The 106,856-nt window shown below is 36.8% G+C and overlaps 13 protein-coding genes across 21 annotated transcripts; 5 read left to right on the forward strand and 8 right to left on the reverse strand.

Moving 5' to 3' along the window:
* Positions 1 to 379: 379 nt before the first annotated feature.
* LOC119073996 (transitional endoplasmic reticulum ATPase TER94) lies at positions 380 to 4,276 on the reverse strand. Its single transcript, XM_037179923.1, has 8 exons — positions 4,108 to 4,276; positions 3,190 to 3,549; positions 3,043 to 3,128; positions 2,873 to 2,979; positions 2,637 to 2,802; positions 1,388 to 2,524; positions 1,033 to 1,319; positions 380 to 903 (listed from the first exon to the last, which is right to left on the reverse strand). Exons 1-8 carry the CDS (start codon positions 4,122 to 4,124, stop codon positions 652 to 654), a joined length of 2,412 nt encoding a protein of 803 aa, XP_037035818.1. The 5' UTR covers positions 4,125 to 4,276; the 3' UTR covers positions 380 to 651.
* A 3,454-nt stretch (positions 4,277 to 7,730) lies between these two features.
* On the forward strand, positions 7,731 to 10,682 carry LOC119074002 (FACT complex subunit Ssrp1). Its single transcript, XM_037179936.1, has 10 exons — positions 7,731 to 7,900; positions 7,972 to 8,549; positions 8,616 to 8,926; positions 9,008 to 9,065; positions 9,128 to 9,419; positions 9,503 to 9,687; positions 9,755 to 9,887; positions 9,956 to 10,132; positions 10,198 to 10,416; positions 10,478 to 10,682. Exons 1-10 carry the CDS (start codon positions 7,850 to 7,852, stop codon positions 10,604 to 10,606), a joined length of 2,133 nt encoding a protein of 710 aa, XP_037035831.1. The 5' UTR covers positions 7,731 to 7,849; the 3' UTR covers positions 10,607 to 10,682.
* On the reverse strand, positions 10,672 to 14,364 carry LOC119074001 (translation initiation factor eIF-2B subunit delta). Of its 5 annotated transcripts, XM_037179934.1 has the most exons (8): positions 14,272 to 14,363; positions 13,539 to 13,579; positions 12,376 to 13,131; positions 12,078 to 12,339; positions 11,802 to 12,022; positions 11,248 to 11,733; positions 11,007 to 11,187; positions 10,672 to 10,940 (listed from the first exon to the last, which is right to left on the reverse strand). In XM_037179934.1, exons 2-8 carry the CDS (start codon positions 13,557 to 13,559, stop codon positions 10,729 to 10,731), a joined length of 2,139 nt encoding a protein of 712 aa, XP_037035829.1. In that variant the 5' UTR covers positions 13,560 to 13,579; positions 14,272 to 14,363; the 3' UTR covers positions 10,672 to 10,728. The 5 variants fall into 5 exon arrangements, with proteins under 5 accessions (XP_037035829.1, XP_037035825.1, XP_037035828.1 ...); XM_037179930.1 differs by having other exon boundaries at positions 12,078 to 13,131; XM_037179933.1 differs by having other exon boundaries at positions 11,802 to 12,008; positions 12,073 to 13,131.
* Positions 14,365 to 15,244: 880 nt separating this feature from the next.
* On the forward strand, positions 15,245 to 22,951 carry LOC119074036 (monocyte to macrophage differentiation factor). Of its 2 annotated transcripts, none has more exons than XM_037179982.1 (8): positions 15,245 to 15,500; positions 18,763 to 18,968; positions 19,555 to 19,745; positions 19,815 to 19,859; positions 19,933 to 20,059; positions 20,125 to 20,182; positions 20,248 to 20,355; positions 20,423 to 22,951. In XM_037179982.1, the coding sequence occupies exons 1-8, from the start codon at positions 15,494 to 15,496 to the stop codon at positions 20,524 to 20,526; spliced, it is 846 nt and encodes a 281-aa protein (XP_037035877.1). In that variant the 5' UTR covers positions 15,245 to 15,493; the 3' UTR covers positions 20,527 to 22,951. The 2 variants fall into 2 exon arrangements, with proteins under 2 accessions (XP_037035877.1, XP_037035876.1); XM_037179981.1 differs by lacking the exon at positions 15,245 to 15,500 and adding an exon at positions 18,323 to 18,347.
* A 1,293-nt stretch (positions 22,952 to 24,244) lies between these two features.
* On the reverse strand, positions 24,245 to 28,086 carry LOC119074033. 3 transcript variants are annotated; one of them, XM_037179975.1, is made up of 4 exons: positions 27,956 to 28,086; positions 25,080 to 25,268; positions 24,856 to 25,024; positions 24,245 to 24,784 (listed from the first exon to the last, which is right to left on the reverse strand). In XM_037179975.1, exons 1-4 carry the CDS (start codon positions 28,004 to 28,006, stop codon positions 24,321 to 24,323), a joined length of 873 nt encoding a protein of 290 aa, XP_037035870.1. In that variant the 5' UTR covers positions 28,007 to 28,086; the 3' UTR covers positions 24,245 to 24,320. The 3 variants fall into 3 exon arrangements, with proteins under 3 accessions (XP_037035870.1, XP_037035871.1, XP_037035872.1); XM_037179976.1 differs by lacking the exons at positions 24,856 to 25,024; positions 25,080 to 25,268; positions 27,956 to 28,086 and adding exons at positions 27,480 to 27,648; positions 27,704 to 27,844; XM_037179977.1 differs by lacking the exons at positions 24,245 to 24,784; positions 24,856 to 25,024; positions 25,080 to 25,268; positions 27,956 to 28,086 and adding exons at positions 26,981 to 27,408; positions 27,480 to 27,648; positions 27,704 to 27,844.
* A 5,551-nt stretch (positions 28,087 to 33,637) lies between these two features.
* Positions 33,638 to 50,105, reverse strand: LOC119074009 (nuclear receptor-binding protein homolog). Of its 2 annotated transcripts, none has more exons than XM_037179942.1 (11): positions 49,941 to 50,105; positions 46,626 to 47,116; positions 37,692 to 37,916; positions 37,490 to 37,620; positions 37,243 to 37,421; positions 36,882 to 37,169; positions 36,438 to 36,594; positions 36,157 to 36,343; positions 35,203 to 35,322; positions 34,992 to 35,115; positions 33,638 to 34,394 (listed from the first exon to the last, which is right to left on the reverse strand). In XM_037179942.1, the coding sequence occupies exons 2-11, from the start codon at positions 46,755 to 46,757 to the stop codon at positions 34,147 to 34,149; spliced, it is 1,791 nt and encodes a 596-aa protein (XP_037035837.1). In that variant the 5' UTR covers positions 46,758 to 47,116; positions 49,941 to 50,105; the 3' UTR covers positions 33,638 to 34,146. The 2 variants fall into 2 exon arrangements, with proteins under 2 accessions (XP_037035837.1, XP_037035838.1); XM_037179943.1 differs by lacking the exon at positions 49,941 to 50,105 and adding an exon at positions 49,749 to 49,767.
* Positions 50,106 to 52,474: 2,369 nt separating this feature from the next.
* Positions 52,475 to 55,020, forward strand: LOC119074022 (SH3 domain-containing protein Dlish). The gene is made up of 8 exons (XM_037179960.1): positions 52,475 to 52,728; positions 52,856 to 52,960; positions 53,028 to 53,204; positions 53,282 to 53,602; positions 53,683 to 53,725; positions 53,793 to 54,061; positions 54,127 to 54,205; positions 54,269 to 55,020. The coding sequence occupies exons 1-8, from the start codon at positions 52,680 to 52,682 to the stop codon at positions 54,345 to 54,347; spliced, it is 1,122 nt and encodes a 373-aa protein (XP_037035855.1). The 5' UTR covers positions 52,475 to 52,679; the 3' UTR covers positions 54,348 to 55,020.
* LOC119074038 (28S ribosomal protein S15, mitochondrial) lies at positions 54,727 to 56,087 on the reverse strand. The gene is made up of 3 exons (XM_037179984.1): positions 55,810 to 56,087; positions 55,614 to 55,747; positions 54,727 to 55,545 (listed from the first exon to the last, which is right to left on the reverse strand). Exons 1-3 carry the CDS (start codon positions 56,022 to 56,024, stop codon positions 55,085 to 55,087), a joined length of 810 nt encoding a protein of 269 aa, XP_037035879.1. The 5' UTR covers positions 56,025 to 56,087; the 3' UTR covers positions 54,727 to 55,084.
* Positions 56,088 to 60,338: 4,251 nt separating this feature from the next.
* LOC119074014 (synaptic vesicle membrane protein VAT-1 homolog-like) lies at positions 60,339 to 67,750 on the forward strand. The gene is made up of 10 exons (XM_037179949.1): positions 60,339 to 60,662; positions 62,782 to 63,113; positions 63,178 to 63,250; positions 63,315 to 63,587; positions 66,121 to 66,269; positions 66,330 to 66,508; positions 66,574 to 66,776; positions 66,847 to 66,987; positions 67,062 to 67,173; positions 67,489 to 67,750. The coding sequence occupies exons 2-10, from the start codon at positions 62,839 to 62,841 to the stop codon at positions 67,503 to 67,505; spliced, it is 1,422 nt and encodes a 473-aa protein (XP_037035844.1). The 5' UTR covers positions 60,339 to 60,662; positions 62,782 to 62,838; the 3' UTR covers positions 67,506 to 67,750.
* A 3,509-nt stretch (positions 67,751 to 71,259) lies between these two features.
* Positions 71,260 to 72,333, forward strand: LOC119074049. Its single transcript, XM_037179997.1, has 3 exons — positions 71,260 to 71,807; positions 71,881 to 71,963; positions 72,031 to 72,333. The coding sequence occupies exons 1-3, from the start codon at positions 71,612 to 71,614 to the stop codon at positions 72,301 to 72,303; spliced, it is 552 nt and encodes a 183-aa protein (XP_037035892.1). The 5' UTR covers positions 71,260 to 71,611; the 3' UTR covers positions 72,304 to 72,333.
* A 1,952-nt stretch (positions 72,334 to 74,285) lies between these two features.
* On the reverse strand, positions 74,286 to 76,978 carry LOC119074005 (N6-adenosine-methyltransferase MT-A70-like protein). The gene is made up of 11 exons (XM_037179939.1): positions 76,646 to 76,978; positions 76,348 to 76,586; positions 76,215 to 76,290; positions 76,026 to 76,138; positions 75,825 to 75,959; positions 75,566 to 75,768; positions 75,458 to 75,508; positions 75,157 to 75,392; positions 74,954 to 75,084; positions 74,605 to 74,885; positions 74,286 to 74,537 (listed from the first exon to the last, which is right to left on the reverse strand). The coding sequence occupies exons 1-11, from the start codon at positions 76,848 to 76,850 to the stop codon at positions 74,408 to 74,410; spliced, it is 1,800 nt and encodes a 599-aa protein (XP_037035834.1). The 5' UTR covers positions 76,851 to 76,978; the 3' UTR covers positions 74,286 to 74,407.
* Positions 76,979 to 81,426: 4,448 nt separating this feature from the next.
* LOC119074039 (zinc metalloproteinase nas-8-like) lies at positions 81,427 to 82,780 on the reverse strand. Its single transcript, XM_037179985.1, has 3 exons — positions 82,414 to 82,780; positions 81,878 to 82,125; positions 81,427 to 81,815 (listed from the first exon to the last, which is right to left on the reverse strand). The coding sequence occupies exons 1-3, from the start codon at positions 82,658 to 82,660 to the stop codon at positions 81,510 to 81,512; spliced, it is 801 nt and encodes a 266-aa protein (XP_037035880.1). The 5' UTR covers positions 82,661 to 82,780; the 3' UTR covers positions 81,427 to 81,509.
* An 18,821-nt stretch (positions 82,781 to 101,601) lies between these two features.
* LOC119074013 (solute carrier family 15 member 2-like) lies at positions 101,602 to 105,362 on the reverse strand. Its single transcript, XM_037179948.1, has 4 exons — positions 105,070 to 105,362; positions 103,425 to 103,928; positions 103,276 to 103,361; positions 101,602 to 102,375 (listed from the first exon to the last, which is right to left on the reverse strand). Exons 1-4 carry the CDS (start codon positions 105,224 to 105,226, stop codon positions 101,611 to 101,613), a joined length of 1,512 nt encoding a protein of 503 aa, XP_037035843.1. The 5' UTR covers positions 105,227 to 105,362; the 3' UTR covers positions 101,602 to 101,610.
* Between the last annotated feature and the right edge of the window lie 1,494 nt (positions 105,363 to 106,856).

Here is a 106,856-nt window from a genome sequence, read left to right on the forward strand (position 1 = left end):
TTTTTTTACTTATTTACTTCCAAGGCCACCATATTGAACAACTTCTGGATTTTTTAGCTGTTTTCGACCATGTCAATTTTGAATGTTCATTCTTAAGATTCACGAACAAATAAAATTTTTGAATTTTCGGGAATTTTAATTCCCTAAAATAGGCCCTGCTTCTTACTCAGCAACTACAGGAAACGGATCAATCATAATTTGGTTTGATTCATTTCATATTTCGCAGTTTCTGGTCTCCCTCAATAAACAAAAATTCCTGTGAATTCAATTGAAGTTTCTGTGACGTCATCTCTGTTCGGTGCATGAAATGAAAGCCGCGTAATTTCTTAATTTTTATTTTTATTTTATGAATGAATAACCCTTTAAACTAAACAAAAAAAAAGTTCTTACAATAAGTATATTAAACTAATAGAAATTCGGTGAAGTACGTTTAAGCTTTAGCTTTGTTCTTGTTCATCGGAAACGACAAAAGTAAAAGGAATCTTTATCAAATTAATAACCGGTAGGGTTCACACACTTCACTTCATTTATCAAGAAAAACAGTTCAATTTTGACTTGCGATTTGTTGGTCGAAGTAAAAGAAAAACGGGGTGAAAATGAATATATAAAGAAAGACGAATACAAAATTGCTATTACTCGTGTAAAACAAATCTAATTGTAGAGATCATCGTCACCAGCATTTCCCGCATCGTTGGTCGGTTGACTTTGACCGGCGCCTGGAGACGATGAATTCTGACCGGATGGAAAACGGAAATTTGATCCAAAACCACGGGACTGTTGTAACGTCTGTGCAAACATTTCGTACTTTCTAATGTCGTTGTCCGAAACGGAACGTCTAGCGAATTTCATAGCTTCTTCAAAGTGTGCACGAGTTATCTCTGGAACTGGGTCTTCTTCGTCCATCTGTTTTGCCGAAGGAAAAAATAGAAATTTTTTGTAAATTCAACGGCTGTTTTCTAATGCATTCGCTGAATTAACATCCAAACTCGGACGCATATTCAACTCGCTAAAACAACGGGCATCGTTACTTACATCCATGGCGCTAGGTTGATTTTCTACACGATCCTTTTCACGGCGAATTTCTGCTTCAATAGCCTGTCGAATGGCCAATTTGCAGGCACGCTGACAAATTTCAGTCAAGTCAGCACCTGAGAATCCCTGAGTAACTTTAGCGATGTAGTTCAGATCGACCTCTTTAGCCAATGGACTCTTTCGTAGATTTGAATGTAAAATTGCTTCACGCGATTTCTCATCCGGAAGTGGAATATAAATCAATTGATCCAAACGGCCGGGACGTAAAATAGCCGGATCGATAATATCTGAAAAGAGACGAAAATTCGTTTAGCACACAATATGGCTTGCACAAACCTCGCATTTTGACATTTACCTGGTCGATTCGTCGCTCCAATGATGAACACATTCTTCTTTGCGCCCATACCGTCCATTTCAGTCAAAATTTGATTGATAACACGATCAGCCGCACCACCAGCATCGCCAACATTACCGCCACGAGATTTGGCAATACTGTCCAATTCGTCGAAGAATAGTACGCAAGGCGAAGCGGATCTGGCCTTATCGAAGATGTCGCGAACATTTGCCTCGGATTCACCGAACCACATTGTCAGCAATTCTGGTCCCTTTACGGATATGAAATTGGCCTGACACTCGTTGGCAATGGCTTTGGCCAGCAAAGTTTTACCACAACCAGGTGGACCGTAAAACAATACACCGCGTGACGGCTGCATACCGAATTTCAAGAATTTGTCTGGATGCTCAACCGGATACTGAACCAATTCTTGGAGTTCTCGCTTAACGTTCTCCAAACCACCGATGTCGGTCCAAGTGGTGTTTGGAACTTCAACGACAGTTTCACGCAGAGCAGACGGACTGGATTTGGTCATTGCATAACGGAAGTTCTCCATTGTAACGGCCAACGAATTCAAAACTTCGGCATCAATCTGATCATCCTCCAAGTCAATCAAGTCCATTTTCTCACGAATCTGTTGTAGTGCAGCCTCCGAGCAGAGTGATGCCAAATCGGCACCAACGTGACCATGCGACTCGGACGCAATTTGCTCCAAATCGACGTCATCGGCCAATCGCATGTTTTTGGAATGAATTCGCAATACTTCCAGTCGACCGGTTGCATCTGGAATGCCAATATCGATTTCACGATCGAAGCGTCCGAAACGACGGAGAGCCGGATCAATCGAATTGGGGCGATTTGTGGCGGCCATAACAATGACGTGTGAACTCTTCTTCATGCCATCCATTAAGGTTAGCAACTGCGACACGATACGACGTTCCACTTCACCGTGTGTTTTCTCACGTTTGGGGGCGATAGCATCCAATTCATCGATGAAGATGATTGCCGGCGAATTTTTCTCGGCTTCTTCGAAGGCCTTTCGTAGATTCGACTCAGACTCGCCAGCCAATTTGGACATGATTTCCGGTCCGTTGATCAAAAAGAAGAAGGCGCCAGTTTCATTGGCTACAGCACGAGCAATTAGAGTTTTGCCGGTACCTGAGGACAATTAATTTTTTTTTTGGTTAAGGAACGACCAATAAAGGCAGAGCAATTAGCCCAAAACATAAAAGTTCAGGTTTGCCTTCTATAACGTTAACAACAACTTTACCTGGTGGACCGTACATCAATATACCGCGCGGCGGTTTCACACCAATCACTTTAAACAACGACGGATGACGTAATGGTAATTCAACCATTTCTTTGATTTGAGCCAATTGTTTACGGCAACCACCAATATCATCGTATCCGACCGCATTCAGAGCTTCTTCTTCTTCCTGTTTCGTCCGAGTAAAGAATGGAATCAGAAAATGTGTTAAGGTTTCATAAGGCATCGGGTTCTATTACCTCTCGTTTGATCGGATCACCATCGCAGTGGATGACGGTCTCAGGCGCAACAATACAGTATGGAGCTGGATCGGTGCCAACGACTTTGAATTCAACGGATCGCATACCTGGAACAGAAACAGTTTGATCAGAAATGCAGACCGTGGTGCGATTCACTTATTAGGTTTTACCTCCTCGAACGATGAAAGTGTCATCTTTGTGAATGGGGCGGTAGGCTTCAAGGAAATACGGTTTCAAGTACACTTCGAACAAATTCCTAGGAGCAAAAATTTCCCATGAAACAAGCCGAACAAATCGATTCACTCTCATCAACTCACCCTGTTAATCCTTCAACTGTGTCGTCGATCGGTAGGATGTGAACTCGTGTTCCATATTTCACATCCGGGCACGATTGAATCGAAACAACGTCAGCCAAACGAATTCGAAGATTGTTTCGGACGACACGGTTCATGCGAATTTTTTCATCCGGACAAGTTTCATCAGACAAAACGATGCACACGGTTTCCTTACGCCGTTTGCCCTTCAACAGCACGGTGTCACCGCGGAACAACTGTAGTTCGTCCATTTTCGCTTGCGATAATGCAACCACGGAATTATCATCGTTTGTAGCTTCTTCGACCAATAAACGATTGGGACGATCCTTGCGTTTTAAGATAGCAGTAGCCAGATCATCGGGACTGTGGAGGAAATAACCAAATTTAGGAATGGAAATGCAGGGCAGTATTGTGTTGATCGCAACGAGATATTAGTTTTCTGTGTGTGAATCACCACGTCATTCGATTTCATCATTTTTGTGGTGCATAAGTTCTAGAAGCTTTTGGGCGAAAACTTCAGAAAATACCGAAAGTTCATGCAGATCGAATTTCTAACGGACATAAAACTTCGCCCAACCGAATGTCACGCAACCCCAATTTTGTCTCTGAATTAAACTACAACAAAGAACATCGACGACCATGGATATAACGGAATATTTTCCAAATTATTCAAACACTCACAAAAGCTTTACATTGGAAAATTCGAAATAAATTTCGCGTCGTCGTCTAAGGTTCTCCGATCGTAAATTATTCAAGAAAATTGGGATTGTTGAATTTCTAACCAAAAAATCTCTCCCATACAAAAGTTACCATGACAAGCAAAATTGAACAAAAATTGTTCAATGGTCGGCGATTTTGAAATCGCCCAAATGAAATGGAAAAATCGACTGCATTTACCGCACTTTTCATGATTTTACTTACGATTTTTGATCAGCCATCACTCAATTGTTTTATATAAATCAAATACGATAAACAAGATCAGGGTTTTTTAAGAAAATTTTCAATTATTTTTCGATGTAGAGAACAAAGCGGCGGTAGTACAAACTCACAGTCACAAATCGAATGGCACTGGTAGAGTTGCCAGGGTTGCCAGCCAGTAAATTGGTGTTGATACACGTTGCCACATATCAAACTTTTAGTACATTCGAACGAAAATTATGAGCGGATTGGAAAAATTTGATTTCAGCGCGCTGTGAAAAAGAAATGACGAAAAATACGATAAACAAAATATAGTTCCTATCGTTTCCACTTAATCTCTTGCACTGCATCAATTACATGTTTACCTCAAGAACCAAATTTCTTGCATCAGAAACAAAATTCGTATTGGTTGTTCTCTTGACAAGTTAGAATTTTGTTTGCCAATTAGAAAAAAAATCGTACTCCGGTTTGAAAATAGTTCCGTTTATATGACATTTAAACAAAGGCAGGTGAATCAAAATGATCCTTTGTTTACTTGACAGCTGTCACACAACCGGAGTGTTATTTTTTAAACAGATCCTAGCTTTATGTGTCTGTAAATAAGTATAAAATTGAAAATTTTCGGTTTCAGTTTGCTACTCCGAGTCGAAGCTACTATCGTGGCCTCTTTTGTATTCCGAATTGTTACATGCATTACCAACGCTGATCTAACAGCCCTAAGAGCAAACGCATTTAGAAGGGCTATTTGGTGAATAGACTTCAGTTTTTCTGATTCCAATTTTAATTGCACAAAAAGCGAAAAAGCCAGTAGTTAGTTCTTGATTTGTGACGAACTTTTAACTTGTAAAAAAGCCTATCGGACCTCAATAGCCGACGCTTATGCTTGGTATTTTCATGCAAAAGAATAGCCACATTCCTCGCTTCCTTGGCCTTATTCTAACGCAAAATATTCTATATTTTGCATGCGTATGTTCACACACCACACTACACATTCAATCTAGCACACTACACAACATAAGAGCGTTCGAAGTAAATATCATTTTGTCTGAACCCGTGGCTTTGGTGCTAGAGCTCTCGACTTATAATCGAGAGGTCGCGTGTTCAAATCCGCGGCTGGGCAAGATGATTTTTGCTGAAAGGTAATGGAAAAATAATCGAAATAGGCGAAATATTGTATAGCAAACACATGACAGCTCGAAGCGTGCGCTCCGAAGTAAACAAACAAAATGGCCGTTGGTCCATGTAAAATACTGAAACAATATAATAATCATTCACAATACAGGACATAACTGCGTTGCTCTCACTTCAGAGTATGAGAGGAAGAATTTGTAATGACAGAAACGCAAATTTAAATCCCCATAATGTCGCATTATAATGAATCTGTCAGCAGGACAAGCAAGAGCTTTCGTCAATGAAAGTAAACTCTATATACCTATTGGTATGGTCTAATGTCAAAATTTGTATGAAGCGGAGGAAATAGCGATTTCATATAGACAAACTCGCCTCTCAATGATTTTCATTGAAAGGTGAGTTTGTTTATATCAAATCGCTATTTCCTCCGGTTTGTATGGACAGACCATATCTGGTTTGTACATTCATTGGCTTTTGTTGGTGTCTTAAACTGAACTCATCATACGGTTTTGATTTTCGTTGGTTTCATCAGATCTATTCATGCCACTTGCATTCCTTCACATATTAGTAGCGCTTGTCTTTACGTCTCTTCAGTTCTACAGATTCTACACGTACGTTTGAGTGAAACGACTCTATTTACGCTCCTTTTGTTGACAACATGTTCCCGATGGTCTTAATCTGTTCTTTCCTAACCTTCACAGCCCGCTTACAAATTGAAATTTGAACAAAATATGGAAAATTACTGGCTTTGAACTGACGCCCAAGTAGCATTTCATAACCGCGGTTGGAAAATGTCTTATTCGTTGCAAACTTTTTCGTTGTCCAACGGTTATGTAACGAATAAGTTATGCTCAAAATAACTTATTCGTTATATAACCGTTTCACAACTAATTCGTTATCATTCAATTTTTAACGAATTAGTGGTGCAACCGTTAATAAACGAATAAGTGAATAGATAATTTTTGCCAAAAACTTATTCGTCAATTAACCGTTATGCAACCAATAAGTTGAGGAAATCTCTTTCACTAATTCGTCGTAAAACGGTTGAGCAACTAATGCATTTGCAAATTTGCGTCAGTTGGAATCAAGATGTCATGCTAAAAAGTTCGCTCGGAATATATACCTATCTATGAGACACTTTTTATGCTTTAGTGTTTCAGTTTTCATACGATGTCACTATGTGAAACAATGAAATTTGAAGAATGTTTGTGCTGAAAATTGTGAATACTTTGTGAATTGTCGTATTTTTCTAACTTATTGCCAATTAATCATTCGCATTCAGGACTTTTTATTTTATTTCGATAAATTATGATTTTATAAGACAAAAGTACTTCTACGGCATGGGTAAATATTGTTTTAATTTTTTTATAAATCAAATTGAAACTACATATTCAAAGTATTCGCGCTAATATTCACTTACTGCATAGCAAATGGTACCAACCAAAAAAAATAAAAATTTCATAAATTCCATACATTTCAGTAGACAGCAAACTGACAAGGTGCTGACAAGGTGCGATTTCGCAGTCAGTGCAAAAATGAATTAATTTAAATTTTATTTTTATAAAACTAATTTGAACGCGTAGATTTTTTTTAAACTTAAATTTTGAATGAACATAGTGTCTTTGATCATTTAAAAATAAAAAACTTTTTGATGCGAATGATCAATTCGTAAATCAACATTTTATTGATCAATTTCACTAGTTTTGTTTGCCGCTGTTGTCGACGTTAGGTTTCTTTATGTTATTTGTTAGGTCTCTTGATAGGAGTTAGGGTCGACAACAGTATCTTACAATAAAAGTGAAATTGATGGATAAAACTTTGTTGAATTGGCATTAAGACAATACAGTGCTAATTATCAAAGATGTAGAAAAACGAGTGGAAAAACGTGTGACTGACTGAATTGTTGACTAAAATCGAACCGTAAAATAAAATAAGAACAATTCACCTTACTTTATTTACGCACCAAATGATGAATGATAATAAATAATAATACAAAAATCAGTTGAATTGCTGTGCATAAAAACATCTTTTCAGTGCATAAATAATGTAAATTGATTTACGAATATTGCACATACAATTTTCCAGATAAAACGTGTTCTTGAAAGTGTAGCTATAAGCTGAATTTAATGATAAACGAAAAAGTTGTGAAACGGTAGTACAACTAATAAGTAAGACGGTATCGAATTTTCAAATGTGATTTATAAGTCCTACGTCGGTCATACAACCGTTTTACAACTTTAACCAATTCGTTGTAATAACCGTCTTACAACCAATTCGTTACTAGAATCGTACAACTTTCGCAACTGGGCAAAAACCGTTGCACAACCGTTATTGCAACGTTGTAGCAACGTTGCGACAACTAATTAGTTATTTTTAGTTATCTTCAAATATTTTATAACCGCGGTGTAATAACAGTTGCACAACCGAATTTTAACCGTTGAATGCTACTTGGGACAGTTTGTGCTAAAACAACTTGCGGCGGCTCTTCATATTGCGAATGGCATTTTCGCGCTACCTAACCTAAAACATCAACTCAAACAACGAAAGATCTGCTGTTGATTTTGTTTCACATAAATTTCATAAATTTAATCGAAGGCAACGTAGAAGCGTAACCATGGACATTTTGGAGTTTTCGGATATTATGGCCGAAGTCAAGGGGAGCATGGTAACGTAACTGAATATGCTGTACACATCAAAAGTTTCCAATGCAAACAAACAACATGTTTTTTGTCACAGACTTCTGGTCGCTTAAAACTCACCGACCAGAATATCATCTTCAAAAATTCGAAAACCGGAAAAGTCGAACAAATTCTTGCTGACGACGTGGAATTGGCTAACTATCAGCGTTTCGTCGGCTTTTTCGGCATTCGCCTGTTCATGAAAAACGGAAACCTTCATCGGTACACCGGTTTCAAATCTGGTGACGAGGAGAAGATTTCCAAATTCTTCAAGACCACCTACAACAAGGACTGCTTGGAAAAGGAATTGTCGTTGAAAGGATGGAACTGGGGAACAGTTCATTTCACTGGCTCCGTGCTGAGTTTCGATTGTGATAAGAAAACGAGCTTCGAAATACCATTACAACATGTGTCGCAATGCACCACTGGCAAAAATGAGGTAACCATTGAGTTCCATCAGAACGACGACGCTCCGGTCAGCCTGATGGAAATGAGAATGCACATTCCTGCATCCGAATCTTCAGAAATCGAACCGGTCGATGCGTTCTACCAAAACGTAATGAAACAGGCATCGGTTATATCCGTGTCCGGCGATGCCATTGCTATATTTAGAGAAATTCAATGTCTGACACCGCGGTAAGTGAAATGAATTTCCGTCTCGGTAACAAGTGACTAATTTACTGTTGTCCCGTTGCCATACAGTGGTCGGTACGACATCAAAATCTTCCAAACATTCTTTCAACTTCACGGCAAAACGTTCGACTACAAAATTCCCATGTCGACGGTGTTGCGTTTGTTTTTGTTGCCGCACAAAGACAATCGGCAAATGTTTTTCGTTTTGTCGCTGGATCCGCCAATAAAACAAGGTCAAACCCGCTACCATTATCTTGTGCTGCTGTTTTCGATGGAAGAAGAAACCTCAATCGAGCTACCATTCACGGACACCGAACTCAAGGAGAAATACGAAGATAAACTCACGAAAGATCTGTCTGGACCAGTCTATGAAGTGCTGGGTGAGCTAATTGCAACTTCACGTCCTACAAATTACTATTTTAATCTAACTAAGTCGTTCTAATGCGCTTGAAATTCCACAGGCAAGGTGATGAAAGTTCTCATAAATCGTAAGCTTACTGGGCCTGGAAGCTTTGTAGGGTAAGTGCAAAGGCTTCAAGTCTATGCTGAAAGACACTTCAAGATTAAACTTACCGTTTCAGTCACACTGGTACACCTGCCATAGGATGTTCGTTCAAAGCTGCAGCTGGTCTGCTATATCCCTTGGAGAGAGGCTTCATGTACGTTCACAAACCACCGATTCACATACGCTTTGAGGAAATTGCTTCCGTCAATTTTGCCCGAAGTGGTGGATCGACACGTAGTTTCGATTTCGAAATCGAACTCAAATCGAACACCGTGCACACATTCAGCAGCATCGAAAAGGAAGAATACTCCAAACTGTTCGACTTCATCAATGCAAAGAAGATTCATGTGAAAAATACCGGCAAAAATGTAAGTTACGCCGTCCGCACCAACTGTAGCTCAGAGTTCGTTGAACCATTTAGTGAACGTGCCTATTGTTCGATGAATTTCAGGATAAATCCAGCTACAAAGACGATTTCGGTGATTCGGACAATGAAAATGAACCGGACGCATATTTGGCTCGAGTCAAAGCCGAGGCTAAGGAACGTGATTCCGATGATGACGGTGGAGATTCAGACGAATCGACCGATGAAGATTTCAACCCTGGCGAACAGAATGATGACGACGTGGCGGAAGAGTAAGACAATTTCTTGTGATGTCACACCCAATTCGGTTGTTGTTCAACGGCAATCCTCTTTTCACAGATTCGACAGTAACGTTTCCACATCAGACTCGGATGAAGAAGGTGGATCGGATAACAAAGCTAGTGAAAAGAAGAAGGAGAAGAAAAAGGAACGGAAGGAGAAGAAGAGAGACAAGAAGGAACCGTCGGAATCGGTGAGTAGATGTGGATTCAGAAGCCTGGAATGCATCAAACGAATCATTTTCCCTTCGGAACATTTCAGAAATCGAAAAAGTCGAAATCCAAACGAGTCGAAGGTCAGCCAAAACGAGCACAGACGGCGTTCCTGATATTTATCAACGAGAAACGCGAACAAATCAAAAATGAAAATCCCGGAATCAAAGTGACAGAAATTTCCAAGAAAGGAGGTGAAATGTGGCGAGAACTCAAAGACAAATCGGTAAGGCGATTCATTCAACGCGAATTCATTCTCAGAAAATTGAATTTTTTCCTATTTAATTGCAGGAATGGGAGCAGAAAGCGAATAAAGACAAGGAACGGTATGCTGATGAGATGAAAAAGTTCAAAGGATCATCGACATCCGGTGGTGAAAAGTCGAGTCCAGCGAAACGGAAACATGAAAGTCCTGGCACTAACAAGGGGGGCTTTAAGAGCAAGGAATACATTTCCGATGATGACTCAAGTGACTCTGATACCAAAGGATCCAAAAAGAAGGTGGCAAAGGTGGGTTGTTGAACAGACATTCTGGTGTTTCAGCATTTTCATGAAACTCATTCACTCACAGGTGCAGGACAAGAATGATAAATCATCGAAGAGCTCCAAGAAGAGCAGTAAAGATGATGACGACGACGACGAGGAAGAGGAAGAAGATGATGACGAAGAAGAAGAATCAACTGGCGAGGATAGCGATTAAGTGTTTCAGTATTAAGTTTTGGTGCATTGTCCGTGCAGACACTTTTCGTTAATAAAACCAATGGATTTTGTCATAATTTTCATTTATCGATCAACAAGAAAACGACACATAAACGCCACCGGCTAGTAGCCGATTTCGGATGGCTTAATTCGAAGTATGACTGGCACACTTGTACAAGGTAAAATAGCTAATTCGGTGACAACAGCAGCAACTAGTTCGGGCGGTGTTACGTCATACCGTAGATTGAGTGGCGTTAGGTGTGACATCGATTTCCAATTTTGCATTTCGTTCGACGTGGACTTACCCGTCGTTAGCACTAGATCTTGAGGATTTCCTGCAAGAAAAAACACAAATTTTCGTTAATCACATTGAGGAGCTGGAAATTGGACGGTCTGCGCACCTATTTCGTTAAATACAAACGCATCGGTTTGGACACGTTCACTAAACTTGTGTGTTTCGCAGCACACCAACACCGGGACATTATAAAATTTCGCCATAAGAGCCACTTGGGCAGTTCCAGCTCGAGACATCACGTACCCATTAGCTAGTAAGGCATTAGCTCCCAACAGTACCTTCGTGACCTAATTGAACCATTTGAGCCGTTAAATTATGAAAAGTGAGAAGAATCTCCAACGACTTACGTCTGGCATAACGAATCCAATTGCATTGATCAGTACGAAGGTACATCGAATTTTAAGAGCCACCAATCTGCGAAGCATCTCTTGTCCCTCGTGGTGTGGCCGTGAGTCCACAACTATAACGCTAAAGTCTACGTTTCGCTTCTGCGCCTCCTCGATGATGTGGCATATTAACGAAGAGCATCCGAATGTCAGAATAACATCGCCGTTGGATATTTTCTCCTGAACAAAGATGCTAATTGCCTGGGCGGCTTTTTCAATTTGATCTCGCACGTAAGTGTCCACCGATTCGAGTAGATGCTCCTTTGATTCGGCATCCGTTTGATTGGCTGGAAGTTGTGATATTTGCCACTTGATGAATTTCAATGCGTTCGTAATTGACACCGACAAGGGACGACATTGTTGCAAGTAATTGACGCACGGATGAAGAATCGCTTCAAGGCCACGACCGAATTCCTTTTGTGACGGTGTGTTGTAGTCTTCAATCACCTGTTTAGAGTGGAGAATATTGAACGGTAAATCTACGCTCCATGGAATGGACTGAAAGACTGAAAAACCTTTTTTATACGCTCCATGAAGGCAATACATCTCGCATTCGAACCGACAATATTTCCGTTTGCAAATTGTGCGCCTAATTTAACAATAGCCGGATGAATTGCGTTGGAGTTGATAAACTTTTCGGGAGCCTTGTCCGCATAGAGATGATTGAATAATTTGACTTTGTGTTGAGGTAATTTAACAGAAACCGGTTTTTTGGTCGACGGCTGAAATGACCAAAAATATTGTAGAACCTAAGGAGCTTGGGAAATGAATGCCAAGAATTCTTACCGATATTTCCTTTGCCTTTTCCACTTTGTCCGGTTTCGATTTAGTTTCTGTCGATTGGCCAGATGGTTGTCCCTTTGTCGTTTTTTCTGCTAATAGTTTTGCTTTAGCAGCTCTTTGTGCTTCTTGCTTTTCACGGCGTTCCGCTTTAGTTAAGGCTGGCTTCTCCGAGATGGTTGCGTTCTCCAGTTTTTTCACTATCGAGTCCGTCGTTGTGGCAGTTTCATTTGTTGGTGCCGCTTCTGTCGTTTTACTTTTCTTCGCTAATTTGGCCTGCTTTTTCAGCTCCCGCTCAGCCATGATATCTTCGCGACTTTTTTCACTCTGCTCACCAGGCTGATCATTTCCACCTACCGCTGTCGGTGTGGCACTTTCATTCGATGGTGCAGCTTCTGTCGCTCCTTTATTTTTCTTCCCTAATTTGGCCTGCTTTTTCAGCTCTCGTTCAGCCATGATTTCTTCACGACTCTTGTCGCTAGGTCGAGCATTTCCACCTGCGTTTTGTACAGGTGTTGTCGATGGCGTCTGATTGACCACATCACCGACTTTCTCTTCAACCTTTGGCTCAGGTTTAGGCACTGATTTCATCGGTGAGACATTGCCAATATTTCTCGCTTTGTCTTGCTCTTTTTGCTTGGACAAACGTCTTGCCTCTCGCTCCACCAAAACGCCCTCACGACTTTTCTCCTCATCCACCCGTTTCATTTTGTCCATATAACTTCTCGAAATGTTATTACTAAATGGGCGATCCGCAGGCGTCTTTCGTATTTCTCCCGATACTTTCGATGGAGAGCTGAGTGGATTGTCAAGTGGTTTACTGTCTTTGAACAACGGTTGCTGATTGTTGTATGTTCGTTGTGGTGAAACGGGATTCGATTTGGTCGGATTATCCACGGAACTCGGTACAGCTGGATTTTCGTTTGAGTTTACTGTATTAGGATCGGTTGAAGCTGAGTTATCGGTGCTGGGATTTGTAGATTTTCGCTTGCGACCGTAGCGACGTTTCCGTCTCGATTGTTTCTGTTGTGTTTCTGAGGTGGCACACTGTTGCACAGGAGAGTTCTGTAATTAAACAGTTAGCTGTTAAAACAACGAAATTCAATAACAACGTCAGCTAGCTAAAGAAAGTCGAGAATAAAATACATGACGCAAGCTGTCTGATGATAATCGATCTTTGTACACCAATGGCTAGAAGTTCTGAAAACTTAAGATCGATTTAATCCTACGGTTACTTCGAATAGTTCGATGATACATTAGGCAAACATTTAAGCGGTAACCTTTTAGAAACGGCGAGCTAGTCATCTGTTCTTGACAACCACGACGCCGGCTATTTAAACGTATGAAGTAACAGAGTTTGATGATTCGCCGGCCATTTGTAAAAGGTTAAATAGATTAACTAGTATGCGAGTGCAATGAATAATGACATCGATAAAGAAACGCTAAATTCAAGTTACATTTTTGATGTATACCTGTTGTTCTGTGGCTTCCATATCAAACTAGAAATTGCTGGCTAAAAACAGTCATAATATTTAGTAAACATTTTCAATTTGAGCGGTTCAGGGGCTGTGAAACGTAGTATGGAACAGGAAACTATTGTAGAAACAACGATCTCGTGAACCTTCAGAGACTCCAGTGGATTCTTGAATTCAAATTTTAAGGATCTCATTTCGAACTTAGAATTTTCACACTATTTATGTCTGTCTTGCTTCCGTTTACGGATTATCTTTCGATAAATCAAAGTGGTGTTTGGAGGCGAAGGAAATAAAACTCAAGTCCGCAACAGGACTCCCTATACATTCAATTAAAATTGATCTAAAAGTAAGGGACAATGTGTCTCAGTGTTCTGATTTTAATTTGAAATTGTTTACATTGGTGGAGCAATTTGCATAGCTGGCAAACGATCTACTTCGAATACGAAACATAGCTTCCGCTAGAGAATTTCAACATCGATGAAATTCATCAAAATAATTAGTCAGTTGAGTCCTGGATCACTCTGTGTATACATTGGAATGCATTTCAAAATAATTGGGCGAGTGAAATCAGAGGATCACCATACGAAACAGCAAATCGGTTTCTGTATCGCTCACCTTCCAAAAATTTTATTTACAAAATTGTTTTAACGATAAATAATGCAAAATCGACGAAACTCTCAATGAAATCTGATTTAAATGAGCGATGAAAGCAATGAAATCCCGAATTTACCTCTGTAGAAACTTTTTATGGACGTGACAGACTGGACAGATTCTAGTAATCAATTCTTCTTAGATTTTCATTGACGTAGACCCTAAACAAAATCGCCCCAGAACGCATCGAACCATTGATAAATTACATTTTCTTAGAGCTGCCGCATGGAATGACGTTTATTCAAATCGTTGGTTTCTTCTTTCAAATCATTTTTGATCTGTCTGACATATATTTTGATAGGAACAGTGCGGTATACTACAACGATTTCAAGCAAGCCATGTACACTACTAATTAAGCCGGCATGGAGCAATAGTAGATTAAGTATGTACCGTCTTTCAGAATTTCGTTTTGACTGGCCGAATTTGCTGAGTGAGTTCCTGACGAGTTAAAACAATACAGTGTTTAAGGAGAGCGAAAACCAGTTAAATTTAATTGGTCTCGGGGTCAGCTGTCAAATATTCATCAATGAGAAAAGAAATTGAGAGTTAAGGCCAGTTTAAATTTGTATGTGATTTCTCTCATTTTGACGTGTGACCCCGAGACCAGTTTAAACAAAGTGGTCAAAAATCGCTCTCCATAAACACTGTATTGATATATACTGTATGCGTCGAAAGCCGTCGTTTTCAGCACGATGAATAAAAAATTACACAGACATTTCAGCGATACAAAATGCAATTTACATCCCGGTATACTGAAGAAGTATTAAACTGACTGTAAAAAAATCAGTTCTAAGTATACACGGCTAGTGTTGAACAAATTGTGTTCCATTCATTGTGAAGTGTTTTCTGCTGGTGAGAGAGTGCGGTCTTCGTGGCCTTCATTACGTCATTGCTTAAGCTATTTTTAAAGTGATGAAAGCACGTGCAGAATTTATCGAGCCGCCAAATTGAATGGTATCCTCTCTTTCTCTATTAGACTGTTTTCTACCGTCGTCTCTGCTGATAATATTATTTTGTGTGGCGGTTCCATGTAAGTTATGGTGTGTATACGGCGCGACTGTCAACATTGTCATTTTTATATAAGTGCTGTTTTTAGAGGTATAAAGTTTTCTGTGGTTCAGAACAGAAAACATTTTATTTTAAACGTGAAAAGTAGTGTGTGCTTCTGTGTAACTGGACGAAAAAAAAGAGCTTCGTATCAGTCAACATTTATATTTGTGATTACAACTCCATAGTTTAGTCAACATACAGTTTGATTATTTATTTCTAAATTCTGTGTTTGTCATACGCCACCTGTATATATGTTTGGTAAGCGTTGCATTGCAATTTGTTGTTTCTTTTCCGAGTATTTAATCATTGTGGTTGTTAAAATTAGCAAACACTAAATCTGTGTGGCAAGGCCAAGAAAAAGAAAAACGAATCCATTCGTTTAGACATTGCGATTTTATCTGATGAACTGTGCACTACCTTCTTGCACACGTTGTCCCGATTTTCTTTTTTTAAATTTATTCCATAAACAACTTCGGTTAATGTGACGTGAATAGAAATTCAATTTTAATTATAAACATTATAAATTCGATATAGGTGTAGGTATATGTTATATATAGCAGTAGCAGATACACAACGGTAGGCTGGTCTCCGGGTATACGAAAATCGATTTGTTTCAATGCGTTTTCGGTACTCTCTCACCCACGAATATATAAATTTGATGTGCGCTCATCGATTATTCGAAAGGTTACCAAACTATTATATTTAGCTCGGCAGACAGATATTTCATTTTATCCAAAACTAATAGCTCGTTATAATCAAATTGGTTGTTTCATATAAATGTTTAGCATAAATATAACACACTTCGACATGATACGACAACAGTGTCATAAAACCATTCATGGGTAGGGTGGAATGAAAATGAATATAAAACTAGCAGATGGAAAGCCATCTATATTTGCCCTTTTTCAAAAGACTATATATTACTATGACAACGGCAGGCCTGGACTAGTCTTACTGGACTTCCAGGCGGTTGCAATTTTTTTATGAAAATTTCAATCTGTGGGCCTTTTGGTGGCCAGACTTGTCAGCGACGACGAATGTGGTCTTATATTGCTGATGAAGTAGTAGATTTTGCATCAATCTGTTGAATACAATTTCGATAAAAAGAAATAGGTTTCTTCCATCGTACGGTAAAAACGAATTTTGACAGGCCGAAACAATACCATCTCTAGCAACCAAACTACTTTTATTAAGGTGGTGAAAGTATCAAGTAGCCTTTGAAATTTACATGTACATTACAGCGTAGTCAGTCAAAATGTGGAATAGTCTTTGTAGAATACAAAGAAATAAGGTGTGAATTTGACACAGAGAGCTGAGAGTTTGTTTGCTAGAGAGAGTATTGGCCGAAAACAACCGACCGTCATCCATAGAAGCAAACATAACCGCAACTTAAACAAATTTGTTCGTTAAAACTTCAAAGTGATGTTGTGTTGGCTTCTCTGTGGATGACGATTGACATTTTGAACGGCCTTGGAAGAGACCTATACCAGACTCGACAATTACACTGTTGCATCTGTAATACACGGTTAAAAGGTCAGGGTTAAACCTGAAATTCATTTTCCGATAATTATGGCGGAAAATAGATATATGTTGCAATGCAACCAAACTGGGTTAAATAATCCAATTATGTGGTAGGAAAACGATACGTCAAACAGGTATAATTATAGACCAATGCTGTCGATGTTGAAATTCTACTCATATTTATCGGAACGCAATTATGCTCCTCGCACAAGTTCTTCATTCAAAACAACAAAATATCAATTCTAATGGGCGCGAAATAAGTCGTTACAACGAAAATAATTTTTTACTGTATACGAACTTGAATTTGAATATATTTATTGTCAGACGTGTCTCATTATCTTTCATAATTTTGTTATTAATAAATTCGTTTAGCTTGCGGTGGCATCGTCAAACCTGTACAACTAATTGAAATATTTATAAGTTAAATTTGGATTAACATTTTTATCAGTCAACGGTCGCATGTCACATTCAACTTTGAATTCGAATCCAGTCTTTGGGAAATCAAATCGACAACAGAGTTAATTGTTTACGATAAAGTGTCTGTGCTATCACTGATTTCAGTCGTTTTCAAGTGTATCACTATACACGTTTAAGCTTTTTTGTTCAGTAATCGCTGTCTTATCGCTCTTAAAGAAGAGAGAATCACTTTGCCGACCATTTAGACCGGACAAAATGTTTTTAAATGCTATAGCGGCTCGACATTTTCACTATATCAAATATCATGAACTTTCGACGAAATTAACATTTAGATTTGGAGGATACTACACGTCACGTATATATCACATGACAGAAGTGATTTGAGCCGAGGTCGAGGTCAATAACCACCCAAAAACAATTTCCCTAGAATCCATAACATAACTAGGACAACGATACAAAGGTGAAGAGTTCAGTTCTGAGTGCTTGTTGATGCAACGCAAGGCAGAGGTCGATAAACATGAAAATGTGTTCAGGTACAATGTACATAAAAGACCCGATTTGGGATTTTTCTAAGCACTCCAATTTCTATCACCTTCATCATCTGATGACAAAGTTTCCAAATTTATAAAATAGTCAACAACCTGTTCAACGTTGCAAATTTATGCTGTCTTGTAAAGGAGCCGGTGGAACAACTGATGGATGATGGACAGTCCTATACTGTCCTAGGGCCAACACCGGACTCTGAGGCCGAAACAGTACTTCCGTTTCGATAGAAGTCTCTTTCAAATTCACTGTACGTGATGATCAGTTGGGGAGGGAAGAGCTAATAATCTGTTAAGGTTTGATTGAGTTCAATCATTGAGTTCATTTTTGTGCAAATCTTGTCGTTATCATCGAAGTGTATCGTTGTTTGTAGAATGGAATGAGCAAACCAAACTATTACCCGTCACAAATGGTGAATCTAACTCTAAAGTATTTTCCGCCGGGCACAACATTCAAAATGCTACCGTTCATCAATAAAGCGTAATGCTACAAGATACCAAGCATTCCGAAATAGTACGTAGAATTGAAACTTTGATCGGTCATTAATTTCAACGGATTCACTTTTTGCGTGACTGACTTTTTTTCCGTTCCTTCTCTCGTTCAATTAGATATCGATGCAGTCAAGTACGTATTGCAGATGATTAAATATAATGACTGTTAATAAGTAAATGCCTGTAATAATAGTGTTTCTTACAAATAAATGCGTTCATACGGTCGTAACGGGTCGCTGATGTCTATAGTGATACTGATAATGTGTTTCTGTTTGTAGATAGAGTGAATTACGTATGATGTAATAGTAGAAGTGTAATAGTTTCGATTTTAATTCTGTGTTGCTGCATTGATGAAATTTTAATCACCACAGGTTGACACGCGTATAACATTGTAACTATCGATAGTCAATATGCATACAATCGCTTATTGTTTCAATTGGGTTAAAGAAAATTCCTTGTCTTGACCCCAACGTTAATTATTCTCTCATTTTCTTGTGCACTTGACTAACAACTTTATTTTAACATTTTTTTGATTTTTGTGGTTTCAGACAACGTTGATGGCCACAATGCCAATTCGCAAACAAATTCATTCAACGATGAAAGCCACAAAACGAATTCCATGGTCGAAAGTATCATCCCGTGGCGAATTTGGTTAAAAATTTCGAGTAGTCTGAACGATCCGTGGAATCAGTTACGCTACATAAAATGGATGAATAAACGTGCGAACGGTCGTACAGCTTATGTTCCGACGGAGGTGAGTTTTGATTAAAGTGAATTATTATCATCTGGAGTATCGTCACCCATAGCAAATGTTAAAGGCTGAATGTCCGGTGAATCAAGTGCAGGAAAAGATTTTATTTTCAATTTACCGAAAATACTTTGTCAACAGATTGTCGTGAGATACACACACACCCTTGCCGCGGTAGTAAAACGTTTTAGCAATCCAATTGTCTGTGTCTGTCTCCATCACGTGCTTTCTTATTAGTTTCTAATTTTAACTTTATCGCTCGCAACTATTTCTCAGCTTATCAATTTCATTCCTTACATGTTTTACAGTAACATCTGAGCTTGTGCGTGATCATTTGTGACGGTATCGTGCCGATTACAGTGACCTTTTCACTTTTTTGTTTTATTTCGGGTGTTAACCGTATTATATGTTGTGCTCTAATCGGAAATACGTAAACTAAACATCGAAACAAACTTTTCACATATTTCATTCAAAAGACAATTATGAGCAGCACGAAATTTAATTGAAGCGACTGCTAACAAAGCCCAGACAAAATCGATAATTGAAAATCGATTTCCGAATTTGAAAATCGAAAATTGTTTCTTTGCATCAGATTGAACATATAGCCAATGTGGTTACTCATGGAATATGGGTCATTCCTGCGATTTATGCTGCATTACAATTACTGTGGAGAAGTCATTCCTCTTCCCAAATTGTCGTTGCCATTGTTTATGGTTCGTCGCTTGCCTTACTGTTCATCGTTTCAACAATCTTCCATAGCGTTTTTTATTGCAACCATAACAGGTAAGGAAGCAGAAAGCATTTTCACTCTAAACGCGACATTTTCAAATTTTTTCGATTTTCTCTATTCAGGCAACTGAAGGATGTGATGCATAGATGTGATAGGGCTGTGATTTAGTAAGTGTTTGAGTAGTAACTCTCGTTGCTGGTCATGGTGCCACAATATTTACGTTCTCGTTTAATTTTCTAGTATTTTCATTGCTGGTTCATACTTTCCATGGTTGAGTTTAAGCACGACGGTCCACTCAAGTTTTCTATTTTTCTCGTTGAAATGGACTGTGTGGCTACTCGCAGCTCTAGGAATTTTATATCAACAAGTAAGTTGGCGTACCTCCAACCATTGTCTTCATAGCAAAACTTTTTCCACTCTTCACATTCACAGATCTACCACGAACGGTACAAATGCTTGGAAACCCTACTGTACATTGTAATGGGACTAGGTAAGAATGGGGAATTGATTGTAGTAACTTGACATCCATGTGTAACGCCATCATTCGTTTAACAGGCCCATCGATATTAATTATAACATTGGGACACGAATTTAGCGGTATGTCCGAACTGAAAATGGGCGGATTAATGTATCTGATCGGAATATTCTTCTTCAAGGCGGATGGTTAGTGTCACATTTCAGAATTGAATTGTCTGAAAAATTGTTTAATTTTTTTTCTCCCCCGCTTCAGGCTCGATACCGATGGCCCATGCAATCTGGCATCTATTTGTCGTAATCGCAGCATCGTTTCATTACTTTGCAATTTTGAATTATCTGTTTCCCAGCGACATATAGCCTTTGAATGGAACGGTACCACCTAATTAGTGAATCGATGTTTAACGGAGTAAATTGTGTGAAAGCGTATTGGTTGCCATTGCACCAATCGATCCGATTATACCAGATGTAGTTTAAGTTGTGAGAAAGTAATGAAATTATTATTTATAGATTAGGGGCTAGCGTAATTATTTAAAAAAAAAAAAGATACGGAGAAGGAGAAGAAGAAAAAACGTAACGCTCTTCTAATGATGATTAATGTACAAGTTTTCATGACAAACGAAAAGGTAAAACTTTTTTATTTTATTATTATTTCGTAGATAGTAAACATCAGGGTATACAATAATATTGTGCTTGGTCGGTCAGTAGTGATGAGTATAATGTGGTGAGGAAACGATATAAGATTTCTCCAGCTTGACTTAAATCAATTTCAAGTGACAATATATGCGATATTGAACCATGTGATTTAAGACCAAAATGAGAAACGAAACGAACATTTAATGTAGAAAAAATTGCCAAATTCTTATTCAGGATGATGATTTTCATAATTTTTTTGTTTCTGTTTATTATAACTAGAATTTATAGTGTTCCTAATAAGTAAAACCAATTTTGTAGTAGAATTATTGATCCGTTTACAATGTGTCTCCGAAAAAAATATATTTTTCTTAGAAAGTTTTAACATTTTCGTCGACTTTTCATGATCCGACTAAAGCCAGTGCCGCACTGGCTCAAAAAAAACCCTTCGGGCGTTGTATGAAGAAATTTTTCAAGAGGCACTTCCTTGCCCTTTATCTATACAAAAATCAAAAGACCCTTTGAGAATCGCCCGAACGCGTATAATGCCAGTGCGGCACTGACGAAATCGACTTATCATCTGTCAATGATGATGACGTTAACATTTTCATATGAATGATGATCTCTAGCTAGAGTTCTTTTATATAGCAAAACAAAAATATTTAAACGAAAGAAGTACAAGATTTTGTATCAAAAACATTAAGCGATACTTACAACAAAAGATTCAATTGTCGTTTTGCCAAAAAGTTTTATGGATTTTTCTTTTGCGATTTTTTTCCACTCAACGCATCATTGATCATTGAGCCGATCCATACATTTACGAAACACTTGGCTTGAACATTTTCATGTTAATTTATTCTGATAAATTCGAGTGAAAGATGAATCTGGAAAAAAGAAATTCTTACCCCATAGCCTTGCCGATTGCCTTGTTCATAATTGTGCGAATGATTATTGCTAATAACAAAATTCAACAAGTGAGAAATTCCGAGAGACATTTTTAGTACGCCGCTATTTCGAATTTACGAAAGCAAGCCTCATCGACCAGTTTGTGCAGATTTTTGCAACTTTTCGTATTTTTTTCGGAAGCAAAATAAACTTCCAAATTTTCATCTCTTCCTCATCCTTCCACATGTAGTCCGGAGAAACGTAAAGCAGAGAGTCGTTTCACTCACACGACTGTGTGGAATGGAAGAAAGAGAACGCTAAACATATTGGATGAAGTACATACATACAGTCGACGACTTTGAAATAAGTGATGGATTCTGCTTCAGCTGTTTCACTCATACAAGCAAAACTGCTTTCAAATGTTTATCCTGTTAAATATCACACAATTTAACACACAAAGTAGTGGTAAAACCGTTTGAAGACTTAACAACACAAAATGCGTCACTTATTTGAAAGTCGCTGACTGTGTGTGGAACGAATGAAGCAAACAGAACCCACAAAAAAACAAACTTATCTTAAGTTCTGTTTAAATAAATTTTCTACGGGCTTGCGAGTATCTATTGAAATTTGCAGTACGCGTTTGAGGTGACGAAATATTTGTACAATAGAATGCGCTTCATAAACTTTCTCCATGCATTTTGCCGTTTGTAGAGAGTTGGGGTGACTGAAACTCAAAGCATTCTGGAATACAGTTAATGGAAACCAAATTTGTGTGCAAGATTACTTCAACCGTTTTACCAGCTGGTCCACTCATACAAACTTACTGCTAATATGTCTCTATACGGAATTCATCGTTACACTCGCTCGCGTGGTAGTGATAAAACCGTATACATGCATCAGAGTGACTGTATGAGTGGAACAGCTGTTATTGAAGCTGAAGCTAACAGAGAAATGAATTCGGATGACTTTAAATGTCTTAATGTACCTCATTTTCGCACAGACTGGTTTATAAAGCTTTAGCTTGTTACCCCACCGATTCAAGTAACGGAAAATCTTATGAAACTCTGGTTTCACTAAAGCAACCATTTCTCCGAAATGAAGTTTTACCAACCCCGCGGTTATTTGACCAACAAAATCAGACGAAACAGAAATCAATCTTAACTCAAATTTTATTTAATTGTGATAAGCTGAAACGTTTGACATTAATAAGGAAGGTGAATCGAAACAAAAATAATTATTTTTTTATACTTAAATGTGTGCTCTTACCGGAAATGTTAGCGAATTTTAATTTTTAAACGACCTGCGACAATGTGTATTTATGGTTTGCCGGATTTTAGGCTAGCAAACGGCATTTTAATTTAAGTTCGGTTGCTATAATAGATGTGTAAACGTTAGCGTGCAATGGAGAGTCGCCTTTTAACTCTAAACTAACTCTAAAATGTATACAAACGACAAAAATACACTCAACGCAAATGTAGAGCTGCTCAAATATTAGCTGAACAAAAAAAAATTAATTAATTAAAAATATAAATTTAGCTTTCCAACACTGAACCCCTGCTTCCTCAAATTTGCTTTTATTTTTTAGCTATAATTTACCGAACGCAACATTCAAGATTTTAGTTCCGATTCACAGTATTTAAGTTAGAGAAGAAATCACATTGAATCTCAAGATAAAATTTGTGGGTGTTGTGTAGTTAGTCAACGGAATTTATTTTTGTTATAAAATAGTAAATAATGAATTTATATAGAAACCAAATATACTTACCACGTGATTAAAATTAGTTTAATGTTGAACATGTTGTGGTGACTTTTATTTGGGAGCTTTCAGGTGATCCGTTTTCGTTGTTACGTCTTGTTGGCACAGTTTTAAGCGAAAGAGAGAGAATACCTTTATTAGACAATCTTTGGTGAAATTTTACAATTTTGAGAAACTCGTTAGGATTAATTTTCTCAAAGTCGATCTGTCGAATGGTCGAATGTCTTGTCATCGTTAGGTCGTTAGGTTGTCATCGTTAGGTTGTATCAGGAATTGCTGAATTTATTTAAATTATGATACATTTGCACTGATCAAATAATTTCTGTGTGCCGATCTAACAACAGCTGGTTTTGCATCTTCAACTGGTCAACACTGTAACAATTGTTTACTTTGTGTTTATCTTGCTGTTCTCTTGATATACACCATTTTGTAATAACCAAGTTTCTACCATTTAAAAAATGTCTTTAAACATTTGGTTATTGTAAAATGCTGCTGAATATGTGTGTGTGACGGGTAACAACCGATAAATCCAGATCGTACTAACAATGAAGTAGACACCAGCTGATACAAAATCAGCTGTTGCACATTAGCACACCGAAATTATTTGATCATTGTATCTAAATTTCAATAAACTAACAAAACTTCATTAGAAATTAGAGAAAATATTTCAGTAAAATAGGATCGGACATAACGAAAAACTGGATCTATCAAAGAGTTATCAAGTATATACGCAGATTCGAGCAGAAATGCTACCTTCTTAAATCGTTGCTTCCATTTTTTTTTACCGGAATAAAAAACGATTCGTTTGAACGAAATCTCTTAGCAAACTTCTGGTCAAAATTTTATTTTCCCATTTTTGAACCTAAACTCGATCAAATGCTTACAATCGAACACATACCGTTTTCTCAAATTCATGACCTGCCGGACATGGTTTCAGTGTCGAGTACAATTTTTTCGCAGAATCAAATCGGCATTCGTAGTAGTAAGTTCTGTCCGGCGTATAAGCAAATTGACCTTCAGACTTGCAAGTGAATGTGCACGAAACAGGAAAATCATCCAAATTAGGTTTCGTTCCTGTGGGACATTGGAATATCAACGGTTGTTCCGGTGCTGGAAGGCACAAAGCAACGAATTGAGCATTGTTGGCGTAATTTATGGCAATGTTTTTCGTAGTTGTGCCATCACAGCCTGTTACGGTGACGCATTTGGATGGAGTGCTAGTATACAAACAGAACTGTTTGGATGCAGAGTTGGGATCGAATACGTAACCAGGTGGACATTCGATCGTCTGCTCTTTGATTTCGCTATTTGCCATGTAACAATTGTGGTAGATTTTGCAGTTGGCTTTGTAAGAAACGGACGGAAATTTATTAAAATGATTTGAGCGCAAAGATATTTCTTTCGTGAAAACGTACCAGGATCTGGGTAATCGCCAACACCTGTACATTGGAACGTTGAAACCTTATCAGGGCATTCTGAGGATGGCGTTGCTGTACAAACGGGTGTTCCCGATGTAGAGTTAGCACAGTATGGTTTTTCTGCAGGACATGGGACAGTATATCCTGATGTGGCGGTGGTACAAGTCTGTTTTTGATTAATCATTGTGAAAAGGCGGAACCTTTCTAAATGTACAACATACCACTACAGCTGTAGAATCACAAACCGACGGATCTCCATTACAAAATGATTTTCCGATTTTTTCCGTACCAGTACAAATTTTGTCGGGTGTTAAAACAGCTCTTCCCGAAATACCTTTACCAGCCATCCGAATAACATGTCCAGCAGTGCGAATCTCACCCCAACCCGATTGAAACGTACAAAGCGAGAACTTTCAAAAGATTCAAGATTCAGTCATTTTTCCACTTCAATTTCGCTAATAAACTGAACCTACCAAGAGCGCGACCAAAAACTTCATGTTGTTGTCTTGAGAAGACAGAAACATTTAACACCTAGAGGATTGCCCTTTTATACGTTCCATTTCTCGTGTACATAGTTTGTGTATAGCAAATGTTTGGCAAAGGAAACGATAACGATAAGAGTGATCTTGACGAAGGTTAATACGCGTAATTATGCTACACACAATCTTTACATAGAAATTAGGAAATCTTTACAACTTACAACTCTGTTTGGATAATAACAGAACATTGAGATAAAAATATTTTATTTTTAACTGATACGACTATGATAAAATTATGTTGATCATAAAAAAAAGCTTCTTTTCTATGAAGGCTTAAGTTGTTACTTTGTCTTGGTATTTCTGAGAAATTTTGAAATTTCGTTGAGGGAATTGGTGTAATAATTTCCATTGAGTTACTCCTCTTGTTTAATCGTATTTTACATGACTAGGGATGAACACACAAAAACGAGACTTTTCATTTTTATCCCGAGGAATGTAATGGATTTTATGGTAAGCTCGGAGAGGCAGTGTGGGTTTATCTTTGCATCGACACTCAAAAAATGAAATGCACCTGTTTCTGAATGGTTGGTCCAAATATTTATTTTGATGAGTTGGATTATGATTCCTTCCCCTTCGGCTTATAGGATCACCAACTCGTCAAAATAATCATTTAGACACAGGAGTATAATATTTATTACACGCTGAAGGCGTCGAAAGACAAGCTAGAAACATGATAAGTACGGTTTTCGACGCATGTAGCACTGTAGCACCAGGGTCTATTTTTAATTCATTAAAATTCTTTAAAATTCATTGGAAAATATGAAAAATAGGCCCTGTGTACACGTGAAGTACCTCAAAGTTACGGAGTTTTCCTGGTTTTTGGATCACGTGAAAAAATGTTGTTCCACGAAATGTTGGTATTGAATCAAGCTTTTAAGGAAAATTGAATTTTTTTAATAAAGTTTTCACGTTCGGTAGATGTTTAACTTTTAATTTTTTCATATAAATCGCGTTTCCATTTTCCAGAAAAAAGTTTAGTTCCTCAGTTTCACATCATATGAGATGAAGAAAAAATTCGTAAAGCGGATTGACACAAGGGATACTTTTACCTTGTGAAGATTCCTCTAATTGTTGAACATGTTGTGTGGACTTTTATTCGGACGAGTGAGGAGTGAGTTTTCAGGATCCATTTTCGGTGTAACGACTTGTGGCACAGTTTCAAGAACCGGAGAGAGAATGTGTACTCTGTACTTTTAGCGCCTTTTTTTAGACAAACTTAGGTGAAATTTAAAGAAACTTAACGAACTTTCGCTAAATTTCACTGAAGTTTCACGAATTTCGACATTGACCAGTCGAAATTTTTTTAATCAAGAATTGCTGAACTTATTTAAGTTGTGATAAATCCATCTAAACTTCAACAAACCTACCAAAAATTCACGAAATTAAATTTGGCGAGACTTAGCGAAATTAAAGAATATTTCACTAAAATATGCTATCATTCGCTAGAACTAATTTTCTTAGTGTTTCGTCTGGTCAAAATTTTATTTTCCCATTTTTGAACCTAAACTCGATCAAATGCTTACAATCGAACACACACCGTCTTCCCAAATTCATGACCTGCCGGACATCGTTTCAGTGTGGAGTACAATCTTTTCGCATAATCAAATCGGCATTCGTAGTAGTAAGTTCTGTCCGGCTTATACGCAAATTGACCTTCAGACTTGCAAGTGAACGTGCAGGAAATAGGAAGATCATTCAAATTAGGTTTTGTTCCTGTGGGGCATTGGAATATCAACGGTTGTTCCGGTGCTGGATTAGATTAGATTAGATGCTGGTGCTGGAAGGCACAAAGCAACAAATTGAGCATTGTTGGTGTAATTTATGGCAATGTTTTTAGTAGTTGTGCCATCGCAGCCTGTTACGGTGACGCATTTGGATGGAGTGCTAGTAAACAAACAGAACTGTTTGGATATCGAGTTGGGATTGAATACATAACCAGGTGGACATTCGATCGTCTGCTCTTTGATTTCGCTATTTGCCATGTAACAATTGTGGTAGATTTTGCAGTTGGCTTTGTAAGAAATGGACGGAAATTTATCAAAACGATTGGAGTGCTAAGACATTTCTTTCGTGAAAACGTACCAGGATCTGGATAATTGCCAACACCTGTACATTGGAACGCTGAAACCTTATCAGGGCATTCTGCGGATGGCATTGCTGTACAAGAGGGTGTTCCTGACGCAGAGTTAGCACAGTATGGTTTTTCTGCAGGACATGTGACCGTATATCCAGAATTGGCGGTGGTACATGTCTGTTTGTGATTAATCATTGTGAAAAGGCAGAATCTTTCTTCACGTACAACATACCACTACAGCAGTAGAATCACACACAGATGTTTCTCCATTACAAAATGATTTTCCGATTCTGTCTGTACCATTACATATTTTGTCGGGCGTTAAGACAGCTCCGCCCGAAACACCATCACTAGCCATCAGAATAACATGTCCAGCAGTACGAATCTCACCCCAACTCATTTGAAACGTACCAAGCGAGAACTTTCAAAAGATATAAGATTCAGTCATTTTTCCACTTCAATTTCGCTAATAAACTGAACCTACCAAGAGCACGACCAAAAACTTCATGTTGTTGTCTTGAAAAGATACAATCATTCACAGAAACATTCAACACCTAGAGGATTGCCCTTTTATACGTTCCATTTCTCGTCTAACTACATTTTATAGTTTGAGTAAAACTGTAAAACAAATGTTTGCATTTTTATGTTCGGAGAAGTCGATAAAGGAAACGATAAGAGTGATCTTCGTGATCTTGACGAGGGTTAATGGAGCTTACGTGTAATTATGCTCTGCGCAATCTTTGCTAAGAAGTTAGGTAATCTACACTTACCACTTACAGGGTGTAAGTTACAGCTTTGTTTGGATAATAACAGAACATTTGAGATAAAATTATCATTTTTAACTGATATGACTACGATAAAATTATGTTGATCATAGAAAAAAAGCTTCTTTTCTATGAAAGAGATTATCAACCCTTAAATAAGCTGATGGGTAAAGTATTAAAAGTATTATGACGTAAGTAGGTTGTAAAAACGAAGTGCAGTGTATCTTCTAACAGCATGGGTATTATTTACTAGGCATGTGCATTTTCTCGCTGTTTTCCCCTTGCACATGCAGCTCCATTTACGTTTACCCACAACTGTTGTAATTTTCATAGGAATCAAGTGTTTCTCATGCAAATTATTTGTTGGTGTTTTTCAACGAGTTGTTTTTTTATCAAAATTTGGTAAAAAATTCCTTGAGAAACATCTGAACATTTTGTTGTGAATAATTTTGTATGGGAATTACTCTCTCAGTTGATTCTTATGAAAATTATTTGTTTTTCGACAACGTTTTTATGAAAATTGACAAAAAAAACTGGCTTTTTAAAAATTCTTCCATAAAATTCTTTTAGAAAAATCCCCAGAATTCTCAAATTGAATAAGTTTAAAAATGTAAGAATTTTGAAGAAATTTAAGGAATTTTTAAGAGTTAAACTCCTAAAAATAGTCCCTGTTCAGCAGTATAGATGAAAATAAACGTTCTCGAAAATAAGCAGCATTTAACGCTGGAGTAAAAAGTTTTCTTGTTGGACCACGCACCAACCAAATTGTTCATTTGCTATTATTGTGTCATTTTTCTTGGCTTCTGCCGCTTCTGCTGAGACGCCTAAGACGAATTTTTCCAAGAAAAACGAAAATTTTTTAAATAGTAACTTACAGATAAATTCATTTTTAGAGCTTCAGAGCAATTTGGGTTGTCAACTTAAAGTAACTCGAAATGGACTGCACTTCCGTTCTTGAAGCCGACTCCAAATTTTTCTAGGTTAATTAATGATTGCAAAAACTCTGCCAGCGAACATATGAACATTGACATTAATATCGCCCTACAAAATTTATATATACAACATGTACATGTACAACTTCTCTGCCGAAAGTTAACTTTTTTTTCATGTGAAAGCAGTGGCGCCGAGTATACGGGGGCGAGGGGGGGCGATTGCCCCCTATGGGAAAGCTTGTGGGGGGCACTGCCCCTCATGAAAGGAAAAGTTGAAACTACAACATTGCAACATATTTATTAGAATATTTAATATACCAACACAACTGAAGACAATGGTCAGAAACTACTTTTCCAATGGTCACTTATTCTTTCAAATTCATAGTTTCAATTTTTCCTCACCAGCTTTCTCATGTAACTTTGGATTCAATCATCAACTTTTAAAATCCACATTTTCACAAAATCAAAATCTTTTAGATTCACCTGTGTGTATCCAAAATCTTCTATGTAGACTGCGATCAAACGTAAATCCCAATGTTTTGGCTTGTTAACAGGGGACTGGGGACGTATTTCGATGTAAATCGTAAGATTTTAGGTGAAAAAGTAAAAGAAAATTCGTTGAGCGTTGTGTTGGAATTCACTTGACAATAACTTATATGGAGCGGTTTCACATAGGAACCCAAATGAATGAATAGATCGAGTAACCTTAGTTAAGGGCCTTAACTTAAGGCTCAGAAGCATATAAATACGGTGTTCTGTCCTCAGAACAATTACTCTCTAATAAACGTTCAAAGTGTGAACATCGGAGTTTTATTAGAAGTCCGGATTGTAATCCGTGAAATTCCAACAGGTTACGGGCCCAGATACATTGAACTGTGGCAATTAAGACTTATAAGACAAAATCGCAATCCCTCTTAATGTTTTCGAGGCAAAAAAAATTGCAGTCTAAGTTGAAAGTCGTGGGACTCTTATGAATCATGAAAGTTTTTAAACAACGCAAAAAGAGTTGAGGTCTACTCTGCAGTATAAGTTGAACCATTTCGTCCAGGAACTGATCTGAAGATCGTGTCTTTGTTACAGATTTTGTAAAAATAAAAACGTCTGACGTTCCGTAAAAGGAGTAATTTCCTATTGGAGATCCGCTAATCTTGAAATACAAGTTTTTATCGTCAGAAGTGATAGGAGAATGATGTTTAGAAACTAAGAAGAAATGTAATAGAGTTTTCCCATATTTTAGTACATTCTGTCATAAAATTACTGCTGTCACTGCGCTTATTTTCATGTGAACCAACTTCACTGCTGTGACATTACATGGGAATGAATCAATGTGAAGTTGTTTAAAAAAAAATAGTCCAGAGAGAATGAAGTACTATAAAAAATGAGGCGCCTCTACATGCCAACTGACTAGGCGAATAGAATCGACTTATTCGTTTGATGGATTTATTCATGAATGAGAAAATTGTTTACAGTAATTAAAGTGAATAGAGATTAGATTAAAGTGGTAGATTGATATAAATAAATTAGAATCTTTACTTAAAATTGTATTTTGCGACATTGTATATACTCGAAATACATCTTTGAGGATACCAAATCTATTTTGAAAATATGAAATTCTTTTTTTGGGGATATCAAATTTAGTCATAGGGGTTATTATTACTCAGTCAACTCGACATAAGAATAGTAGAATTTGTTATGATCTACAATTACTAGGATTTTACGAATTGGTACTAAAACAAAAAAATAATCTTGCCCCCCATGGGAAAAACACAAGTCGGCGCCTCTGTGTGAAAGTAATATACTACGATACAGCACTCTTCTCGAGATATCAACTCATGAACTGCTAGAGACTTTAAAAATTGAGCTTAATTTCGAATTCTAAAAATAAAATGTTTATACGGAGAACATCAAAAAAAAATTCTGTAAGTGGAATCCTTGCCTTGTTTTATTACGTGATCAACGAGGTATAACTCACTCTATTCAGTGCCGTTTTAGTGGTAGAACTGTTTGAAAACGTGGTTGTCCCCTGACCTAGCTAGACTAGGAAAATCACACAAGACAATATAAATGTCGGACCTGCGATTCCATTGTTACCATGTTTCTCCAAAATTCGAGATGCCTTGAATTTAACCTCCTTAGAAATTGGTCGACGAATTCATGATCTCTGGAAAAAGTAGGCCAAAAGCGCAAAAGCTGAAAACTCGCAACAATATAATCCAAAAATTGGCCGGTTCTACGTGGGGCAGCAACGGTAACACGCTCCGAGCCACTCACTACCTGTCTTTTAGAAAAGTTTTTGAGAAAATAAAGAAAATTTAGAAAATTCAAGAAAATTGTAGAAAATTGTAGAAAATTAAAAAAAAGTAAAGAAAATCAAGAAAATTTTAGAAAATCAAGAAAAATTCTCTAAAAGATAGACAGTGCTCCGAACAGCTGCTTTGGGACTTGTATACTCAGAAGCAGAGTATTGCTGCCCAGTTTAGCTTCGAAGTGCACACACTGATAAGGTTGACGTTCAATTGAAAGCTATACTACGAACAGTCACTGGTACTCTAAAGTCGACACCATTGCCTTGGCTGCCATATCTCACAAACATCGCACCATCAGAAATTCGACGTGAGGCAGCAATGGCCCGTGAATGGTCAAAAATTTCCGAAAACACAACGCTACCGACACACGAAGACTTGTCCATGGCTACACGAGCCCCGAGACTGAAATCCAGGAACCAAATCTGGAAAGAACGCGTCGTTGTCGATGAAAATTACACTCACGATATTCTGGACAAGAGGAGACAATCATGGCAACTAGTTCAACGAAATAACCACCTCATCAATGATCCGACAGAAAAGCTGAATGGAATGGACGAAAATCGGAAAATATGGTGTCGAATCAACCGTATTAGAACTAACTGGTCATGGTCGATGTGCGAATATGCTTCACAATTGGAATGCGACCGAATCTCCACACTGTGACTGCGATCAGAATATCATTCAAACCACAGATCACATCGTAAACGACTGCGTCACTAAGAAATTCGAAGGTGGAATCTCTGAACTCCACAAACTCACTCCTGTTGCGGTACAGTGGCTACAACTCCTGGACATCGATTTGTGACAGAAACTAAATGTGATTTTTGGGTATCTTTCTCTCACTTCATTTGATAGTTTTTTATGTAAAATTTACCTGACTAAAAGAATCTGATTCTTGTTACTTACTGTAGAAAAATGTTGTTCATGTATTATGTGCCATACGAAATAATAATAAAGCCGCATTTTCCAGTGGACTTTTTTATCTGTGCCTAGAAAGGTATTCTAGAAGTCAAAACCACTTTCAAAAAATTTCTTCAAAGTTTGTGTGGCTGGTGAAAGGTGATCAAAAATCGAAAACTTGCACTTTTATTACAAAAATTTCTCCAGTTACACAAGCCCTACATGGTCGTGTGGGGTGTCATTAGAAAGGTAATCACGTGTACTATTGAGCCGAGTATGGACTTATTGGGTTTAAAATTCATTGACACTGAAATATGTGCAGTTGAAGTTTTCAATCGAAGACTTACACTGTTCTTACTGAAATTTCTCGAGGTACACAAAACGTATGTGGTCATGTGGTCGTTTAACAGGTAATTTAATGTGTTTTTGGGTTAAATAGGGTCTTATGTGGTTTGGATGAAATAGAAGTTGAAATGTTTAGGTGTACATATTTCATCATAGATGCATCCAAACTTCATAAGACCCTATTTGGCCCAAAATCATATTAAATTACCTTTCAAATGATACCCCACACGACCATGTACGTTTTGTGAACCTCGAGAAATTTCAGTTAGAACAGTTTAAGTCTTCGGTTGAAAACTTCAACTGCACATATTTCAGTGTCAATGAATTTTAAACCCAATAAGTCCCTATTCGGCTCAATAATACATGTGATTACCTTTCTAATGACACTAGGGATGGGAGGAGACGTTCAAAATTATCGATAATATCAATCGAAAGAATTTATCGATAATCGATTAATCATATCGTTATCGATAATTTGATGGTTATCGATAATTATCAAAATACCGAAATTCGATAATTATCAAAATATCGATATTTTGATATTTATCTGAAAATTCATGATGATATACCGATATATCGGAATATATCGATAAATATCGGAATTTCCGACCGAAATATCGATATATCGAATTATCGATATCTTGATAATTATCAAAATATCAATAATTATCGATTGATTTATTGAAATTTTTGTGAGAAAAGTGCAAGTTTTCGGTTTTAGATCACCTTTCACCAGCCACACAAACTGCGAAGAATTTTTTTGAAAGTGGTTTTGGCTTCTAGGGTCGAATACCTTTCTAGGCACATATAAAAAAGTCCACTGGAAAATGCGTCCGATTTCGGTAGGCTGTTTTTCAAAAGAATCCCTCCAAAGGAAAATTAAACGTTTGGTTGAGTTAAAATGCTGGATTTTTTTTGCTTTTGCTTTTCTTTATTTACATTTATTTCAATAAAAGTACAGTAAAAGTAAGATAAAAGTTATGATTTTCTTGTGGTTATTCTTTTTCTTTATATATTTAAAAGCAAATTGAAAGCATATCCATGCTAGCAATTAAAAAAAAATAATTAAAAATTAAAAATGTTTTCTCAAATTTTTTTTATGCTCTTCCATTTAGCAGCTACATAATAATATAATTGATTATTGATATTTCATTTTGCTTTGCTTGTATTGTTTCTTGTCCTCTGCTCTAAATTGACAGACACAATTTTTATTATATATTGACTTGACACTGCTTGTTTTCGTTTTTTGTTTGTTTGTTTATCTCTGTCTCTCTCTCTCTTTTTTTCTTCAATATTTTAATTTGAGTAGTAAAATTGTGCTAAAGATCGAACTTATAAAATAGAAAACAAAAAATAAAAAAAGGAAGGGAAAAAACAAAAAAAAAATCTTTTTTATAATTTAAACATCAAATCACGAACGTTTGCTTATTATGCATTGTCTGAACTATCAATTGAATTAATTAAACCGGATCGTAACGCATCGCTTTGGTTCAATTCAATTGACGATACATCTCCTGAATTTTCCATATTTTCACTCCGGCCAGCGTCATTTTGACTTGTCGTTGTGGTTGTTGTCGGTACAGTTGTGGTGGAAGCAATTACTTGTGCATCTGATGCATATTGACTATCGGACACATTTGTTGATTCATCGGCAACGCTCCAATTTCGTTCAATATCTGCAATTTTTCGGTAAAGAAAACAGAAAAAAAATGTTTTTTGCCCAAAAATTGTTCATCGGATTGATTTTGTTTGTTTTTGTTTTTTTGTTTTTTTTTTTTTTGATTTTTCACACTTTTTATCAACAGTTAAATAAACGGCACAATTTCTAGTTTACTTTTGAATTAAAAAATTAAAACAAAGAAAATAATAAAACAACAACAGTCAGTACTGATTTAGAGGGATGATGGTGGTGGTGGTGGTGGTGTATAATAATAAATTGTGTGTATATCATTGTCAGGTAACTACTAAGCAACTTTCCAAATTTTTTTTAAATTTTTTATTTATGGCAACGAAAGCGTAACGGAAGAAAACAAAACCGAAAGTAGTGGGAAATGTGTGTAACAAGTTTACAAATAATAAAATAAATAAAATAAACAAAACAAAAAATGAAAATGTTCTACGAAAACTCCTTTGCATTTAAAATAAAAAAAAAACGAAAAACATTCAATGAGTAGGGGGTTCGGGGTAGGAAGGAATGTCTCTGTGTTTCTCTTCACTAAGAAAAATTGTAGATTTGGTTTTTTTTATTGTTTTTGTTTTGTTTTTTTACTAACTGGTCGAATGCGCAGGTATTGGCAAATGATGGTGCAATTCCGATGTTTGATGCATGTTTCCCAGCTTGTTAATATTACTTTGCAGTGTGTCTTCGATGAGTATAGCGATTTTTTCTCGATCGGTCTTTGTGGAGGAAGGGAGAGAGAGAAAAAAAACAATGATTTCAGTTCACCAAGTTTTCGTCGACAATTTCATCTAACAAATACTCACTTCGTGTATAAACCCCAAATGCACTAATTCGTGTGACAATAGTGACGCTGATTCGTCACGAGTCACTTGACATGTCAATTGTCTATTCATTTTATCATCCATACGTAGAAGTATTGTCATCTGTGGAAGAAAATGTGGCATGAATTAGTCCTTAGATACAAACGAAGAGGGAAGGGAAATGTGGTTCCATGAAAGACAGAACTTGGAGCAGTGCCGGACTGGCTCAAAAAAGCCCTTCGGGCGTTGTATGAAGAAATTTTTCAAAAGGCCCTTCGTTGCACTTTATCCATACAAAAATCAAAAGGCCTTTCGGGAATCGCCCGAACGCCCATAGGGCCAGTCCGGCACTGACTTGGAGAACAGGCTATAGGGCGGATTTGATTTGTCTACTAAAATTAAATTGTTTCTAGAGCCTTGCCGCAGAATGGCCGCAGAATGAAATAGCTGTTGCTGAAAAGTGTCCATGGAAACTAAAGCGCTCTGACCCTTTCCAAAACCCTATTTTGAGCTGACCATTCACGTAGCCATTTTGGAGCGCAATGTTATGCTCTATGGAACTATCTGACCGCCTTCAAACACCTTCGGTTGGACCCAGTGGCACTTTAATCCGGAAGCTAAGCGGATTTACTTTTCTATAAGATCAGCCAAAGACTTCCGAAAACTTCGTTCTTCATTTTTTTTGCTGCAGAAACTCAGTCATTGGCCTTCAAATCAGATCCTTTCAGAACCGAATGGCCATCTGTTATTGACAACGACGACAATATGACGGCTAATTTGGTCTAACGACAGTAAAATTATTGTTAAAACAAGTGAAGTACAAGATTCAAGCAATAGGCGATACTTTGAACAAAGGAAGTACGAGATCTGATGCCGCAATATGCTTGCCCCTTTCTAAAGAATTCCAATCGTAATCGAGCTTAAGTTGTCTCTTACAGCCCAAATGGTAACACTTACCAATAATTCAGCACCATCATCACGCGGCTTAACACTACACATCATGTTAACTACTTTCCGAGATTCCACATCAATTGGTTCGGGTGTGACAGATTTGACTGATTCCGCGGTTTCCGGTGATATAGCCCGGGGTCGTGATAAAGGAGGCCGTTTCGCACCAAATGCAGTTAATGGATAAATTCCGTATCTTAAATGTAAAACAAGAAAACATTGAATTATATGACTCAATCGACAGCCGTGCACACTCAATCACAACGTGTAGTCTGTCGGTTTGCACTTACTTTACGTCTTCTACGAATTTCTCTAGTTTTTCAGCTGATGACACATCAGCCAGTTTATATTCAATTGGATCTGAAAGCCGTTGTATATCAGCTAGAACAACATCTGGTTGATATAGGCGTTGCATCATTTCATCAAAAACAGTTTCCGACAGGTTTTCTGTAAAAAAAAAGCATCACAAACGAAAAGGTTAAACAAATTTGCCGGGTCAACGATTAAAATCCGGTGTGTCGCTGAATGTTATCGCAAATGCGACAAAATTCTATTATGCGAACAAAATTCAACGAAACGAGCAACTGAATTGATGGAAGTAATTAATCTAATCTGCCGAAACGATCGACTGAAAACACTTTTCCGGCTAATGACTCTGACCTTCCACAATTCAGTTTCCGAAATTCGTTCTCATTCATGAATTCTTTTACACATTTACAGCACACTGAACTTACGTGATGTATCCACCAAACAATGAGCGGCTAACAATTTTAACGAATGCACTTCGAATAACAGCGAATGAAATAGTAACTCCCTAGCACTAGCTCGTTCTGATGGATTATAATACAGGCACTTAGATATGAAGTCTTTTTGCTGAGCTTCTTCCAGACCTTCAATGGTTCGGGCTATATGCTCATCTGTGACTAGTGTTCCCGAATCACCGTTGCCCTGAATTTCTAAAGCAGCCATTTCAAGTGCACACATACCAAACGAGAATATGTCAATGGCTGGTGTTAGGGCAGCTGCAAGGGAAATGGAAAAAAATGATATTGATTAGGATTGGGAGATTGGCAATGATAACCGCCGGTCACTTACATCCATACTCTGGAGCAATGAAATGCATATTTTTCATATTTTCCCTACAAGTTTTAACATGATGATGTATTGCATCTGGAGCTACACTACCTATTTTTACTAGACCATTATGTTGAATAAATATTGTATCACAGGTTAGGTTGCCATGGATTATAGGAGGCGAACAGGAATGCAAATAACTGTGAAATGAATTGCAAAATCATTTAGTGGAAATTAGGAAAAATGATGCGATGAGTGTGATGCAAACCTGAGTGCTGATAAAATTTGTGTGCACCACCGCTTCCACGCTTGCAGTGGCAATTTTTTAACATTCCTTTTAGTCCGTTTAAGGAACTGTTTAAGGGACCCGGAGGACATGTATTCTGTTATAAATATTACCTGCGGAAGAAGAAACAACAACATTTTAATTGAATGCTCAACGAACGCCGTGATAAACGCGCTTCACATACCCTAGGCTTATCATTATGTGTGTCGGTCCAATACCGATGAAATTTGACTATGTTTGGATGCTCTAATTGTGTTAGATTCTCGAACACTAACTGAATTTTCTCCTCTTGTGATTTGAAATTTTTTCTTTCGGAAAATTGAACCTCGTTCCACACAACCTCGACACCTTCTTCCGTGTCCATAGCCAAGTGAGCACAGTCGATACCGGGAACATCTCGTTGTTCTACCTGTTGATCGAATAATGGGAAATTGATTAATTTCTGTCGAATGATTTTGTAGCTGCAAAAAGTTTGTTCAAATTGTAATAGCCACACAACTAGATCGCTAGAATTCCAGCGAGATAAATACAATTACAGACGAAATTATCTACGCGTTCACACTTAAGTATGATCGACTCATAATGATAATGAATAGCGACACTGCATTTACTGTGGAAACACTTTACTACATACCAAATTCCCCCTGTTATGGGGTGTTGGGTATTGTCATCCTAATTCTATATCATCTGTTATCGACAGATAAGACAAAAATAGACGATGTGGCTTATTGTGTCTTTTACAGCAAATCGTTCGTAACCGGATTTTGATTTGAAAAATGAAAATGTTTAGATTAAAAGAAGTAACAGATTCGCCAACAAATTGATGATATTCTTGGCGTCTGTAAAAGGTATTTGAATTTTCAGTCAATCAATACTCAAAATGGCACGCGAGGAAAACGCAAAACCCATTGCCTTGACATATTCGATCCATTAATTTTGATTCATCTAAATGGAAAATTACTCAACCTAAATTGTGTACGATTAGTCACACACGAAAATGCTTGTTTGCTCTAAAAGTGTCCCGGTGATGATAGTGAACACGTATATATATATCTGGTGTGGACTGGTGTGTCATGCAATATTGTCGGGAAATGAGATTACCATACGTTTTAAACGAAATTCGTTTTCATTTCCAATATGTCTGAAGGACATTTTTCGATATGCCGTTTCAGTTCTGGAAATCTTCTTTTCCCATCGAATGCATAAAACCGGCGAGAATACGCGGCGATAGCCAGACAACATTTTCTTCATGACAATGATGGTATGTGTATCATAATAATATCACGAACAAACAAGCGGATAAAGTGGATTTAGTAAGAAACCGGAGGGAAAAAATGACACATCTGCAAATTCACTAAGACTTGAAAGGTAGACATAGACATCTTATATGTAAGTGGATAATTTGCACCACAAAATTGCATAAATCAATACTGCTTGCAACGTCTTTGTGTCTCGTAGGAGAGTAAATGAACAATGTAAATACAAATTTTCCGAAGTTTTTTTTCTGTCTTCTGTATACAAACATACCACTGTTCGTTCATCGTGACTGTTATGAGAAGAGGAATTTGATATTAAAGAGTTTCGAGTTGGTTTTGTTTTCAAGTTTTTGAACTTTTTCTTGAAACGGTAAACCTGTCACAATATATTCGTTAGATCTCCTATTTCTTTCGTTTACAGTATTTCGTTGTTGCAGGACTGGCTTTTAGTGGTGGATTGTGGGCGGGTGCATGCGTAACATTCTAATTATTATTGTAACCTTTGGGTCCATAAATATACATCACAACCAAGTCATGTGTAAGTTCGCATTTTAGTTGATTTTTATGAATGGGCGAAATGTCAGCAAATAATAAATGAATGAAATTCAAGGTCTCGCTACTCAGTAAGACTGACAGAGAGATCTTTTGTACGATCTTTACTGACCAGAATATCACGCGGAACAGTTTCAAAGGTATTTCAAAGTAAATGTAGTCAGCGTGTGGGTGTGTGCTTTCATTGATTCGTAGATATTAGAGATTTGTATGAAAATAACGAATACTTATCCCTGTGGTTCCCCTTGAGAAAATTTTTTGGAGACACTAGCTGTGTCAGGCTCGAGCAGTTGGTTCATCTCCCCACTACAACTTAAGTAAGTAAGTAGGTGTGTAAGTTACGTATGAGCTAATCGATGAACCCTGCCCTACAACTTGAATCGACCTGCATTGGTATTAGTATGAAATTCGGACACGATAATGTGAATAATATCAACCGACGAACGGAACGGACAGTGGTTGTGACCTGAGAAAGAAAGTGAGTCTTGGCCCTACATGGAAGATTGAACTATGAAGGTTTTGTGAGTTATAACAGGAGGTGAAAAGGTAAGGCGATTAAGAAGAGGTAATTGATGAATGTTGGTTGATAATTTATCAATAATAAAGTAGCTAGTTCAACCACATTTCATTTCATTTCATTTCATTTATTTTCCGTAAAAAATATATTGATTACAATGACCCGCGCAGCTCCAGTATGTAAACAATTCTAAGGAGCTACATAGATCGAACGACGATGGTTTAGTTAGTTATCACAGAAAGTACTCTGTGGTATATAAGGAAACAGTAGACTAGAGCGGTGTGCCCTACACTGATACCATTCAATCACACAGAACACACATAAGTGTGAAGAGGTGACAGTTAAAGCGAAAATTGTGAAGTAAAGACATTTAGTGTGCTTTAAATATTATCAAAAACAGCGAAAAGGGGGATTAGGGTATGAGTCACAATCGTACCAAAGTCCTCACGTTCAATGTTCTCATGGGAGCGCTCACAGGAGCACATTTGGTTTACTCAAGTCAAGTCAAGTCAAGTGTGTATGAAAACAACGAATCGACTTGGTGAAGCATAAAAGTGTAACATTTAGTGTTGAATCTGGAATCTCACTTCAAGCAAAAGTGTCATAGTCGACTCGACAGAGTACTATTTTGTATGAAATGGGTTTTTACAGTGTTGTTCCGTACCTTACGATTCGCATTAAAACGATAATCTCTCCATATCGCTTAGAATCTGGTGCTTTTGAAGAAAGGAAATTTCTACCAAATAGCTGACTCAGATCTTAGAACCAACACTAAATTTAAATGATTTTTTCTTCAAATCTTTGATAAACAGCAAGAGAGTATCGCCACACACAAATTCGATCTGTTGTTTTAAGTATCGCGTATAATGTTCGCCACAAGATCGGGTACTTCGGTAGCATATAAACGTAATTAATAATCTCAAACGAAACCAGATACTCAGGACGTCATAAAACTCGCCAGTTTTTGATTGCAGAAACAAATTAAAGAAAGTGGAAAAATCAATATGTGGACAATTCAATGTTTGAAATTAAATTTACCAACGAGGAAATAGCTGTGTACAGTGTGCCGGTGCCGCTAGTAAGCAATGTTAATTTTTTTTTATGCCTCACAGCAATACCGACATTTATGTAAATTTTTTTCCGACTATTTATTTAAATTAAAGCAAATATTTTATTGAAATTTTGCCAAATATCAGTGGGAACGAAATTGGGTTAAACCTATTTTGATCGTGGAAGTGGAAGACGAAGCAACAAAAAAATTATTTGATCACAAAAATGACACCATTTACAAATAACAAACGATCACCAACGCTCCAACCTCTAATTGCAGACATGAAAAGCGAAAACAATACAACACACAAAATGTGAGAAAAACGTGTGTCAAGCAACTGCGAAAAAAACAAGTCTGATGTGCACACACAACTTTCATTTTATCGCATGAAAATTTACGGGGACGATCATTTTGTAATTCTTTTTGTGAAGTGACAAGATGTACGAAAAAAAAAAGATTTCATTTCTCGATGGAGTGGAAAGCTTAATTGCCCGTCTTTAATAGTCGCGATTCTCAATAGATATATCATTAAAGGGACTGCACTTCAATTTTTAAAGTGTAAATTTTATCGTCGCGACAAGTAAATTGAGCATGAGTAAGATTGTTTTGGTTTGACAAGGCCATGTCGAGATGCACTAAAAGCAGTTTTCGTTACATGTAATTAAAACCGTCTGCTGATAGCTGCAAAAATAAAATGTTAAGTACGATTATCCATTGTCACTCATTGTTTATATTATTTTGACGAGCGTGGCATTCGGCGAAGTGACAGTGACACCTGATTTTATTTCAGACAAATTTTTCAGAGAATTAAATGGAAAAATGATCTGACCGTTTTCATGTGATATACAAGTGCAAAATTGGTGTTAACCTTTCGCAGACTTAGAAGAATTTATCAAATTAAACAAATCTTTTACTTCTCTAGATTTGACAGATCATCACAGTTGTTGCTGATAGATAAAACAGCCGTCTGCAAAAGGTTAATTCGTCGTTTTTATTCGACAAATACTTGGATTGACATTGAATCTGCAGAAATCACAGAAATAACTTTCAATTCCATTTTGCTCGCGTCTGATCAATTTATTTAGATAAAAAACGGAGGACAGCTGAGATGAAAATTTATTGGGAAAAAGAGAGAAAATAAACAAAAATGACACAGACAACACACACATCAGAGAACGGAAAAAAAATCATTTTGATATTTTTTCTGTTAAGTCTGTTTTATTTAATTATATCGACTTCATTCATGACTGCAAGCACACCACAGTATTCCTACGAACGACATGCGTCATAACATATATAGCGCCAGACATGATAAAATTGCGCAGCACATGAATTTAAACTATGAAAATATGTTCAAAGTTCATACGATTTCGACATTGATATGTTGAATGTTGATGTTGTGCTACAACTAAATCGAGAATATTTTTGTTTTAATATTCGAAAATTCAATTAAATATTGCCGGAAAGCCAATTTTTATTGACGAGAAGAAAGGATAACGGTAACTGGTGGAATGCCCGCACATTAAATGCGATGTAAAGAATTTTCTGATTGCGTTTGTAATCAGTTAGATTGAAAAACTGATTCTACAATCGGATGTATTATCACTTTTGAGGAATTCCTACCGATAAAGAGTCGTAATCTATTGTGGCTTGGTTTTTGGTTTCTATTGTTTAACCTGTCACATACGGCAAGCATATGAACAGTTTTACTATTCAAACTACTTCATTTGGTCGAAGATTTTCATAGATTGATTTCAGAAATCTTTTACTTCATTTGTTTTGAACATGCTTTTTGCTATATAAGACCGTATTAGTCAGAGCTTGTCGTTTATTATTGCTGTCGTTGTTGATAACAGATGACAGTCGTCTGCAACAGGTTTAAAACTTCGTCTCAGTCAATCATGTGCTCAATTGTACAATGAAAAGGAATTAGCTTTACAAAAAAACCCCGATGGCCGGGTCGAGATAAAAAGGAAGCCTAAAATTTAGTCAAACCACAACAAGCTCACTTAAACTTAAGTATTTAGATGAACAGCGTTCCTTGATTGTTTGATTAATCAAAATTTGATTCAATGTTAATACCGACCACCGAAAATAGTCGACTTGTTCGACTTGATTAACTTTGCCTACAGTCATTTCGCGTCCGCATCATTGTGATATCAAATGCTATGCATCGGAAAGTTGAAGCACAATTGTGACTCATAAACAAATCATTTCGTTACACTTAATAGATCGATAACACCAATGTTACAGCTCAATGCATGCATGCGTGCATGTACTCATTAACTGATGGGACGAGTTTGAGTTTCGCTTTTTATTTCTGCTAAATACCACTTGTCGAACCAAAATCGTACAAAATCAGTGGTGGCATGGCACAGTGTATACATGGTGCATTGAATGACCCTCAAAGATGACAGACATAAGACGACGCAAAATTACAAAACTGTTGACTTTTCGACTGCATTTATTAATACACTGCGGAAGCGAAATGTGTGATAATGTGCTCGTCGCGCCGCCCAAAATCGTTTATGTCATCTTTTGCACTGTTGATTACCACCGATCGGTCGGTGAAAATGCTACTTTTAACGATCATGGGTAATAATGTTACGCAATAAAATCATGGTTCGTTGGTTCTATTTTAGCGGATGAGTGATAAAATTTGAGTGCAATGGCAGTGCCAAAGAAATCTGGCCAATATAGATAAAATGTGGTTTTGGTCAATGAATCGTCCTGTATAAGATATCGCCCTTCAAAGATGTTATTTTTCAAACAAAATATTCGAAAATCAAGACCAGTATTCGACAATAACACCAATTAATTGTCGCCAGTGCGGAGCCCCCGAACCGCACTCAACTAGTATCACGTTATTGGATAAGTAGTCAAAATAAATTGATAAATAGAATCTCGAACAGCGTAAAAATGTTTGTCTTTTCACTATAAGTATATCAACGAATTGTTTCGTTTCAATTGGAATAAATTGCACATAAACCTTGATGCCAGTAAATCGTTTTGTTATGGAAATATACAATGCGCACATTTCGTTAAATTATTCAAAACTATCTGTGAAGTGACGATAAATGACTGAAAAAAATTCCATTTGCTCTTGCACACAGCTGAGGTGCTTTGATAACAAAAAAAAAACGTTTTCAAATTTATAACTCAAGCTGGAAGAAAGTTAATTGGCCTCTCCGGTTTTCGGATTGAATGCACTTAAAAAGTGTACTTTTTGTCGTCACATCGTCGAGGTCTTTTAATCATTTTTGAGTACTTTGGCATTAAATAAATCGGGGCATTGGAACTCTATAAACAATAAAAGATTGATAAGATATTGCGCAAAATGGCATAATTTCTGCAAATTTCGTCGTACGTGCAATTAGTCACGTCGCTCTGTATTAAAAATGCATGAAAAATCGTGATTTTTACATAAAATTAGGAAACACTTGGAAGCAATCGGTTCACTTCAATGGAACACTTCAATGAAAGGTGACAAAATCCGCTAATAAAATTTATAATTGAAGTGACATCCCTCCAGAACCTAAACTATCCTATTCTTAAGAAGTAGTTTCAGTCCAGTCATATTTCAGTTAGCATTGCGTATATAGAAGAAATGTTTTTAAATTTCTAATTAACCAAATGTCTATCTAGCAGTATACGACAAGTTACACGATAACTTCAACAACTTGCACAGTTGATACGAGCTAACATTTTTAAAATTACATTTTCGTGTTTTATCTATGATTATTTTCGAGCAGTCACATTAAAAGCTATCCAGACTGAAACAGCAGATCCATATTTTGTTTTGTGTACCCAAGGGACGTACACCAAATTTATTAATAATTAATTGCACATTGCCAACATAAAACATGACCTTACATCGATGAAGGCTTGGAAAATGTTCAAGAGTATGCATGCCGCGGTGTTTTACTGAGTTGGCGAATGAGTGCAAAATGTTCATGGATGTTACCATTGGTGTAACATTATTGATTGGACGTTGTACGATGAATTGCTTTGTTTAGTTATAAATGGTAGTAGGACTTTCTAGCAATATGGAGACATGACCCAGAAGAAATGTGCTGCCAATATGAAAGTCTCCTGAACGTTTTGTGGATCCAGTCAACAAAATCAAAAACTTAAGACTACAACGGAGAACTTGCGTTTAAGAATCGGCTAGTAGGCTACTAGCTACGGTAAAACTAAACAAAGAAGTAACTTCAAGTTTAATTCGTACTAGTGACTTCTTTTACACGTAGTATAATGAATGATACATTTAGTGAAGTACTAGATTTTGTGTCAAACACGACTGAATCAACTTCTAAACGTTCAACATTCTCATGCATTACACTCCATTTCTCATGTTCCACGCACATCATGTTCCACGCACAAATTCCTAAGCGTTAATCACATATAAGTGAATTAGTCATCTTGCATGCGTTTGTACGACATTCGACTCCGTACAAACAACTCTCTAAGTGAGTTTTATGCATAACAATTGGCTAATATTATACCGCAAAATAAAGCAAAGAAATGCAGCAACGAGACCTTGTAACGCTATAAGTATGGTTGTCTTGTTAATTTTGCTTAACTACACTCTCAACGTTCTGCAGTATAAAACAAAGGCAAAAAAAAATCGAATATCTAAGCATGAACGAACAACCGAGACACGAGAGCATAAATTAAAAGCGAATTCTTCAAAGTAATGGGACATCAATCAAATGTTCTTGTGTATATGGAGTGCAACACGACCGCGAACTATAAAACTACAATTAAGGCAATGGTTCATCGAAACTATAAATTTCTTTTTAAAAGGAAAATCCTTGCGAATATTAATCAATACGTGCAATGACTAACATCTTGTGTGTATATTGTACCTGAAAGGTATACGGAAATCTACACACAATAAAATTGAAGAATTCTTTTCGGTCGAAATTTTCTAAATGTCATTTTGGTTCTACTATTTATGTAGCACTTCGTGTATATATAAGGTATATGTTCGACTGAACTTCAGACAAATTCACTCGATTTATCGTTGTGAAAAAGAAGGGAAAAAAATGGCAAACGCATATAACTATCAAAAAGAAATGATGAGGAATCATCTTAAGGGATATAAAAATGTGTGGGTTAAACAGTGAATTGAATTGAATTCATATGGCAACCATTCACTATAAATCATGTGCGCGTGTGTGTGTGAGTGAAAACATATTTTTAGTTTATTCGCCGAGTTTTCACTAGAATGGTACGTACAACACAATCGACTTTTTGCATGGATAAAATGCAGCCGTCTAATTTCGAACAATAAACTCAATTTATTAAAAATAAAATAAATTTATTTTTAGAAAATCTAAAACATTTTTGCAAAATGACTTGAGGAATTAACGAAGAAGAAGACGAGAAGAAGAAAAAAAAATGGTTTGAAAATGAGGTATGTCACGTTACTGAACGGCGCCAAGTATTGCAAGAGACACTTCAATCAATATTTAAGAAATGTATTGCCGCCAACAAAACAACCAAATGTAATGAACCGCAAAACATTAGAATACAACCGAAGCTACATATTTATAGGACTAATTTTCGTTACGTTCCATTGAATAAGGAAATGTGGAAGAGATAAAATGTGTAGTGTATATACAGCAGCGTCAGCAGCGATATAATATAAATTTTAGAATTTTGTTTATGATTCGATGAAAACTTTGCGTGGTGTACAAAGTGTAATGGCATCGTAATTTGGCGTGAAACGAAACTCACCTCTTCTTTCCGCTTCAGCCAGCGCCCACATGGACTTTCCTCTAGGATTTCACTTTCATCTTCCGAGTCCTCGCCACTTTCTCTGGGTGATTTGTGCTCCGATTCGTTATTGCTGGACCGACTTCCCGGCATGGCAGAATGTGGTTATATCGGAACCACTTTTGTGTTGTTGTTTGCTATATTTCTCTATTCGTTTTTGTTGTTGTTGTTGTTTGGTTTTGTCTAAACTAAATCTCCTTCTTCGCAGTTGATTCAATCAGTCAATGCTGACCAAAGCGCACATTCATTTGATCGTACTGTTCTCATTATTCACTATCTGCCACATTTAGTTGTCGTTTAGTTAACACAATTTTCGGTTTCATTTAAAATCGGAACGGGAATCGGATTCGTTATAAGATTTACGTTTCACTGTCTAATAAACACCGACGCGATTATTTCCTGCCGAAATACTGGGCTGTTACGATTAGTGTGGAAACAACATAACCAGAATCCTGAAACAGAAAGAAAAATCAGTCAAATATATGTTTTGCATAAAAGTCTGCAGTCTCCAAAGGCTGCACATGCACCTAGTGCTACGATTATTTTTTTTAAATTTGGACCTGACGTAACAGACAAACCGTAATCGAAGTAGGATAGAGGTTGAATTAGTAGAACGATAAAGTATTTTCATTCGGAAGTGTTCCGTAAGGTAGAAAGATCCCGAATGAAAATGAAAACTTATTGATGTCTATGCAGCCTAAAGAAACCGTTCCAAATGAATTGAAACTTGTTACAAGAATGATATATCACTGCAGCGCCGTTGAAGTAACCCACTTACTATACGGACTATTATGCTAATGTTTTATTGCTTGAGATAAGAAAATCTGAGTTCAATGATTGGTTGGGAGTGTTAAACTCGACAACAACAATTAAACATCAATGTTATGCCTGAAACTGTAACTGTAACGACTAGTCGACATTTTTTAATGCAAAAATTCACATACCTACGACAAGAAAATCGTACGGATCCGATCAGAGATAACACAGACTACCATTTCACACTTCCAGATATTTGAAAGCCTGCATTCCGTTTACTGAAAACTGTTACAGTGTTACATTGACCCTAACGTAAAAAAGTACGCAGAGAGCCGAAGAACGAACTAAATTTCTGTTTTGTTTTCAATTCGAAAATTGTTTTCAAAAATCTTTTGTCGTTGGCTCGGCAATAAAACGGATGAAAATTGAACACACCAGCGTTATTTTATCGGTTAGAAAAACATAACATTTTGAATGTTTGCTTCTTTCAACACTCTCATATTCCGTACTCTCAGTCAAGTAGCCAGCAGTGGAACATCCAGTATCGCAGTGAAAGAATTTGTTTGGTATAAATCGTAGGCAGAATAAAAAAGAAGAAACGAAAAAAAATTCTTTCACTCAATGTTGACGTTGACTATTTTTATATGGATGTTAAACATCTGCATGGACAAGCTGAATAGGAAATGATATGGAATCGTATACCAATAACAATGGGAACAATAACAACGAAAAAAAAACGAGAAAAGGAAATTTTTCTAATCTAAAAACATGATTTCATTCTGTGTCTCTGAAATATGAGCGATTAATATGCGTAGTTTGACCAGGTCAATTGTTTTACTAATAAACGAAACAGAGAGAGAAAAAATAAATTTTTTAATGGACATTCCGTTTACGTTATGATTGTTCGTCTTCGGTTCTTCCATTTTTCTTTTTTTTTAATTAATTAAAGCAAATTTACAGAGTATCTTATCTCAATAACAAAAGATAAAAATTCTACACATTAATTCAATCTATATTATTCTGTGTGTATTTTCCAACTTTTATGTCCACATATCCAATGCCATATCTTGTGTTGTTTTTTTTTTGTTTCTGTTGGACCCGGTATGAACTCTGTCTACAAATGGGTACGACGGTTTTCGTTCGCTACATGATAAACTGAACAATGGCTGGTATTCTGCCGATTAATTTGCACAACAATCGAATTATTTTCGGTGTACCAATGTTCAATGGAGACTTGAACAGAAAAAAAACCTTCCAAAATAGAGCAGTATACGAATGAATTCACACGAACATTTGCAGTCGTATGTAGGGTTAATCGGGAAAACATTGGAATCACACCATTTCTACGTCCTTACAGTAAAATGTCAAAATTCGACAATCAACCAGACAAATCTTGACAATCAACCCAGCGAAAACGACACTTGAAAACATTAATTTATTAGACTGCTCATTAAGAGAGCGTAACGAATATTTTTATCAAAAAAATGTTATTCAGATGACGCTTCATTATAAAATTGTTGATCGATTGAGACAACTGGATATTCGTATGCTTTTGAGATGCGAACGAATCATTTCAATTTCATTGAATCGAATTGTTTTTTATCTTTCTCATTTTTCCTTGAAAACTATCCGGTTTTTAGGGCAGTTCGGCATGAACGGTCCATATGATTAAAATGGCAACATGGCAACATGTTGGATAGGTCGGAAAATTCAAAAAAAAATTGTAGGAAATGAATAAAGGAAGGAGAGAGAACAAAATAAATGTTCAAATTTATAGTCGAACATCGTTTTCAGAACAAGCACTGGGTATGACTAATATGTGTTTAACTAAGAAGAAATGTAAGTCGCAGACGTTCAATAAATTAATTGTTAATTTATTGTTTAGTGCATCCAGTAGTAGGTACAGAAAATTTTCGTCCGCAATTGTGTAGATTAACTTCATGTATAATGTTAATATTGCTCACATACTCAGAACTGCAAGACCGACATGTTTGTTACCCACAAATTTTATTATTTATATTTGTTCGATCACCCATTAAAAGTCAAAATATTTATTTTGAATAGCTATCCGACTGTAAATATTGATCGTATATCCGTAACATAGTCTCCTGGTTCGATTTGAAATAAATTTTTTTCTTCTCCGGATTGATTGCAGAGCCGAAAAAAAAATGCAAAGAAAATTCCATAACCTAAGAATACCCAAAAGTTACTCGGGTAAGAAAATCTTGTTTTTTACTGGATGGTTGGCTATTTTCGTATTTTAAACAAGTAATCATAAAATTGAGAAAGAAAATTATTATGCCGTCTGATTAGGTTATGAATGGTTACCGGCTGGCTGAATTTTCATTATACATATATAGCTACAATACATGGTATAGACAACGATCGATTCTTCACTTCACTCCATAGAAAAAAAATCACATCGGAATCGCCTATTTTTATAATTCAACTTTTTTTCCATTCGATTCCCGGATACATCAACAAAATACACTTGAACGAAATGCCACTATTGCCACTTACATTGATCAAAAACTGTTATGAGAACGTAAATTACTTGGAAAAATAATCCGAACAATTTTCAAAAAGTATTATTATATACTGCGAAATAATACTCAAACTTTTACTGCATAATGACAGGTTATTTAATTCGACATTTGCTTAGTTCTCCGTTTCTGAAGAAACTTATTCGACATATGAACTGTCAACGGATAGATGCCACCACTTTTATCAATCTGCTACAATGGTGTGTCGTGGCTAGTACGATTTCGTTCTGGTATAATTTTCGTTCTTGATTTTCTATAGAATATAGATATTGTTAAGAAAGGAAGTGACAGAATCCCTTGCATATCTGCACACTTCAGAGAATTTAAATGTAAAGAATGCAATTTATGGAACCAGAAAAAAAAATATTTTCACTGGTAAACCTAGTCATTTGAAAGGGACCTCAATGGCATCACTGAAAACGATTTTACGAAATTATTTTCCGTGATGCATCAACGTCTCTTCGAAATGACCAATAATAGTTTTCAATCGGTTTTCGATGTTAATTCTTCTTAAATGTTCGTGATTTCTTGATTTTAATACTAACGTCAACTTTAAATAAGGGAATTCACGAAGCTGAAATAAGCAGAAATATACGCTGTATATTCCGTATATCTTGTATATCTCGTATATTTCTGTATATCTCGCTTATTTTGACAACTGTCAACAGAAAAATAATTCAATTTCAACTCGACGGATTTTGCTCAAACAAACTGCCATTGCGTAGCGCGCGATCTCAGGAACCTGGAAACGTAATTAGTTTTTCAATCGGTCTAATATTTACCGAGCGATAAGACTTTGGAAAAGTTTTTTTTGGATACTGATCACATCATGATTTCAAAGTCTTATCGCTCGGTAAATATTAAACCGATTGAAAAACTAATTACGTTTCCAGGTTCCTGAGATCGCGCGCTAAGCAATGGCAGTTTGTTTGAGCAAAATCCATCGAGTTGAAATTGAATTATTTTTCTGTTGACAGTTGTCAAAATAAGCGAGATATACAGAAATATACGAGATATACAAGATATACGGAATATACAGCGTATATTTCTGCTTATTTCAGCTTCGTGAATTCCCTTAATGAATTTTCGAACTTTTAACTCTTGAGCAGGCACTAGACTAACAAAACCGAACAGTGTGAAAACAGTGTATAAACTTGACGAAAATAATGTTTTTTATTAAGTTGAAACTCTCGTACATATAAAGTTTTATAAACCTATAGTTTTGACGCCACAAGGATAGAGTGCCATTCGTGATCAACTCGGAGATGTCCTAACCTTTCTTTCAGAAACTTATTTTTCTTAGCTGCTTACTACAAAAATACTGCGTCTTGAAGTATTACCACTACGCCTTTTCAAATTAAACAATGTCCAATGGACCCGTCATGAGTGATTCAATGTAAAAGGAAAATATCACTTTGTGACTCACACAAGTCGCTTTGTGAATGACTCCAGCGTGAAGTTCCTCTGCACCGATAGATCTCTTCGATTGACGACTGGCAGTGCGATCGCATGCCAAAAATTGTGTGCAAACAAAACACAGCCAACTTCGCAAAGAGGGGAAGTTTTTGAAATATTTTTTAGGAAAATTGAATTAAACACTTTTAGTAACCGTGAAATGTTTATATTTGAAGTCAAGGAAAATGAAAGCGTTGAATTGCTCGAAAAAATGTCTAAAATTTGTTGCTGCATTTGCAGGAATTTAAACAAATTTCCGCTTTTGCGAGGTTGGCTATGATTACTTTGCACACAAAATCGTCAAAGTAATCCACTGCACTGAGCTGTGCTGTCATCAGTTTCGCAAACCGCAGAGATCTATTCAATAGAGCATGGATATTGTTGACGTTTTCACCACTTGTCAGTAAATTTACTTTAGCTGAATATGGCGCTTTTGTAGTTATCAGGGTAACTATAGATAAAAAATTGAAAATTCGAGTTTATATTTGATGCTTCGAGACGAAATCGAAATGACTTTTCATTTTTATACCGAGTTATGTACACAGTTTCGTGTGTAAAATTACAAAACAAGAAATACATACTTTACAGCGTTGTGAAATATGTATGAAAATCCGCTGCACCAGCAACAAGTAACAAGCATTGCAAATTCATGCTAGTTATTTACATTAAAAAAAATCTAAAAAAACTTAGTTTTCGTTGATCAAAGGAAAGTACACAAATGGGAAACCAGACATGTTCAAATAATGGCAGCGCCACCTTGCCACATCTCGAGTGTAACTATGTTTTACTCGTAAATCCCAGAGAGATGCTAATATGACGACTGGGTCGTTTCGACGGATAGAGGGAATATGTCGAATGATTTTGAAATTGGTTGAGCGAAAATGTATTGAATTCTCTCTCGAAAACCCAACTGTCATTCGACATATTCCCTCAATCCGTCGAAACGAGCCAGTCGTCATATTAGCAACTCTCTGGTAAATCCACACAGTCACCCTAATCTGAAGACTATTACGTTTTCGTTGAAAATCACACTGGATCAACATCGAAATATGGATTAGAGTCGCGAGCATTAAGCCAGAGACATAAAAAAAATGTTCGTAAGAATTTGATGACTACAGGGAAATATGTATATGGAGAGAGAGAAACATCAATCAAAATAATATGGCTGCGTGAAAATAATTAAAATTTATCATCTCTTGTCTTCCTTTAATTTAATGTTTAAAATGTTTGTTTAGTACGACTTAAAAATTTTAGTTTTACAATGGCGTTTTTGTGTCCCGTACGGATACGGCGAGGAAAAAAGAAGAAAGGTAAAACATTCGGAATGTTGCTAATTATTTCAAATAAAGAAAGGTCATTGGCTCGTTATATTAATGTAACATCGATAGCAACCTGTTGGATTCGATTAATTTTAATCAAATTATCCATTCACGACAGCGTACAACAGCAATGATATTGACAAAGAGTTGAATCGTCCCAACAATATTGGACTTAATCATGGAATGGGCCGAATAACTGGTTCAGCATCCATTGAAACCCTTGGTATGATATTATTTTATGAAGGGATGTGAGAACTGTGCAAAATAATCTGTGAGTTGAATCTTCGTAGTTCGCGTTGGCATTGAAAAAGAGCACGGACTGAGTCCCGATTCGAAGATGGTCGTCCTGCACGATTTTACTCCCTGCGTTGATGATGAATTAGAAGTGAAACGTGGACAAATAGTAAACATTCTGTACAGAGAAAACGATTGGGTCTATGTGATCGGGCAGGACTCCCGACAGGAAGGTATGGTTCATTGATATTAAAAGAAAAATAAAAAGTCTCGGAGCCAAATAACAGTTCATCATTTGTCCAACAACTAGGATTCATACCCCATTCGTACTGTGCACCCGTTAATACACAACTAGCTGAAATGGCAATCAAAAAGAAACTGCCCAGAGATCAGTCGTTGGGAGCGACAGCAGATTTACTCGATGGTGATATTCCGATTGACAATTGTGACGACAATATCTCTGGCTTAATGGGACTACAGAGTTCGTTGAAGCATTCACAGGCTAGTCTGAATTCGGAACCGGATTTTATTCCATTCTCAAAGGATCCCAGTGGACGGTACATCGTTCTGTATACATTTATAGCTAGAGACGAAAATGATGTGTCAGTGGAAAGAGGAGAATTTGTCACAGGTAAAGACATTTTGACTGATCATTATGCTCAACTGGCCAGAAAATTTAAAATTTAAAAATTCTTTCATGACAAACGTTAGTTCTGAATCGAGAGGATCCTGAATGGTTTTGGATAGTTCGAAGGTAAATTGAAAAGGTTGTAAGATCCGCCCAGTCGTGTAATTCACAAAAATTGTATTCATCCAAACAGTGACGGTCAAGAGGGATTCATACCATCCGGTTTCGTTTATCCGGCTGATAATGTATTGCGTGGAAGTTCGAAATCTCCACTGGGAATAGTACAAAATACGACAAGTACATCACCAACGAATAACCCAGCAAATGGTAACAGTCCAGCGAACAACAATGTACTGACCAACAACAATATTAATGCGCTTTCGCAAATAACAATGACCGGTTCGGATGATTTACGGTATCACGGAACCGAATTGGTATTGCTCTACGATTATAAGGCTCAAGGTAAGATTGCTTGTTCCAAATTGAATCTGATAAGAATCATAATTTTGCGTCCGTAAAACCTTTAGCACCAGACGACTTATCAGTGAAACGAGGCGATTGGATTTATGCTGATCTAAATAATCAAACCGTTGACGGTTGGCTTTGGTAAGTGGATCAGTCGCAAAACATTTGAAACATTTTTTTTAAGTCGTCTCTTTTTCTCTAAAGGGCGTACGCACCGAAAACTCGTAAATATGGATTCATTCCAAAAGCATATGCACGACCTCCAGCCATGACCAGCCTTTGATTCCATTACGCAGACATATTAGGATTTAAGTCGTAGAATAAGGTGACGAGATCTGGATGAGTGCAATTGTTGGTTGAAGAAACGATTTTATTTAGCGAGAGAGAGAGAGAGAGATGATGTCGAGTTGGAAGTGATAAGATGTATTTTGCACGAAGTGGAAACCAACTTTTTTAACGGCTCCGAAAACGGAACGGAGACACTTTCTTAAGTTTACTACAGCGGACAGAAATGTGTTTCGTCTTGTAAGAGTTAAGTGTTCACTGGTTGACACTGTTCGAGTGGCATAATATGAAAGTGTACCGAGTCTGGGTTGTTGGTAAACTTAAGATTTTTGTCTCATGTATACGACAGGAAAGAGATCTTTTTGAAAGATTTAGTGATGATTGCCAATTATTGCCACGAAAGGACAACAAGACTATAATTGTGAAGAGACAATAATCATATAGGAAAACTAAGAAGTAACGCGACAAAGGACCAACTTCGATCGTTTTGCCGTGCTAATCACGTACGATCTAGCAATAAATTTTGTACTCGAATGAAACATGAACAATTAAGAATTTACGTTAACGGTGAGCTGTTTAATTATTATTTTTTTTTGCCTTTTCTTCCTTTTTTATTAATGCTAAAACTGATGCGCCGATTTCGGTAAAAAATAAAATTTTATTTACCTTAACCGTTGCGACAAAAAACTTTGTTTTTAACTACGCCGACGACATCGACATCCGACGACATCGACATTAACCGTCCGTTCGTTTTTCCTTTAAATTCTTCAGCTTCAGAGCCACTTCTTTGACCTCTTCCGCTGTCACTGTGACCGGCAGTGCCAATTCCAATTGCTCTTTGCGAATGAATTCCAGATTTTCGAGTTTCTTTTGCAAGAAATCAACTTGCTGACTTTCCAGTTGCTGTCGGTATGCGGCCAACCGTTCGTCCCGAATGTTATCACAATGGATCTGCGTCAGTTTGGTGAGCGATTCACGACGTGTTACCCAGTGATAATACGATGGATATGCCTTGTAAACTAGGTCGAGCTTCTCCAGCAGCCATTCGAAACGTTTATAGTCGCGGATTCTCATTTTCGTCAGATACTTCTTACGCTTGGCAATCAAATCGTTTAGTTGAACTTTCATTTGCGTATTTCGTTGCGCTGTTTCCATAGCCACCTGCATTCGGCGAATGGTGGCGGTTTGTTTGGCCACTGAAAGGTGGAATTGCATTAAAGCACTGAATATCGAGAGAGAAAAAAATGGGTTCTCGTTGTCTTACGTACGACCTCCATCGATCCGTTGTCCAAGTCATGTCGTTTCACCGAATCGATCAACGTTGTGGCGTAAACATCTGTGGTTCTTCGTACTCTATTTGCTCCTAAAGTGAATAAACGTTTCACTTGTTCGTCAGCTCTAAAAAAAACGGGATCGTGTTAATAGCAAAGCCACAACCGTGGATGCGATGTTTAATTTACGTTTCCAATTCTTTGCAATTTTGATATTCCGGTAGAATCATACTTTTATCGATAGCTGGGAATGGAGAGCAATCGCCACTTTTTTCCGGCTTATAGCTGGGAGTTTTCTCGGGACGAATCCATTTAATCTTTAAATCGGACTTGAAAGCATAGTTTCGTATCGATTGACCGGCATTACTCGTTATTAACGGAGAAATTTTAAATATTTTACTCATTTTTTCGAGAATATTTCTCCGTTCGGCTGACAGCTAATTCTCTGAATAATAAAAAAATGGCAGTGAAGAGGTTAGGTCATTTTACTCAAAGCGAAATGTCTATGGTGAATCTAGTACTGTGTCTTTATTGCGGGAAACTACGAATATTTCGAATGTAAAAAACACAGGACGTCTCTGATTTCCCTTAAAGATATTACAACCCGTAAAAACCAATGAAAGTAAATAGATAGGTATGGCCAAACGTTCAAATTTGATCTAGCCGGAGCACATACGGATTTGCATGGCGCCACCTCAAACGAACTCATTTCTAGTGCAAATTTCCACTAGAAATGAGTTCGTTTGAGGTGGCGCCATGCAAATCCGTATGTGCTCCGACTTGTATGGACTGGCCATACCTACTTATCTACTTTCATTGGTAAAAACGTTGGCCTGTCGTCTACCGAATTATAAATGACGTATCACAGCTCTGCTCACAGCATGAACATAAGTCGCACTTATGGTGTGAACAGAAAAGAGGCGTAGTTCAGCAAGACGGAGGCAAGACAGAGTGTTTTTTTGTAAGTAGAAATCAAGCCTAAGATATATTTGAAGGCTAAGCCTTAAATTAAACATACTCCGTTTATGCTCCGTTTGCTCTCTATTCACTTTTTAAACAATTGAAAAGAGTCGTGGTTTAGCTAAACGGAGTACTCAACAAAAAGTACTCCGTGAGAGAGCCGTGAGACTGTCAAATAAACGAAACAAAAACTGAAAAAAATCAATTTACTCTCACATGTAGTACTTTTTTGGTAAGTGGAAATCAAGCATCAGGCTCAATGTCGCTAGGTTCTGACAAAATAGATCTAGAAATTCCAATAAAAAATTATCGATCCAGACGCGCTTCTAGAGTCATAATCACAAAATAAATCGAATGGTTTTTATGCACAATGATCGCCATTGTTTCCTGCCGATTTACTGAATTTGGTGTTCGATTTTACTTTCCTGAAAATCAATTCACCAGTCAATTGCGATCAAAACTTAAAACTTAAATAGGGTGGTGACATGACACCAACTCTGATTTTTTTTTATATTCTGGTTGAGGGGAGGGACTCGAGTACTACTGTATCCTGGACAACCTCGAAAGAAATGTATTTATTTATTAAGTCAACGGCTATTAAAAGCTAACTGACTACAAAAGCAAATTAAAATTACAAAACAAACTTTGGCTCAATACTTCAATCGTTAACAAAAGAAACAGTTATGAAAGTTCTCAATCCAAACGATTAAAAGAAAAATCACTATCAATCCGAAGACCAAAATTATATACAAATGAACTAAAAAAAGTCAAAAACAATAGTAATAAATGACAAAAAAATCGATATTGATTAACATTCCAAACGATATGAGGCGAAACAAGACCTGTTTGACAGGTTGAAATTAGCTATGAGCACAATGAGCTCGCTACAACAAAACTAGGTACAGGTACACCCTCGGCTACTTTCTTTTTGGTAACAAAATCGCGTATACGAACGCCAGTAGGCCACAGTTCAGAGCGCATTATGTAGATGTAATTGGCCTCGGGAAGCGTAATTTTATACTGCAAGAAATGCACATCTTCCATGGTTTTCCCAGTCGGCAACAACAAGGCGAAATTCAAATTTCCTTTATCTATTTCCAACTTGTCGACTAGGTATGATCTTAAATGGTCAATAGTGACGTCTTTACCAATGTTCGAAATAACCACACTCCGCTTAGGATAATTACGAGTAGCCTTGCTGGTGTCACAGGTCTCCTTCCTCTTATTCGATTCACCAGGCAATAATGTCGTATCAGCAAGGCTTTTTGGTGCTAACGAAGCGAGGCTGGGCAGTTGCGAAACAAATTGGGCGCTAATCGATTCCATGAAATTTTCCATCAGAGTTTCAAATTAAATTTCAGCAAAATGCTACTTTGACGATCACAGAAACTACTAATTTTACCGTAATTCAGGCAAATATAGTTCGAAAACAAAAAATAAACAAATAAAAAACACGAAAAAGTGCAAGAGACGATCGAAACACGTCTGACAAAAATAACTGTCAATAGGTTTGTTCCAAATAACTGTAAACCCGAACTTTGACAACATGAACGCCGACGATTTCATCCACAGAGATGAACATAACCTAAACGTCAACAAATTTCTTTGTAAATTTTTCGTTAAGAGGGTACAAGGGTTTAGCTTCGGACAAGAACCAAAATTGCGCGAAAAATAGGGCATATTTAGGAACATAATTCTCAGAACTCAAGAGATGGAATACAGCAAAAAGGGGATTAACGATTAATTTGAGCCTTACTTAACAGAAATTTGTTTTCGCATTTATAAAATTACTTGATTTTCACAATTATTTTTCACAATTAAAACACGTCTGCAAGGCAAAATTTTTTTCCACTTTAGGTAAATTTTTTCGGCAGTACATCGGGAATAAACACATAAGTTGCTATATCAAAACCGTTCCTTATGTCGCTGACCACGAAAATGTGTTTTCCTTTTTCTAAAATTCCTTTTTGTTTTGATGAAATTAATAAAAATCAAAAAATTTTCTACCACGGCGGCCATCTTGTTTTCACACTATTTCTATGGTGGCCGTCTTCGATGTTCCAGATTCTTTTGTTATTGAAGACACAATGAGCGTTTCATTTGAATTAAAAGAGGTGGCGCCATAGTATTTGGTTTATGTCCACAGCTAAACCCTTGTACCCTCTTAAAATTTTCGTCAACCTGAAAGTTGAGGTTAAGTTGCCTTCTGTGGATGAAATCTGACATTTCGAAATGACCTTGGAACAAACCTATTGTCAAAGTCGAAGGTTAAGGTTTGTTCAACCCCACCGTGAGTAACGATATCATCGTTACTAAAAATTGTAATCGTGTAAAGGCGATTGGATAAAATTACAAAATTACAAAATACTTTTTTCCATTCTGCAGAGTCCTCTGGTAACTATACAGTGTTTAAGGAGAGCGAAAACCAATTAAATTTAATTGGTCTCGGGGTCAGCTGTCAAATATTCATCAATGAAAAAAGGAATTGATAGTTGAGCCCAGTTTAAATTTGTATGTGATTTCTCTCATTTTGACGTTTGACCCCGAGACCAGTTTAAACAAAGTAGTCAAAAATCGCTCTCCTTAAACACTGTATAGGTTTTCCTTCAAGTTTTTTTTCTTCCGTAACTGTAGTGAACTGGGCTCATTTAAATGTGTTACTGTTTAAAGGTATATTGAGAGTTATGTTTCTTCGACACGACTAAATTTGAAATGAGCCCAGTTTAATTGGGTAAAACGTAGTACCAAATCGGAAAATGGAGGAGATAAATCAGCAGATTAAGCAGAATAGTCAAAAATACCGAAAAAGAAGTCGGTGACCCTCGGTTTTTTGTGTTTGTTGTGTAACTTATAGTTTATGTAGAATTAGAGAGTATAACATGCCTTTGTTTTTAGGAAGCGGAAGCTCTGAAATAGACCTCGTGCGTGCAAATGAAAACAATATTTCTGTTTCATATTTACCATGGTTCTCATTAGTATCACTGTATTTTTTTTCGTCGCGATGATGATAGTTTGCAAGGCTGTATACTTTGGGGAGGTCATGCAGATCGCCATTTTATTAGATACGCGGGACCACACCTTTTCCATACAAACAAATTCACCAAAATTAAATTTGAATGGCGTGGTGAATTTTTTGTATGTGTAACCCGCGTATCTGCATCTGCGTGACCTCCCCAAAGTATGCAGCCTTGGATAGTTTGTGCCACAGAGAATTGAAATACGACGGATTTCTGTACCGATAACTAGATTGAAATGTCCAACATATACTATTATTGTTCTGCAGTTTAGGTATTCACCTCAGTGTCGTAATAGTCTCCTTTATATTTAAAAATGCGCCACAAATGACAGATGATTTTAGTTCTATTTCTGAAGGTTGAATCGCATGTTTAAAAATATACTGACTTGACAGTATAATCTCCGGACGAATCTCAGCTTCTGGGATACCATTGCTCGACCTCTACGGCCTCATTGCATCTCCATCAGTTGCCAACTGTTTTCGAAACTAGTAAACTGCGGTACTTACTTTATTTCACTGCATCAATATCAATAACGCAGCAGAACTTCTCATCGTTTTGATAACACCAACGCAATGATCGTGCTGGCCTGGCAATCCTATAGATTTAAAAAAAACTTCCCCATCTATGATGCATGTGTATTTGTGTAACGGAATACGACTGTGTGCATTGCTTACACACATTTATATATTATATAAGTTTTGTACATCTTGTAGGTATATAGGATGAGCACTTTTTTATTGTTGCCGAGTCCAATACTTAGAACAGAACATTTTGCCCGTGGATTAAAACACATTTCTCCTTATTCCATGCTCGTATTGACTGTGCATATGCGTGTTAACAATTTCAATTGCGCTAAGGTTTTCGTAGAGTTCAGTTGATTTTATTGTAGAATTTTTTAAAAAGTTTTTCTGTTACAAAAAGCTGTTCAGTTGAAGACAGATTATTTATCCATAATTTTAGAGCCATTCACACATTAGTCTAGTGTTGCATATTGTACAGTGAATTTGTTTATTTGATAAAATAAAAAATTGTTTGAATTTTCAACCGCTCCTGTGAGCTTGACTGGTGAGTCATTTTCTTTCTTTCGGTCTTTTTTTTTGCAATAAGTTTATTGTACACTCCCAAACATTGATTTATTGGACTGCTTTTCATTGATTCAAAGTTTTTCTTTGCCGAATCTAACATTTATTGTTGCTATTCGTATACAATCATTAAACAGTCGAATTTGCTACCGCAAAAGAAAATCCGTTGTACGAAAAACGGATTGGAAATTTTACGACCATATGGAATAATTTTTTCTCTTTGTTCCGGCGACAATCAAAATGCCGGAAAGGTTTTTCTCTTTGCAATTTTGCTAGGACAACAAAATATTTGAAATTCTATCAATCGCTCAAATAATGTGAATGAAATGATAAAGAAAATGAATTTTTGTGTTTAAAAAAGAAATTATTTATTGTTTTTGTAGCCGTCGTTGATAACGAAAAAAAAATGCACTTAATGTGTATCGCATATATTTAACCATTTCTTCCTATATTTGAGATGGTATAAGTATAGGTAGGATATATAGGGTGTATACATTATGTATAGAATGTATACTCCACTCCGCTATAATGCATTTCATCATGTAATTTTGTTTGGCGTCATTTTGCTGCTATACTCAGTTCTGTGTTCTACGCTCAGACTCAATATGTCTCATTTTCTACATACACTCTAACATCATATAATATGCAAACATGCGACGATTTGTTTTAAATAAATTTTTTTATAATTTTTTGTTGTTGATGTCTTAATGGCGAGCGAAATATACAATTTGATTAAATTTAAACAATATAAAATGACAACAAAACATGCACTCTGTGTAAAGGAACAACACACACATCACGTTCAATTGAGTAAACTGTTTTCAGTCGGATGGATTTAATTGATGATATTGCTTTTCATTGAAACTACGAGTCATATTATGACTAAAAGAAAAAAAAATGTTTGAGCCATTCCTCATCAATCGGAATCGTTTTTCGATTCTATTAATGAACGTTAGAAAATGAGTAATTGATATCACCCAGTAATCAACACACAATAAAATCGGCAAATTTACGTGCCCCACCCGTCATTGTTGTTTTTTTTATATTTTATTTTCTTTTCGTTTACACCACTATCCACCGTTCATATACGTATCCATATGCCGCCTTAATGGTTTTATACTTGCTACTCAGTACTCATATTAATTGTACAATATAAATAATTGAAGTGAAGCGTAAACGTTATAACTCTCCTCGGTTTTATTAATATATATAATAATATCGTTCTTCCATATTGGGGCGGAATGTGTGCGGTGTATCTCGCTGCTACTGTGATTTTCACTTTTGCGAAATCCTTAATTACTTCTTAAGAATGCTATTAATAACTGTGGAAAATTCGATCTTCTTGAACATTTTCTTTGTTATTTTTTCGATGAAGAAGAAAGAGTTTCGATGTCTGCTGTAACACTCAATCGAACGATTGTGGTCTAGATGGTGTGACTAACACAATTAATGCAAGTCAATTAAATGAAATGAGGTGAATGGTGTTTTGTAGACAAAATGGTATTATATTACGCATGCATTTCACTTGCCTGGCGACTTCGGATGATTACTGAACGCCGAACACGACAATGATTCAGAAAATTATTTCATGTAAATAGCTAATCACGACGGAGTGACTCCTATTTCCTCTGATTTGTTCTTATTATTTATCGATGCACGTACTGTTATCACAGTTTCTTTGTTATTGTTTTTCATTGGAAAACAAGTCCACTCATACTCTGCTTCCAATAAGAAGTCTTGCTCATCTGGTGAATAGTAAATTAATATTTTCTAAAAATCGATTCGAAATGCAGCGGTTTGTTAATTGATATTCATATATAGTTCTTGAGACGATTGACCTGCTCTCCAGGACATAGCTTAGCTTAGCAAGTAATGTTGGAAAAAATATTTCCACGACACGGTCTACGAGACGTCTATACGATTCGTATTTAATGCGGGCATTCGTGACACTTGCAAAATCTCCAAGACTAGAAAACTTAGGCTTTCATTGACGCACGACGACAGTCTAAATGGCCTAAAGAAACATATGGATGGCGGCTGTCATTCAATCTATGTCCAATAATTCCGTGTGTGTAACCTTCCGATTTTTTAATATTTCGCAGGTGTACCCTTCGTATTATATCAAATTCGTTGAACGAAATCAAATTTATCAAAACACTATGACTGAAATAACTGAAACCCCAGCTGCTCAAGCCCCAGAGGAGAAAAAGCCCGAAGACGAAATTAATGCCGAAGAAGCGACAAATGGCAACCATAACGGTGAATCCGAAACGAATGGAGATGCTCAAGAAGAGTCTGGCGAGAAAACAGAACCACCGAAGGAAATGCGAGCCATTGTTTTGACCAGTTTCGGTGGATTCAAGGGATTGAAAGTGTTGAAGAAACCGGAGCCAGCACCTCAGGCTGGTGAAGTGTTGATTCGTGTTAAGGCTTGGTAAATTTTGAATGCTCACACATCCGATTTGCAACGTCTATAGATGAAAATTTGAACATTTCAGTGGTCTTAACTTCCAGGACGTGATCGTCCGACTTGGTGCCATCGATTCGCCACCAAAGACCCCATGCATTTTGGTAAAGCAATTGACAAAAATAAATCTTATCTCGCAAGCAACCTAACCATTTTCTCGTTTTGCAGGGCTTCGAATGCGCTGGCGAAATCGAAGCTGTCGGCGAAGGTGTTACCAATTTTGAAGTCGGAGACAGAGTCGTTGCATTGCCTGAATTCAAAGCCTGGGCCGAATTGGTTGCCGTTTCTGAATCGTATGTGTACAAAATACCAGCCAATATGACGTTCACAGAAGCAGCAGCAATTACCCTAAACTATTTGGTTGCACACATTTTGGTCAACGATTTGGCTGTCGTTCGTCCCGGAAACAGTGTCTTATTGCATTCGGCTGGCGGTGGCGTTGTAAGTACCTGTACTTGTTTCATTGACATTAGTTACGAAGAAGCGATAACTTCAATCGATCCTTCGAGACATTATTGATTCCAAACAAAAATTTTCTTTTCAAAATTCGGTGTGTCTCACAGCCGACCCTCATATGATTCGCTTCCATACATTCTGAATAATTTAACGTGAGTAGACTGTTGTAAGCATGAGGGTTATGCCTAAACAAAAAAGCCTGACCTAAATATAGATTTTTTGTTCCGAATAACACGAAGCCGAAAGAATGTAACTACGTACGTACGTACGTTACATACCTCAAACTTAGCATGTTAAAACATTCCACACATGCATTATACGCATACGATGTTATTTACACAACTATTTTCGAATGTTTATTTTGATTCATTTAATGTTTTCGTTACACGAACTTGAAATTTCCAAGTGCCACCAGAGGTATAATGTGTGAAAATAAGTTTCGATGACCAAACTGATCTTTATCAAATTAATTTGTTAAGTTTTAATGCTACACCTCCACCGATACGTGTTTCGAATCATTAGGTAGGAAATGGACCGGAAATTAATAGGAAAAACTGCCCGAACATATTTCCGGTCGATTTAATTGAAAATTGTGTTAACGACAGGACTCTACTTACAATTATAGCAAAGCGGTACATGTTTAGGATCTAACGGTGAATAAGTGCTATAAATAGATATCTTAAAGCATAATGTGATCTTTCCACTCTCATAGCTCGACTCAGAAGAAACTTTTCTTCGGCAATCTTTTTATCGTATAAGTTACCATCATTATCTGAGATTTACGGTAAAGTTCAGGTGTCCATATGATTTCTATTATTTTATAAGCTGGTCTATGTTCAGGTACCATATTGCTTGAAATGTCCAATTGGTAAAAAAAATTGAAGTACAAGATTTGAAATCAACCGATTAAAAACACTCTGATCGATGGAAGTAATAGACCCGATAATAATGCTGGTCACATGCTTATCATCTGTAACAGGTTAAACATTTTTTGAAAATGTATGGTAGCGCCCCGTCATTATACAACACAAACGTACCTTGCCCATGCAAATGGTCATAAATAGTAGAACGTAAAAACATTTGGAAAATTAAATCATAGAAACGGTATACGAAACAGAAATGAAAGTTTTACCTCTGTCACAGGCTCTATTACTGTTTGGCATGTACAGTATTGTTCATCGATTGAATTTCTATCGAAATTTATCAAACGGTTTGAGTTTTATGACTAATAAGAGTATCGAAACCCATACTCTCGTCTGTCGTTAAATATCCGTAAAAGTATAAATAGCAACATGTAAGGAAGTAGTTTTCTTTTACATGACAGCGTGCGGTACAGTACATTTACATTCTGGTCGGTAAATGCAATTTTTCGAGTACATTTTTCACATTTACCGACCAGAAGCACGTAAAGCACTGTAAGTCCGAGGTTCCAAATTTTTATTTTGACGAGTGGAAATACAGCCCTTCTCTTCGGGTAGGGCCATAACGTCCCCACTTGTCAGAATAAAAATTTGGAACCTCGAACGTAATGTACTATTACATCACTGTTTCTGACTACTCAAAAATGAATTTCTTACCGGACGCGGGATACTAGCATATAATAGTACATTACCGCTTACCAACGTGACAAATGGCATTTCTTTTGTGAAATTTATCTATCGAGGAGGTCGGTAAACACAAAAGAAATGCAATTTCCATCATTTGTCCATTTGGCAAGTATCATACCTAAGTTGTGGCACAACTGTTGTGCCACTCGTCTAAAGATTTTATTAAAATTATTAAGCCACCGAGAGAATGGTCTGCCTAAAATTATACTCTGAAATTTTTATGTCAATCTGGCGCTAAATCGTTGCTGTTCCTTTTTTGTTCATTCATGCAATACCCTACCTACGTGCAACAATGTCGATTTTTTTCCTATTAAAAACCGAGTTTTTTCTGATTCAACAACCAATAAAGCGTTTTAACAGTTTTCTCATACATGCAACATGATATGTATCAATTCGCCGTTTATCATTGTTTTTGTTTCGTCTATTGAATGAATCAAACACAAAAAAAAAATAATTTAAATTTCGATAAATATTCTCGTTCCTGTTATCGCAATCGTATCTAAACGAAGTAATTTAGGCCGAAATGAAAAACCTACATTAGCATGTTAGAGGACACTAAAAAAGAAAGAAAAAACAATGAACCATAAACGACAAACGCTAATCCGCGCTCTGTTGAATAATTCCATTTTATTACTGTAACGTTTTTTCGTTTAATTTTTTTTTCTCCTTCCTTCGCGCAAAATTCGATCCTTCCATGAATTGGTAGTACAAAAAAATGCAAGAAATTTTTTGCTTACAAAAAAATGTAAAGTCGACCTCGACCTATAATACCTGAGTGTTGCGCTCTTATTTCACGGTGTCGTGATTACATTTCCGTTTATTTTGAACCGAATCAAACGACCTGTAAGGAAATCGAAAGTGGATCGAAGCCCCAAGAACTAAGCCAATGTTCTCTTTCTCTTTTACAAAAGGGTCTTGCTGTTGCTCAATTGTGTAAGCTTGTCGGCGATGTGACGCTCTTCGGAGTGGCATCTAAGGCCAAGCATGAAACTCTGGAACCGCTGGGATTGATCACAAATTTATTGGAGAGAAACGGCGACTACTTGAACGAAGTCAGAAAGTAATGATGAACACAGTTTGAGGTAGAAGTGCGGCGACTAATTTCCGTTTTGTTTTACAGACTTACACCACAAGGTGTCGATATTGTTCTCGATTGTCTTTGCGGTGAAGAATGCAACAAAGGATATAGCCTGTTGAAACCGATGGGAAAATATGTTTTGTACGGTTCAGCCAATGTGGTTACCGGAGAGACAAAGAGTTTCTTCAGCGTTGCACGTTCTTGGTGGCAAGTTGACAAAGGTATGTCATTCAAAGAGTTCTCAGCATAAGCAAAATGATCAAAATCATTTCCAATTTGCGTCTAGTTTCACCAATTAAGCTGTTCGACGAAAACAAAAGCTTAATGGGATTCAATTTGCGTCATCTGTTGTACCAACAAGGTGACTTCGGTGCATCGTACGTCCGTGGAACGGTAGAAAAAGTTTTTGCTTTGTGGAACGAAGGTAAAATTCAGCCTACCGTGGACACTACATGGGCATTGGAAGATGTCGCAGATGCTATGCAAAAGGTATGCGGTTGATGTTGTAAGCAATTCGCTTCAGATGTTTCATTAAATATTTTGCTCAATTTTCGCTTAGATGCACGACCGGAAGAACATCGGAAAATTGATTTTGGATCCGGCACAAACACCCAAACCGAAGCCAGCTACACCAGCCAAAGGTAAATCCAAGGATAAGAAACAAGTCATCGAAGAGAAGAATGGTGATAAGGAAAGAAAGGTACAAAAAAACGCCGAATGACACAAAAAGCGAAAGATCTTAACGGAAAATTTTTTGTTTGTTTTGCTCAACAGACTGACGGCGACGCAGAGGCTGAAGAAAAGAAGGATGAAGAAAAAACCGAAGAGAATGGATCCAATGGGGATCAAGCAGCGGATGAGAAATCTGCTTCAACCAATGGCGAAGGTAATTTGATTTGATTCGTCTGCATGCACTTGTTAGTAATCATCAGTGGAAGACAGCCGAACCATGGAATCCGTAGATTATTTTTCAGTTTCATCCACAGCACTTCTCCTAGCATGAACACTTTTATGACAGGTGTCAAACTTGGAGGCTTTGGTGATAGCAGTGATATGTATTCTATATATTTTAACTCGCAGTCCCTACTGTAATTTCATCAGCCTCCGAATATTTTCTATGTTCATGCTAGTAGCTGTGCTATGGTTTCATCGTAACATTTTGGTTTCAAGACTGAAACGATTTTTTTTTGTCAATTTGCAGATAAGCCATCGAGTTGAACACGTTAAGCATTCACTTTCGGAAGCTTAGGCGTAGCCCGCATCATAAAATAATGTAAAAAATTGGATTCTGTTTTTGTTTACAAGAAAGAAAAAAGAAATTTTTTTTAATTTTAATCCAACGTGAAATTGTCATAAGTGAAACATTTGTCTTGAAATTTCTTTCCTTTTTTATTTTTAAATTAAAATTCTGTGCAAAACCGTAATGCATTCGTCCAGAGATAATAATATTTCTAGGAATTGAACAAAAAAAAAGTCAAGAAAAAGAAAATAAAAAGGAACAAATTCCACCAATTGGATTGATTTTATGTTTTGTTTGTTTGTTTAGAAGAAAAATGTGCCATTGCAACTAGATTACTACTTTTTCTGCTCGTCACTTATGGCGTGAAAGGAAAGCGAAACTATTTTAGTTCGCTTCTTATTCACACTTCTCCCGTTCATTTTACCACATTGCCAACCATATTTCGAACAACATTCCGAACAAAATGGTCTAAGTTCTTGCTGAAACTTTCACACTTTGATCTCTTTTTTCTTATGGCTTTATCAGTTTTTACGAAATTTTCTTCGAACTTAGACTGCATTTTCATTCGCTTAGTCCACATCTAAAACATTCGATTGTAACGATTAGTTTGGATGATTAAAATCCACAGTCGAAATATGATTCGCAAATACGAACAGGAAAAAACATCGTTTTTATCTCAAATCATTTAAGACCGACAGGCTATGAGTGTTTCAGTCAGTATCGTAAAGTCACGGATTAAATTAATGTTGCTACCACTTCCAAAGGTGGAAAACCACTTTGGCTGAGACTTTCTATTTTAACGTGACAGGATGATATTGGTAGGGCTGGCGTACAACATATGTCGTTAAATGAAATTTGCCAAAAGTTGCCATTTATATGAACAACAAAAATTGAAAAGTAAAATTTTGATTGGATGATCTAACTAGCTTGTCACTTCCACCAAAAATTTTAATTTTTAATCTTCATGAGGCATAATAGGGGTAAACCATTATGGCTTGCAAAGTTCGTAGGTACCGCATTTTCGTGAACTTTTGACATTTCTCCCATACATTTTATGTCAAAAGTCTGCGAAATCGCCATACTCACGAACTGTACGAACCATAATGGTCTTCCCCTATAGATTCAGTTTGATATCAATTTGGATTATTTGTGATTCGATATTATGATGTTGGCTTAGGAAATAATGGGTAGGTCCTAGGTCATAAAAATCTTTTGTTTTTGTACGTTGTCACTTGTAGCAACATTGTCAAGTAGTTTCAATCCGTGTCCTAATGAGCGTCTGAAATATTTATAACACAAAATGCTGTCGGTGTAATTCTTGTACTGCTACCCAATCTCATTTCATTGAAGTTTAAAAACAAAAAACAAAAATAATTCTGTGCTTTTGATGTCTGATAGAATATTCGATATAATTATTATAAATAAATGAAAAAAATGAACAAAAAATATTATTATTAAATGTGTATATTAAAGAAAAGAAAACAAAAAAAATATGGAAAAAAAACCTATTTAATCAACGAAGATAATTGTTATATTTTGTTACAGACACTTCTTTGCATTTCATTTCTCTAATTATTATAGTAAAGAAAAAAGGAAATACTTAAAACGGAGCAAAGTGTTTTGCTTAGTTTTAAGACGCGTTGAATCATTTTAAAGTAGTTCATCATAGAAAAGAACCAACACCCCAAGAGTGTAACGTGTATAAGCCATTGTTTTCAATGCAAATAGCCCCCTTCATAATTACGAACTCAAATATTGAAAATTAAAACAAAAATATTTTTTCGGTCTCTTTAACGGTCTTTAATCTAATAAAATATCGCTCAGCGCTAAGAAAAACAAATCATTACAATGAAATTGAATTAGGCTTAAAACAGTTATTAATATTTTGATAATATTTGATAAATCAGAAAATAGCACAAGAACAAAGAAATGAAAAAATCTTTTACACTTTTTCTCACGACTCAAAACAAGAAAAGAAAACTCTTTTTATATTGAAAATTGAAAATATTTTTATAAATGGAAAAGAAATCAAAAAAAAATTTATATTTTCTACAAAAATAAATAAAAACGAAAGAGAGAAATAGAAATAGATTCCTTTTAGCTTTTGATAAATAAAAAACGAAGAAACAAAAAAACGATTAGATTCAAAATGAACAAAGAAAAAAATTTACAACTTTTTCGATTAAGAACAAATCAAAAATGAGAAAAACAACAAACATTTTTCAAACAGGCTTCGAGTTTTACACACATATCAACGATATCATTTTTCTCTTCATCATCACACAAACAATATTACTTTTACGTAAGTCCACAGCCACAATTTTACTTTTCAAAAAATATTTTTTACACAAAACAAAACAAAATTTCTACGAAACAAAGAAAATATCAGCTATTTCGCTAGCCTATAGGCATTTATATTATGAGCTACCAAGTATAAAAATATACAAAAAAAATGAAAATTTAAAAATTTCTCAGAACTCAAATCATTGACAAATAAAGAAAGAAGAAAAAAAAACATTTTTTATACTGGCAAAACTTATGAAGTTTAAAAATTAAAAAATAAAATAAAATCTTTACCTATTAAAATGACCAAATTATATTCAACTCGCATGTATTTTGTAAGACAATTTTGTTTGATTGTTTTTAATTTTTTTAAAAATATTTTCAAGCAATTTGGAAAGCTTTTGTGAAGAACTTAAAAAATAAAATTGAGATATGCTAATTATTACAATAAAAAAGAATTATTTCTTTTATTTATGCAGACACTGACACAGCGATAGTCTAAATTAAATCCACGCAGATCATTTCCAGCTCTTTAGAGTCAGCAGATTTCGTAAAACTTCTGTTCTTAAATTTAACTCGGCGACTATTTCTCAGCCCGGATTTCTCATTTTGCAAACAATTGGTTAGCTCAATCGGTTAGAGCAACACCCCGGTGGAGATTCTAAGTTCGGGTCCCAGTCGTGGCACCAAAATTTTATTTCAGATTTAATTTCATTGATTCAATTAACTCTTATCAACTCTGATAATTTCACTTCAAATTCCAAGTTCTAGATTATTTCAGTCACCAATGCACTGCTCCTAGCATGAACATAAGAATTGTTTGGAGGCTGATGAAGTCACAATAGGGACTGCATTTCTTTCGTAAAGATTTTCAATGCTTTCATTGTGTGAGTTAAAACACACAATACAATCATTCAAGCGGCAGCTCTCATCACAAATGCCTCCAAATTGGACATTTGTCAAAGTAGTGTTCATGCTAGGAGCAGTGCGTTGCAGTCACTATTTACTGATAAAAATATTCGATTAATTTCAAAGCCCATTCATGAAACTGAATCGTATCTAACTCTGTACAAAATCTGATGCGGTATAGCTTCTAATCGTCTTACAATTGTATCGACAAATATCTTCAATAATAGTAGATTACTATACAAGGGAAGTAATTTGATATTTTACCTCCTATGTACTGCGAAAATTCATTTTTCATACCTAGGACCCGAAAATATGAAATAGTAGATTACTGTACCAACTACCAGTGAAGGAATCTGATATCTCGTATCCAAATGAGTAAAAGTATCCGAGGGCGTCTTTTTTAGCGTATTCGATTCCAGGCCTAGCCTTCGGCTCTGTCTGGAAACTTCTCACACGCTAAAAAAAGACTTTTAGTCCTAGGTACGAAATGTATTATTTCGCAGGAGGCCAGCAAAAGAAAAATTCACTTTCGCCGCATTTAAGAGGTAAAATAAACTACATAATTGTGCGGAAAATCGTTGTTTTGACTCGTGTGGTTGTTTGGTTGTATACTTCGCCTTCGGCTCAGCCAACAAACTACACACTCTTCAAAAGAACGATTTTCCGCACAAGCATGTAATCTACTATTACTTTACGAGCGAGGTAAAGAGAGAATTGTCACTTGTTTGGGTAACGGCCTGGATAGATGGCGTGGAAACTCAGCACTCTAACTTGCTCACCCCACAGCCGCTGTTTTTGCATGAAATGCGTTGACACTTTCCATGTTTACCCTATGTTGAATGTAAACGTCTGTCAGAAAGTTGTCTGAATCAGAAAAAGGTATCTTACAATAATGACTTTTTCGCAAACACAAACTATGGACTCATCAGAACCCAAAACAATCACGGACCTAAGTCTGGAACAATTGAAAATGATTTTCGCTGGTAAAATATCTCCCAGACGACTCGCTTGCGTGAGGGAAAAATACGACCTACTCAAATACTTGTGGAAAGAATCGGAAATAGAAGACACCGGCTGCAACGAGTACGGTGAGTTCAGAGCTGAAGTAAACTGATTATTGCTGTGGGTAATTCGGTAATTGTAACTAAACAACTGCTCTAGCAAAACAGAGATTAGCTGATATGATCACACCAATGCGTCGACGAACTACATGTCACACAGTTCCATCATCAGCTGACAGATTCGTAAGTTTCCTTTTGTAAAATTTGTAAAAAAATTTCAGGGATTAACGATGAGTTTTCGTCCGATTAGGAGGAAAATAAATCAAAAATTCAGAACCTCGTGCGATCAGCAGTAGGAAATAAATGGTGGCAATTCGGAAAACATTTGTATATAAAACAGGGACAACTGGATACCATCGGTACTGAAGAGAATACAGTCGTCCGAAAAGTCAATAGAGTTTTCGAAGCATTTGAACAAAACTGTTACAATGAAGTCGCCTATGTGAATGCAGTTAGTAAAGCACTACATGGTTGTAGACTAACAGATCTAGCGACAGAGATTTACCGAATTGTGGAACATTGATATTTGTCAATAAAATAAGTTTTCAAACAAACCTGAGTCCATCTACAGTTTCATTCAATAATTGCGATTGCAAGGTCTCAGTGAGGGTTATACATCAGGAAGAAGTCTTAATTGACTGCAAGAGCACAAGATAAAAGTCAACCTAGCAGTGCTAGTTAGCGTAAATTCCACCGGCAATATTCGCGTAACGAAACAGTGTCTCCAACATCTGTTACTTAGACTGTGGACCACACCTTTGCATGGGCTGCTTTAAATGGTGTTAAAGAAGCTTAACGAAAAGTTACATAAAAAGCTCGAAAGTTTCTGTAAACAGACAGATTTTTCTCTATTTTTCTTTGACGAGTTTAGCCTCTGCTCCAGTAAACTATCGGGTTTCTTTGTGCGGTACAACTGTACGTGTTTTTGATCACATGGATATCAAGTAAAAAGCAATACAGTCTCGGAATTATAAGATGAAACGTAATACAATCCGATCGACGCTATTCATTCCACATGCATTACCAACGGCGAAATCGAATGTGGAATGAATAACGTAGATTGGATTGGATTAGTATTGTTGAAAATGTAACTTCTTACACCATAAGTTCAACCAAGAAGAAAACAACTTCTAATTTTTCGTCCAATGTTTTACCAATCTGTTATTCAGTACAGATGTCCCACCTAATGTTTGTATTTTGATTTGTAACAAAATATTTTACTTCGTTAGTTTAAACACATTTCTTAAGTCAGAGAGAAGGATTCTTTTGAAAAACAGCCTACCGAAATCGGGCGTGTTTTCTAGTGGAACTTTTTATAGGTACCTAGAAAGGACTTCGACCCTAGAAGCCAAAACCACTATCAAAAAAATTCTTCGAAGCTTTTATGGCTGGTGAAAGGTGAAAGCCGAAAATTTGCACTTTTCTTACCAACATTTCTCCAGGTACACGAGCCGTACAGGGTAGTGTGGGGTGTCATTAGAAAGGTAATCACCTGTACTATTGAGCCGAATAGAGACTTATTGGTTTTAAAATTAATCCGCACTGAAATATGTGCAGTTGAAGTTTTCAACAGAAAACTTGCACTTTTCTTACCAATATTTCTCTAGTTACACGAGCCGTACATGGTGGTGTGGGGTATCATTTGAAAGGTAATTTTATGTGCTTTTGGGCCAAATAGGGTCTTATGGGGTTTGGATGCATATGCGATGAAATACGGGCACTTAAACATTTCAACTTCTCATATTTCATCGTAGATGCTTTCAAACCCCCATAAGACCCTATTTGGCCCAAAAGCACATAAAATTACCTTTCAAATGATACCCCACTCAACCATGTACGGCTCGTGTAACTAGAGAAATATTGGTAAGAAAAGTGCAAGTTTTCTGTTGAAAACTTCAACTGCACATATTTCAGTGCGGATTAATTTTAAAACCAATAAGTCTCTATTCGGCTCAATAGTACATTTGATTACCTTTCTAATGACACCCCACACGACCCTGTACGGCTCGTGTACCCGGAGAAATTTTGGTAAGAAAAGTGCAAGTTTTCGGTTTTCGATCACCTTTCACCAGCCATAAAAGCTTCGGAGAATTTTTTTGAGAGTGGTTTTGGGTTCTAGGGTTGAAGTCCTTTTTAGGCACATTGAAAAAAGTCCACTGGAAAATGCGTCCGATTTCGGTAGGTTGTTTTTCAAAAGAATCCCTCAGAATACCAGTCAAGTCAAGGTGTATCACTTACATTTGCCGCCGTTTTCGATAAAAGAGATCATCTACAACCCAATTCGACCTGAAGAGTCCCACAATTGCTGCATAACTCACGATTTCACATGTCTATAAAGCCAGCTGAGCATTTCCTTAAGATTCCACCATTTGGGATCGATCATTCGCAAACTATTGACAGATTTGTTCGATCATCTGCTTGCTGTTAGTGAAATATTCAATGCGTACAATTCCTCACATTGCTTCTGTGGTACTCGCCGAATTAAAAACAGTTCAACTTCACACGTCCGTTTGAAAAAAAAAAGATTTATTTTACAATTGAGAGGGGACATTTTGCATGGAAATCGATTTAAACTAAGAAAAAATTTAGTTTGGTATTCAGCAGCGTCCATACTACTTCCCATTTTCTTACGCTGGTGGCTTGGCGGCAACCTGTGACGGAGCCATACAATTTCCGTCAGGATACCGTTTTTGGAACTGCGCAATCAATTCTGGATCTACTAGCCGGATCCCATCCAACTGGTTTCCCAACGTAATCCTAGAAAATTTATCAGAATTTCAATCAAACTGACGGACTTCATCTTCTATCATTCAACGGCCAGTACCAATTCGGTTGCACGTTGTGCGGTCGACCAAATAATTCAATTTTTCGCGTTCCGGGGCTCAAGCGTTCAATGATTCCATAGATTTCGTCTGGCTTATGACTTGTCGCTCTTACTTCAGCGACAATAACATCACAGTCTAGGCCACGGTTCAAATTCTGTGGATTGCCTTTCGTACCGACCAAACAGTGTTCTTTGCCATGATTCAACCAGTGACCCGTTCGACCCGTACGAATGATGCGTTGCAATTGGTTTGTTTTCACCCAAATTAGTTCGTCGAATCTCTGGTGGAGGGAACGTGGTGGAGGGAATTTAATCTTTTCTGTGCAGCTAGAACCTCAAATATCTTTACCTCGTAACCCCACAATTTTAGGCATTCTCGGCCAAGTTCCATGGCTCTTCCGGTGACCCATAGAAAAATCAAACCATCGTCTTGCAAAGCGGGTACACCAAGTTGTCGCATTTCATCGTCGGACATTGTACCTGATTTGGACGAGAAAATGTTTTCTTTTTTGATTTCCCATCGCACAGTGCAACTATGTAATCGCGCTTTACCGTAAGGTAGTTCCATGTGAATATCCCACGGAGGATCAGCCATAATAACGGCAAACTTTCCCAACACCGTCATGTCTAAAAATCTCAAATCGCATTGTATCCATTGCGGTGGGTCTAGTTTTGCGGCCGGATCGATTGTTTTCAGTTTGGGCAGAGCAATGCATCGATTGTTTTTGTTGTTGTCAGCCTTGCAACCTTCTGAAGTCAATAGAGTGTCCACTTCGTAGTGGACGTATCTGAAATGACGAAGATTATTTTGGCCTTCGTGTCGATACAACATGTCAATGAAAGTGTTGCTTACTTGCACGAGTCCATGTGAAAGCATGTGTTCAAGAAACTACAGTCACCCAACCTGAAGGAGAACGATTTGGTAAAAATTGAAATGCAAAGAGTCCTCGGAAACACTTACGATTCGTCTGTGTGCGACTGGATGATCTTCTTGAAATGCAATTTGTTGCATTTCATTGAATCAACCACGACCGGCTCTGCGCTTTCTTCTAATTTGATTAATACTGTTTGATCGTCAGCCTTTTTAACCGATTGCAGTTCCTCCGTTGCTTGTTGAGCCCGCAGACATTCGATGCGAGTACCGTGAGGACAAAATTCCATGACCTGAATCATAGTTTCAATCAGTTACCGACTTCGGTGATTGGAATCGGTCGTATTACCTGCGCACCACCTTGAGACTTGAATTTTTCAGCTAACGAGCGCTCCTTAGCCGTTGGTTTTGAAAGCAGTTCCAAAATCTCTTCACCAACCTGTTTGTTGTGCTTTTCTCGTGTCGATGGCATCGATAAAAGGGACTGTCAAACGTATACGCTTAAAGTTATGAAGGCTCTGTGTCACATAGTTCATTTACACCAACTTACCATAATGTCCGAGTTGTTGTTCGACGTGTCTTTGGTGAGTGATACCTTTTTGTCTGTATTCGACAGATTTTTCGAAAATTTCGAACCGCTTCCTTCGTCGGAATCATCGTCAACTGTGAATTCAGACAATTCCATTTCATCATAATTTTCAGAAGGGAAGGGCAACGATCAAAAGGTTCTTTTACTCACGTTTTCGTTTCAAAATATCTTCACTCTTCACCGTTGCCTCAGTTTCTTCGACTATGTCATTGAATAGAGATTGAACCTGCGAGAGCGTGAGATAAGATCCGGATACTTTGGCAAAAGAATGGCATTAAATTACCCGGCTGTGATCAACTAATGTCACCTCGTAGCCAGATTCAGTGCTACTGTTGATGTTGTTGATGCTGATGTGAGATTGTGCCACCAGTTTCTGCAGGAAATAATACAAAATGTCCTGATTGACCGGCTTAAAGCGAAGCAAATTCATCCGCTGTGCCAATTGCTTGGAACTAATCGGTAGTGTTAAAGCATTGTCGGACAGAATTTGAAGCAGTTGACGCTCCACCTCCGGATCTGCATCTAATAAATGGAAATTCTCGTTGTAAAATTGCGCCGACGAAATAGTTTCACTGTTTTACCGATCTCATGTTTTATATTCGACAGGACCGGCTTTTTATCCTCCGAACCAGACGATTCAGACTTGATAAAACTCGATGCAGCGGCTAAATTTGTGGATCCCAATAAAATGTCTTGGCGTTCCTTTTTCCGTTTTTCGAGCTTTTCGCGTAAACTATTCCGCTTGATTTTAATCTCCTGTATTTGATCCCAGGTCCCATCAGACATCGTTACAAGCGAAGTGTATGTTTTGTTGTGTTTTCTTTTTGTTAGACAGAATTTGATGTTTTGCTTCACAGAGGAGTATACACGGTATGCACTGACAAACGATGCCGAGAAATTCAACGCATTGCAACGTGACTTCATGTGTCATTCGTTTTGACAAGCAGCAAAAGTTGACTCAGTTGGTGCGACATCTAGGTTTCAGTCGATTGAAAACAGATGGTGTAATCAATTCGCTAGAGTTTGAATCGTTTGAATCTTTTCCACTTTTCACCTAATATAATTAAATTTCATCCAATTTTGAACCGTTGGTACAACACATGATGTGTATGGTCTTTCTTCTATGTGTATTTCAATCTCCATTAGATGTGTATGTGTTAGTTAGTATACATCATGTCGATATATTTTTCAGAAACTCTAATCATAACACAGAGACGTCAATGAACGTCAACGCAAGGTATGGTGGAATGTCAAACTTTGTATGGAGCGGAGGACGTTATATGAAATCGTCATGTCCTCCGGTTTGTATGAACAGACCATAGCTGGTTTATACTTTCATTGGAGTTCGTGAGTTTGTGAGTTAGTGTCTCACCCGTGCACATCAAAAATTTCTATTTCAAATCCAATTCGATTCTAGTATTTCTAAAGCTGAAAATTTAAAAAAAAATCGTCGAGGTATGTAGCTTTTCTCTAGTAATATAATTAAAGTTTTATGTTTTTATTCAACGATGAATTTAACGGGCATCTGCACAAACGTGAATCTTTTATGCGATAAAAATAAGGGATGGCTGATGTAAGCATTGTTTAAATTAATGAAGTAGTAGATCTGCAGATTCGACAATAATTGAACTATTTGATAGATTTATCGTTTGTTGGTTGGTTTTTGAGACCGTTCTAACAGCCTTTTACAGCCAATAACAAGTTCAGTCTGGACCACCGGCTTTACGTGACTTCCGAACCACGCCTCGAAGTATGTAATTACTGTCTGAGGAAAGTTAGGTGCGAAATTGATATCTCGCCTTAATGTAGGCTAGACATATGTACACAAATTCATCGTATTTGGGTTACGTCATACGATTCAATCAGTGTGTACATCGTTGCAGCCACCAAACACACCGCAACTACCCAAATTATGAAGCTTGAGTGAACTAAGGACGTTACCAATGCGATATAATCGCTAGAAAAATTCCATGCGGAATTTGTCTGTCACGGGAATCGAACCGGGATCATTTTGGTGGAAGGCTAGTACGTAACCACTGAGCCATCCCGTCATCTATGCAAAGGCTTGACAAAGAAATTGAACCGATCTTCATCAAACAACAAATGTAATTGGTCAAATCGACGTTCACACGTACCTAGGTATATCATGGCACTACGTTAGTGAAGGGCCGTGACGCAAGTCTGTTCACACTAAAAAATTCCGTAGGACTGAGGAACATATATATTCGGCTTACTTTATTTAGAGTATTTCCAACACACTGCAAGCATGAGTGATCCTATTGACATCCGTCAGGTAGAGTACTATCGCCCAAAACCACTTGCAGCGGAGGTGTGACACAAGTCCTGTTATCCACTTACAAAAGAACTGATATCGGTGTAGGTGACGCTTACGAATCTGTAACACGCAAAAAGATATGAGTCACAAATGGCAGCTGATGAGGAAAATACGTGAAAGTTTTATCAACAAGAATCTTACCAGAAACATTTTAGGAAGAAAATTATAACAAAAAAAAATTGTGTCAAAAAGGGGCAGATGATTCGGCTTTCTTCCGTTTGAATTCCATTCTTTAAAGCAATATATTTCACAATTATAAAAATTTGCCTTCCTCAACCTCTACAACATCACTTGTGACGCAAATTTTTTTTGTTATAATTTTCTTCCTAAAATTTTTCTGGTAAGATTTTTGTTGATAAAACTTTCATGTACTTTCCTCATCAGCTGCCATTTGTGATGCATATCTTTTAACGTGTCGAATCTGTAAGCGTCACCTACACCGATATCAGTTCTTCTGTAAGTGGATAACAGGACTTGCGTCACACAGTGTTCCAAAACGTTACTGCCACATTCATAAAACTATTTTTGACATCAGTACGTAACTTTGCGACCTCTTTATGTACTGAATTACCCTACAGTAACGGTAGACTTTCGAAAAACCAAGAAAAATTTTTCTTGGTTTTTTGGGTTTTGGAGCCCATTTTCCCCTTGAGGGTTTTGTAAATTTTCCCTTGTTAAATATAAAATTCCTAAGGACGTTGCAACTTGCATTGAGACACCTCAAGCATATTCCTTATGGTATTTTCTATGTTCACTTACTTCGCCTTCACTTACTGCTGCAGAAATGTTAGAGACAACGATTTTATTTCATGAGGCTTTTTTGAAATTTTTTGGTTATTGATGAAAGTGTGGAATAAGAGATCTGTTTTACAGCGATTGGTGAGCAGGTTGGTTCGGGAACATAGAAAATACCATAAGGTGTATGCTTGAGGTGTCTCAATGCAAATTGCAACGTCCTTAGGATTTTTATATTTAACAAGGAAAATTTATAAAACCCTCAAGGGGAAAATGGGCTCCAAAACCCAAAAAACCGAGAAATTTTTTTCTTGGTTTTCGAAAGTCTACTGTTACTGTAGGGTAATTCGGTACATACAGGGGTCGCAAAGTGACGTACTGATGTCAAAAATAGATTTATGAATGTGATAGTAACTTTTGGAACACTGTGCGTCACCCCTCCACTGTATACCTTTCTGCATACGAGAAAAATATAAGTGATTGAAAAAGTATGCAGGTGGCGCTGTAATTCAAGATGGCGCCCATCAATACAAGGTGTGCAAATCTGGAAAATCCGAGAAATGCTTTTTTTTATGGAAATTAATGTTTTTTAATTTTAACATAAAATATACACCATTCGGAATATTTTCGCCCATCGAACCATGTCAAAAATATTTCATTTTATATTTTTAAATAAATTTTCAAAAATCAAAATTTCATAGAGCGAAAAGAAGTGTTGGGCAACGTGGGCTCCCTAGACCAAACCAAGCCGATCCCAGCTTGCCAACATCGCGATTCGAGTTACTGGTCTATCCATCTACTATAATCAACCATAAAATCGCTTTTCACATTCAATATGAGCGAAACGGCTTTTTTGGACAACTCGCACCCGACTATAGAGAATAGTAGAGAATAAAATTATTATTCATTCACATAGCTTACGGTTAAAATACTCATAGCTTCCAAATCAGCGACTTTTTAGTAAAACTCTGAAATTTGTCTTTTAAACGAACTTTCCATCTGCCATATTTCCCGAGATATGGTTCAAATAGCTTACGACTAAAACGCTCATAGCTCCTAAATAAGCGACTTTTTAGGGAAACCATGAACCACGTGTCGACTGAAATCTGAAACTCTATAAATGTGTCTTTTAAACGAACTTTCTATCTGCCATATTTTCTGAGTTATGGGTCCTACAGTTCAATAGGTTAACACGCTCATAGCTCCGAAATTATAAGCTTTTATGAAAATTCCTTCAAATTAGTTTCTTCGAATTACGTCCTTAACATACCCTGAAAATTTCAGCCAAACACACCGGTAAATTCAAAAGTTTCGTTGTAACAGAGTGACAAAGTAACAAAGGTTGGTAAAATTGTATGAAAATGAAAATCAATTTCTTCATACAAATTTTCAAGTTTTGAAATTATTAGTAAAACTCTGAAACACGTGTCGACTAGAATCTAAATATCTATAAATTTGTCTTTTAAACGAACTTTCCATCTGCCAATGGGTTCAAATAGCTTACGACTAAAACGCTCATAGCTCCTAAATAAGCGTCTTTTTAGGGAAACCATGAACCACGTGTCGACTGAAAACTGAAACTCTATAAATGTGTCTTGTAAACGAACTTTCTATCTGCCATATTTTCTGAGTTATGGGTCCTATAGTTCAATCGGTTAACACGCTCATAGCTCCGAAATTATAAGCTTTTATAAAAATTCTTTCAAATTAGTTTCTTCGAATTACGTCCTTAACATATAACATACCCTGAAAATTTCAGCCAAACACACCGGTAAATTCAAAAGTTTCGTTGTAACAGAGTGACAAAGTAACAAAGGTTGGTAAAATTCAAAATGTATGAAAATCAATTTCTTCATACAAATTTTCAAGTTTTGAAATTTAATATCTCGTCCAAATCTTAACCGTATGAGGCGTGTGAAAGCTCGTTGAACTCGTATGGATGTCTAGATTACGAATTATGGGGTTCGTGTATTGCCAAATTTGTCAAAAAAAAATTTTGTCAAATTTTTCAGTGTGAACGGACTTGCGTCCCGGCCCTTACTAACGGCCATGATTTGATCGTCAAGGAGAGCACTATTTTTTTTAATTTTAGATTACACATTTTTAGACATTTCTTTACAGTGCCAACATGTGTACATACGATACACTGTCTAGTTTCAGTACTATATTTCGAGTAACATTCATGCTTGAAGTGCGTTGGTTTTTGGAATTTTATATTGGTTATAGTCATTTACGAAAGATGTTCTATAGAAAGACCACCGATTTTCGGTATAAAAATTGCTACTGCAAATCAATTTAATCGTCGCTATTTATTGAATCGAATATAAATAAACAAAATGTTCGTAGAACCACTCGCAGCTTATTTTTTTTTTCGATTATTGGCGTAACGAATTCCAATATTGTCCAGGGCACCTATACATTCGAACGATTCGTTGCGCATCGCCATCACTCAATGTGAATTGTTTGCCAATTTCATCTTGAAATTTCGGGTCCTTAGTTTCTATGGTCATTTGTCTATTTTTCGAAAAACCGTTTTTAAGATAGTGCATACATGACAACACATCGTATGGTGTATTGTAAGCTTCCCATTCGTTATCAAGTTTTTTAAAAAACGGACTCTTCGTTTCCTCAATATTCTCCCATTTGATGGTGATAGCATTATCTCGATCGTAGCGTTGATGCTGATGAAACATTACGTGAATATTTTGATCTACACAATTAGAAAATTGATCGCATTGATTACCATATGATGGAAGCCAAGGGCATGTAAGACTTCGTGAACGCATTTCTTTCGTACTAGCATGCAGTTGTTCGTTAACTTCAGAGATTGTTTTCCACCGCCTTTGCCTACCCTTGAGCAGCACTTGCCTTTTCCGTTATCATGTACGAATATGAAGTCTTTGTGACGAGGTAAGCGATCAACGAATCGAACACAAGTTTTTTCTTCTATGTCTTGCAAACCAGCCCGAAAATTCTCCAGAGCTTCGTTTGCTGAAAGATAATAAAACAAATCAACCAACTGTAGCGACACCCTGCTCAAGAACTCGGATTTAAGAACCCGGATCGGCAGGTGGATCGAGAGGTGATGCCTCGAGGCTGATGCCCAATTGAAAATATATTTTTTTATCTTGGTGGATTGTCTTCAAATTTACACCACATATGGACTGGACTGGTAATTCGGGCAATGCCCGAAGGTCTATTTGATTTTGAGGAATGAAGACCTTTTACAAAGCCCGAAACCAAAGTCCTCCACATATGATAACATCGTCTCAAACTTACTGAAGTCTTTTTCGCGGATCACAATTGGAACAATTACTCGATAAGGCTTTTGGTCTGTCATAGGCCATTTATTTGGAGTTGGATTGGGAGCCGATAGACTTACAGTACTGTTTTCACTATTCGCACTTAACTCTTCATCGTTCATTTCGACATCGTCCTCGTCGTCCTCATCATCGTCAAGTGGTGCAGAGAAAACACATATCACTAGCAATGAACAAAACAGAATGAGTGTTTTAGACTGAACCATATTTTACGGAAATTTTATTCTGTCTGTAGACTTTGTGCCTAGAAGAGAATGAGATGAAATTCTTTGGTTGCCTTGAATTTAATTAACGACAGAAATATACGATTGCTGAACTTCTTACAGGCCTTCCGCCTATTAACTGACAAAAATCGATCACAGTTTAATGTCTTTTTATAGTTAAATATACTCAAAACACCTGTCGTCGATTGTTTGTCATCTTTATCATCATCAATATCAAAAAATATTTGCAAAGTTTGAACACATGGCATTAATTAGTTAATATGTCTGAACCACATCGAACTCCGAATCTGCATTCTCAGTTCTGAAATGACAACAATTTGTCGTAAGGTTCGGAAGTTAATCAGTTAGGCCACATCTCTTTCAAGACTAATTTTAGAACATAATTCTTCAAATTTACGCATTATACGTGGTTATATGATCATAATCATCAGACCACTCCTTCATTGGTTCTTATAAATGGGCAAACACCGCAGTAGTGTCTGGAAAATTACGAAAGCAAATAATTTATCACTCAAACGATGTAAGTTTTTCTTCCAACGAACGATCCCATTAGAAGCGAACTGTTTAGGGACAGTTCTATATTTCTCATATTATTGTGTCCAGGTTCACGAGGAAACATAAGATAAGATAAGATAACATGGACAGAAAAGCTGATGCTTTCCAAGCACCTAAGCCGCCAATGGGCCTGTTGTGCATTACCTATATTTCCGATAGATTTTACAATTGTGAATCGTATGATTTATCTATTAGAACATAGGTGTCGCTAGTAGTTTATATTTTTAAAATCACTATTGTGACTTATGCATGTGACGTATGAGAACTGTGTTGGTGTTCAGCATTTTTTTTTGTTTTCTTAGAGACTACGGTCGATAGATCTGATTAGTGGTAACTAACAGCAGAGACTAATCATTTACGATTAGGAAAAACCCTATGAACTATGTCTGACACGGGAGTCGAACCCGTGACATATAGGACGTGAGTCCATCGTTCTACCGAGGACGTACACGAGGAAACAAGTGACTACTAATTTTTGAGCAATACTTTATTATGCAACTTCTTGAAAATTTGCTGTTTTGGCAAGTGTGAGGATTGCGAAACCTGTCGAAGTCGAGTGAAGTTTTCATACAGCTCGTGCTGGAAATCTCTCATTCGTTAAAGAAATTCTTTCAGCATGCGGTAGGAAAATAACAATTACATCCGATTGAAGTGTAAAATGAGGAGGAAATTTTTTGGTAGTGAGTTCTGTATGTACCACTTTTAGTTAAGTCACAAATAATCAGACATATTCGTAACTGGAACTAGACTTAAAGCAGAATAGCCCAAAGGGAAGTCGCAAGATGGGGCTCGTTTGAAAGCCACTACTATTTTGACTTTGGCCAAGTCCCGGTAGGGTATCGAACTTCTTTGTATATATACTATGTCTTATAATCCAACATATTCCTTACACAACTAAAAAATAATCACGAAAAACGGTTGATTTTTCGCTGAGATTTTACTCACACCGTTTTATCGGATTTTTGAAACACTCTCCGTACTGTTGGTAATAGTAACATCAAGAGTATCGCAAATAACGTACTTCATGGTTCGTTGTGAATGGCTCTTGAACTAATGAAATGCTGTTGAAGGCTTGATTACGGTATACGTGGCATTGTTTTAATTCGGTTAATCGCTTTGATACTTTAGATATTAGAGAGTTTACGCTTTCGACGCATTATCTCACTTATAAATACATGTACAACACATGAAAACTTATTTTAAATATAAAACCCACACACAGCATGTCACTGCATCTGAGTTTACGTTATTCCACTTGAGTGTACCTCACTACTCATCTATACCAAATGATTATAATTGCCAGCAAATATCCCGTATAATCTTCAATCTTTTCCACTTTTTCCATCTATAAAACAATTTCTCAATCAAAATTGCAGTTACACGGAAACTGTAATTTTGTAGAGTACCAGTCATTTATACATCATCTTCAAGGCCGTTTGAAATGCCATCCATGATTAGAAATAACATCCAAGTTAAAAAAAATCATTCAAATGAATGAATGAACGAAACATTTAACGAACCTAAAGTGAGGCTAAGTGTACAAGTACGTATCTTGAAGATGATCTATAGATAAGTCAAAGAGGATCTTAGTTTGCAGCAGCTCCAAGCAGCGTCAGGATATTCACGATATTCGTAGCCAAATTCTTCTTCGTATTAGCTTTTATTCACATTTATTTAAATATCATAGCACTTCAAAGCATGAACTAATTTACAAAATATTTGGAGGATATTAAACTATTGGAAAGCCGAATAAGGACAAGCTTACGACGTGTCCTGAAAAATTGTGCTTTCATCACGAGTTACGAACTACGTTTTTTGTAATATTACTAAATAGTAGTCGTGTCGTAGCTCATTTTAAAGGGAATTTCAAGAACTTTCAAACGAATGTAGTCGCATGTTCGGGCTACAACTCGCGAAATTGCCTAAAATCAATCGTCCAAAACAGATACACAAGTAACTATTATATCGCTATTTTGAAGCATTGAATCGTCCCAAAAACCAATAGAAAAACAACTTTTTTTTTTGATAATATCATTGCTTGAACACTGCCTCAGTTAGATTTTAATAGGGTGGTGCCAAGCTAAGATGCGCGATTGTAATTTTTCGAAGGAGTATGATGTTTAAAATAGCATTCCCCAAATACGAAATGTTAAATTATTTCCAAGGAACAATTAATTAAGTTCAGTCATCTTAGATCATCCCCGTTTTTCTCTCTCTCTCCGTTTTTACCACGTTTTATTAGTACAAGCTAAGAAAACTTTGGGCTCCGTATTTTTTGTGATCCACCGAGTTGAGGATATGCATTACCTTCAGAGAGAAATTTACACGCGCCATGACACAAACTCACCACACCAAATAAACAAATACTAACGCGAAGGCCTAAAGCCATTTCTATGATGTGCAGATGCAGAATGTCTACTACATATTTAATGTGTCGGCTTCAACTTATTAATTTGCGGTTGAATTTTGTTCCAAACTAGTTCGCAAATGAAAAAAATTCCACCCGCAATCCATCCACTCCAAATAATTGTTAACATGCCGCCAAAATCATTATAATCTGAATGATTACTTGTAACTCGAAGACTAGCGTCTCTGTTTTTCATCAATATTGATACCTCCTTTTCGGTTGAGTCTGCTAATAACTTCCACAATATTCCATGACAAATCAGGCGTTGGTGGATAACGCTTAGCGGCTCGACATATGGAAAATCGGGATTTATGGGAAACGTTGCGTAGTACTCAGCCAAAGTCTGATCTGTTATCAAATAAAACGCTTTTAAGTTTAACCGTTTCTGCAGATTTAAAGAGAGGGTCAATGGCGAGGTTGTCGTAGCATATGCCACAGAATTGTTTAATTGTCCCATTTCCATCGCAAATTGGACCCGATTTGACTGATGCACTTTTTCGGTCCACCTTTGTCCGTTTAGCTTTTCCAGCCCTTCAATTGTGTCATTCACCCAAAGCAAATCTTTGGCTAAGATCGGTACCTGGGACTTGTATAGGTCGTCGACTGTTTTGATTTGACGCTGGTAAATTGGTATTGTAAGATAGCTCTTAAAGACAGACAAAATTCCATTCACCATGATTAACCCGGTGAATGTTAACGGTACAACGATATAAATGTCTGCACGATGAAGTTGTCCATACTTTATGGCTGAATTGTCGTTCATCAAAAGATTCACGACGTCAACAACACATTGAACAAATGAAATTCGTTTGTTCGTGTGCAGATAAGCAGAAACGATTAACAGAAGCGATGACGTCGCAATCACAACGAATATGTAACCGACGAGTACGCTCCACGTTGTATTTTGTAAATATGCCGAAATGCTTGTGTATGGCTGAGCATGAGGCACTAACAACTGATACTTTGTAAAACTGTCTGGATATAACACTAACTTTTCAATTGATTTTACACTTATTCTAAACACTCCCGCATCTTCATTTATCTTCTTAAAATATCCTGCTGCGTAAGTCTCTTCAGTCATATTTATTATGGACATTGATGCATTGAAAATGTGAAAAACGGTACGCCAAAAGTTAGCATGAAAATAGCTAAGTTCCATGTCATCGAATTTAAAAACCCGAAACGGATGGCGGTGATAATTCGGAATTTTATCGCCAGAGAAAAAATAATCTTCAAGCGAATCGCTTCCCGTCAAATTATCTAAAAACTTTGCTTCAAACGGATCGAATCGAAACATATTTAATAACGACGATGCAGCGTCGTCCTTAGCGTTCAAGAGAAATGCACAAAAAATGTTCACAATCTTCTTACTCCAACTCCACTGAAACAGTTGCAATACCGATTCCATTGAACTGATGTTATTTTCGAAGAAAATTCCAATTTTTAATCTGTTCTTGCCGCGTTGAATCGAAATCACCTCATCCAAAATATTTGTTGCATACGTACCATTATTGGTAAATTTAAAGCTTAACTCGGCAGCCACGACAATTAAAAATGTATTTGAGCCGGTGTCTGCCAATGTTTTTTGCAATTTCAGTTGCGTGGCGTTGAGTTTGTTTTTGTAATCGAAAATGTAGACTATTCGAGGTGTAATGTACTCATTATCAGCCTTAGTGTTGATGGGAATGTATCGGTTTCGATCTTGCACAGAATCATCCACCAAAAAGATGTTGTGATCAAAGCAGAAGAACTCATTCAGTCGATTGATAAGATTCGCTTCACGGCTGGACTGACTCCGTACTGTTGTCAATAGTAACCTCATGAGTGGCGCAAGTATAACGTACTTCATGTTACGATGTCAATGGCTGTTGAGCTAATGAAATGTTTTTGAAGGCTTGATTACGGTATGCGTAGCAATGTTTCATTCGGTTAATCGCTTTGATATTAGAGAGTTTGCGATTTCGACGTAATGTCTCACTTATAAATTCGAATTTATAATTGTACGTACATGTACGACACATGAAAACTTATTTTATGCAATTCAGTGATGATATTTGCAACTTACGCAGCCTGTGTGCAATGTTATATGAACGTATTTTTTCGCACTAGTGCGATAAAGGATTTGCAAGGGATTTTCCTCGGATTGGCAATCTGACATCTAGTGCGATATTACACCTTCATACGATTATTGTTACATAAATAACTATTAAATATAAAACCCTCACACTTAGCTGCACTGGACCTGAGGTTACCTTATTGCTCCTGAGTGCAACTCACTTCTCCTCGGTACCAAGTGATTTTAATTGCTAGTGAATGTCCCGACATCTTTAATCTCTTTAAACAGAAATAAATAACGAAGTTCCAATCTTTTCCAACTTCAAAAACATCTGAAATCGTTGTAGTTGTTGTTGACGCATTATGCGAGCGCACGCAAACAAGTTTGATCAAGAAAATTTTGAATGAAAACTGTCGGAATGATTCTACATGCATAAAATTGGGCTCATTTTGACTTTTCATGCATTTTTACAATGCAACTGCTCTTCGAAAACTGAACTTTTTCATACGTGATTTGGGCGGCGATCAAAGGGAAATTTTTTCTCTGTTTTTCTATGTTTTACTATAGGCATTGATTAAATAGATTTGCTTTTCACCACTACTTCTGAACCATTAACCGTAAACAAAAATTCTGCCCTGATCAAATTTCAAACCGCCGCCAAAACACAATGCTTATCGAGCAGCACCTCTAACCATTCGGCTATTGAGATAATGAGATACAATCGCAGTGAACCAATGTTTGAGCGTACATAAATGCAATCTACTTGATCTTTTATACAATATTTCGTTCTCACAGTAGAAGGTATGTTAAAGGTAGAGTTATGTTTTGCATTTCAAAAGCTCATTTTTCGCAACTAGTTCCATAAATTACTATTATAAACAATTGCACAAACTCTCTATTGATAATTGACCGTTTGTACTCTTACTGTTATTTTATAATAGAGATCAATTACAGCACATCTGTGACTCATTTCCACAAAAATAATAACCGTAATCATGGCCCTACGTTAGTGAAGGGCCGTGACGCAAGTCCGTTCACACTGAAAAATTTGACAATTTTTTTTTTTCGTTGGACTGAGGAATCTAAAATCTAAATCTAGATCTTTTCCCCCTTTGCTCCTACTACTCCCAAAGTATTTTATCCGTAATCTGGGCATCCATACGAGTTCAACGAGCTATCACACGCCTCATAGGGTTAAGATTTGGCCGAGATATTAAATTTCAAAACTTGAAAATTTGTATGAAGAAATTGATTTCCATACATTTTGAAATAGATGAATCATTAGGTTGCATGGGTCCAGAAACAAAGAAATTTATTGACAAGTTGGGATCGTTGATGAAGAGAGCATCAGGGGAGCCACGTTCCAAAGATTATCTGTTGCAGAAAATTTCTATTGCTATACAAAGAGGCAATGCGGCATGTATTCTTGGAACTTTAGGAAGTAATAGAGCAGATGATTTTTATTTATTGTAATATTTGTTGATTGAAAAGATCGTTTTTTTACTGACTGCGCCGTATGCGAGCAGTCTTTTTTTCGCTTTGAATAAATAAATTAAAATAAAAAAAAAGATGAATTTTACCAACCTTTGTCACTCTGTCACTTTGTTACAACGAAACTTTTGAATTTTCCGGTGGAAATTTTCAGGGTATGTCAAGGACGTAATTCTAAGAAACTAATTTGAAGGAATTTTCATAAAAGCTTATAATTTCGGAGCTATGAGCGTTTTAAGCAATTGAACTGTAGGACCCATAAAACTCAGAAAATATGGCAGATAGAAAGTTCGTTTAAAAGACAAATTTATAGAGTTTCAGATTTCAGTCGACACGTGGTTCATGGTTTTCCTAAAAAGTCGTCTATTTGGGAGCTATGAGCGTTTTAAGTGCGAGCTATGTCAGCCATAACTCGGAAAATACGGCAGATGGAAAGTTCGTTTAAAAGACAAAATTATAGAGTTTCACATTCTAGTCGACAATTGTTTTTCTATTCTATTTTCGTCAAATTTTCGATTTTCGTCAAAGTTTCGAATTTAGTAAAATTTTCGATTTTAGTCAAATGAAAGCTGGAAGGTTGAGATGAAAGAGAAAGTTATATAGTTTTGTAAGAAGAATTTTTTCGTTCTAACTGCACAATATGATTGTCTATTATCCGCGACCAAATTCTAAAAAATCAAAGCCTACAAAAGAGCTGATATCGCCCAAAACCACTTACAGTGGAGGTGTGACGCAAGTCCTGTTATCCACTTACAAAAGAACTGATATCGGTGTAGGTGACGCTTACAGATTCGACACGCAAAAAGATATGCGTCACAAATGGCAGCTGATGAGGATAGTACGCAAAAGTTTTATCAGCAAAAATCTTACCAGAAAAATTTTAGGAAAAAAATTATAACAAAAAAAATTTGCGTCACAAGTGGCAGATGTTGAGGAAGGAAAATTTTTAAAATTGTGAAATTAATTGCTTTAAAGAATGGAATTCAAACGGAAGAAAGCCGAATTAAGCATAATTTTCTTTCTAAAATTTTTCGGGTAAAATTTTTGTTGATCAAACTTTCGCGTGCTTGGTTCATCAGCTGCCATTTGTGACGCATATCTTTTTGCGTGTCGAATCTGTAAGCATTACCTACGCCGATATCAGTTCTTTTGTAAGTGGATAACAGGACTTGCGTCACACTTCCACTGTAAGTGGTTTTGGGCGGTTGAGAATTCAAATTAATTGATCATTTAACAACGATTATTCATAATGTGAAAGTTGTTGATTATGTGTCATAATTACACATTTTTTATTCTGTAGATATCACACCCCGTGTAAAATTGTCGTTCCCGTAGGTAATAAATTAATAGAAAATCTCCATAAAGTTATAAGAAATAAAATGATAATAAATTGTTGATATCGATTTCTAGGCAATTGTTGACTTATACTTCGATTGTATGTATCATAAACGGGGCTCAAAATAGTATTATTTATTAAACAGGGCATCTGTTCAATTGCTTAAACAGATATGCACGTAGGCCTCTTGTGGACCCATTGTGCCACCCATGTATCGTCATTATGCCAGAATACTACACTCCGTACTTTTCCCGGAATCTTCCCGAACTACATATGTAGCTTAGGACATCCTTGGGGTGTAGTGATTTAATAGTACCGATTCTAAGTGTAAAATTGCCAAGACATTTGTACCTGGACTGGATAAATGCTGGGCATTGGCATAGGTAGTGGTCGGCTGAATCAATGTGTGCTCCACATAGATCACATCCTGAGTCCAGTCGTTTTCCTATATTCGTAAGATGCTTGTTAAAATCAAAGTGACCCGTCATGACTCCTACATAAACTTTCAGCCTAGTTCTGCTAAGGTTAAGAAGAAACTTGGAGTGGTTCTTACGCAGTGTAACATTATTCTTCGATTGTTTGCATCCTTCTTGTTCATGCCAGTACTTAGTAGATTTCATGTATTTGTATCTGTTTATTTCGCGCTTAATAATTGATGGCGGAATTCCTATTAATGGTTCAGGGATAAGTTCGATAGCAGTTTGTGCCCCTTGTTTGGCCAGTTCATCTGCTTTTTCGTTACCTATAATGCCCGAGTGTCCTGGCACCCAAGTGATGTTAACTTGGTTATCAACCGAGATGTCATCTAGTGATTGCCAGCACTTCAGGGTCAGAGCCGAACTTATTTTGACTGATTTAAATGCTTTGATGGCTGCCTGACTGTCTGTGTAGATTGAAATCACTTCATTTACTGTTCTAAGCTTTAAGACTTCATGACAACATTTGAGTATACCCGCGATTTCAGCTAAATAAATGGAGCTATATTTACCTAGCGGAATGGACAATTCCACTCTCGGCGCTTCGCAGAAGACACCTGCTCCCGCTTGATCATTTATCAAAGAGCCATCTGTGTAAAATTGTATGCCATTTGTCAGTGGCAGTAGGCTATCCTTCCAGTGGGATCTTTCAGGTATATTTAGTGTGAATTTGCGTTCGAATTTGAACATTGGGTTAACGTAGTCCGTCTTCAAATGGATGACTGGAAGAAATTGCTTGGACCTGTACCAAATTGCTGAATGTCCAGCGTCTTTAAGTTTGATATTAGAGTCCCTTTTGAGTCTACTAAGCACTGAAAGTGCCTCTGTTTCTATCAGAATGTGCAGAGGAGTAAGTTCGAGAATTACTTCTAAAGCTGCAGTGGGAGCAGAGTGCCATGCTCCAGTTATAGCTTTGCATGCCAATCGTTGAAATTTATTGAGCTTATCTATGACATTTTTAAGGCAACACTTGTGGTTCCATAGAAAGGAACCGTAGAGTAGAATAGGTCTAACAACCGAAGTGTAGATCCAATAGAGTACTTTAGGAGAAAGGCCCCACGATTTGCCATATGCTTTCCTACATTGCCAAAGTGCTATGGTAGCCTTGTGAATGCGATAATCAATATTGGGTATCCAGCTTAATGAGCAGTCCAGAATGACCCCTAGGTATTTCACTTCGTCCACCAATGAGATCGGTATACCGTTAATGGTTGGTACTCTGATAGCTTCTATTTTTCTTATACTTTTCCGGAAGAGAATCATTTTAGTCTTACCAGGATTAACCTCGAGTTCATTTTCCAAGCACCACTTCGACACCTCGTTCAGAACTCCTTGAAGGATATCACAAAGAGTAGGTACGAACTTGCCTCTTAGGATCGTGGCTAAGTCATCGGAAAAACCTTCTGTTTGATATCCACGGCTATTAAGTGATTCAATTAGACCGTCAATTACCATGCACCATAAGAGAGGGGGGAGTACTCCACCTTGTGGACTGCCCTTGGTGACTACAATCGTTAGCTTTGTCTCACCGTAGCGAACAAAGACAATTCTGCTTTTTAGCATAAAAAAGATCCAATCTGTGATACCTGGATCAATACCGAATTTACGACAAGCGTTCACGATCGCGAGGTACGTGATATAGTTAAAAGCGCCAGCTATATCGATAAAACATCCCAGTGCGTATTCATTTGTAAGTAGCGCAGCTTCTACAGTAGTAAGTAGATTATGCAGTGCGTTTTCACAAGACTTGCCCAGCTGATAGGCATGTTGTTGCGGTTGTAATTTTTTTATACTTAGTGGTCCGTCCCTAATATAACGATCAATGAGTTTTTCCAAAATTTTCAAGAAGAATGATGTCAGACTAATAGGCCTGAAGTTATTCGCTTTGGAGTAATCAATGTTACCTGGCTTAGGTGTGAATGCTACTCTGGTTCCCCTCCACCTCTTGGGAACATATTTTAGGTGGAGACAAGCGGAATAGATTTGTCGTAATCTGTTAACGAAAAGATGAATGGACTTTTGTATTAGAGCAGGAAAAATTCCATCTTCGCCTGGTGACTTGAACGGTGCAAATGTGTTTACTGCCCAAGTTAACCTGTCATTTGTAATTGTTTCTTGAATTAGTTTATCATTAGGAATGGCTGTTCCTAGAGGAACGTCCGGCAGAGGTTCTTCACCTTCGATGATTCTGCTGCCTGGGAAGTGCGAGGCTACAAGATGCCTGTACGTTTCGTCTAGAGTATCAGTATAATTACCTGATTGGAGTTGTAGAGATCCTACTAATTGGACTGGGTCCTTTGATAGAATTTTGAACATTTTGGCCGAGTCTCTAAGGTTATCAATAGCCGTACATTGTACTTTCCAGCCAACTCGTTCTTTCTTTTTCAGGGCCATTTTGTATTCTCGTTGAATCTTATAGAAATCGTCCCAGGTGACCTTGCTAAAAGGCGATTTTGCTGCGTTAAAGGCGCGACGAAGTTTTGACCTCAATGCTTTGTCTTCTGATGTATAATAAGGTAGTGAATGACCTGCTTTGTGTTTGTGAAGAGGACATGCATTTTCATATGAATCAACGATTTCAACGTGAACTTTTTCCACTTCTCTTTCTACATCGTCAGTACTAAGTAAAACTAGATTGGTAGGTTCCGGGCTAAGTTTACTCTGCAGAGTTTGAGTAAAAGTATTCCAGTTGGTCGCCGCTGGATTTCTGAAGAGAAGTGGTGGCTGCGTATCAAGATCTAGGTCAAACCGGATGCATTTGTGGTCCGAAGTTAGAATTTCGTCAGTGACTTTCCATCCCGTGATATACGAGAACAGGTCGGGCGACGATAATGTCACGTCTAGAACTTCTGATCTGTTTTTAATTACGAATGTTGGTTTACATCCTACATTATTGATCATTAAGTCTGAGGAAAGAATGAATTCCAGGAGACTTTTGCCTCTTTCATTAATGTCCTTGCTTCCCCAGGCATGATGATGAGCATTAGCATCGATACTACTTATTAGGGGAATTGCATTCGATTTGCAGTAGTTGATCAAGTTCATATATTCTTCTGTAGGTGGCTTTTCTATGGAATCATATGGAAAGTATGCAGAGCTAATCAGTAATTCAATGTCATTGCCAAATTTTTTAGCTCTTAGACGAGCTACACTTAAATCTCTGGTACACAGATGGTACAGCGGTTGTATTGTCCAGTCTTTTGAGATGTAAATACAAGCTCTAGGGGAGCCTTTACCTACTGCATGGACGACATTGCCTCTTCTCCTATTAAGTCCCTGGATTTTTCCTGATCTAAAGGAAGGTTCTTGCAGAAGGGCAATGAATGATACTTTCTTGTTGAGGATCCTATTTAAGTCGGCGGTGGGTGTGGCGGACTTGTGTAAGTTAATTTGGTAAAATTCTAATTTTTTATTTCGTTGCGGCATGGTAGGTTTGTAAAGGGTTGTTATGATGGTTTATTCAGAAGAACAACTTTACCTTTGAGACGGAATTCTGAGTCAGTGTTTGTCCTCGTTGTCTTTACCAGCAGGCCGAAAATTCTTATTCTTGATGCCTTTATTTTCTTAAATTTTACTTCAATAATGAAAGACTCATAATAAGCTCGATAATAAGTATGCTGCCATTTATTGCCGGGTAATAATGATTTACTTATGAAGGCTAACAATAATTCGATAACGAATGTCTGCAATTCATTTCTGATTTCCATTCTGCACACTGAATTTGATGCGATCCAGCCCGACATACGGGCGGTAGCCCAACTCTTTGAGTTGCTTTAGTGACGTTTCATCTACACTAATAAACCAGGTTTGTCTGCCGTTCGTTGCTTTCGTGCGCGACATGTAGCGCCAATAAGTTGTGTCGACAGAATTCTGAGCTGTTATGATACTGAATAGGACCGGAGGTTCGTATGTTTTGACTGGCATTGTGATAGTGACAGTAATCATCTTCGGCGGAACGCCTAATTCTTTGGTACCGATTTCGATACCCTCGATTTTTTTCTCGAGCTTGCCAACTGTGTCTAGCAGCCATTCTTTCGAGTCAACGTTCGCGCAAATAACGCGCAATTTAGTACCATCGAAGTACGGTGGTTCGATTTTGATATTTGAGATGTTATCTCTAGTAAAAAGCTCGGTTCCATTGATTGCGGCAGTAGTCAAAACGAGGAGTTGGATAGGGTAGAGGCGTACCAGTCCAAAGATACTACCCAATGCGGGACACTTTGACATTAAAACTAAATAATTTATAGCACAAAAATATTGTGGTTGACTATCTCTTGTTATAATTTGTAGTTGTTTCGCCATCGTAGAATTCAATACCCTATCTGGCAACCTAACTACATTTATTAAGATAGTAGAAATGCAACGTAGCCTTTTCATTTTACATGTAAAATTAGAAATTCGGCAACAGTGATTCTACAGACAAAAGAATGAGGTGGTAGAGTGAAATGGTATTTTGACAGCGTCAAAACGAACTTTGTTTGCCAGAGAGGGTATTGTAAAATTCGATTCACTAGAAATATTGACTGATTTTAATCAATGAAACTTGTACCCAAAATTTTTCTAATTTTTCTTTTGGAGAACCTTCTATGAGGTGAATGGAACAATTCTATTTCTAGTTCAAAATTACTTACATAATCAACGCACCTCAAGCAAAAGTGCTTCGAGTGACAGCTGCCAAATAGAGTACTATTTTGTATGAAAAATGTTTCCAGATTTTTTTTACAGTGCCAAAATTTGTTTGATACACTGTCCGGTTTCAGTTCAATAATGGCCGAAGCGTCAGACAGGTGAATGATTTGGTGATACGTTTCTCGGTTTGATGCCGCGAGAAACACATATATTTAATAGTATATTCCGTAACTGCTTGTACATTTGTTGTTTTGGCAAGTGTTAATATAACGTAACGAGCCGAAGGCAAATGAAGTATTTAAACAAACCAAAACAATAATTTACAAGCAGGTACGTAATATACTATTACATCCGGTTGGTGTGAAAAGTAATGTGGAAATGTTATTCTTTGCACTGAAACAACGCACTTGAATCAACACATAGCCACATTTTTAGTTCGCATAAAAACTTTATATTTTGGACGGGATAAATGTAATGTGAATATATTTGCGGCACGTTTAATCTTTAAATGGGTTATGCAAAAAACACAAATATTAACGGAACAGACAAATGCTGTTCAAACAAACACATTAATTGTAGTTCTTAAATCAACATAAAAATACGCACATTCGACGATAAAGCAAAATGTATGCGTTTAACTCCCACTACTCATGCACGGAAAATGTTTTGCATGCTAGCGATGCGAGCATCCTGATTTTGTCCACTATGAAGCGGTAGTTTCCTTTTTACTGTTTTATTTCTAGGATTTTGCAAGTGACTGGGAGTGACTATCCGGTGCGTGGTAATGTGAGTCAATTTAGTTTTTATTAGAAGAAAATTGATGATTTTTATTTATTGTAATTTTTTTTATATGAAAAGATCGATTTTTTACTGGCTGCGCCACTATTGTGAGCAGTCTTTTTTGTCGCATCAATATAAATAAATAAATTAGTTTTTATTTTATTTATTTTCTTCTACTGTAACCAAACTCTAACGTCTTACGTTCCGTCTCTATAGTTCGTTTGTTGACACGATTTTTTTTTGATATGTCGTTTAATTAATTTGTAAATTTGCTATATTTTGTTTATCGCGCAGAACATTAGTATAAGGATCTTCCTTTTTGTTCTAAATGATTGAATAAATTGAAATTGAAATTGGTATGAAAATGGCGTTTTGGTGTCATTCTGAGAGGTTTATATGAGAAAATTACTGATTATGAGGAATGTAATTTGGTATCTAGCATCCAGAAGAGTAAAAGTATCCGAGGATTTTAGCCCAAGGTACTTTTACTCATCGTGATACGAGTTATCAAATTATTTCCCGATTGTATTATAGTGCTTCAACTTACGAGCGATGTAACGAGTTTTGCCTAAGGAGAAAAAGTCCACTTTACGTCCCTGGTAAGGTAATATATATTACACACTTGTCACGAAGACGTCGAGGCTCACATAAGCGAAAACGAGACAACAACATAGCGATGTAACGAGTTTTGCCTAAGGAGAAAAAGTCCACTTTACGTCCCTAGTAAGGTAATATATATTACACACTTGTCACGAAGACGTCGAGGCTCACATAAGCGAAAACGAGACAACACCATAGACCTAAAGTGTAATTTTTGAATTAAACTTCTAGTTAAGTAATTTTGACATCCCAACACCAAGCGTATGTGATAATAGTAGATTATTCACCTCTGTCCACATGTTTAGATACTTGGGGAGTTATTGCATGAGCCGAAAGCGAATGGTATAACCCCAAGTGTCTAAATAAACATTTGGACAGAGGTGAATACGCTATTTTATCTACCGACGGCGATATAATAGCACTTTTTCACCTCTGTCCACATGTTTAGATACTTGGGGAGTTATTGCATGAGCCGAAAGCGAATGGTATAACCCCAAGTGTCTAAATAAACATTTGGACAGAGGTGAATACGCTATTTTATCTACCAACGGCGATATAATAGCACTTTTTCACTGCTATGATTTCACCTAAATGATTTTCGCCTTCGGCTCATGCAATACCTCCCCAAGTGTCTAAATATACATGTGGACAGAGGTGAATAATCTAATATTTCTCACCTAAAATGGCTGAATACCAAAACACGCTATTTATTTAATTTTCTGCAAAGTGGATTTTCGCAAAACGCAAGCTTGAAAAACATTGTGTTAACACGGTTAGAAATAGGAAATTCCACCTTGAGCGAATCACGGTAGCTTGGCTCTTGCTGCAAACTTTCACTCTTGGTGACATTTACTATTTTCTTCGCTTGGCTAACAAATAACTATTTCCTGCTCGTGTGATTGGCTCGGACCAAAGTCAATATTTTACAGTATTTTACATGAAAATGTTGTTACAGTGTTTGACCGTAAAACGTAACACTTTTACGTTTGTATGATCAACTGTACAATGTTCAGTACTATATTTAGAGTTCCGCTCATGCTTGAAGTGCGTTGATTTTCCCCAAAAAATAATTTCATTCGTTGATAATTTTCACGCGTTACAAAAATGTTTTTACAATTAAGAAACGCATCCACGACGTAAACACGCAAAAAAAATCGTGCGACGAATTACGCATGAAAGTGAAATTTTTTTCGCGTATTCTTCTTAAGTTTTCCTCATTAGTCGGTATGCCAAGTTTCAAGTTTCTGGGACTTTCCGTCTATAGAGAGACAAAGCAACAAACAAAAACAAACATTAAGAATCAATTTGGGAAATCATTTTGAAATCATTCAGTGGATTTTTCTGATATGAGTAAGTTACAAGAAAATTTTTGTTTTGAAATAATTTCGGCTCGAATTTCGGTTTCATGCTGGAACCGGTCAAAACTTGGTCTACACTGGGGTAGTCAAAATCGTTTTTGATTGATATCTCTCACAAAACGAAACGCGTTTGTCTGAAATTATAGTCGTTGGTAGGCTTTTTAAAGACTTTTAAAAATTTCGAAAATCTTTGTGTGAGCGGTGTGGGAGACATTTCTAAGACAAAAAATTTAAACCTTCTCGTCGAGAAGTTCTCGAAGTGTTTACAGTACATGACCTGATCGAAAACTTAATAAAGAGCATTTCACATCATCAATTCAAAATTCATTAGATAAAACAGTAACGACATTTTCCAGGTGAACAATAAACATAATAAGGGAGAGACGGATCGATTTTTTTCGCGATTTTTTGTCACATATCAGTAGAAACACGAAAAATAAGAAACTGGTACATCGGGCATTCTCAAAATATTGTTTCATTTAAAAGATTTTACAAAAAGAAAATCGATGAAAATAGCACTTCCCACTCAATTTCACACCCAAATCACATCCACTCTGAACTTAGTCAAATATGGCTTAACGAAGAAAATCGTCGTCAAAGTCGTTAATCTTAACATGAGTATTGTTTTTGAAACGTCAAATCCACAACACACAAAAATTTAGTGTCGACTGTGAAAATTGTAATAATTTCGGTGATTTCGATGTGATTTAATTCAGATTTTGTGCGGAAATGTGCTTCTTGTGTTTTTTTAACAGTGCAATCAACGGTTGACTTAAAATATTCGTCAAAACCACCGAAATTACGAAAAATTTACATTGACCAATCATGTAAACAAACAACAATATTGTGGTTTGGTGTGATGCTTAAGTTCAAAAGACCCAGTAGAAATAAAATGTCGGCGGTAATCTTAAAAATTACGTTTTAGCGAAAACGCTTTAGCTTAAATGTGTATAAGTTTCCGGTAAAACAAATTAGTGCGAAAGCAATCACTTTTGAGGAACTTTACGCACGATAACACCATTAGTTAGGGGTAGGTCACATCCCTCATTGCAATAAATAAAAAAATTGAATTGAGACTGAAGAGAAATGTTCGATTGTATTCTGGTAGCAGTGATAACCTAACAGATTGATAGCTCCATCAGTGAAGTTACGAAATGTTCGAGCTCTTATATGGAATAGTGTTGTCCGTTTCCTTCCTAGCAGAAGAAAGCGAAGGTCTAAAAAAAGGAAGTTCTGCAACAACAAAAATGATTTCAAGGCTAATTGAAGAGAGTGAAAGATTGACATTGCTTTTCATTGACCTAAACAGTGAAGTTCTTGATAATTTCGTAAATGTGAACAATTTAAAAAACCAATTTTAATTTCAACAATCGGAAAATCGACGCAGTGATTCAGTGATTTTACATTTGAAAATTTTTTGTGGAATTTGAATATTTCTATAGCCTGATCCGACCGGAAATTTTCTTATACGACGGGCATTTCATAATTTTTTACGATAAGAATAATGTTCAAGAAATCGAATAAATGTTCTCCCAGTTTTGGAATGCGTGGGTAAAAATGTCGAATGGACGAAATAACTAAGGAAAAAGAATAACTACAGATGAAAACTTTTGAGAATCTCTTGCCTGGGTCAATGCATAAGTGTCCATGCGTTAACTCACTTGTTATTAAATTTTACTATTTTCAGTTTTTGTAAAACTTTTAGTTTCTATCAATTTTTTCTGTTTTGTGAATCTATTGTTCTTGAATTATTTTCTTTTTTATCAGCGATAGAGCACCTTTATTGGTTGCTTCATTGTTCTATCTTCAAACGCTGGAAATTACAAAAGAATCGTTCCAATCGTTTGTAAGTAATTTTGCATGATATACGTGAGAAATGAAAAAACGGTAGACTATGCTCACTATATTCGAGTATATTTACTATGTTCGACTATATCGACTATGTTCTACTATATTCGAATATGTCGACTAATTTGATTATATCGACTATATGCGAGCATATCGACTATTTACGAGTATATCGACTATATTCGATTATATCGACTATATTTGATTATATCGACTATATTTCGAATCTATATCCGATTTGTGGTTTTCCTAATTTCTATGTTTCCTAATAACTGGCGTTCCTGATTACTTTTTTCTGTGTTTCCTGATTTGCGGTTCCTTATTATTGGATTCCTGATTTTTGTCTTCCTAATTAATTCATACATCATTAGACATTAATCAGGAAAATTTTAACACAGAATACCAAAAATACGCTGTTACATCTATGTTATTAATTCTCGTTTCCTACATTTTTTTTCGATGTAATATAGGTGGGTGTATCAATCCTCGGACAAGAATGAGTTCTCGGACACCTATTGTTCATTCATTTATAAACTTTTTTTTATGAATAAGAGAACAATAGGTGTCCGACGAACCCATTCTTGTCAGAGGATTCATACGCTCACTTCAGAAAGATAAAAGTTCACGCTATTGAGAAAATATATGTTGATCGTCTGAACCATTATGTCTGTTAGTTATTATGGACATGGTTATACTGAACGTAGTTATTATGGAGTTGGTATTTTGGTAGTAGTTCGATATTCGATATTTTTTGGGGTTATTTTGACCTAGAGCCCCGGCAAACAACTCATGTCAATAAAGTAACAACTCACTTTCTGGTATTGCTGTGAGTAAAACATGTTTTATGCGTGCGGCGTTAATAGACTTATTTTCTGTTGACGTTTTTTGTTGATGTTTTGTCTGATGACAGGCGAGAAAATTTCCCATGAAGGTAAGAAAATGGAAATGTTCTCCATTAAACTGTCATGGTGTTTTTGTTTCGAAAAATGGTGTGATAACTTGATGTGTTGTTGTGGTACATTCCACCATTTCTATTGTTATAGTCCGTTCAGGGTCAGACTCCAAAGTCAGCAGGGGCGCAACGACAACAAAATAATTTTATATGAAAAAAAAAATTAAGAAAAGGTTTAAAAAAATGAAAATCCCAGAGGAGGTACAGCGTCCCAGCTGGATACGGCCCGGAGTCCGTTGCTAAAGTGTAACGATTGTCATCTGAGCGGACTAAATTATTGGATTTATTTACATTCATACCTTGTGATCCAAATAATTATAATAGGTCGGGTTCATCGGCAAGGCCCCCAATTATTGGTGTACCGGTGTACCCTACAAACCCCACGAGTCTCATACGAGTAAATTAATTAGATTCATACTTGAAAATTTACGTTTATTTTCGTCTTTATTCATCTAAAACTGCGTGTCGCTTCTCACAATCCCTAGTGGCCTTAGCTTTGTATTTGTGAGCGAACACTATAAACAGGAGCACATCAACAAACAAGAGACAAGCATAAAATAGAAATTCGTATGCTTGCGATTGAAACTTAACGAATTGAACAATGATGATTAGAATTAAATTACCAAAAGCGTCGATGAACTGCCAATGTGCTTGAAGAACCGATTTCATTGTTTCCGGTGCTTCTTCATACGAGAACGTAATTCCTGTGATGGCGAACATAACCTCAGCCATTGTCATTGCGATGTATTGTGGTATGAGCCACAGCATGTGTACAGACTTCTTTGGCAGTGATTCGATACGGAATTGAACTAGAGCCGCAAATACAAACGACACTGCGGCTAATATTATACCGATTGCCATCTTTTGCAGTGGTCGTCGGATGCCGATTTTACTGACAAGTGGATAGATCACGTAGTTGAACAGTGGAATGAGAATTGGTATCAAAAGTGGATTCACAACAAGCATCTGATCAGCTGTGATTTCGTAGAATCCCAGGTCACCATTCATTGCGTTCGCTTGGAATGTCCATCGAGAGCCTTGCTGAGTATGTAATGTCCAAAATAATGGCAATGGCAAGTAAAGCACAAATATTCCAATAACAGCCCTCGTATCGTTGACCAAACTTTTGCCATATTTGTCAAGTGAATAGTCTAGGAGCTTTTTGCGTGGACCCGAACGACCAACTCGAATTTTCTTTACGATAGCATACTGATTGGAAAAATGGTAAAAATAAGAGTTAACTTTGAACGAATATGTTGCTGACACCTCATTCAGACGGCTATTCCAAGAACAAAGATGGCAGGTTAGGATTGGGGTCCCAGTGATTTTTTTTTGCCAGTGCTTCTCGAAGTTCTCATAGAGGCCCATAGGTATGTGTTGTGTATCTTTGAGGAACAGACATTTTAAAGGAAGTCTCAGTGGGGTTCCAGCTACAGTTAGGAATAGGATTGGAAGTAGCAAAAAATGTTAATATTTCAAAAATGTTTTGTTGGAAAATGAGCAAGATTGTCGAAAAAAGTCAAACTATAACACCTCAGGGTTCTTTCTGGACTTTACAGTTAACGACACAGCAGTTGTATAAGCTTTTGAGTCAACCAATTTACCTCAATAGTTACTTTTGTATTCCATTTGGCTAAGTAATTGACAAAAAATTATTAACCTCAAAAATAGTAAAAGTTCAGAAATGGACCGAAAAAATCGGTAAAATCCGTCAAAATCCTACAGTTCTAGAACAGGGAAAATGGTGGACCATGTGGTGTTGTGGAACCTATCAAAGTCGTTAACGAAACCCAAGGAAGTCGAAAAATCCGTCTAAATTCTGAAGTTTTTGAACTGGGAAGTTGCAGGATATAGAACCATGAGGATTGATGGAATTGTATGAACTAACCTCACCCCCATAATCCTGAAAGTTCCGAAGCGAACCCATAAAAAAGGTCAAAAGTACACAACTATTCGAGAATTCTGTCACGATGTCGCCACGAGGAAGTGTCTTTTTTCTTCCGTTATATGTTAACATTTAGCAAAAGAGATTTTTTTTAAATCTGGGAGGATGAGATAAAAATAAGGAAAATTACATGGAATTACTTGGCTGCCTTGTCATTGACTTACCGTAATGCATTTAACTACTTGTACGATAACATTCTCGGAAGGAAGCTCCTTATATGTATATGAACATGATCCGCACACGAACAATACTGAAAGATTCAAGAGAAAATTCAAATTTACTTTGTGACCGTGATCAACCAGGTTCAATTTACCAATAGCTAGGATCATTAGCAGTCCAGGAAAGCCGAAAGCTAGCGGATAGCACTCATCATTTCCGAAGCAATGAACACTGTGTGCTAGAACCGGTGTGATTACATTGGAAATTAGTGGACCCAAGTTAATAACAAGGTAAAACATTGAAAAGAACTGAGTAATTTGCACTGCTTGCTCCGGAACGGAAAACTGATCACCACCAAATGGTGAAACTGCTGATTTGATGCCACCGCTACCAGTTGATATGAGCAGAAGACCAATGATCAAAGTGGTTTTTGGCGATTGAATGAAATTCGTAATTGAACTGAACGACACAATTATGGTGCCGATGGCGTACACAATGGACGTAACTAAAATTGTCTTGAACTTGCCCATCCAAACGTCTGACAAAATGCCACCAAAAATACAAAAGAAGTAGACGGCCATCGAAAACGCAGTAAAAACTATGGTTGAATCGTCTTCGCTGTAGTCTAGATGGTTTGTTAAATATAGGGCCAGAACAGCTGGAAAGTTGAGTTTTACGTTAAGTTATTCAAAGTATATAAACATTGAAGTTAAATGTGCTGTTAAGTCCCTACATTCTGGTGAATTTAGTTTCGTTATGTTGGACATATTTTGAATTCGATTCCTTGAAGGCAAGTGCAAGAGCAAAGATAAGAAGCAATCCAATCAATATTTTCCTCATGTTATTTGCACTTGCCTTACGCAAACTTAGCAGGTGCAACAGCATTAATTACAAGAAAATATGATGATTGGCAACATTACAAAAATGAATTCACCTGAAAATCGGGATCAACCATAGAACTATTCGTACTGTTGGAACCGAACACTGCTCTGTGTCACAAAACGAAAATGACCGACCGAAAATCTTTCTTTTTACTTGTTATTTCTTCGTTTTTCTCATATACAAATTTTTGGATGTCGTTTAAGAGATAGCCGATCACCGTATTGACAGTCAGGTAACACGCTGACGTAAATTAAATTGGAAAGCCGCCCTAATGCAATTCTTTGATTAAATTATTACTTATTATGAATGTGGAGGACCTTAGCTTTACAACCGCCCAGGTAAGGAAGATCAAAAATATCTGAGACTGGTTTTGTGGCCTATAGGCCTAACTAGGCACATATAAAAAAGTCCCGGAAAAAATAGCGCCGATTTCGGTCAGTCGAAATTCAAAAGAATCCCTCCTTGCCAATCCCTTGACGACTCACCAAAAAGACTTTTTTAGCTTAAGCCTTAGGCTAAACTCTTGTCGATTTAAATATTATTTTTATTATAAGCCCGAGTTTATAATTTATTCTTATAATAAAACTGTGAATCTGAATCTGACAGTCAGGTAACCAGTCCGGTCATGACGCCGAGTGCCATCACTCTACTTGCAATTTCTGTCTATCTTTCATAATTTTCGGTTGAAAATGTTAATTTTACAGGCCTGTTGCAAAGTCATTTCGTAACGTCATTAACAGAAACCAACACGAAAAAAGAACGAGACATCGACAGTTCGAGGCAGTGAAATTCATGCTGTGACTGTATAAATTTATATATCTACGATTGGTGAAATGGGTTGTTTTCGGACCGGCAAAGTTCGTTTTTTACGATGGAACAGATCTACATATTCCGTTCATACTAAATATTTCATTCACCTTTCATTGTGCCGAAACAAAATCTTTCACAGAATTCACTGCCTATTATTAAAAACACTCTCTTGGGATACGGCATCTTTTCCAGCTGACAACTTTGAGCGATATGTGACGTCAGGTCATTTGTCTCGACAATTTCTGTACACCGATCTAAAGACATTGTATCACTGTTCTTCAATTGGCGTGTATGATCTGTGATCGGTCACAATAGTGACTTTAAAAATGTACTATGGCCGATCGTAAAGACGAGCTCTTTACTTTTGATCACCATCACCATTAATAGTTGATTAACTGAATAACTGAATTGTTTCAACAGGGAAATGAAACTGAAATAGCTTTGCGTATACATACAAATCTTTGATATCGTTTATGATATTTGAGATTTTCAGACCCATTCGGTATGGAGTCAACACAAGAATCTCTTAGGTCTGATATACAGCGTACAATGTACGCTGCGTACATTCAATTACAACTTTTTTCGCAGTAAATTTAACGCACGCGTTGGGAGTCGTAAAGATTTTTTTTTGGCTTTCATGGTAACGATTTCCACAATTATATACCGCTTTCTTTCAGAGTCGCCACTGTTTGAGAGTTTTAAGATCTCGAAATAATTTGTAAATTAATGCCTAATGACAATGAGTACCGCTTCCGCCGTACTGAACATGTGAGCTCCATTCCATATTGGTGTTAAACGAATTTGTTGGTTCTCACCTCGCCGTACACCGTTTATCATAAGTTTATTGCAGTATTACAGTGACAATAATATAATAAGTTAATTAAAAGATTTGTTCTGTTGACTCACCGAATGCACTTCATTTTGATTTATTTTCTCAGCAAATATTAAAATTGAAATTTTTAAGTAACACGCTAATATTAAGAGCGTTGAGCGTACATTGTACGCCGTACAAGGGTTTAGCTTCGGACAAGAATTAAAATTGCGCGAAAAATAGGGCATGTTTAGGAACATAATTCTCAGGATGCAAGAGATGGAATACAACAAAAAATGGACGAACGGTTAATTTGAACCTTACTTAACAAAAATGTGTTTTTACATTTGTAATATTGTTTCATTTTCACGAATATTTTTCACAATTAAAACACGTTTGCAAATCAAAAATTTTTCCACTTTAGGTACATTTTTTCGGCAGTACATCGAGAATAATCACATAAGTTGTTATATCAATTATCAAAACCGTTTCTTATGTCACGAACCACGAAATTATGTTTTCAATTTTTTGAAATAAGTTTTTATTTTTAAGAAATTAACCAAAAACAATTTCGTTTCTATCACGGCGGCCATTTTGTTTTCACTATATTTCCATGATGGGTGTCTTCGATGTTCGATTTTATATAGTTATTGAAGGCACAATACGAGTTTCATTTCTTTCATTTCAATGAAAAGAGATGACGCTATAGTATTTGGTTTTTGTCCGAAGCTAAACCCTTGTACGCTCTTAACGTGAATATCGTAAAATGTCATTCAAGTTTATATTACATAGTATGGCGTTTATGTCGATTGACAACACAAACCATACACAAGCCATAGAAAACTTGGTACAATGGAAATACGAGAGATAACGCTCGTAGATACTATCACAGCCGCAAACCAATGAGCCGGTTCAAGCAAATGTTGTTATTGCGAACAATACACTGAACGTTAAAAGCATATTTTGGTCCTAGTTTTCGTTGACAAATGTAGTAATGCTTATTTTGTAGAAAAATTCCTACCGTCATTTGACAGTTACGCAAACTAGGACCAAAACAATTTTTCAATTCACGTGTGTGGCATA

Source organism: Bradysia coprophila, unplaced genomic scaffold (genome assembly GCF_014529535.1).
Source record: "Bradysia coprophila strain Holo2 unplaced genomic scaffold, BU_Bcop_v1 contig_138, whole genome shotgun sequence".
Classification (NCBI taxonomy): Eukaryota; Metazoa; Arthropoda; class Insecta; order Diptera; family Sciaridae; genus Bradysia; species Bradysia coprophila.

Excerpts from the sequence above, each read along its gene's own strand:
- LOC119074038 (XM_037179984.1), bottom strand. The coding sequence starts at position 56,024 with ATGAGTAAAATATTTAAAATTTCTCCGTTAATAACGAGTAATGCCGGT. Across the intron at positions 55,748-55,809 it reads AATTGCAAAGAATTGGAAAC|AGCTGACGAACAAGTGAAAC; the intron begins GTAAATTAAACA and ends CGTTTTTTTTAG. Across the intron at positions 55,546-55,613 it reads CGGATCGATGGAGGTCGTAC|TGGCCAAACAAACCGCCACC; the intron begins GTAAGACAACGA and ends TCCACCTTTCAG.
- LOC119074013 (XM_037179948.1), bottom strand. The coding sequence starts at position 105,226 with ATGTCTTTAGATCGGTGTACAGAAATTGTCGAGACAAATGACCTGACG. Across the intron at positions 103,929-105,069 it reads TTGTTTCGGCACAATGAAAG|CTGTTCTGGCCCTATATTTA; the intron begins GTGAATGAAATA and ends TCAACTTTCCAG. Across the intron at positions 103,362-103,424 it reads GCTAATGATCCTAGCTATTG|TATTGTTCGTGTGCGGATCA; the intron begins GTAAATTGAACC and ends TGAATCTTTCAG.
- LOC119074049 (XM_037179997.1), top strand. The coding sequence starts at position 71,612 with ATGACTTTTTCGCAAACACAAACTATGGACTCATCAGAACCCAAAACA. Across the intron at positions 71,808-71,880 it reads CACCGGCTGCAACGAGTACG|CAAAACAGAGATTAGCTGAT; the intron begins GTGAGTTCAGAG and ends CAACTGCTCTAG. Across the intron at positions 71,964-72,030 it reads CATCATCAGCTGACAGATTC|GAGGAAAATAAATCAAAAAT; the intron begins GTAAGTTTCCTT and ends TCGTCCGATTAG.
- LOC119074039 (XM_037179985.1), bottom strand. The coding sequence starts at position 82,660 with ATGGTTCAGTCTAAAACACTCATTCTGTTTTGTTCATTGCTAGTGATA. Across the intron at positions 82,126-82,413 it reads GATCCGCGAAAAAGACTTCA|CAAACGAAGCTCTGGAGAAT; the intron begins GTAAGTTTGAGA and ends ATTATCTTTCAG. Across the intron at positions 81,816-81,877 it reads CCCTTGGCTTCCATCATATG|CATCAACGCTACGATCGAGA; the intron begins GTAATCAATGCG and ends ATGTTTCATCAG.
- LOC119074022 (XM_037179960.1), top strand. The coding sequence starts at position 52,680 with ATGGCGTTTTTGTGTCCCGTACGGATACGGCGAGGAAAAAAGAAGAAA. Across the intron at positions 52,729-52,855 it reads GCGAGGAAAAAAGAAGAAAG|CGTACAACAGCAATGATATT; the intron begins GTAAAACATTCG and ends CATTCACGACAG. Across the intron at positions 53,603-53,682 it reads AAGAGGAGAATTTGTCACAG|TTCTGAATCGAGAGGATCCT; the intron begins GTAAAGACATTT and ends GACAAACGTTAG.
- LOC119074036 (XM_037179981.1), top strand. Across the intron at positions 19,746-19,814 it reads TTTTATTGCAACCATAACAG|GCAACTGAAGGATGTGATGC; the intron begins GTAAGGAAGCAG and ends TTCTCTATTCAG. Across the intron at positions 20,183-20,247 it reads GTACATTGTAATGGGACTAG|GCCCATCGATATTAATTATA; the intron begins GTAAGAATGGGG and ends TTCGTTTAACAG.
- LOC119074002 (XM_037179936.1), top strand. The coding sequence starts at position 7,850 with ATGGACATTTTGGAGTTTTCGGATATTATGGCCGAAGTCAAGGGGAGC. Across the intron at positions 8,550-8,615 it reads ATTCAATGTCTGACACCGCG|TGGTCGGTACGACATCAAAA; the intron begins GTAAGTGAAATG and ends GTTGCCATACAG. Across the intron at positions 9,888-9,955 it reads AGAAGGAACCGTCGGAATCG|AAATCGAAAAAGTCGAAATC; the intron begins GTGAGTAGATGT and ends GGAACATTTCAG.
- LOC119074001 (XM_037179930.1), bottom strand. The coding sequence starts at position 13,559 with ATGGAAGCCACAGAACAACAG. Across the intron at positions 13,132-13,538 it reads TGGAAGCCACAGAACAACAG|AACTCTCCTGTGCAACAGTG; the intron begins GTATACATCAAA and ends GTTTAATTACAG. Across the intron at positions 11,188-11,247 it reads TTGGATTCGTTATGCCAGAC|GTCACGAAGGTACTGTTGGG; the intron begins GTAAGTCGTTGG and ends TGGTTCAATTAG.
- LOC119074009 (XM_037179942.1), bottom strand. The coding sequence starts at position 46,757 with ATGCCGGGAAGTCGGTCCAGCAATAACGAATCGGAGCACAAATCACCC. Across the intron at positions 37,621-37,691 it reads CACATAATGATAAGCCTAGG|GTAATATTTATAACAGAATA; the intron begins GTATGTGAAGCG and ends CTTCTTCCGCAG. Across the intron at positions 35,116-35,202 it reads ATTTGGGGTTTATACACGAA|ACCGATCGAGAAAAAATCGC; the intron begins GTGAGTATTTGT and ends TCCTCCACAAAG.
- LOC119074014 (XM_037179949.1), top strand. The coding sequence starts at position 62,839 with ATGACTGAAATAACTGAAACCCCAGCTGCTCAAGCCCCAGAGGAGAAA. Across the intron at positions 63,114-63,177 it reads TTGATTCGTGTTAAGGCTTG|TGGTCTTAACTTCCAGGACG; the intron begins GTAAATTTTGAA and ends TGAACATTTCAG. Across the intron at positions 63,251-63,314 it reads CAAAGACCCCATGCATTTTG|GGCTTCGAATGCGCTGGCGA; the intron begins GTAAAGCAATTG and ends CTCGTTTTGCAG.
- LOC119074033 (XM_037179975.1), bottom strand. The coding sequence starts at position 28,006 with ATGATTGTATCTTTTCAAGACAACAACATGAAGTTTTTGGTCGTGCTC. Across the intron at positions 25,269-27,955 it reads AGTTTTTGGTCGTGCTCTTG|TTCTCGCTTTGTACGTTTCA; the intron begins GTAGGTTCAGTT and ends ATCTTTTGAAAG. Across the intron at positions 24,785-24,855 it reads TGGCGATTACCCAGATCCTG|CCAACTGCAAAATCTACCAC; the intron begins GTACGTTTTCAC and ends TTTCTTACAAAG.
- LOC119073996 (XM_037179923.1), bottom strand. Across the intron at positions 2,803-2,872 it reads GTGATCCGATCAAACGAGAG|GAAGAAGAAGAAGCTCTGAA; the intron begins GTAATAGAACCC and ends CGGACGAAACAG. Across the intron at positions 1,320-1,387 it reads TGGAGCGACGAATCGACCAG|ATATTATCGATCCGGCTATT; the intron begins GTAAATGTCAAA and ends GTCTCTTTTCAG.
- LOC119074005 (XM_037179939.1), bottom strand. The coding sequence starts at position 76,850 with ATGTCTGATGGGACCTGGGATCAAATACAGGAGATTAAAATCAAGCGG. Across the intron at positions 76,587-76,645 it reads GAATATAAAACATGAGATCG|ATGCAGATCCGGAGGTGGAG; the intron begins GTAAAACAGTGA and ends TCCATTTATTAG. Across the intron at positions 75,769-75,824 it reads AGTCTCAAGGTGGTGCGCAG|GTCATGGAATTTTGTCCTCA; the intron begins GTAATACGACCG and ends ACTATGATTCAG.